This window comes from Macrosteles quadrilineatus, unplaced genomic scaffold (assembly GCF_028750875.1).
Source record: "Macrosteles quadrilineatus isolate MER2022 unplaced genomic scaffold, UCM_ALF_1.0 Scaffold_28__1_contigs__length_1566739, whole genome shotgun sequence".
In the NCBI taxonomy this organism is placed as follows: Eukaryota; Metazoa; Arthropoda; class Insecta; order Hemiptera; family Cicadellidae; genus Macrosteles; species Macrosteles quadrilineatus.
The window spans coordinates 425,869-570,047 of NW_026542621.1; the positions used below are offsets into that span (position 1 = coordinate 425,869).

The 144,179-nt window shown below is 34.3% G+C and overlaps 2 protein-coding genes and 1 non-coding gene across 3 annotated transcripts; 1 reads left to right on the plus strand and 2 right to left on the minus strand.

Annotated features, from left to right (window-relative positions):
* Positions 1-1,827: 1,827 nt before the first annotated feature.
* On the minus strand, positions 1,828-64,759 carry LOC129005626 (leucine-rich repeats and immunoglobulin-like domains protein 3). Its single transcript, XM_054434583.1, has 16 exons — positions 64,199-64,759; positions 60,858-60,938; positions 52,950-53,021; positions 52,312-52,449; positions 48,003-48,146; positions 45,541-45,684; positions 41,994-42,134; positions 30,425-30,568; positions 27,202-27,587; positions 25,619-25,930; positions 19,760-19,872; positions 14,250-14,418; positions 8,421-8,696; positions 5,779-6,024; positions 5,059-5,186; positions 1,828-3,184 (listed from the first exon to the last, which is right to left on the minus strand). The coding sequence occupies exons 1-16, from the start codon at positions 64,378-64,380 to the stop codon at positions 3,068-3,070; spliced, it is 2,793 nt and encodes a 930-aa protein (XP_054290558.1). The 5' UTR covers positions 64,381-64,759; the 3' UTR covers positions 1,828-3,067.
* A 59,959-nt stretch (positions 64,760-124,718) lies between these two features.
* Trnai-uau (transfer RNA isoleucine (anticodon UAU)) lies at positions 124,719-124,809 on the plus strand. Its single transcript is given in 2 exon segments — positions 124,719-124,756; positions 124,774-124,809. It is a non-coding gene; the product is annotated as a tRNA-Ile (tRNA).
* Positions 124,810-132,803: 7,994 nt separating this feature from the next.
* LOC129005650 (proteoglycan 4-like) lies at positions 132,804-137,665 on the minus strand. The gene is made up of 2 exons (XM_054434609.1): positions 137,522-137,665; positions 132,804-133,643 (listed from the first exon to the last, which is right to left on the minus strand). Exons 1-2 carry the CDS (start codon positions 137,663-137,665, stop codon positions 132,804-132,806), a joined length of 984 nt encoding a protein of 327 aa, XP_054290584.1.
* Positions 137,666-144,179: the final 6,514 nt, after the last annotated feature.

Below are 144,179 nucleotides of genomic sequence, written 5' to 3' on the forward strand. Positions count from 1 at the left end.
GGTACAAAATCGGTACGATCATGGCTATCAATATTTTTGCCGCTTTCTTCTCAGAATTGTATTTAAAACCATAATTTTAAATTGTACCGGTAATAATTTTTTTTTCCTAGGACGCTAGGAACAAGCCTGGGATTGTTTTTCACATTACTTCAGGCTAGACCTAGGGGTTGCATGCCGATGCCGCAACCCCTAGGTCTAGCCTGAAGTAATTATCACTTAGCATTACCACTTAGATAAAATCCATTGATGATTTGGCGGGATTTGAACCCGGGGCCTCTTGGACCAAAGTCCCACGCTCTAACCACTAGACCAGCTCGCTCCCCAGATGACCATAAAAATGGATAGTGTCCTATATTCATGGTTTTCTAACAACAATAACAGTACAGTAGCACACATTATTACCCCTAACAGGATTGTGTCAAGAAAGAAACACAGTTAAGATAAAGGCTTTACTTATTTTATTACAAAGATAAGGCATAGCCATGATAAAGTGGTTTTAGAATAAGGATAAGAAGATTTAGGAATAAAAATGTTTGAAGCAATTTGGAACAATTTCACACAACTAGTAAATTATATATAAAAGTCTTAGAAAAGAAGCCTACTACAAGCTACAATGAAAAAAAATATTGTAATTGAGGCACGAATGTTCTTTGGGAATATTTCAATAAAGATTTGGCTATAGTTAATTAGTACAAACACCGGTTTAGAGGAGCCAGTCCATTACTGAAACACATTTGTAGAAATAAGAAAACTAAAATAGTAAAAAATTGGCTTGTTTAATTTATTGTTAAATATAAATATGTTAAATGGCTTGTATTCATTCAGTTTAATCAGTTATTGTTTATGTGATGACATTTTTACATTTTTCAGATATTTGTGATATTGCGACACTTTGGATACATTTTATAAAATTATACCTAAAACAAATCCACAGAGTAAAATTAGTCAATTTCTTTGAGATCAATACCAAGATATTCGCAGGCCTACTCACAGGTAAAGTAAACTTTGTACAACGATAATCATTGTTATACAAACCATAATCACAGACAATTATTATTCTTACAACCTATAAATAACATTAAACAATACATCAGATTGAGTAATGAATCCAAATGCATAAGATACGAGGGTTGTTTTTTTTTCAACCTCCGATAGGCTATGAACAAAAGACAAGTTCATATAAAACATTAAATTTATTACCAAAAGTTTGGTCCATTTATGGTTACTTTTTGACATAATCACCAAAGAGATTGAGACATTTGCTATATCTGTGCACCAGCTTTTTAATAACCTCTTCAAGAAAAGTGGCCGCCAGTACATTCAAAAAACAAAAAAATTCAAAAAAACAAAAAATGTAAAAAAAATAAAAAAATCAAGAAAAAATAAAAAAAGGACTTTAAAATTTCTAGAAATTCAGTAAAAAAAGCAATAATTGTGAATCTGTGGTTTATTTAACCATCCTGTCAAACTGTTGAACCAAGTCATCTGAAACGACAGTAATGAGCTGGTTCAACAAGTTGGCAGAATGGTTAAATAAACCACAGATTCACCATTATTGATTTGTTAACTGGATTTCTAGACATTTTAAAGTCCTTTTTTTATTTTTTATAGATTTTTTTATTTTTTGACATTTTTTTGTTTTTTGAATTTTTTTTGTTTTTTGGAATGTACTGGCGGCCACTTTTCTTGAAGAGGTTATTAAAAAGCTGGTGCACAGATATAGCAAATGTCTCAACCTCTTTGGTGATTATGTCAAAAAGTAACCATAAATGGACCAAACTTTTGGTAATAAATTTAATGTTTTATATGAACTTGTCTTTTGTTCATAGCCTATCGGAGGTTGAAAAAAAAACAACCCTCGTACAAATTTTAATTTGTAATGGGCTACCGAAATAATTTGGTACTATGTATGTACAGTTATTTACATATATTTACCGTGGTAGATTAACATTGCAGCTTCAATGTTGTAATGACTTTTTACATGTAATACTATAAGTATTCAAAACCAACAAATGGTAAAAATAAGTTTATAAATTATAAAGTCCAAGTAATAGGCCTACTTTAATGTAGGGGTGGGTGATTATTCCAATATTGATCAGTATTTTCAGTGATTTATTTTGATATACGTACCAAGGTAACGGACATCCAAAGCCAAAATGGGTGATCTTTAAATTGTATATTCAAAAAGACTGTATGCAAATAGTGAATAGTAGTTATTTATCACACTCCTCATAAATATTATTTAAATTAGGCTTTAACATGCCTAATCAAGGGGTAATTTATTAAACATTTTGTGAACACGTTTGGACAAAACTTATTTAAACAATAATTCTCACACACTCTTACTTAAAACATAAACTAGTATTACTGAAACAGTCTTGTGAAAACGAGGAAGTGCAAAAAAATACCTTTTAAATATTGATGTGTTGATTCTCAATACAGATTCTCGATACCAAATTGGCCGTTGGTATCGGTAACGAGAATCGATCGTAAAAATTCTATTCCAATTTCTGTCACGCCTGTGTGAGTGGAAAATTACCGACAACGACGTTTCCGTGATCACAGGAGATGTTCATGATTCTGCCGCGATCACGGAAGTTGACGATGGTGTCTTAACTGCCACGGAAGATGTTCATGATTTTGCCACTATAGCGGACTTTGTCATTTCCGACAACGGTAGATGATAATTATGTCTACACGGTCGCGGGAAGTGTTCATGAGATCCATTCAGAAAATTTGATAAAACAATTAAAAAAAATTGGCGTCGGTATCGAGAATTAAGAATCAATTTTTCAGGTATCAGTATCGAGAATCAATAAATTTTGGTATCGACACATCACTACTTATAAATATTACCTACCACTCAACATTCTGTAGTACAAATTTTAATGAAATACCGCTGCATGGTTTTTTTCATAAAGAATAAGTTAAACTTAAAAAATGTATGCAGATTTTAGTACATGGTTTTTTTACTGTAACTCCTTAAATTTGTTATCAACAATGCTGTCTAGCAAATTCTGATTTGAGCTTGTTTGGGACAATTAAATCCTGTAGGGTAGACTCAGGGCTATGATGAGGAGGGTGAGTGTGGGGGAAGGTAGACTGGAACACACAAGTAGCCTGGCTGTCGGTCGTGGTCTGTCCTGGGATGTGGAGAACTACCTCCGTCACAGCAACATGGCACCTGCACAAAAATCATTTTGTCCAACATCTCTCAACAAAAACATTTAGACGATTTAATTAGATTAACCAACAAAAAGCCTTAAGAATAAGACTTTGTAACTCATAGCTTGACTATGAATGAGCACAGGATTTGAAATAAGGCCGTTGTTGACATGGTTTTGCGAAGTAAACAAGTAAAAACGAATCAGGCAATGAGACAACAGATAAATTATAAAGCCAAAATCTCCAAAGCCTCAGAGACTGGCCTGTTCTGAAGCTATTAGTTTTGGTCCCCGATTAATTTGATTACTGTGTATATTGTACCATTAGGCTAGCTTGCTCCACACGACTATTATTTTATTTCAATATGATACGAGGGTAGTTCGGAAAATAACCTCCGTTAGCTTCTTGCGTGGGAAGTGTAGGGGTTCGCGCCACCATTCTTGTGCCAGCCGTGGTAGTGTAAAGGTCGTCTGAGTGCTAGTTTTTTTGCCGTTGCTAGTCAAAATGAGTACTGCAATCGAACATCTCGGTTTTAATAGCTAAACAGTATTCAGCAGCAACTACTCATAGAGAAATTTGTGCTGTGTATGGACCTAAAATAATGAGTATGGAGTTGTACGGGAATGGGTTTGCTCGATTAAAAATGGACGAACGAACGTGCATGATGAAGAAAGAAGTGGCAGGCAATCTGTGGTCAGTGATAAAATGGTTGAGAAAATCAACCACGTTGAATTTATGGAACGTGGTGCAACAATCAATGCGGATTTGTATGTTGAAACTCTGATGAACCTAAGACGGGCGATCCAAAACAAACGCTGCGATCTACTGCCATTTGGCGTCGTCCCTCTGCATGACAACGCATGTCCTCCTACTTTCCAAAAAACCAAGGACATTATGGTCTGAAGGCAGGTCCAACTCGTTGCTATGTACCACCTGAACAATTTATGAGTGCCCTTTGTTGTCCCCTTTGGTTTTCCATAATTTTTCACATCTAAGGTGTAGTACTGTTTTTCTTGCTACCACCTTAATAAAGATGATGATGACGATGGGTAGTAATATCAAGCCGACAATCAATGGCTGCTCCAGGACAGCTGCTTACTGCCTCAGTTATTATAAGACCAGCAAGTCTCTGAGCTCCTGCTAAAGCTTTAACTGCTGCAGTAGATTCCATCTTGGGCCACCACACAAGCGAATCATATGTCAAGGCAAGTGGGAAACAGATACGTATACAACCAGTGCAGGAGTCTAGGCTGTAACCCCTATGTTCCGCCAACCAGTCGCCTGCATGCTATTAGGGACCACTTACCACAGTCAATGACTCTTTGAAGATGTGGTCCCCACTCCCCAGTGAAGTGATCTGTCCAAAATTACACCTAGATACTTTACCTGATTTTGCAGCTCGATTTCGGTACCCTGCAGTATTAGCGGGCCGATCCCTTCCAGTTTTCTCCTTCTTGTGAAGGGTACCATTACAACTTTACCAAGGACTGTTTGGATCAGTTTAAATGGGATGTTTTTCACATCCTCCATATGGCCCAGATTTTGCTCCAAGCGACAACCACCTATTCAATCACATGAAAAAATGGCTTGGCTCACAGCGATTTGACAATGATGAAGAGCTGAAAAATGCAGTTCCAGGATGGCTCGAGGCACTGGCAGGTGATTTTTTAAAGAGGTAATTTCAAAGTTTGTCTATAGATATGATAAGTGTTTAAATGTCCAAGGGAAACTATATTGAAAAGTAGAGGAAATACATAGTTTTAAGATGTATATAATAAACATGTTGTTTTTACTTCTATGTATTATTTATTGAAGAACAGAGGTTACTTTCCGAACAGCCCTCGTATATTTCAATTCCATCACCTATTGTTACGTAAGATATTGATATAATACCTTATAAACAGCTGTTGCAGTGGGGGGAGGTGTGGTGTCTGTGTAGGGATGAGGGTGGAAGCTTGTTAACAGAGGCAGTGTAACCTCGGGAGCAGTCGGTTGTTCTCCCTCTTGGTGCACACAGCTCACTGTAACAAACACAAACTTCTAAATACAGTAGATACTATAAAATTTTACTTTGTTGATATTTGACTTAAAAATTTTGAAACTAAAATAAAGCTTGGAGGAAGAAGCCGATGGCTGCCAAGCTGATACTCAGACAAAGTTGGCTAGTGGTTAAGGCCACATGAGTGGGGACAGCTGATGTTTAAAGGATTCCACACTACTGAGGTCAACAACATGGCCAGGGAGCATGAGTGCAGAGGGTTAACTACAAGCTTCTTGTACACATTAATACAAATCGACAAGATCTAAAAGTGTTTTATCTTTTTAAAAAATTTTAAAAAAATTACTGACATTGTCAGGAATTAAAGGAAATGGACAGGAAAGCAGGCTTACCTTTAAATAAGTCCATAGAGACACATATATAAACCTCTTGTGTAAACGTGATGTATATATATACATATGTGTCTCTATGGACTTCAAAAGGTCATCATTGGGTTGATACAACTACTATGAGGAGGCACATTTAAAATACATTTTTCAAAATGTCAAATTTCTTCTGAATTGTGTTGATCTGCTGGTAAATTTGCAAACACCGTTTACATTGTATGTTTATACCTGACTCCAAGAGAAGGTCTTCATGACTCCGCTTGGTGGAGTCTCCAGTACCACTGTCCTTGCTGCTACTGGAATGTTCAGACTTGTTGTCCAGATGGACTGGAGGTAGAGGAGGGGGGGAGTTGAGCCTCTTACGGGTCTGGTAGATGATGATGACCCACACTATGGAAGTTCCCACAGCACAGCACACCACTGTGATGATGATCACTCCTGTCATATCTTCCTCACTTGCACTGCTGTCGTACACTGCAACAGATAGACAGAGCAATTGTAATCTTTGAACATTTACAGTTTTACTTCAAACTATTATTAGACAGTTCATTTATAAAGAATGTTACTATAGCGATCAATTTTTTCCAGGCAATTCGGTCATCATCATGACCAATCGGGGACATAGAGAAACAAAATGGTGTCCTCCACTTGCTTGGACACAATTACAGAGGGTCTACGAAATCTTGCTTAAAATTGTAAGGAGTTTTCCAGTAGAATTGAAGAAAAATTCCTGATTATTAAGTACTACTAACAGAGCTCAGGGCTATTACTACCAACCTTTGGGCTTCATAACACTCCTTATATAGTAGTAAATACATTTAAAAGAATTTTTTTTTAATTACATAAAGCTTTTTTAACCACTAAATGCAAGATATCAGGCATATCTTGTGGTCTCGGTGACAGCAGTAATCTTCTCTCGCGATAGTGGCAATACCGCCTTCAAGGCAATCAGCCTTTCGGTTAACCAACATTTCACTTCAAATTCAAAATTCAAATTATATATTAACTAATAACATCTTTACAACATCATAACACTTGACAAGGCTTTGGATAATTGCTCTACTATATTAAATATAGTAGTGTGTTAATTATCCAAAGCCCAGTTTAATGTCCTAAGTTTTTTTCCTGAAGGGTTGATTTGGTTCTTAGAGTTTCCAGCATATTCCATAGTAAAGGCTGTCTCAAAATTTGAGGCAGACTACCTGACCAGAGGGTAGACCAGGACACTGGCTAGGTTGACCCTCCTGACCCTTGGAGTAAATCCTATTAACCATGGCCTCACTGAATACTCCACTGAAAAGTTTAAATATACTCGATTCGTTATATCTGAAAATAATGTATTCTAGGTTATCACAAAACAAAATGTTTCAAGTTCGTACCATGAACATCGGCCAACTTTAAGTATTAAAACAAACTGCTTTTTTTTCTCTTGAGACCTAGTAGAAACTTAATTTAGTATTAATATTGCATTATATAATAATAAAAAATGGCATGAGATAAGCAATTTAATGTGTTACAGTCAAACTTTCTTTTATATACTGAATATAATAATTACGTAAATATAATTAATTTGTTTCAGATTATTTTAAACATAATTTTATTTTTTCTAACACAGTGAAAGTTCAACTGCAACACATTAAATTGAACATCTCATCTCATACCTTTTTATGATATCTACACAATTTACTACTAATATCAATTAGTAATTAAAAATTAAGTATTTTACTTAGCTACGAGAGGAAAAGATTGTTTTAATACTTAAAGTCGGCCGATTTGCATGGGACAGACATGGAAATACTAAGGCTATTCAGAAAGTAAAGAACGTTTTGTTATGACGCAGCTACCTGTGCGCCGATCGCACACATTTTGCTGCGTACGCACTCGGCAATTCAGTCGGCGTTCAGCCGTGACAACGGGAGCATTCTCGTGCTGCCAGTTTTTTCACAATTTCAACTTAAGCTGAGCACTGCGATTAAAAATCCCGCCAGTTAAGAAGTGCGGTCAATGATACGATTTTTGTTGGAAAAAAACTTAAAACAGAAACTTCTCCTCAAGTTTCACGGACTTTGTTGTTTGAAATTGCCACACAACTAGAAGCAAATGCTCTGTTATCAGGAATCAGCGCTTTTCGTGAACCTTATCATCAATTTTAGTGACCAATTCCATCAGTCACAATGATCGGGTGTCCGCCCTTCGCTTCGTCATGACTCATGAGTGTCAGCTCGGCCATTTTTAAACTGAATGCACTATTTTCTCACAACTTTCATTCATTACGTTGTTTCCTTAAACTTCACACACTTGGCGAAAAATGTCTATTGGTTTTAAGTTTTTTTCCAACAAAAACCAAATCACTGACCGCACTTCTTAACTGGCGGGATTTCTAATCGCAGCGCTCATCTTAAGTTGAAATTGTGAAAAAACAGGCAGCGCGAGAATGCTCCCGCTGACACGGCTAGACGCCGACCGAGTTGCCGAGTGCGCACGCACCAAAATGTACGCGATCGGCACGCACCTAGTGGCATTAGAACAAAACGTTCTTTACTTTCTGGATGACCCTCGTATTTGTTTTTATGGAAACTTTAAATATATTATAGGATATAAAAAAATTATTATATTTTCAATTATTAGTTACATTTTTACTTTTATGTGGAGAATACAGTGATGCGTGGTTAATGGGATCTAAGCATAAGGATGGGAGGGTCGGCCTAGCCATTGTTCTGTTCCACCCTCTCTTGGTCAGGTGATCTGCCTCAACTTAAGCTGAGACACCTATTGAATACGGTACCTACTAAATTGTAGATCTTTCCGTGAGAGCCGCGTCAAATTGGTATTTCCACTATTTACATGGTCTACTATTGTTTGATAGTTACCTGGCAGCACAGTGAGCGTGACCTGACCCCGCTCTGAGCCCAGAGTGTTGGTCAACTCACAGGAGTAGACACCCTCGTCTGTCAGTTGAGTGTCCATGATGATCAACAGCTGGTCCTCTGCAGTGAAGAAGTGTCTGTCTGTGAGATGTAAAGGTCGTCCGTCCTTGGTCCAGCGTAAACACGGCTTGGGAGATCCTCCGGCCATACACTCCAGCACCACAGCCTCCCCGGCCCTCACCTCCTTGTCTTCCATCTTCTTCACAAACCAAGGTGGTTCTGCAACCATACCAATGGTTAGTTATCCATAGCGTAAATATGAAAGCATAATATTAGAATACAGTGGGACCTTATGCATTAGGTGTGGGAACACACTGTAAAACAAAAAAAAAAAAAAAAAAAAAAAAAAACAACACAAAAGCGCTGTAGAGAACATCAAGTAATGGCTAGACCAATAAATTCATGTAAAATTAGAGAAACAGACAATTTGTCAAAAAATAAGTCAGGAAATCGAGCTCTGCAGAGCTTTTAGGATTGTGACCAAAGAACTTGGTAACAAATATTGATTGGTTGAGAAATTTACACTTTTTTCATGATCACGACTGACGAAACATTTTTTTTTAAATGCATTAAATGCATAGGCCTTAATATATTTTTTATAAGAGACTGCAAAAATGAAAGAGAGATTATTATTTTTAGGCAAACTGAAAACACCAGAGGCTAATGTTCAGTTGAAAATTTTGAAAGCACAATATAAAGATGCTATTCATGAGGCTAAGCTTAACTTTAACGTAAATAAAATTGAAAGGAGTAAAAACAAGTGTAAGGCTGCGTGGCAAATAATTAACATTAATAGGCCTAATAGTAATTTGTTAAGTAAGAATCAGGAAGTCAATATACATCCCCATGTATTTAATGAATATTTTATTAATTCAGTTAAAGATATTAAGAAACAAATAGATAACCCCTGTATTAGTGTAAGAGACTTAGTGCATAAGGTAAATATTAATCATAAGGTTTTTGAATGGAAGTTAATCTCACCCAGTGATGTTATTGATGCTGCAAAGAGGATGAAAAACACAAAAAGTAAAGATATTTATAATTTATCTAATGATCTGGTTAAAAATATAATTCACAGTATTGCTCAACCGTTATCTTTTAGCTTTAACCAATGTCTGCAGGAAGGTATTTTTCCTAGTAAATTAAAAATCTCAAAAATATGTCCAATTTATAAGAAAGGCGCAAAAGACAAACCTGAAAGCTATCGACCTGTGTCGCTGATTCCAATTGTTGGTAAACTCTTTGAAATGTTGGTTTATGATCAAGTTAGTTATTTTTTAGAAGACAATAACTTTCTCAATTTTTCTCAATTTGGTTTTCGGAAAGGAAAATCTACTATCGATGCTGTGGATCGGCTCGTAAGAGAAGTGCTCATGACTTTTGAGAACAAAGCCTATGCTCAGGTCACTATGTGTGATCTGAGCAAGGCTTTTGATTGTGTTGACCATGATGATCTTTTATTAAAACTTAACTACTACGGGTTTTCTGGTAATTCATTAACTTTTTTTGAATCTTATCTTAAAAATAGACTTCAAACAGTCTCAGTTAATGGTGAACATTCCAAGGAAATCTTGGTTCAATATGGAGTCCCACAGGGATCTGTTTTAGGACCCCTGCTGTTCTTAATTAGTATTAATGATCTTCCTAGCTCTGTTCGTACAAAGTCTTTGTTATATGCTGATGATACCACTTTTGTAGACATTTCTGATGACTTTGTTCATCTCAATTTACTTGCCCAGACAACTTTGAAAGACGCTGCAACTTGGTTTAAAGCAAATGGATTTTTACTTAACAATCAAAAAACTCAAAAAATGTCATTTACATTAAGAACTGTAGATGGTGTAATTACTGATGATTTGGCCTCAAATGCAAAGTTTTTAGGAATTTATATTGATGACAAGTTAAACTGGCAACCACATATTGAGCACATATCTTGTAGACTTTCACGAGTTATCTATCTTTTAAAACGATTGACAATGTGCGTTCCAAGTCATTATCTAAAAACAGCTTACTTTGCCTATTTTCAATCTATTCTTAGATATGGTCTGATTTTGTTTGGTAACTGTGCTAAAATTGATGACATTCTTATCCTTCAGAAGAAGGCAATTAGAGTTATGACCAAGTCAGATGTAAGTGCTCATTGCAGGCCTTTATTTATTCAGTTGGAAATACAAACCATTATCAACCTTTACATTTTTGAACTTGTATCTTATATACTAAAAAAATCAGGATCTTGTTACACTCACTGGGGATATGCACAGTTACAACACTCGTAATAGGGATAAAGCAGTAATTGAGTACAATAGGCTCAGCAAATCACTGTCTAGTCATGTAGTACTATCCCTTAAGGTATATAATAAAGTAATTAATCTTAGTAAGAAATATGCTGTTAAAGTTTTTAAGAACAAATTTTATGAGTGGTTATCTAAAAATCCTTTCTATTCACTTAGTGAATTTTTCTTATTAAAACAGATAGAATTTTAATGTTTGAAATCTGTTATGTATAATTTTTGATTCTTGTATAGTTCCTATGAATTGTATATTTCTATGATATGTGATATTACCCTTAGGCCTAATTATTAGTATAGAGACTTGGCATTTCTGCTGTAAACTTGACTTTGTTAATGCTTATGTAGCCTGAAAGACAATAAACATATTCTTATTCTTATTCTTATGATATATCCGGGACCATGGGAGATGTTCAATTTTTACCGCAATCGTGGTGATGACCACCATAAAACAACCGTACAAAATGTATAATCACAGGAAATGATCCAATATTATTGCTATAACAGTGTGTTGGATGCATATTACACCAAATTTTTGATTGCTAAATGTATCACTGCTTGTCTAAATACATCATAACATTAAATTCATTAAATAAAAAAGCTCAGGCTAGCACACCTCTTAAAAATTACGCTGTGTTTACATTACAACTACGATATCAAATTTGATGACGCTCATGTCACATTAAAGTATAACATAATGAAACATTTATATATTAGGATAAGACATACTGTCAGCTATAGACAGTGGTTCAAATGACTCTACCGTGGTCAATAAAAAAAGGAAGCACAAAACCACGTTTATGTTTTGTATACCTTTAAAATTTTGTTACATAACCTCGTTGTCCAAGAAAAATAACAAGGAAATTTTATAAATTGTGTTTTCTTAGTCTAATTTGTTGGCTAAATATAACCATTTCTGCCCATTATTTATATGCAGTAGACTCCCACGTTATTGTTTTTGGAACATGAATGAGAGAAACCCATGAAAGAATAGAAGAACAAAGAGAACGAATAAGCTGTATTTTTGTGTCATTGCAATCTTCATCTAATTTTGACTGTTGTTAATATATTTAATTACTGTAATTTTATCCTTTTTACGATTTATTTAATGTTTTTACCGACATTCTTTTGTCCTGAAACAGCATGTAGCAGTTAGCAGTAGCCTATGACTAGCAGTAGGTACTGGAATTTCTATTAATCTGTTATTTACAAGATTTATTGCTGTACAGTGTTTGGAATTTGTTTGAAGCTGTGATTTAAAGTTACAGTTTTTAATACTGAACCAAGGCTAATGAGTTAACACATGAGGTTGAGTTCATAGAATCTGTAATAAATTCAATTGATGAGGGAGAAAAGGTTGTAGGAGTTTTCTTGGATGTAACTAAGGCTTTTGACAGTGTCTCACATTCTTTACTTATTAATAAATTGGCAAAACTAAAAATTAAAGAACCTATGTTATCCTGGCTAAAAAGCTATTTAACAAACAGAAAACAATATGTTGAGCTAGTTTACAATAATCAAAATAATTTAGTTATACAAAAATCAGAGATGAAACTAATTCACCATGGGGTGCCCCAAGGCTCAATTTTGGGACCACTTTTATTTTTAATATATATAAATGGATTACCTCAAGTCATTTCTGGTAATAAGGGAAACAAAATTTGCATCTATGCAGATGAGGCCAATTTGAAAATAAGTGGCAAATCTGCCATAGAAATAGAACAATCTATTAGCAATAATCTAAGTGATATAAATAACTTCTTTAGTGATCATCAACTATTGCTCAATATTTCAAAAACAAATTTAATGCCAATCAGCGCCACCAACAACAAAAATAATAAATTAAATCCCATCTCAATTACTATAAATAAAAATAAAATATCTCCAATAACTAACACAACATTTTTAGGTTTGATAATGAGTAACAATTTAAGTTGGGATTTACATATTGAACAGATAGCTAAACAAGTCACATCTGGTTTGTATGCTTTGTATAAATTATCTAATCTTTGTGATCTTAAAACACTAAAAATGATATATTTTGCTTATATTCATTCAAATATAAATTTTGGTATCTGCATCTACGGAGCTACAAGTAAAAGAAATTTGGATAGGCTTTTAATTTTACAAAAACGAGCATTGAGAATCATATTGGATATTAAATGGAGAGAGACCGTCAAAGAGGAATTAAAAAAAATTGGAATTATGACTGTATATGAAGTAATTTTATATTGTAGACAAAATTTTGCAGACTTACCTCTATTAGGTGAATGCCAAACCTACAATACAAGAAATAGGGGTACTATTGCAGCACCTGCCCATAGACTAAGTCTATATGAAAAGAAAACTACCTATGCTGGAGGTAAATTCTATAATAAACTTCCTGATCACATTAAGAAAGAAAATAATTTTTTCAAATTTAAACAACATTTGAAGTACCACTTGTTGTCACTACCTCTATACTCTTTAGAATTATACATGTTAAATTAGTGTTTTGTTTCTATTAGACTTGATTTCTTTATGTTAAGTTTTAGATTTAGTATTTGACGCCATTCCATGTACTGATTTATGTACAATATGAAATAAAGACGATTTGATTTGATTTGACATCATGAAGTTTGTAACAAATATTTATGTCATGTTGGATTAACATGGTATTTAATTATCCGTGGTCCCCCCATTACCCTAGATAATCGAGGTCTTGCTGTAAAATTAAATTAGTATACAGCAAGTTCCAGCTACCTCCAATTTCACTATCAAACTCTCAACATGAAAACTTTACATAGGCCTAGATCAGAGTAAAGATTTCTTGTGGTTCAGAAAATAAATTACCTCTTTGGTGGAAATTAAAACATAAACAATACGTTATACAAATGATAAAAATTACAAATAATAAGGAAACACACTATAAAACTTTGTGGATTTTGAAGGACATCTAGGACCCTGTTGAAATATCGTGACTTTTCTTGGAGATTGGGGATATCGGGGAACTTCCTAAACACAACTCATCTAAATAAACAAATTAAATAATAATTTAAAAAATAAAAACATAAAATCCCAAGTGACAGGCTAATTTGTATGGGTTAAATGTGAGGGGTAATGCAAAAAAGTTAACTGTTGTTGGAAGGAATAAATACTTCTTTCAACATTTAGAAAAATTGAAATATACAAATATTTACATCTATGTCACTTATTTTTTTTTATTCTATTATTAGAGTAATACACCTAAATAAGGTAGCTTGAATTTATCAGCAGAACAAGGTAAAAACCATTTTGGAAGCCGATTTATAAAGGTTAACAATAACAAAATCTTAGTTTTTGGAGTTGATTAGATTGAAGAATGGTGGAGTGTGGCAAAAAATATATTTTCATCTCATATTATAACCTCTTAGTGCATAACCGTTGTTTTTGCCTGAATTTCATTAATTCCCCCCTTGGTCGTCTCCTGATCACGGGTTTCTTTAAGTCCTGGTGATCCACTTACCAACAACAGTGAGGGTAGCATTTGCCACCACAGTGCCAGCAATGTTCTGTGCTGTACAACTGTACACCCCTGAATCTACTGGCTTTACATTTACTATGAAGAATACATCATCTGTTGGCATGACGTGAACTCTTCGTTCCTGAGCAGCAGGAAAATCTGTACCTCCGTCCTGAAACATTAAAAATATAATAAATGCTAAACAACAATAGAGTTGTTGAAATTACGATCTTAATTGATTATGTTTAATATTAATTATTATCATTAAATAAATGGTAACCCATAAGTAATAAAGTAGGAGTAGTTTAAATAGGTAAAAATAATACAAAAATCAAGAATATTTTTTTTTAAAGCCTTGATAGCAAGATATACCTCTTAAACTATCACAGATATCTTTATGAAATGTTGAATACTACTTTAAGTAACAATAAACTATTTGCAAAAAAATTATCATAGGTCATAGGTTGTCATTTATGTTTAATAACTTAAATGACTAAAAATGGCTAGGATCTTACGTAAAAAGAGGCAAAGACAACTTTTATTAAGATTTTAGGCATATCTGACAGTTTGGCATTATTTTCCTGGCCAGTAGAACTAAAAATTGTGATTTTTTAGCTATTCAATATTCAATCTCTGAACTTGATGTTGTTTGTCAGGAAATTCCAAATGCTACACATGTGTACTTGACATTTTATCATAAAATCGGTCAATATTTAGTAATACAGGTTATAAAACTTAAAATTACCGCCTTTTTTATAAAACAAATATTTTGTATATTTTTTTGCAAACAGTTTGTTGCTACTGAGATCATATACAAAATTTCTTTGATTTTTTATAGTTTTAACCCTTTTGAGGTCAACGGTCGTAATAGGAACCCGCGGCAAAATTCACATCCGCGGCCAGCGGCAGTAATAGGCACCTGTCTATATTTATCTAATATTTTTCTTTACAGGCCACCAAAACGTCCAAAACATGTAATTTGTCATGGAGTCTTTATATAGTATTGAATTTAGAGGAAACATACTCAATGGTCTTTTTTTTATGTTTCATTAAGTATCTTTAAAATGTCAATATGAGTAAAAGAGTAATAAAAGAAAAAAAAGAGTGAACAGTCCCCTAAAAGTGAAAATACTTTGGTGAACAACATATTAGGTAGTGGTGTTCAGTTTGTTGATGATGATGGGGGGATTACGTGATAGTGATTGATTTAGATGCTATGTATGACAATGATTCTGAAGATGAATTAGAAAATGAATGTAATAGGCCTAGTGATGATGAAAGTGAACCTGTAGATGATACTGACGAAGACCCAGACTTTAAACCAACAGTGTCCACCAGAGAGTAGTTCTTCAGAGGAGGATGTTCCATCAACTTCAACTGGTAGGCCTAGGGGTAGACCTCCTAAAAGTTCAAATTCTTCCCAAAACAGTGGAGACTTAGATGATATAGGCCTAGGCCTGTCTGATCATAATGTTTACAATGTACAAACCCCTATTGGAAGGCTGATACAAATGAGGGTTGGGAATTGTATACAGAAGACGATGACCCAGTTCATGAATTTTTTCAAATTCCAGGTCCCAAACATTGTCCCCCAAATGATGCCAAACCATTATCATACTTTTCCTTGTTTTTTACACAAGCCCTGTTTGAATTATTTGTCACTCAGACAAATTTGTACGCCTAACAATATTTTGAGAAGTTTGCCAATCTTGAGAAGTTCTTTTGCCAAACTTCTCAAAATATTGTGAGACGTACAAATTTGTCTGGCAAACGTATAAAACCCATGTATAATAAATAAAATTGTACATGAAATCTTATTTTATATATTAAAAAAATATATAGCAAACAAAATTACCCTCACCACAGCAAACCTGCAGACTAAGAGAATTTCCATTTACCTGACTGGATTTGAACTAAAATATTCCCTGAAAATTGTCAGATTTTTTTCCTATTTAAATAAAATTAATTGTACATGGTGTCTACTAAACCTGGTTTGAAAAATTCAAGGAGTTTTCCAGGAGAATTCAAGACAAATTCCTGAATTTTAAGAGCTACTATCGGAACCCGTTCAACTAATTGCAATCCGCTAATAATAATTTATTATTACTATTAATGATTATTTTAATTTAAAACAAAACTTTTGCAAAGAAAAATATTTTATACAACATAATAAAACAGTATAACTAATAAGGTAAGGCGACACCAGCTATCATCTCCTGCGATCGTGGGAATACCGGTGAGCATATCTTGCAGTCTCGTCAACACAGGCAACCGATCGCGGCAAAACAGGTTCGCATATTTTATTATTTCAGCGACACCGATAATCGTCTCCCACGATCGCAGGAATACCCGTGAGCATATCCTGCGGTTTCGGCAACACCGATAATCGTCTCCCGCGATCACGGCAATACCCGTGAGCATATCCTGCGGTTTCGGCAACACCAATAATCGTCTTCCGCGATCGCGGCAATACCCGGGAGCATATCCTGCGGTTTTGGCGACACCGATAATCGTCTCCCGCGATCGCGGCAAAACCCGTGAACATATCCTGCGGTTTCGGCAACACCGACAATCGTCTCCCGCGATCGCGGCAATACCCGTGAGTATATCCTGCGGTTTCGGCAACACCGATAATCGTCTCCCGCGATCGTGGCAAAACCCGTGAACATATCCTGCGGTTTCGGCAACACCGATAATCGTCTCCCGCGATCGCGGGAATACCCGTGAGCATACAGAATTCTTTAGTATTAGTAAAAAACAGTTAGGCCTAACTTAATTTGAATTCCAAATACTGTTATCCTTAAAGTCATGGTTTTGTTAAAAGTTCAAGTAAAGTAATTTTAGTACTCTTTTTATGTATTTAATTAGCAGTAAGCAATTTTGAATTTAGCTTATGACTCTATTCAAGTTCATGTAATGTGAAACTATAATGAATAAAGAATGTTTTGACTTTGACTTTGACATATCCTGCGGTTTCGGCAACACCGATAATCGTCTCCCGCAATCGCGGCAAAACCCGTGATCATATCCTGCGGTTTCGGCAACACCGACAATCGTCTCCCGCGATCGCGGCAAAACCCGTGAACATATCCTGCGGTTTCGGCAACACCGACAATCGTCTCCCGCAAGCGCGGCAATACCAGTGAGCATATCCTGCGGTTTCGGCAACACCGATAATCGTCTCCCGCGATCGCGGCAATACCCGTGAACATATCCTGCAGTTTCGGCAACACCGATAATCGTCTCCCGCGAGCGCGGCAATACCCGTTAGGATATCTTGCCGTTTCGGCAACACCGTTTGTGGATTCCCGGAGGTTCCGGTGGATTCCTGGAGTTTTCCAGGACATTTCAAGGTAAGATAAAATTCCCGGAGTTTTCCCGGTTTTCCCGAATTTCCCGGAGAGTAGACACCATGTTGTAATGATTATCTAGGTTTGCTGCTATAGGGAAGGCATTGAAGTGTTTTTTGTTGAAATGTTGATAGCTTAGTAAGAAATAATAAAAATTGCCAAATTTGATCAAAATATTCAAAATATATCCATAAACAAGCAAACTACAACAGTTTATTTATTCTCTATAAGAATAACATGTGAATTTTTTTTTTAGTTTCTTTAATCATCTCCCTAACCTTTAGGCATACAACAACGCTTCAATATACAAAATTATTTATTTTTTTAATCCCTACAAAATGGTCTGAAAAGAAATTGTGAAATTTTATGTTTTTAGAGTAAAAAATGGGAAAACTAATTTTTACCCCATAAAACCCCCCATAAACCCCCGTTCCAATAGTTCAATCATGCTGGTTCGCGAACTCATTTGAATAAACGTAGGTTTAAACGTTTGTACCGAATTTCATCAAAATCGGATCATTTTTGTTTGAGTTATCGCACAAACGGACAGATATATATATATATGAATGTGAATGGAGGGTGTTTTTGGCCTCTGGGGACCTCAAAACAAAAAAGTAAATCGGTTCCAGGTCTAGGTCTTAATGAGACCTACGATAATAGCTTATTCCCTATATGGGAAATTCGCTAACACCATCGGTGATGGGAAATTCGCTAACAACACCATCGGTGACTTACGGAGCCGGTCTCCGAGCTACGCGACTGTTAGGGCTTCAACTGATTAATAGGGGTTTTGCGGGGGAGGTGTGAGATCAAAATAATGTTCAATCCGTTCCTAGAAAGATGCACGCAAGGTACTGTTACTCCTAAAGTTACTGGCTGGCGATAATACACATTTCTCTATAAAAACAAATGCGCCTGGAGGAAAACTCCTTGGTGTCACCGACGAAGGGTTAATAGCTACTTGCTTTATAAAGCAAACAATGAAGGTAAGTTTTTGACCAGGTTTGATTATACTGCTCAGTTTGCAGTATATTAAGTACTGCTAATGGGGGTCCTAGAAAGAGATCACGATACTGTTGTAAAAAATGTAAGCAAGGTATTGATTATGTTTTGGCGACCAGAAGTGCTAACCTACCGTGTGTTACAGTATCGAATTGATGTAAATAACCTATTGTAAATAATTTTAAGTGTTTTACTACATTAGTGTATGGATATTCTCAAGTATTTTGTAGATTCTGTTAGGTGTGAGAAAGAACAAAATATTCTACAAGATAGGCCTAGTAAAGATAGACTTGCTTTTCTCTCATTAAAAAAAAACCACAGTTGGAAATTTCAAATAATTTACTATAACTGGACTTCAACTAAAGGTAATTACTTGAAAATTGGCATGTTAGCTATAAACAATATTTACTAAAAGAAAATGCATGTCTTTTGTGTTGAAAACCAACTTCTATATTTTTTATTTGTTGTCAAAAATAAAAAAAACAAAAGGTTTTTGTATATTACATACGTGAATATATACATTTTTTAAAGTTAAAAATTACTAACACCATTAGTGTTTTTAAAAGACTCTACTACTACAAAAAATTATGGGTTTCTGATAATAAATATGGTAGTTATGGCTTATTTACCAAAACGATGTGACGCAGAACAAAAATAGCCTGGCCTTTTAGGTGCATAACTCAATAATAGGGCTGGCCTTAGTGACCGGTACCACAAAAGTTGATGGCCTTAAAAGGGTTATCTGCAGAAATTTTAAATACACAAAAACAAGATGGTGGATATCTCGCTAACAATGTGTTTGTGAAAAATATTTTGAGCCTATTCTGGATTTTTTTTATTTTGACTAATTAAACCTATTTCTAAATTGTTTGTACTTACTTCAGGGACACCCTATATATCAGAATCAGAAAACAATAAATTGTGAGTGTTTTGATGGTTATTTGTCATTGTCAACAAAACCATCATCAAAGGAAAGGGGTTTACTACATTAAGATTGTTTAGCATTAAGCTTGTTTATACATAAATATAACCTAAATATTTATTTATAAAATTAGATTATTACAATTTCATTTGAATTCAAAGAAAGATACGATAATGTAAGATAAGATAAGAGGTAAGATAATGAATATATAAAGAATTATAAGATATCAAGAGACCAACCTTTTGCCAGCCAATTTGTGGAGAAGGGTGGCCACTGGCTGAACACTCAAGCCGAGCCATGCTTCCTGACTTGGTAGTCACATTGCTGGGGGTTTTTAATAACTGCGGGAAGGCTGTTAATTAAAAAAAGATTAGATTAGAAAAATTCACGTCTTTTTACCTAATCTAATATTAAATAACTAAGAAATAACAATACCTACTAGTCTAATGGTATCCCAGAAATATAATTTCTCCTGGCGCGATAAGGTTAAATTTAAAACTAAAACTTTAAACCTGCTGGCAAAACCATTTGAATAAGTATGAATCACTTCACTAAGACAGTGTTGCACTTTGGCAGCATATTTGAAGCTGAATATGAAATGAATGGAGAACAAGTGGTATACAGATTTGTTAATGCCTAAGATCAGCTGTTTATTTAGTCCAGGTCATTTATTAAAATATTTATAGTCAAAGAAAGCTGGGTTGTTTTGATCCATCAAAAAGCTACTGACTTATCTTAGAGTTGAACCATTGATCTTCTAAATGTTAGGCGACCGTGAGCAATCGGCTATACCTTGAGATCACTTGTCGAAACAATTTTGTGTCGTTAGTCATATTAATAGTAGGGGTCTGTGGGTACCCGACTCGGACTCGAAAATCGGGTAATTTCGCACAACCCGAAGGGTCGGGCGGGTAGAAGAAATACCTGATTTTATTTCAAGCGGGTAATTCGGTAACCTATTATTAAAAACTTTAATGTTTTTAATGTTTAATTATACAATTTTCAGCTTTATAGGAAGATATTTTATTAATAAATTAAACGAAACTTAAATTGTGTGCTCAAAATTTTCCTAACCCCATATTTCAACTCCAATGACTGTCAACTAGTGACTAAATCAGTCAAATAAATGTTCTTCTGATCCTTATTTTTGGCTAAATCAATATTGTCGTCGTCTGCTTGCTGGCAGAACATCTGCATTACACGTACTAGGCCTATAGCATAATTAATTATTATGGCATATAAAACTCAACTGGACAGTCACTGCCAAGAATGTTGGTATGGGACAAGAATATCTTTTTATATTAGGCCTATTCCTGGTGTTGGAAAGTTATGTTTACACATTTTATATTCTATATTTATTGATTTTTTATGAGTCAGAATAAATTGTCAAATATGTTATAAAATGAATAAATACATTATAAAACGTTTATGATTTAGGCTACAGTATTAAGTCACTATTTTAACTTAGCAAGAAATGCATGACCTGTGTGTGAATAATTATGAAAATTAATAATACCTCTCTTGTCAGAGCAGACACTACAATAAGTATTATCACAACTGTGAGGCTGCATGGTTGACAAGCAAGACTAACTTTTGAAAGACTTATACTTCAGCTGAGCTGAGCGTTGGCGTTCGGATTCAGGGTCGAGCCCTGTCAGATTTGGGAGTTACAGTTTACAGTGTAGTTTTATCTGTTTGTGACAAATTAATTATGGGTTGGAGCTATAAAGTGTTATTAAAGAGATTTAAGTAAATGTGTCTGTTATTGATTAAAGAATATTTATTTCCTTCAAAACTAATGTAAATAAAAAGGTAAAGATGATTCCTCAATCATTTCACCGGTGTTTTCGTTTTTAACTAAGCCGGTACTTAGGCCTAGAAAGACACCACAATCAACATATTGTCCTTCATATTTTGTTGTGGTGTTTCCGGACCAATTGATTGACAAATAAATAAAAGGTTAAAATACAATTTTAACCAACTACCGTCTTCTCTCGAGTCTCGACACACGTCTGGCGCGCCTCCATATCCTGCCCGTGCACGCGTAGCAAAAGTTAAAAACTATGTTAATTAACGGTCGACCGGTTTTTATGTGTGTTTTGTGTTGTGAACATTTTACGCACCTCTTCAGGGAAGTTTAGTGTCAACAGTTCTTATACGGATCCGACGATGGCGCTCGCGCCGAAATGTACATAATCCACTAGGACAATACTTTGGACCACAAGGCGACAAGCAGGTATTTTAACCTTTTATTTATTTGTCAACATATTGTTCCCGAAAACAGTTTCACTAATTTAGGCCCAAAGGATCCTAGTTTTTCTATACCTAAACCCAAACCTGTAAGGGAATAACTACACTATTTGCGAAAAGTCTCTTATGTGCTTAGCCTATAATGCGGATAAATATAATAGAGGGTGGTTGACAGTCTTAAGATGCAACAATATCAAATTTAAGTAGGCCTAGGCCTAACCACAGAAAACATACTACAGTATGTTTTCTGATGTTTTCTGTGGCCTAACTTAACTAAAGACACTGAGGTTTTATTTTGCCATTAAGTAAACTAGGGTCTACTAATTTGCAGTAGGCTATGTCAAAATATTAAGTTGGTGTTTTATCTTGTATTGAAATGTCTTTATATTATTGATACTGGTAAATAAAATATCTCTAAGAGTAGGCATGAAACATTTGTTTAGTAAAATATAAATAAAAACCAGAAAAATACTTGAAAATTGAATTTTGGTCATTTTGAGCCCGAACCGAAAATTACCCGGACTCGAAGTGATCATTACAGTACCCGACCCGAACCCGCCCGAACCTAATATTTCACTACCCGCAGACCCCTAATTAATAGGAATGTTTTGGGCCATTAAGAATATGGACTGAAATGTCATACATTTTAAAATCATTCCAATAACCTTGAAAATTTAAAATTAATCGTTATAATAAATTATAAATACAGGAAAACCCTCAGCAAGTGTCAGTCTTTAAATTCCCAACTTTTTTATTTGTTACCAAGTATATCTTCCCCAAGTGTATATGAGTGAAAATTTAAAAACGTACGTTTTCATGTCCCTGGCCTTTTACTTCGTAGATACTGGATTTGTAGTTTATTATTATGTGTTTTAATATTTTTTGGGACGGGGGCAACATGTTACACACATTTATTTGGTTTTAAATAGGTTCTAGGTATTTTTTTCGTATTTTTAAAGTCTCAAAATTCACGACCATGACGTGTCCCTAGGGTACATTTTACAACTTTCAAGCTGTTTTTAGACTAATTATTCATGCCGAAATCGGCAGAAATATCTGACGGTTTTCAAGCTAGTACAGTCTGGCAGCCGAGTGGAGGAGGGTGGTGGGGAGCGGCTCATTCTCAAGGCCAAGTGATGCCATTTCAGTCGCCATGGAGCAGTGGACCAGTATACATCGCGTGTTTGCCGTTGAGGCGTTTTTTTTAAATGGCGATTCTGTTGTTGGTACGCAACATAAGTTTAGGAGGCATTTTAATGTGGCTCGTGGGGAACCTATCCCATCCCGAAACACCATCAAATTGTTAGTGGATACCTTTAGATCACAGGATCAACTGCAAAACGTAGGCCGTCCAAGGCCAGTGAGGACGCCTGAGAACGTGGAGCGAGTGCGACAAGCTGTGCTAACGTCGCTAATGAGCCCACATCGCCCGGCGCGTAGACAAGCTGCTGCTCTTGGCATGTCTGATCGCTATATTCGACGAATTTTGCACTCAGGCCTTCACTTTCACCCGACGATTGCTATTTTATATGGGTGAAAGTGAAGGTCTGAGTGCAAAATTCGTCGAATATAGCGATCAGACATGCCAAGAGCAGCATGTCTACGCGCCGGGCGATGCGGGCTCGTTAGCACAGCTTGTCGCACTCGCTCCACGTTCTCAGGCGTCCTCACTGGCCTTGGACGGCCTGTAGGCCTACGTTTTGCAGTTGATCCTGTGATCTAAAGGTATCCACCCACAATTTGATGGTGTTTCGGGATGGGATATGTTCCCCACGAGCCACATTAAAATGCCTCCGAAACTTATGTTGCGTACCAACAACAGAATCGCCAATTAAATAAAACGCCTCAACGGCTAACACGCGATGTATACTGGTCCACTGCTCAATGGCGACTGAAATGGCATCACTTGGCCTTGAGAATGAGCCGCTCCCCACCACCCCCCTCCACTCGGCTGCCGGACTGTACTCGCTTGAAAACCGTCAGATATTTCTGCCGCTCCCTGTATATAAAGCCATATTTTTATGTCATCAATGGTTATTAAACTTACATAAAAGGAGCATATTATAATTTTATTGTCATTGCAAACTGACTACCATGACAAAATAAGTCTGTCCCTCGATTTGGCGTCACGACCATTTGGGAAAAATTTTCAACCTTGGAGCACGACAGTGGCAAGCCTGGCGTCGATGGAGTCAGTTGATTTTAGAGACTAGTTCGGGGTGTACGTCAGGATTGTAGTGCCGGTCGTTTCGAGTTGAAAGGAGGAATTACAAGATTAATAAACGAAAGATTGTGTTTTTTGTAATTTTGGTGTGTCCATGACCGTACGTAGTCATTCGATGAAGTAGACATGGTGTTAATTTTTGTTTATAAGATATTTCAATTGCTAGATTAACCTAGAAGTCCACTTTGTAACCTCGAACATGAGGTGCAGGGCTACCACCAGAACAGAGCCAAATAACACGTAATTTCACGACCAAAGTTTCACAACCATCGCAGGTTTTTTCACGACCAATCCAGCCTTATGGATTATAGTGTGTTTGGTCGTGACAATAACTTTAATATAATTGTAAATTGAACAGTTTAGTTCAATTGAAACACATAGTTTTATTATAACTAACAGTATAATTGAAGGATTGTTTAGAAAGATTTAGATTATTCCAGACAATTCACGACCGTACCGCTTGTCCCTGACCATCACGTTTATGATTTCTATCATAAAAATTTCAAAAATTAAAATATCGTCATACTTCAATGTTTTATACACAAAAGAAGCACACCTCTATACAAATATAACGATTTTTTGGGTCTCAGGTAAGTTTTTTCGGAGTTATACAAACTTAAAAAGATTTTATTGGCTTTTTTTCTATTTTTTGAGTTTTTTTATTTTTTTCTAGAAAGACCAAATATACCAAAAGCTCAGTGACCTTTTTATTGTATAATGGTCATAAAAGTAAATTAGTTTATAGCAAAACATAGTTATAAAAATAATATTAACTATTTTTAATATTCATTTAAACGTCCGTTATGGTCGTGACAGGATTTTGTGTTTTCCACTATAGATGCTCTTAAAAAAAAAAAACTACCAAAGATATTGCGTTACCATGGACATTTTATGAAACTTCAAATGTTAATGAAATAAAAAAAATAATAAAAGTTTTGAATAAAGGGGGAAAAAATTTTAAGCACACTTCTGACCGTATACATTACTATGAGATGCAAGTAATTTTTCCAAAAAAGAACAGTGGGAGGCATAATGATCTTGATTTTGCACAGTAACATGGCCTCCTCTAATACAAGGCTGCGACGACACAAAAGTGGCAACACAGCTGTCACTTCAAATTGAAACAGCTGTTGCACTAATTTACAATGTAGCCTATAGGCAATGGTTATGTTTACACTTTTGTTACCACGGCAATAGGCATGCTGTTGCGATGTTGCCACACACCAATGCTGCTGCCTTGTATAGAGTTTTTCTACTTCTAGTACTTCTAGTGTTTTGTTTGTGAATTATTAAAATTAGTACTGTACTACATTATTATTGTTTGTGAATTATTAAAATTAGTACTGTACTACATTATTATTGTTTGTGAATTATTAAAATTAGTACTGTACTACATTATTATTTTTTGTGAATTATTAAAATTAGTACTGTACTAGGGCCTACATTATTATTGTTTCCATGACATAATTTATGTTTGTCATTTTTCATCAAAATTGTTTAAACCATTGAGTCTTTTCGGTTCCAAAGGGGATTCCCAAAAAGGCTCCACTATGTAAGAGATATGCTATTATAAGATTTCATTCAAAAATATTGTTCAACAACTTTGAACTGTATCAGTACGTACTGTAAACAGACAGGTTAGCCTTGCGGGAGTACACAGTGCCGAAGTCGTTGGATACAATACACTGGTAGAGAGCACTAGCGTCCAATGACAGGTTGGTGAGCAGTAACTGACTGATGTGTGTATGAGAGTCAGAGTCACTGACAGAGCGTAGGACAGGTTCGGCCATGTCTCGATTGTTGCGACGCCACTTGAACACCATCACTGAGTCTGAGGAAGACACAGCCTTGCAGCCGAGCTTCACTGAGCTTCCAGACAGAGCCACTTGAGACCTGGGCTCCTCCAGTATCACAGGTTTTGGGAAATCATCTGGTGCTACAACAACCATCACAAGGTGTTAAGAGTTGTAGTAATGGTGACATTTTAGGCCTTAACAATTCAATTGCATATAAATTGTCATCATTATTAGGTATAAATTGATTAAGGTAACAACCAAGTAACTACAACACAACCCAGTAAACCTCATAGCTTGATAATCTGATATGATTTCAAGTAAATAGTTGGCAGGGATTAAATTTTGAAAAATTAACTAAATACTTTAAAGCTCTTTAGATTTATATATACAATTTGAATGTCATTACATTACTGAGAGATGCGTTTTAGATTTAACTTTTGTTTTTTCTAGCAATAAAATTACGATGATTCACATTCACAATAGATGTGAAAAGTAGAGGTGAACGGATATAAAAAAAACAGGCCAAATTCCGTTTGGCTATCCAGACCCGACCCGAGCTCAAACTTGATATCCAACACTATCTGTTAAATACCAGACTTTTTGGGATAGACTATATATTTTGGCATTGAAGACTGGAGAACAATATCTTCATAATCATCATTAGTTTCACAGTATAAAATTCCAACATTACGTTTCCAACGATGTAACGACCACAAGTTATCATCCATGACAAATATTAAATTATTCATATGAGAGGCGCATCGTCGCTGTGAAAGATTAACCAAGCAATCAATTAAAATTAAATGTCCATAAATTAAATTTATCTCTCTCGAAATATCAACAAAATTAAACAACAAATAATATATGCTGTAATAACATTCTATATAAAGTACTTGTTGGTTGCTTAAATGCTTTTGTCCACCCGGTGGCTGGCTTTATCAGCAGAAGACAAATGTAAAACACTAAAAATTGAATAACTTGTGATTATTATATTGTTGGTTCGGTTCTCACACGAGAAAGTTTAAAGCTAAAAATGTGTGTTTTTATTGGCACACCACATTTCCTCAAATCTTTGAGACAGATTATTGGCCTAAAGTGGCGATCTACGTTTCACTAAGTGCAGAAAACTATCACTGATGCATTAAGTCGGGCTAGGCCCCAACATGCGATTGGATTTTACCAGCGAGTTATAGCCTATATAACTCTGTAAAAGGGTTATATCACAAATTTTCTGAATATATAACTCTTATTCTACACTTATTTACCACCAAACACAAAAGTGTAAAAAGCCTATCATCATAACCTGTTGTCAGGTTATTATTTATTAATCCTACAGCCATTAGAATGGTGAGAACGAAGATGGGATTAGGAAATCAAACAACTAAACTTGGATATTAAAGTGTATACTTACAACATTGGAACTGGTGAGGTTGTAGAGAAGTAAGAGAGTGGTTGGCTAGGTGGCTAGGGTAGGCGCACCGCATCTGTGTGGCATGTAGGTGGTGTTGGCGCAGGTAGGTGGTCAGCCAGGCTAGGTGGCAGTCACACACCAAGGCAGATGAGTCTAGACGCAACTCTTGTAGTAGAGGAGAGTAGTTCAGACTAGCTTCATGGAGTGTCTTGATATGGTTGTTAGACAGGTCAAGGTACTCGAGGTTGTCCAATCCTACCAATGCCTGCTCACTCACAGACGTAATAGCGTTGTCCGCAAGATTCAACTTTGTCAGCACTTTCAGACCAACAAACGGCCCTAGCATGTCTTCTATTGTCCAGGAAATTTTATTACTGCTCAAGTTTCTATAAAAAAATAAGAAAATGTATATATTTTGAGCTAGCAAATGTGATCTGAATGATTCCAGTACGCTCTAAAAAGATAAAATATACCATTGACTCCTTTATGAAAATTCTGAAAGGACAGTCATTAAAAAACTTTTTTTTTAGACTTTTTTCTCTGAAGCTTCTTGTTACAGAAGTAGAAGAACTCTTATTACAGCGTGTTACACCTAAGAAAAAAGGCTTGTTGTGTACATTCTGCTTCCTGTAGCTCCAAAATGAGTAAGTTTAGAGTGAAAATGCAAATAATATACAAGTCTTAAAAATTGCATCTACATTCTAAAATTTTTTATTCTGTTTAAAAAATTGCTACTGTACTACTTCAAAAAAATTTTACTTCAAAAATGGCATCTAAATTAAAAATTGGAAAACTCAGATGATTTTTGCTTGAGTTATCGTTCTAGCGGACACACACACACAGACATATATATACAGGGTGTCACAAAAAAGTGTGATGGGCTATACAGGACCTAATTCTACATGCAAAAATAAGTCAAAAATGAAGAATAAATTTTTTGGTTTTCGGCTTAGTTTAGCCGTAATCCGCCATTTTGTTTTTTGGGGAAAATATTTATTATTTCAAAATCCCTTTGAGATATTTTTACGAAACTTGGCAAAATTGTTTACACTATAGTAAGTAACATTTATAAAAAAAAATTATTATTTTAACTTTCCAAATTTAAAAATGGCGGCCGTTTGAATTTTTTAATGCCAAATTTCATGAAAACCGGTACCTAAATCAAAATTTTGTTAGACACAAAAGTTTTAGTATTTATTATGACAAATCCAACAAAACAAAAATGAATAAAATCGGTTCATAAATAAAGAAGCTGTGTTTATTTTAGTAATTTAGACTGAAATTATTAATACTAAAATGTATTAAATGTAATGTAATAATTTATATAACGTGTTAAGTAATTTCAGTCTAAATTACTAAAATAAACACAGCTTCTTTATTTATGAACCGATTTTATTCATTTTTGTTTTGTTGGATTTGTCATAATAAATACTAAAACTTTTGTGTCTTACAAAATTTTGAATTAGGTACCGGTTTTCATGAAATTTGGCATTAAAAAATTCAAACGGCCGCCATTTTGAAATTTGGGAAGTTAAAATAATAATTTTTTTTATAAATGTTACATACTATAGTGTAAACAATTTTGCCAAGTTTCGTAAAAATATCTCAAAGGGATTTTGAAATAATAAATATTTTCCCCAAAAAACAAAATGGCGGATTACGGCTAAACTAAGCCGAAATCCAAAAAATTTTATTCTTCATTTTTGACTTATTTTTGCATGTAGAATTAGGTCCTGTATAGCCCATCACACTTTTTTGTGACACCCTGTATATCAAATCAAATCAGATTTATTTCCACATTAAGTACACAAAATATAAATGTTTCTAAAATTAAAATAGGTACACAGATCTAGAGAAGCATTATATAAATTGTTTAAGAAAAATTAAGGTAAAGTTAAATTTAAAAAGTTATTAATTGTATAAACTTAAGTACTAATTTGAATATATATTTGCTTCGGCTAGAAATAATTAATTACTTGGAAATGAGTCTACATAGACCTCAGTGGTCTGTGCATAGACTCGAGTTGTTAGAAATTATGAGCTAAATTTTATTTGGAAAAAAAGAGTTTGCAAATAATAAAACAAACAAAAATATATATATATATATATATATATATATATATATATATATATATATATATATGAATATACATTAACGGATTGTGTTTTAGCCTCTGTGCAGCAAAGCGGAAAAAGAAATCAGTCTGGGGTCTAGGTCTTACCACGAGACCTTCGGTAATAGCTTATTCCCTATGTGGAAAATTCACTAAAAGCAACATGAAACAGAAATAAAATATAAAGCACAGATATATGAAGTCTTGCAACTCTTAGTACTCTGTTTTGTCTATGCTAGGAGTTGAGAATAAAATAACTATAAACAAAATTTTGTTAATATTCTATACAGTAGAACATCGATTATCCACGGTAATGGGAGGGGGGGAGGGGGGGCACGGATAACTGAAACCACGATTATTCCAACATGACATAAAAAACCATAAAAAATGCATAAAACTGTATAAATGGACGTTAATGTGATAATTTGCATATTACATTATCAATACAATTAGAAGGCTATTGGGCAAAGATTAATAGAAATTCTAGTACCTACAGGCTACTGATACATGCTGTTTCAGGACAGAATATTGTCGATAAAAACATTAGTAGGCCTAGATAGCTTGCAGGGCTACAGATATACAAGGGCTAGGCCACGCGAGCTCAGAAAGTGATGCCAGCTGGTCCCCACCACCCCGCCGCTGTGACGTCACAGCAATACCTCGGGCTCCCGGCACCGTATATAATAAATTTTAAATTTATTATTAAATTACATTCTTTCCCAAAAATTAAAGTCGTCCTAACATCACACTACTGCAAATAAATAATTGGCAAAATAGCTAAATATACAGTGCATTCCAACACATTTAGTCTAAAGAAACATATTTTATAGAATTTTCTCGGACAATGAGGTTATGTTAGGTACCTAATTTTAGAGGCATATATTGAGCACGGTTGATCCGCCCCCAGTTACTCGAAGTTCTACTGTAATTAAAAAATTACCCCTTATATCAATGGATTTTTTATGAAAGTAACTTACTTAGCTTGAAATGGGCACATGACGTAATTTTCCATTTGGGTAGTAATACAGACATATAAGACAAATAAGATATACATTTTTTTACTCAAAGCATACTTTATTTTCAACTATTTTGTTTGTTGAAATACTTACAGCTGGATGAGAGAAGGTGTATGGTTGAAAGCCCCTTCCGCGATATAAGATATTTGGTTATGGTTCAAATTGAGAGTTTGCAGTTTTGACAGGTACTGGAGAGTGTTATTTTCAATAGATCTCAGTAAATTGTTGGAGATGTCCCTGAAATGAAAAAGTTGGATAACATTTGCAAGCTGTTTTGATTATTTACAAGAAATGAAATATTTATTCATCAAAACAAGTTAACATAAATGTAGGGGTGTGCGAAGCAGCAAAAAATTTTCGATTCGAAGCAACGATTCGATTCAAAAGATTTTCGATTCGATTCGATGCAACTCGATTCGAAGCAATACGGTATTTTTCTATTCATAATTGTCAATTGAGTGGATTAACAATAATTAAAATGTATCACATTTGTGTAATACAAATTTTTGTTGATGTGGTATTAGGCCTATTTCATACTTAACATATGAATTTTAGGTGAAAAAATATTTATTTTCAATCATATGTATTAGAATAACTGCTGGAAATACCAGTGAGCTGCTTTACTTGCCTATTTCATAATTTTTACTTGAATTGGCTCAACTGCAAGAAAGAAGAAAATATTTTTTTTATCAAGACATTCATTCTCATTTTAATAACTGTTTAAATAACTAAATAGGTGCCGGTAGCTAAATTACAACAAATTTGAATGGAACTTAATATAAAAAGACCATTAAGAAATAAATTTACATATCACAAGTTTAGGGCCTGTGGACCGGCTTCAGGACTGCAAGCAAGAAGAAAATAAAAATAATATGTTTCCACCATGCAATATGTATCATTCATTCCCTGCCTCCTAACCTCCTTAGTATAATAACCTCACATTTACATTATTTGTTACATCATCATAAATAAAGAATTATTATTGGCATCAGTAGGCCTACAGCTTTACCTAGGCATTATTTTTATAGGGCCTAAAATAGTAATAGGCTAGAAGCAACATGTCAAGTGGAGAACTCATTGAAGAAAAGATATTGTGTAAACTAATTTCCTATAAAACTCAAAAACAGTAAATAACATACAAACATTGTTTATGGTATAATTAATAAGGACTAAAAAATGCATATCATGTCATACAGTAGTATAGACCTACTGCAAGAGATTAAAATCCTAAAACAACTGATTTTGATAGCTAATGAATGAAAAGAATTAAAAATCCATAAAATAAAGCCAAACAATATCACAACTAATTAGGTACCCGAAAAGTAACTCTTAAATAATATATAGAAGTTTAAAATAATATTAAATCAAGAGACAAGAAAGTTAAATGCTATCTTCTAGCCTAGTGCCCTTGGCAACACAGGTCAATGTTTTTAAACTACCCTCAATGTTTTTGGAACAGCAGGGCCTTTTTCTCTTAAGGAAGGGTAGTAGTATGTCAACAAAAACAATGAATCAGTCTCACCAGCCAGGCCCGGGCAACGATGTGTGAATTCAAGGTCATAGACCCTCCCCCTCCCCTCTTACACCACCCGGTTGCTACCCAGTTGCTTCAATTGCTGACAAAATGCAAGTGATGAAACAAGGGAGTAGAGACAAAGAAATATATTTCTTTATTCAAAAACACAAAACTGTTAGAGATTATTTTCAAAGAAATTAATTCAATGTAATTTGTGAGTTGTAAATATTGTATTGGATCTTAGAAATATATTTTTTTAACCCCATCTAACCAAGATACAGATCTGTTCACTATATCAGATATTTCTTTTGTTTATAATTTATTATGTAAAATAATAAAATATATTTTTAATTAGGTATTGAATAAACAATAAATGATTATACTAGTATGTCTGGATAAATAGTCTTTCTATTCTTTTGACTTTGTTTTCTTTGCACTGTTAGTGTTGCGTCACGGCTTTGTTACTCTTATCAGTAGACGACTAGACCTGGCTCTGGCTAGTGGCAGTGCGGCAATTGCTCTGTTGTGTCTTTATTCTTAAAGGTCGTGAGCCAACTTAATTTTTAATTCTCATTTGAACATTTTAATTCCTCTGTAATAATAGATATAATAATATAAGAGTGTTTCTTTGGAAATAAATTATTCTTTTTTTTTCTTTTGCCCCAACAAAAATTCGGGGACGGGGACCGGCAGACACCTAACAAAAATACCAAATGAATCAGTCTATAACATTAATCTTACTAGTTAAGTATTAAGTAACCATTTTTCAGACTTATTTTTAAAATGATTTTGGAGTAACCTACCTTGTTTTGGCTAGGTTCACAGTAGTAAAATATTTCACACACTGCTTTCATCAAGACAAAAAACAAACCTCTAATCATTTGCAATGTCAAAACAAAAAAATATAAAACAATTAAAGCTATATTTAATGCAAAGAATGTATTAAATAAGAACGCCTTCGTAAAGGAAACGCAACAGCAACGCACTCCTGTATTGCGGGTATTGCATTGACTTTCTGCAGGCGTTTTTCGTATATGGATACTGACTCCCTCGTGAATCGAATCGTTTTTTGACCACCACTGAATCGAATCGCGATTCGATGCATCGAATCGAATCGAATCGAAATTTCGATGCATTTTCGATGCATCGCACACCCCTACATAAATGAGATGTTATACACAGGCCCGTTTTTTACCCTGTCACCGCCCTAGGCACATCTAATAGTAGCGCCCCTTTGCAATATATATATATATATATAACAGGGTGTCCACCGACTGGGAAATCCGGGAATCATGCGGGGGATTTTTGAACCGTGAATTTTGTATTTATACCTGGAGTTTTCAATTTACCGTGATCGCGCATGACAAAAGTGGCGTTTCCGTGATCGCGGGAGACGATAATATGTCTACACACGGCCGCGAGGGATGATCAGAATTTTCCGCGATTGCAGAAGACGATGATGGTATCTACAGAGCCGCAACGGATAATTAGAGTATTGCCGTGATCACAGAAGACGATGATAATGTCCACACGACCGCGGGAAACAGCAAGAATTTTGCCGCGATCGTAGAAGACGATGATGATCTCCACACGACTGGAGGACATTATTAACATTTTCCCGCAATCGCGGGAGACGATTACGATGTCTTCATAACTGCGGGAAACGATTACGATGTCTACAGAACCGCGGAATACAATAATGATTTCTACGCGGCCACGAGGGATGATCACAATAATGCCGCGATCGCTCAAGACGATGATAATGTCCACATGACCGCGGGAAAAGATCAGAATTTTGCCTCATTAGCCGAAGACGATTATCTCCATATGTCCGTGGGAGATGATTACCATTCTGCCGAAATCGCGGGAGGCGATCACTATGTCCAAACGACCAACGGGGACGATATAATGATGTCTTCAGGGCCGCGAGGGGTGATCAGAATTTTATCGCAATCGCGCAAGACGATGATTATGGCCACACGATCGCGGGAAAAGGTCACAATGTTGCCTAATTTGCGTAAGAGGATGATGACCTCCACAAGACTGAGGGAGATGATTACCGTTTTTCTACAATCGCGGGAGGTGATAACTATGTCCACACGACCGTGGGGCACGATATGATGTCTTCACGACCGCGAGGGGTGGTCAGAATTAGACCGCGATCGCGCAAGACGAGGATAATGTCCTCACGACCGCGGGAAAATATCAGAATTTCGCCTCATTTACATACATTGTTAGACGATGATAATCTCCTCACGACCGCTGGATATGCTTATATTTTGCCTTGATTATGGAAGACGATAATTTTATGTCCAAACGACTTGACTGCAGAAAATAGTAAGAATCTTGCCGCAAACGCGGGAGACGATTACGATGCCTACACGGCCGCGAGGGGTTATCAGAAGTTTACCGCAATAGCATGCACATACTACCACGATTTTTTTTTTATTTCAAAATTTTTGGCGCCCCCAAAAAAAGCCAATTGCCTCGCGCCCTAGGCACGTGCCTACCGTGCCTATTCGGTAAATCGGCCCTGGTTATACATAAACATGTGGTATGTCAAGTCAATACATAATACCATTGAGTATACACGTATAAGAGGGGTCAGATAATGCTAATAGTTGTTACCGATTTTGGCAACTTAGTTTGAGCCGCTGACGCTTGGGTCGCGGTAGTCTTTTGGTAGTGGAGTGCGCCTCTGAGGACCTTTTAATCATTTAGTAATAAAAATGTATTATAAAACAACGAAGCTACGTGAACAAACAAACAAATTTCATCAACGAAAATGAAATTTTACAACATACAATGAAATAATAAAAAACAACCAAACTGTCTTACCGACAAGCCCGAGGTGGAGTAGTTTGGGCTGCTGACGCTACTCTGTAACAGTGCTTTTCAGGTAACGATAACCTCCATCGAGTGGCTACTCTAGTACGTGAATACTTAATGACAATACTAAATACTTACCTATGTAATGTAAGCTTTTCAAATTTGGATTTTCTTGGGACTGGTATATAATTTTATAATTGATGGGGAAATAAGAGTATAGCAAATAAGACAATAGGTAAGATTTCAGTTATTTACATAGATGTAAAAATCAAGTATTTAAGTTGCTAGAATGTTCATTCATTGTATTTATTCCTCAACAGCATGAATTAGATGCAATTTATCAAATCAAGTTCGTAGAAGAGTATGTTAGTTCTAGTGACATCTTCAGGGAAATATATTTCTTATCATCAAGGGATTTTCTCGGGATGTGATTTGTTCCAACCATCAGCAATTTTGTAGCGTCGCATGTGACAATATGTTATGCAGGTTTGTTTACTAAACATCTTTGTAAATGCATCCATAAGCAGCAAGAGAATTACATATACAATGCAATGGTAAAGAGGGAAGATAATATAAATGAAATTAAACGCACACTAAAAGATTTTTCGATTTCATTTCCTTTTTTTTGATAGAAGGCTGGTTAAGCAAAAAAATTAGCAAATCAATTAAATTTGAATTCCATAACGTCAGTAGGGGAATTTCTTTTATTACTTTTTTTCATCTTCACGGTATTTATAAATTAATTATTGTTTTTATTTTATGTCAGCCCGGTGACTAAATGTATATTTTCTAATGATATTGAATTGACTCTATTCAACACATGTACTCTGTGTTTTATTGAATAAAGAATTATTTGATTGATTAGCTATTAACACGTTCGCAGCGGCACGTCAAATGGCGGGCGTATCCCAGGTGCGGCGCAGCCCTCAGCATCGAACAAACCCGATTGCCGCGTGTTATTGGCTTTCCAATTTCGGTCTGACAAATAGCAAATAACGTGAGGGGATGTCCTGCTTTACAACGAGAGTCGACGTAGTTCGCTAAACACCAACAGATAGCAGCACTGCTTGTAACGTAGCCGGTCCCATTGGAATTGTATTGCCAAATGGAGGGAAAAAGACAGGACAAAAGTAGAATTTTGAGATTGCCAGACGGGAATTTTACGGGGAAATTTACTACCAACCTACACCACAACAAAATACAGTATACTATTGAGCAGTGCTGTGCGAGGTTTCAAGTTTCTAGCTCTAATCCTGGCTTAAAAATAAATCATTTCGTACTGCATTGCAGCTTGGGAGCGATCGCACCCACCAGGATGGCATTAGGGTTCCGTATGGGAGCGATCGCTCCCATGCCGCCGCGAACGTGTTAATTCCATCCATGAATAACATTGGCTTCTCTTGAGATTCCAAATAAGCGTTGAAATTATTTTCAGTTTTTTATTTAATTTAATTTATAAATGAAGCAATACAACATAAAAAAGCTGGTTGAAATACAATAGTTGGCACTAAATTAAGACCAAGATGGCGGACAACCAACACATTCTGTGAAAGTGCTCCACCAGTTTAGTGCAGTTTAAGTGGGTTAAACCAACAAAAGATCCATTAAATGTGCTACAAAACCTCTAAAACTTATGTAAGTTAAACTCACACATTTTTAACATATGAAACTCAATGAAACTAAGAAAAATCAATACTAAAGCAACTCACCTTGTGATGACCTACCAATTTCTAATGGAATTATAAAGGAATCATTTATAAGAATAAGAATACCAAGCATTTTCAAATCACTCTTTTAAAGGAAAAGAAATATTACAAATTTAATTTTTAGCACTAAAATTCAAGATAAACCATCTCATTTGTAAATTCAATAAACTGCCAGTCAGGGAATACTAGGCTTCAACATAATTCCAACTCATCACTATACGTCACAGCCAAACTAGGTGACACAGACTGAGGCAATAACACTGCTGACGACACAATCTGACGACATAGCTGGTAGACATCAACACTGCTGACTCTGTAACTAACGTCATAGCTAGCAGACAAACAGACATAGCACACTGCTGATCAACAACAGTTGTGTGTTCAGACAACTAGCCTCTCCAACTGAGGTAGAATTATGTATAAAGCAGGTGATTTAGTTTTTGCAAAGATAAAAGGCTACTGTTTCTGGCCTGCAGAAATAAAGGAGACTGTTCCAAAGAAAAATGATAGACAACCACAGTATACCGTTTCTTTTTTTGGAGATAATAAAACAGCTAAACTAAAGGAAAGTGATGTATGTCTTTACTCAGAAAACAAAGCAATATATGGTAAACCTAAACAAGACAATTTCAAAAATAAATATTTTAATGCAGCTTTAAAAGAAGCAGAAATCGCTTTTGCAAGGAAATCAAGCAAAACTGATGATAAGCATTGCTCTGAAAGTCAAACCTCAGACGACACCTTGCTTAGCTGCATCACTCAAAGTCATACCTCAATTAACAAGCCCGAACCTATGTTAAACAATTTAAATCTTACCATGGACGATTTTCAAAACATTGTACAGAATTTTGATACAGAAGAGAATGATTTGGAAAGTTCTCTTAACCTAGCAGCGGAGGTTGGAAATGCTCTCCTTGAAGAAAACAATAAACTTAGAGAGGATGTACACAAGCTGAGTCTCGAAAATGCCAAACTGTCTTTTCAAGTAACAAAAATAAAAAATGGAAATGAAGCAGCAGCTTGGGAAGAAAAAATAGACACACTATTAGACCAAAATGAAAGATTGTTAATGAAAAACAACTCGTTAGTGGAAACCATCAATAATCTTGAAAAACAGCTCGACAATGAGAAGATGCTTCGCAGAGACTTAGAACACACCTTTGAAGAATTGGACAAGGAAAAAGAAGACACATTAAAAAAATATGAACAAGAAACTCAACAACTTAAACAGAACATAAAAGATCTGACACAAAAACACAATGAAGTTAAGCTGGATGAAAAAGAGGAAAATCTGGTTAGTACAAAGCCTGCTGTAGCCCAGACCCATCAATGTATAGCTGCTGGTCACAGTCCTTTCCTCTTAGCTGAACTTGCTCAAATTAAAATGAAACAAAATCAAATGGAACACGTCATTAACACCCTGAAAATGCAGATGAACAAAGAGATTTCTAACACCATTTCTCCGACAACTCATACAAATCCTTCCATTCCAACACCAAGTTCATTAAAAAATAAAAGGGCTCAAAGAAATCATAACAGAACTAACATATTCAGCGTATCCCTGCAAAATGCTAAATACCTAGAACAAACAAATCACAAACTTGCTACTGACTGCCGAGAAATAACCAGCAAAACCTTCAAAAACACAACGTGGAGAGCCAGACAAACTCCAACGAAAAAACTGCAAACTGAAACAACAACCGGGAGAGTCAGACAAACTCCTACTAAAAAACTGCCAACCGAGACTACAACAGGGAGAGTCAGACAAACTCCTACTAAAAAACTGCCAACCGAGACTACAACAGGGAGAGTCAGACAAACTCCTACTAAAAAACTGCCAACCGAGACTACAACAGGGAGAGTCAGACAAACTCCTACTAAAAAACTGCCAACCGAGACTACAACAGGGAGAGTCAGACAAACTCCTACTAAAAAACTGCCAACCGAGACTACAACAGGGAGAGTCAGACAAACTCCTACTAAAAAACTGCCAACCGAGACTACAACAGGGAGAGTCAGACAAACTCCTACTAAAAAACTGCCAACCGAGACTACAACAGGGAGAGTCAGACAAACTCCTACTAAAAAACTGCCAACAGAAACTGCAACAGGGAGAGTCAGACAAACTCCTACGAAAAAACTGTCATCTGAGACCTCAACGGAACAAGTATCAACAGGGGGAACCAGCCAAACCCCGCCACAAAAACTGTCACAAGTGTCACAAACAGTAAAAGCTCAAGAAAGCCTGAAAGAGACTAAAAATAAAAATAAACTTCCACCCCTAAATGCTAAGCCAAAGAGCAAAGACGAGGATTACAATGATTTCTTTGTAAAAAATATAGGATTTTATTCAGAACATATGAAGAAGCATTATGGATATTTAGTAAAAAGGGAGGCTGCATCGCTACAGGATAATAACTTTGTTTTTTCCTCACCTTCTCAGATTATTCCAACGCAGCCTGATTTTACTTTAAGAAAACTGCAAAAATCAGCAGAGACAAGAGAAACGCAACCTGACTGTTTTTTAGACAATCGAGTCAGGATGTAAACTCCAAACTCATCCTGCTGCACCAAAATACACAGGAAGTCTCAAATAAAATAAATAGACTACAGCACCTTTTAGAAGAAACCAAACCTGACATAGTAATTCTGACAGAACATGGACTGAAACCTGAGACAATAAGTAGCACCGTCATAGCTACTGGATTCTGCCTCAAGGCTCACTATAGTAGAATAGAACACAGAAAAGGAGGTGTTTGCATTCTTGTAAAAGAAAGCCTTGATAGCAGCACAGTAGCCATAGATGTTTCCAAGTACTGTAAAGAACTGTTATTTGAAGCAGCTCTTATAAAAATAAAATTCAAGAACTCAAATCTGTTTGTACTGGGAACCTACAGACCCCCAAACGGAGACCTTGAGGAATCATTAAACACCTTTACAGAACTAATTGAGGAAACAAAAATTGAAAATTCCCCTCTTATCATCATGGGAGATATTAACGTTGATTTGTGTAACCCAAACAGGAAACACATTATCTTAAATGAAACTCTTGCTATGCACAACATCCAGAGACTACAGCTTCCACCTACGAGAATAACAAATCTAACACAAACCTCCATTGACTGGATATGTACAAATATGGACACAAACCAACTCACTCCAGAAATCATCAATGCAGGACTTTCGGATCATACTGCTCAACTCTGTACTGTAAACTTCAACTCACACATCAACTCAAGTTATCCTGCCCAAATTGGACGCTGTCTAAAAAATAAAAACCTGCAAGACCTCAAGTATCTTCTCAGTCAAGAAAACTGGCTTAGTGTTACCTCAATAAACAATGCCGAAGAAGCTTTTAAAACTTTTAGTAACATAGTGAGAGTAGCTATGGATGCAGCCTGCCCCCAAAAGAAGATAAAAATACAAAGAAAACATAAACTAAAATTCTCCATGGACCCAGAAGCAGTGAGACTTAAAGCCGAATTTCTTAAAGCTCTAAGAAAGTTTGAGGTGACGGGAAATCCAGATGACAGAAGGGTTTCTATTGAAAATAAAAAGAACTATGACCTGTACTTGAAAATGATGCGGAAAAAGGTTAACTCTGACCAGTTGATGAAAGCTGAAAATAAATCTAAAGCTATCTGGGAAACAATAAACACAGTGTGGTCCAAAAAGGAAACATCCCTAAATGAAATAACCCTTCAAGTAGATGGCCAACTCATAAGTAATGTGACCCATGTTGCAGAGCATTTGAATACATTTTTTACACAAGTAGGAGAAAAAACAGTAGAGAAACAAAAACACCTAAAGACCACAGCTCAAACTCCTGACGTAACTCAAACAGGTCCACTGTTTTCCTCCTTTCAAAGCACAGACGAGAAGGAAGTTAAAATGATTATAAACAAACTTAAAGCAAAAAACTCGTCTGGAATTGATGAAATCTCGTCAAAAATACTTAAGCATTGCTGCAATGAACTAGCACTACCATTGGCTGATTTGATAAATAAGTCCCTAAAACAAGGCATCTTTCCTTCACTACTTAAAATAACTAAAGTATACCCGAAATTTAAAAAAGGTAGCACATTAGAAGCAAGCAACTACAGACCAATTTCCCTCGTTTCCACCTTCTCCAAAATATACGAAAAAGTTGTTTTAAAAAGACTTTTAGACCACTGCACAAATCACAACCTACTAAACAACCTTCAACATGGATTTACAAAAGGGAAATCCACAACAACAGCAATAATTCAGATGGTTGAGTCCCTGATTGACAGCCTAGATGAAGGAAATCTAACAACAGGAATCTTTCTTGATTTCAGTAAGGCATTTGACTGCCTTGACCACCAGCTAATCATTAAAAAGCTGGATTCCCTGGTGGTATCAGGGATAGTAAGAGAATGGTTTCAAAGCTACCTTACAGACAGGAGTCAGTTTGTAGAACTAAGGCACAGAGATAACAGCCTAATAAGAAAAACAAGATCAAATTTTCAACCAATAAATTGAGGAGTTCCCCAAGGTTCAGTTATGGGTCCGGTACTGTTTATTCTTTTTACCAACGATTTGCCTTAGTGTTTAATGAACCACTAGCTGAAAATCTAGAAGTAAAATCCTATGTGTCACTCAGTATGGCCTACCAATACTGCTAAAACAATGATCTCGCAGTAAACACGTCTAAAACAACTCAAATAGCTTTTGGCCGTAAATCTCAAGAAGTGCCACGACTCCCAGATGTAGAAGTGGAAGATGAAGCTAAGTTTTTGGGCATCACACTCGACAAGAATTTAACCTGGACCCCTCATGTGGACAATATATGTAAAAAATTAAGTTCAACCATCTATGCTCTTAAACATATAAAAAATGCAACAGATGACATGACAACAAAAGTAGCATACTTTGCACTTTTCGAGTCGCATATGAGATATGGACTTGTAGCATGGGGTGGAACCTCTGCCACTAACATGCAAAGAGTTCTCAGAAAACAATAAAAGGCAGTCAGAATAACTGCAGGACTCCACAGCTGCAGGGAAGCATTCAGGTCACTCAAAGTACTTACCCTTGTAGCACTCTACATCCAGGAAGTTGTGTTATTTGCAGTAAGAAATAACCCTACAAGGCGTGGTGAAATGCACCAACACAACCTGAGAAACACCATGCAGTACAACCTTCCACAACATCGCACGGCACAGTTTGAAAAGAAACCTTCATACGCAGGAATGAAAATCTACAACAGGCTACCTCCAGATCTAAGAAGCAAGTCAGAAGATGACCTCAAACCAGCTTTGCATCAATGGCTCATTAATCGACCTTTCTATTCCTTAGAAGAATACCATCAACAGGTCTTTGACTAAACAACACCTCAACCAAACATTTAGAAAAAATTGTAAATTGACGCTACTACTATTTCTTAATGAATGTGTAAATAAAGATTATTTGTCTATTGTCTATTGTCTACCACTCTTTAGAAGTTTGTTTATAACTATTCAGTTGGTTTACAGTATTTGTAGGCAAAACTGTAAATGAGCACAAAACTAATACATTATAACAAACTTGGATTCCAAACATCAAAGATAATCAATAACATTTGGCGATTTTTAATGCCTTGTGGACTTACAGTTCTTGAAGTTGGGAACAAAACTCCCAAACAGAGTCAATGGACTGTATTTTGTTGGAACTGAGGGAAAGGAGTTGCAGTGAGTTGAGCCCGAACAACCATCCTTTAGTAACCTCACTTATGCTGTTGCTATCCAGGTACCTGAAAATGTCATTGATATTAGTGATCCTGCTCCTGCATGTAAAGAGGGGAAAGGTTTGATAAGGAGTGGTGGGAGATTTGTTTAAAACAAGTTTACAGCCAACTACCTCTTAATTGGAAGGCCCAATCCCTTTAACTCACTCACTTGTACTGTTACGACCATCTAACCACATAAACATGTCATAACCAGTTCATCTTGCGGTGTTTGAATATTTGCATATTTTTTGCTGTATTTTTGAAATATTTACTGTTAAGTTAAGTAACTTCTTAACACGTTGAGTGCGGCCTACGTTATTTAAAGTAGTGCAGTACTGGCGCACACGGCGGACTACGTTAAACTATGTAGCACACCTAACTCTAAAGTATTGATCTAGTGTGAGCTCAGCCTGGCAAGGAAAACGTTGTTTCACTTGCGGCTTGCTGCGCCAGTTTTATACTTCCGTTCCAAAAACAGATTTCCCACCATTTGTCTTCAGGTGTTTTCACGGTTATCACGGTCTGCTTTTATAAATTTCACGGTCTCCAAACAATGTTAGTTATAATGACTATGAAATGTTTTCTCTAACTAGGTTGTACACAAGTAAGGTTTTGTAGCCGATTAATACGACACCATTATTAAATTTAACATTGCTTGGAACTATACATGCAGGAAAGCACAATACCGTAAAATCCTCAAGGCCCATTCCATGAATAGAACGTAATAATCGGCCAGTCAGCGCAGAGCGAAGAAAGATACAAGAGATAGAGGTAGAGAAATAAAGACAGAGACGTGGTGTTGGGTAGGGGAGAATGAGAGGACAACAAATTTGGGGTTGAGGGGACAGAAAGGAAGGGGGGAGAGTGCGCAAGGGGGAGGAGAGAGAGAGAGAGAGAGAGAGAGAGATGGGGGGGGGGGGGAGAGAGAGTGAGAGAGACTCACTCACTGCTGGAAAACAACCATAAGGAAGAATATTTAGAACAACAAGTTAACAGAATCTTTTTCATCATGCCTACATTAATGAACGACTTTATATAAGTATTCGTTACAACAGATAGCTACACAATAAAACAAAATATACTTACAAAAAGTAAGTAAGTATTGTAAGTACAGCATTCTCGAATATTTGAGTCCCGAGTCCAAAAATAATTAAAAATGGGCTTTTTATAAGGTGATTAAATAAGCAAGAATGGAGTAGGAAGAATTTAAAAATAAATATTACACTAACCATAAATGACTACTCTTTGCAATGAAAAGTAACATAATTACTTTTGACGCACGGTAAAATGACGAGTGTAGGGGTCCCGGCCACTGGTCGTAAATTCAGGGGCCATATTTATATTATCTAACCTAACCCTAACCAAACTTTCTATATACGGATAAGGGCCAGAGGTGACCGGTTCTCCGTTTCCCAAAAATAACAGACGACCAATCGGTTTCATCTTTTAACCTAAATCGAACGGTCGGTCGGTATACTTTATTTGTACGGTAAATATTCACTATTGGAATTTTTATGTTTGCTCATAAATTAGTCACACTAGCTGTAGGCCTATATGGAATGGTCCAACTCATTATAGCTCAATGTTTAGGCCTACTTGTATATTTTGGTCCCTTTAGATTTAAATTGGACTGCAACCTTTATACCATCTAAGAAAATACCACCACCTGACCAAGCAAATTATAATAATAGTAATATCCACTCTTTCATGTAAAACTAAATGTTGTCCTCATGAAAAGACTGATTTATATAGATAATATAGATGATTAATATAGACTATGCTCAAGTATAGATCAGGCATCAATATTTAATTTTTTTAATAAATATTTTTTTAGTATAGGATAATACTTTATTCTGAAATGACGACCATATGTAGGCAAATAGCTAATAATATATAATAATAATATATATATATAATAATATATATGTAGGTTATAATATATAATAATATACGGTATATAAATTATATAAAAATAATTTTATTTTTTATTTTATTCAGTGATAAAGATTAATTTGGTCTATTAATGTATGCATAAAAATTAATAAAACATTGGGGTTAATTTTATTTTAACTCTATCATAACGTAGCTACAAAGAAACATATATTAAACATTAAACATATTTTATTACAGTGCTCAGAACTTCGAAGCATATATTATGGGCTACTTTTCTAAAGACCGTTGTATTTAACTCTTAAACAGCAGTTGATATGACGCTTTTTAGAATATTTATTGTACAAAAAATTATTTCTTTTATTAGCCTAAAAATATATCATATTGTTTTAAAGATCTTGATTTCCTCTTTAAAATTGTGTTTGGTTTGTGTGGTCTTCATTAAAACTAAAAAGTAAATTATTTTTTAATTAATAAGAAAATGCCAAATAGGCTATATATGTGCATATATGCACTTGTAGGCTTCAGTGTGATAATGAGCTATTGGCCTTTTGATAAAACTGTCAAAGGCCCATTTCCAATTAAGTGTTTGGAAACAAAATAAATAGTATATTTCATTACTAGGACCGAAAGCGGCATTTTCCGACGCGCGCTCAAGTTTCATGTGTGAGGCAAAGCCGAACACAGGAAAACCAAATTTCACGTGTGAGGCAAAGCCGAGCAGGTGAGAGTTATTTTCACGTACGAGGCGAAGCCGAGGACGGGAATAATGGAGCAAGTGTCGGAAAAAAGCTTTTGGTACGAGTTATGAACGATACTTTTCATCACGACGCAAAAATACATTCAGAATAACCTATCACAGTAGGATTAAAATAGTTTTAGACCACTTTTTATCATTGAAAATAACACTTCACAACTTACGTGGACATGGTTTCATAATTGTAGATTATTTAGATAAATAATGTATTAATAAATACTTCGTAACGTTAGTTAACTTAACATTTTGTGATTTGTACCAGTGTCTAAGCTTTCTGTATTCCTCTTCTTATCCTTCCTGTGATTTATAAGGTGAAATATGATAAGTTAAGCTGTTTTCATCAAATCTTCAGTAATGTTAGACATACTTTGAGCTATTCCAAACATGCATTATGTTAAAAACACAACAAAACAAGCCGTTTCTGTAGATTTAGATTGAGCAACAATAAAAACAGCTGTTTCAAATCATTAAATTAAACCGTAACAAAACACTAGCGCGCGTAGTGAATAAATGGAGAACTAATTGAGAGCGAGGGAAAGTAAATTTAGAGCGAGGGAAAATCAGCTGATCGATTTTCCCTCGCCCTAAATTAGAGCTTGGGAAACAGCTACTTTCATTGATGTAAACTGTTATCGAAAATAGTTACTTTCGTAACGGAGTGATGAAAACATTTTTCCATGCAGAATTTATATGCTTTTCTTATTATACTTGAGATTTAGTTATTATTTTAATTAAAACTTTGTCATGGTTAATCTTAGAATAAGTAATGTCTAATGTTCTTACAAGGTGGTGAGGGTATCTAATCCGAAAAATGCCCCGTCTTCAAGTGTCTGTATTGAGCTGAATTTCATTTTGAGAGTCGTGAGAGCCTTGAGTCCATTGAATGAAAGACCTTCAACTTTGAAAAAACGATTCCTGCTTAAGTCCCTGGAACAAAAGTAAAACTTAAACTAAATAGTTACACAATGTTGTTACCCTATGTGATCAAAGATATTCTGAGAATAACAATAAAATAACAATCCGGAATAATAATATAAAGAAGAAAGTTTAGAACAACATAACCAACATAATTATGTGATTCCAATTAATTTAGGTATACAAGTTTGATCCACTTTAAATAGTATTTAACTACAATTTGAATGTCAATACAATAGACAATAGACAAATAATCTTTATTTACACATTCATTAAGAATAGTAGTAGCGTCAAATGCGTACAATTTTAACATCAACTGAAAAGAAATAAAGTAGTTCTTAAGTTAATTCGTACCAATACATTTTCCAAAACTAATAGACCCTCGGAAAGCCTCGGTCATACTAGGCTGTTTAGCAGCCACTACTAACTAGCCGCTGGTAAATATCACCAGCAGGCAGCAGATCTGTAGGGTTCACATTGTGACCACTAGCCGCCGGTAAATAGCCGCTAGTTTGTAGACGTCACCTGTTCCAGCACCACTTTTCTTTGACTTCTTTACGTTGAAAACTTTTGAAGACTTTTTTTCTCTTTCATAAGACCAAAGCTGATTTTAGTCTTTGTTCTTTAAGTCTTTGACTTTGATATGACTGTTTGATATGATGAATAAGCTGTGTCTTTGGTATTCCTGTCAATGTAGTTGGCAGATGAAGCATCCCTCAGGCAAGGATAATTTTGAAATAAATTTAGACATGTTACAATGTCTTTTCTCGACAACTTGTTGGTGTCAAACATGGTCAATATTCACAAAAGGAAGTATAAAATACATTACAACTAAACTAACATTGCATAAACAAACAAAAATCTAGACTCATGTTACAGTAGACTCCCTATTATCCGGACACCTTTTAACGGACATTGTTTTAACCAGACTAGATTGGGTAGAAGTGACATCTCTTTATCCGGACAATCTTTATCAGCACATCGATTTAACCGGACTATATTGGAAGGAAGTGGGCGATACTGAAACGACTGTTCTCGTGGGAAAGATTTGAGATGTCTAAAATCACTGTTCTCCTAAATTTAAGTCAAATACTGTATACAGCATAGTATGCATTTAAACGGTCTGTTTTAAAGAAGTTTTGGGGACGTCGGTTTAACCGGAAAAACCATTATCCGGACTGGCCTCGGTCCCGAGGAGTCCGGATAAGATGGAATCTACTGTAATTCACTAGCCGCTTGTGAGCTACGAGGGGTTCACATTGGCTAGCTGCCATCAGCGAGGTCACGCGACTGCCAGCGGAGGATAGGCAGTGCTAAAAAGTTATGCCTCGGTCACACTAGGCTGTTTAGCAGTCGCTACTAACTAGCCGCTGGTAAATATCGCCAGCAGCCAGCAGATCTGTAGGGTTCACATTATAACCACTAGCCGCCAGTAAATAGCCGCTAATTTGTAGACGTCAACCTCTTTTGCACCACTGATCTCTGACTTATTTACGTTGCAAACTTCATTTCCATATGAATCACGGTCACTTAGACTTTTTTATCTTTCATAAGACCAGACCTGATTTTATTCTTCTTTCTTCGAGTCTTTGACTTTAATATGACTCATTATAAGCTACGTCTTTGGTATTCCTTTCAATATCGTTGGCAGACGAAGCATCCCTCAGGCAAGGATAATTTTGGAAAAAAGATCTAGAAACGTTACAATGTCTTTTCCCGACCACTTGTTGGAGTCAACCATGTTCAATATTCCCAAAAAGAAGTATAAAATACATTACAACTAAACTAACATTGTATAAAAAAACAACAATTATAGACTGATGCTAATTCACCAGCCGCATGTGAGCTACTCACATTAGCTATTCACATTAGCTGGCTGCCACCAGCAAAGAGGTAACGTGACTGCCAGCGGAGGGTAGGCAGCGCTAAAAAGTTAAACATGTTCGACTTTTGATTTTGGCTAGTAAACACCAGCTTACTGGCATTTACCAGCCACTAGTTCTGGATCAGACTAGGCTGCTTGCTGGCAATATTACCAGCGGCTGCTAAACAGCCTAGTGTGACCGAGGCTTAAGAAAAAAATGAAAAACTTGTAGATCAACAAAATCGTTGTGATGTTAAATAGTTGTTGACAAACATGTGTCTGGATAAATAAAAATGACAGCAAATACATGGTTATCATTTGTATTATCAAAATATCAAAAATAGACTTGACATAAAACTATTCAACAAATGCCATATGGTTGAGAATGAGTATCTGCAAACACTGTTATCGTTATGGAACATCTCGTCATTATATAGAATTTTTATTATTAAAAAAAGTAACTTACAATGCTTTTAAAGCTGTTAGGTTTTTGAAGACTTCTTTGTTCAGATTTCGGAGGTTATTACGAGCCAAATTCAAGTCTGTTAGTTTTGAAAGGGGATCCAAGCTCCCTTTCTCCATCAAGCTAATCTTATTGTTGTTTAAATTTCTGAAACAAAGATTAAATTATGACATCTACTCGTAAAATAATTCAGTTTTTAAAATCTCTGTTGTACAACTAAATCTACAGTTTTACTGGACCAATTTTATTAATTATTGGGTCGTTGGAAAGCTTATGTTTGTTAGGATCTATTGTGAAGAATAAAAAAAACATGTTTTCTATAAGAGATACATTGAAAACAGGTTTTTACACATTTTATATTTGTGGCCAAGTTTAGGCTGCATTTATTATTTTCAAGAAATGCATAGTAATAATTTGTAGGGAATTTTTATTCTCTTTCAGCATATAATCTCCCACTTCGGTTGATTTCCTCACCATTTAAAAGTTATTTGCAAAAAGCTATGGAACTTACAAATTTATCGTGATGAGAAAATACTGAATGAGAGATATTTTTGTTAAATTTGGTAAAACTAAATCTACAGTTCTACTGATCTGATTCTGTTATTTAATGTGTCAATGGAAAGCTTCATCCGTGGTATGCATTATCTGATCATATGGAACATAGATTTTACCTACGACCCTTTTTTGAACTAGCCGTTTCAGTTCAGTTCTTAGAATTGAAAAGATTCACTTGAAAGCATTGTTTACTTACTTAACACAACAGCAATGTTTTTTTTTTCTTACACACAACAGGGCAAGGAGTTTAAAGGATTGAGTGAAAAAATATTGTAATGCTTTAAACTCCAACTAAATAGCTGTTCAGACCAATTTAATTATTAATGAGTGTTGTCTTGAAATCCAAGGATAAGGTTAAATTGTTTGATTACTGCTTTAATTTAAGTTTAAGTTAATATAAGTTGAATAAATAAAAGCTCAAGTTTGTATCAACTTTCTTCCTTTCAGTATAAGTGTACAATCAAAATTATTTCCATGGTAACGAAAATAAAAAATATAAAACTCAGCTGTTTTAAAGATTGCTTAGCAGAAAGTGGTGCAAAATTAGTGTTTGGTTCAATGATTCGTTGTATCACTGTCAGGGTCAATAGAGGTTATAAACGAAAACTAGGGGTCTGCGGTGCACCGAAAAAGTCGGTACGGTACGGTACGGTACAAGCTTAATTACCGTCATCGGTTCGGTACAGCATTTTACACGGTACGAATTCAGTTCTGTACAGCCTATTATAATAATAAATTACTTTCAGTTTACTATGCAATTAAAAACCCATTAGCAGTCCCAAATCCATTAACACTTTATCACGATAATAATTGTTGTATTCAAGTACTTCCAAGAACTGTTGAGTTTTATCACTTTTATTTCTTTACGACTTTTTCCAGTTCTATGTTATCACTAAAATAATAGTTTTATGATGACTGTTAAATGTTATCTCTAACTCAGTCAGTATTTTCGTGAATTTGCCGCTGGCCATTGCCTACTGCCATAAAACTGTTTATGGCTACATATTAATCTTGTAACTAATCTACAATCTTATTTTATAAGTTTAAATATTTGTTATAGATATTTTTATCTTTCTATTGACGAAACCACAAGCATAGTTGTTGTTGTTTGCATATTTTTTTTTTCGTTATGCAAGCCTACTCGGTCTCAAATTATGTCATTGCATGTTCTATATCTTGTCTTATATTGTTAGATGTGGCTGTTTAAGGCTTAAATGTTTTTTTAGTTTCCTGTATTTTTTATTGTGTTGAAGGTACTTTATGCAATCTAAATCTTATGAACTAGATAGTGATTTTGCTACCCTCGTTGTAACCTAATCAATTTATATATAGGCCCTCTTAAATAATTAGGTCTAGGTCTGGGTCTTTTGATTCTTTGAAAGAGCTTTGAAATATACTAAGAAAATTGGATTGAGCCTGAGATAAACTAATGATTGATATGATTGATATTGTGAATGTTAACTTTGTAAGACACTTTGTAAATTAAATAAGACAATAATCTTACTCTGTGATAATCCAAATTTTAGTTTCAGAAAAAAACTTTGCAAGAGTTGTATCCATCTTATAACTAGTTTTGAAGCTGATAAAAAAAGATGCTCTTTCATTACTTCATCATAACCTCCAGTTTTTCATTGTCGTCTGCTGTGAACAGCTGGCAACTACACTGTCATCGTACTGAATGCTTTTATATGTTTTAAAAAATTAAAAAAAAACAACTAGACATTGTGTTGGTTGGAAATAATGTACCAGTTGTGTGAAATTATCTTGTCAATAAATGTTTCAAACATGTTTATTCCTAAAAACTCTCATCCTATTTTTAAAACCACTTTTATCATGGCTATTCAAAGTATCTCAGAGTAAAATAGGTAAAGCCTTTATCTAAACTGTGATTTTTCTTGACACAATCCTCGTAGTAGTAAAAGGTTTTGTTTTAATAATGTGTGGTAAGTAATTGTTGTTAGAAAACCATGAATGTAGGATACTATCCATTTTCATAGTAATGTCATGTATTAAAGTTTAAAATAATGGTTTAAATACAGTTCTTAGCAGAAAACCGCAAAAAATACGGGTAGCCGCGTACCGTACCGATTTTGTACCGAAAACCAAGGAACAAAATATTGTACCATACCGAACCGTACCGACCTTAAATTTTCTGTACCGCAGACCCCTAACAAAAACATAACCTGTCTTAGGCTGGGCGCACACTGATCCAGCATTTCACCTGAAGCAAAATGTTGCACATTGATTTGCTTGAAGCATTTTGTTTCTTTGCTTCTCCAGTGTGCGGGAGGTTCAAGCATCATTCAGCATTTGGTTTCAAGCAAAAATAAGAAAAAAATCATTATTATTTATATTTTTACTGGTCTTCTGCTACAATATTGTTTTAAAATGTGTGACGAGGAAGTCAACGTAGCTATTGCTGTATGTCAGTTGTTGAAAAATGCTGGACTAAATAGGAAAAAAAGAAAAAAACATTGGGTTCACCCAATGAACCTGTTGATAGACAGTAAGGCTTTCCTCTCAGAAATTAGATCAGATCCAGGGTAAGTTTACAATTATTTTAGAATAATTGCTATACTATTTTATTGGAAGGGTTTAAAATACCGTAAGTGATATCGTAAGAAATAATTATTAGATATTGTCGTGATGGTTAAATATAATGAACTAAGTAACCTTGGTAATTTCTTATTTATTTTACTACTTTAAAAGGGCTGTATGACTATCAAAGTGGTAGCAAGAAAAATTAAACAACAATATCGTTCAATGAAAATTCAAAATATAATTGTTAAGTTTAACGAAACTTCAAAACTCATTTTTCAAAGATTAGTTATTTTTCAAACCACAAAAGGTCAATTGAATCTTGAAAGCCACTAAGCTTTACCAGTTAGACGGGATTTGGCGCATGCACAGAACCTCCTTGAAACATCAAACATCATGCTGTATCGGAACCATTCGTCGAGCGGCTGCTCAAATGTTTCAAGGCGTTGCGAGGCGCCTCGCAACGTTTGCTTGATCAGTGTGCGGTCTCCCATTGAAATACATGGGGCGCTCATACCCAGCGAACGTTTTGCCTCGCAACACTTGCTTCAGGTGAAATTTTGCATAAGTGTGCGGCCTGCCTTAGAAGTTATGAGTAGTGATTGTTGGTAATTAAAACACTGTCATAGGTATGCAACTTGTCTAAATACTCTTCTAATGACACTCTTAGAAGTTTTTAAGGCACTCGCTAAGGTTCGTACCATAAATTTATACTTGTGTTGATGCGTAAACTACTATAACAGCTGATTGTTGTATTGTTATTCCCTTGATTTTTCTTTGTTTACATTTTGTAGTTTACAATTCACATTTTTTGAAGCAAATATTATGGGCTACTTTCCTAAAGACCGTTGTATTTGACCACAACGTGCTCTGTTGCTGGTTGATTTTTAAAATTGTTAAGAATCAGTGGCGTAGTTTTTTAAGTAACTCTTAAGTTAAATACAGTACTTGATTGAAAAACCAGTATAGGTTATTAAATTATTTCAACTTTTGGAATTCAATTATGGTCATGAATATGACAAAATGATCATTCATTTAAAGAAATTGATTGGATCTATTTAATATTTAATTAGTTTTCTGCATTTTTGACTTCAGAGCGAGACTAGTTGGCAGTAAATTGAGAAAATTTAATAGTTGCATACATGTGGATACACTTATATTCGTCTTATTTCTTACATTCGTTAAAGGTAAAATACCATAAATCAGCAATTATACTTACAACACACGAAGATGGGTGGAGTTCGGTGCTAAACCAACGTTAAGGTGAGACAATAAGTTAGACTTGAGGTCTAGTTCTTGCAGATTAGGCAGTTTTTCCAAAACTTTCAGGCTAGATTCCACTAGTCTATTGTGTGCACTGCAAATGTATGCACTTAATTAATTATAGCTTAAAACAAAAACCAATTATTCCAGTTTACTTCAATATCTAGATTTTGTAGGTTTTTATAAATCAAAAAAGCTAAGTGCATAATGTGAATTAGCTTAAGATATCAATTCATTCACTTCCTTCACTATTTATACAAACTGGCCGAGTTAAAAAAAATACAAAATCACACAATGTAATTATAAGCTATTAGGCTTATAATATTTTTTAATTCCTAAATTTAACACTTGGAAATGGCAGGGTACAAAATGTGATTCAAATGTAGGCCTAGAATGAGTTTTTTATTCAGATCGAGTGAGGCTTTTTTTTTAAATTAGTACTTGGAATTTAATAAAAACAATATTTGTATACAATTTTTGGATCAAAGGACATGAAATATAACATGTGCCTTACAATTCATATTTTAAAAGCTGAAAGACTGGTAGGCATTGCAAAATATGTAACACATACAGAAATGAGAATACTATACTTACACAACAAGTTTGGTTAAACTCCTCAATGTGTGATTTATAGGTATGATGGTGAGAGCATTTTTGTTCAATTTTCTGAAACAAAGCATTTAAGATAGATTATGATGGCGATAAAAGAAACATTCATTAATTCATTCATAGACGAGTCGATTTAGCCCAAAAAAGCCTATACGATAGAACAAATTCCAACAAATGGTTTTTCAACGGTTTTTGGTAGTAATAGGTGTAGAAAGTACCAGGAAAAAAGTCTACCAAAATCGGACAACCGGAAGTCGGGTTTTTCCAAGATGGCCGCCGTGAGGCCCTCAAATCGACAAGATGACTGCAAATTCGTCGATTCATAGTTCAGGATTGGCCAATTTCCACGAAAATTGGCAAACACATGAAGAACTATATTTCCAACCTTAAATATGAAAACTAGGCAGACAAAGTAACCCAAAGATGAATTTTCAGGGTATTATGTGCTAAAAAAATAAGATCTTTTACCTCAAATATATGTTTTTCTAATATTTTGTACAAAGTTTGTTATAATTTCAAATTTATTTTTTCACCATTAGATTCAACACAAAAAACCTAACAATTTAGTATATTGAATCTTTGTTCTGCTTCAATTTGTTACAGAGATATTGAACGTAATAACTTTAGTATGTTTTCTTGCCGATATAACTCAATGTTAATCTTATGGAGAATAAGCATAAATATTAATATTGTTTTTCATTAAACCTATATAGATAAGACTTTTTGTTCTGCTTCATATTATCTGTTTTAATATTTTTTTTACTAAAATTCCTTTTTTGGCAGTTACCATTGCAGCAAACCTACGTATTCGGTTCCTCAGTTTTAATCATAAAGAGAATAAGCAAAAACCACTTTCTTATTAGTCCGAGAAGTATATAATATAACCTTAAAAACAATACAAGAAAACTTTTTATGGTTTTATGTTGTAGTTTTGGGTGTGCAGAGTTGGATTTTACCAACATTGGACAAATTTTGAAAAAAAGATAGCATAATCATTTTCTATGCACAATTTTCTAAATATTGACTTGGGACCAACATCGATATTTATTGGGTGATCAGTACTTCATTTCGATGGGAAACGTATTTTGGCCGCCATTTTGGATCCACCTTATTGGATATAATTTTTTGTTGTTGTAACGACAGTGTTGTGACACATTATTACTATATAAACTAGATTTTCACGCATATTCCATTGCGAAATCCGTTTGTAAATACATTTTTTTGTTTTAAACGTTTTATACTTTGAAATATTTTACGATTATTTTCCTTATCTTCAGTTAGTAGTTCATTCTTAAATAATTAATGATGTAAGGGCTTTCATTTGAGCTATTGATCATTAAAATTGGACGAGTTAGAGACGAGCTACCAATCCCAAAAAAATATTAAATGTAAATTTTTATAAATCAGTTTTTATTAAATGATTTATATCTCGGGTTCATAATACGTCACAAAGTTCTTTCTGGTCTCAAATTACTTAGTAGAGAATTAGGTTTTTTATTTTATTAGTCACTAAATAATATCTGACTAATTAATAAAAAATGAGTCATGCACCTTAATTTAATATTAAATTATTTACATTTGAAATGTGTCTTTAGTTAAGTACAAATATCCCCAATTCTAATAACTCCCAATAAATAATCCATAACTACAGTAAAAGTCAATACTTTGATGAATCTTTTAAGATTATAAAGAGTATTGGGAGATATTTTTCGATTTGGGGGTATATGTCTTAAACTAAAGACAAATCTTGAAAAAAAATATTGTTAAATAAGACAGACCCATATTAAATGTGTCACATTTTATTTAGTGATTAAAAAAATTAGCCCTAACATTTACTGAGTAATATGAAACCAGAAAGAACTTGGTGGCGTATTAAGAACCCGAGATATAAATATTTTAATAAAAATGTATTTCTAAAAAGTGAAATTTAATATTTTGCTGGGGTTGGTAACTAGTCTCTAACTCGTCAGATTTTAATGATCAATAGTTCAAATGAAACCCCTTAAATCACTAAATGTTTAAGGCTAGAACGAACTGTAATCATTAATATGTACTGGAGATATAAGAAAAAATAATCTTAAACAATGTTCAAAATACGAAACGTCCTTAAGAATGTTTGCAGGATAATTTTCGTTTGAATATATCTTTAAAACGAAACAAAGGTATTTAAAAACTCATTTTGGCAATGGAATGGGCGTGAAAATCTAGTTTAAAATAATGTGTCACAACATTGCCATTACATAAAAAAAAATATTTATATCCAATATGGCCGATCCAAGATGACGGCCAAAAACACGTTTCCTATTGAAATGACACTGTCATTACATTTAAAAAAATATTTATATCCAATAGGGGGATCTAAAATGACGGCCGAAAACATGTTCCCTATCGAAATGAAGAAATGACCACCCAATAAATATCGGTGGTGGTCTGAAGTCAATATCAATGAAAATGCATGTCGATTTTTTTAAATTTTTCCAATGTTGAGAAAAATTGTCATATTAAATCTTGATTCTAGGAGTTTTCCAGTAGACCTATTTTTGGCAATTTTTACTATGTTACTCTGCATACCCAACACTACAACATAAAACCATAAAACGTTTTCTTGCAATTTTTTAAGGTAATATTCTATACTTCTCGGACTACGTTTCCGAAAATACGTTTCCCATCGAAATGAAGTACTGACCACCCAATAAATATCGATGTTGGTCCCAAGTCAATATTTAGAAAATTGTGCATAGAAAATGATTATGCTATCTTTTTTTCAAAATTTGTCCAATGTTGGTAAAATCCAACTCTGCACACCCAAAACTACAACATAAAACCATAAAAAGTTTTCTTGTATTGTTTTTAAGGTTATATTATATACTTCTCGGACTAATAAGAAAGTGGTTTTTGCTTATTCTCTTTATGATTAAAACTGAGGAACCGAATACGTAGGTTTGCTGCAATGGTAACTGCCAAAAAAGGAATTTTAGTAAAAAAAATATTAAAACAGATAATATGAAGCAGAACAAAAAGTCTTATCTATATAGGTTTAATGAAAAACAATATTAATATTTATGCTTATTCTCCATAAGATTAACATTGAGTTATATCGGCAAGAAAACATACTAAAGTTATTACGTTCAATATCTCTGTAACAAATTGAAGCAGAACAAAGATTCAATATACTAAATTGTTAGGTTTTTTGTGTTGAATCTAATGGTGAAAAAATAAATTTGAAATTATAACAAACTTTGTACAAAATATTAGAAAAACATATATTTGAGGTAAAAAATCTTATTTTTTAGCGCATAATACCCTGAAAATTCATCTTTGGGTTACTTTGTCTGCCTAGTTTTCATATTTAAGGTTGGAAATATAGTTCTACATGTGTTTGCCAATTTTTGTGGAAATCGGCCAATTCTGGAACTATGAATCGACGAATTTGCAGTCATCTTGTCGATTTGAGGGCCTCGCGGCGGCCATCTTGGAAAAACCCGACTTCCGGTTGTCCGATTTTGGTAGACTTTTTTCCTGGTACTTGCTTCACCTATTACTACCAAGAACCGTTGAAAAACCATTTGTTGGAATTTGTTCTATCTCAAGTGCCTATATTTACTCGACTATCAATACACAATTCAAATTTAGTCTAATCACAGAGAAGTAAGATGTAAGGAGGAAATATGCTTATGGAACAACCATGCGCTTTTAGCTCGGGAATGGTGGGGCAGAAATATACTAGTACCGAGCCAGGAAGAGCCCGAACAGCTATTGTTTACAACAGCAGTTGTAGCGCACAGGCTCTTCCTAAAGCATGAGCGCTATATTATGTGATGGTGAGGGGGGAGAGGAGAGCTGAAGGGGACGACCAATAGAGTTTGAACTAGACAGGAGCGACTGGTGCTAGACATGACTTCAGTGTACTATTGAATGTATCCTCTGTATCTTACTTCTCTGTGGTCTAATGTAAAAATCATATACTCTTGAGCAGTACTCGATTTGTAGAAAATGAGGTGCAGGAACTGTAACCTATTTAATGTAATTTGTACCTTTTTATGCCAATATTTTTATCTTTCTGAAAGAGAGGTACCACTGCTCTAAAGTCCAGCTAATCCAAACTGATTAAGACCGAACCCGAACGCTGTTCGCACTAGCTGATTCTTCAGGTTAGCAAAAAGAATTAAATTTGCCATGGGGGTGGGGGGCACGAATAATAAAAACAACAACAAAAACACAGTTAATCCAACATGGTATGAAATACATAACAAACCTATAAAAAATCGCAATAGTTTGTAAATTGGCCTTAATGTCATCATTTGCATGTTTCCATAAAACAATATCAACCTTGTTATTGAGAGCCTACTGTATATCAATATTGAATGATGCATTTTTACACACTAGGATTAAGAAATACAACTTGGAAAGTTTTATCTGAATTTAGTTTTGTAAGATATATTTTTGAATTAGTGCCAATCATTAAAAAAAAAATCTGGAACTTGTTCTGTTGTTGTTGGAATGTGGACATTCTGATTACACGAGTTTGGACTGTGGAACTCAAGTATACTAAAGAAATTTAATTGAACTATAGTATGACCGGATATCTGAAATCTGAAGGGGGTATAATACAAATTCATGCTATCGAGTTGTTTTAATAAGCGATGTTTGAGTTATGAAGGTGCTATACAAAACATTTTAAGATACCGAGCTGTTGAGTTCTGACAGTGATGTGATGTTACGACCTTTATTACTCAACTTTTACGTGCAAAACCTTTATAAATCGAGCTCAAGCTATTAAAATGTACTGAAGGGTGGCTGTGAAAGCAAAATTAATCAATTTATCGTGCATACGATGGCATAATTATTAGGATTTTCTTGCAAAATCGGTCCTGATATGGAAATGTTTGTCTTGACTGTTATAATAACGTAAAAAACATATTCATCCATGTCTTGTAACTTACACCTTTTCTTATTGATCAGCCTCATACTTTACCCAGCTTTTCATAATTGTTGATAAAGTGTTGTGCGGGATTACAAATTCCCTAGCAATTTCACCTTTTTTTCTTTCACCCGTCGTCAACTGTCCTAATCACTCATACACTTAAGTCAACATAACGCACAGGCATATTTTTGACTGCTACCTTCTGTAGTGTGTTCCAACTTAGGTTGGGCGTTTAGTTATTGTTAGTTGTAATGTGTTAGTTAAGTTTTTTCATCTGAGGACGGGATCAGATTCCAGATCCCAAAACGTTGTGTATTGTTTTTTATGATCGTGATGGAAAATGTCCGCAATAAACCTTTGAACAACATTAACTCACCATCACCAACAATGAACTTCAAACAAAGAATAACGCCTGAGGCGCACAAAACAATCTCAACAACTGGCAGACTAACTAGTTATTGCCAAATAAAAAAAGGACAGTGGCGTAACAGAAGTGCCCGGAGGGCCCGCAAAGCGGGGGGCCCAAGAGCTGAGGGGGCCCGGGAACCGGTGAGCGGAGAGGCCCGTGGGACGAGTGGGGCCATAAAATTGGAGTTCATTCTTATTTAAATGTAATTATCAATCATTCAATAATTGTATTGAATTGTATTAATTTTTAAGTTAATATTTTTATCATAATTTATTTACCACTCTTTTTATGATTAATCTGTTTGATCATTGTATCGGTGGTTCAAAAATAACTCTGGGGGGAGGGGGAGGGCGTTTGATTATGTTGTATCAGTGGTCTAAAAATAACTCATGAGAGGGGGGGGCCCAAAAAATAATTTGCAGGGGGCCCGTAAAAATTTGTTACGCCACTGAAAAAGGAAGTTGGATTTTCATATCTAGACAGAAATCAAAACACAACTAAATTACACTGTACAGCAAAACTTTTGAGTTATTGAGGCAAATTTTAAAAACTTTAACTTATAAGAGGTTCTTTTAACATTGTGATCCACTGGGATTTCCAAGGTTGATTAAAAAACATTTGAGATACCAAGAAAATCAAAATACAGAGATTTGAGTTACCGAGGTCCTACTGTAGGCTATGCCAAAACTATTTATATTGAGCTAGGCTGCTAGGCTATAGTTTTTTTATTTTATTTTTGTTGTTAAATAAAAAAAATTACATGTCTAATGTACATTAATAGGATGTTACTAAACATGTCAGTGTACTACAAAGAATAAACTATGTATATATTGTATGATAGGCCTATGTATTAAACAACTTGATATTCCCTGAGGAATTAGAAGTGGAGTTGTCTGCAGCAGAAACAAAAGTTTTTGTTTCGATATTTTCAGATTATTCAGTCTCTCTCAATTCACAAATTGTGTTTCCTATACTTTAGGTTAACTTGATGTTTCTTCAGTCCAAATATCTTTCTAGGAAGATGTACAGAAGGAGGTATGAAGGTTGCTATATAAAACCCTAGTTAATCCTAACAACCCTTTGACAGTAGTTAGTAAATTGTTCAAACAGCTTAGTCAGGAATTCTGATAGGAAACTCACTGATAGGCTACTGGTACAGATAATTCTCTTAACCGACCCTGGATCAGCCACCGATCGGATTACCCATCTCGGTCCAGAAAGAATACAATTGTGCCTGGGCACGTCTAGCTTTGTTTTGAAACTGACTTTTTCAAGCAAATTTTAGGGTGTGATTGTAGTTAAGAAACCGTGTAAATAATGTTATATTGCAATAATATGTGTGTATTAACAAGAATTAACAAGCAATTACTATCAGCGGAGTAAACATTCAACTTTGTGTTTTATATTTAATAGAATGAATAGAATAGAATAGAATGTTTGTTTATTTTATCTTTCAGATCGGATACATATAATACACAGGTGACAATTATTGCACAACAAATTCACATTAATAAAAAGATACAAAAACGAATGAAGTTGATTACGACTATAAAGAATAATTATGCTATTTTCAGTCCGTTGATCTCACCAGGCTGACATATGACAAATTCAGAAAACAAAAATAAATCATCTTAAACATGAAAAGAACATCTACTATGTACAATAAGCGTGACCTACAAATTTTAACGTAGAGAAAAAAAATAGGGCCTCTATAGGCAAAGCCTGTAGTTGAGGTTCCGTTAATTATAAATATTTTAAAACAAAGAGCGTTCAGAAAGAAATAAATAAGATTTGAAATTAAAAACACAATGGTCTTAAACAATTGAAAAGAAAATAAGTAAGAAGGAAAATTATAATTTGAAACACTTGCCAAATAGTCTAACTTTACAAATTAGCCTAGGCCTACTCTTATTTTCAAGAGTAAAATGTGCATCTCTATAGCATAGGAGAAAAAGATTGTTTTTTAATGGCAAGTTTTAAGGCCTATGTCATAAATTCAATTTCATTGCTAGGCTATCTGAGTAAGATATAGTTTCTAACATTGAGAAACAAACATAGACGTAGAAAGATTTTATATTTTAATAACATTCCAATAATACACTTTCCTTTTTAAATACAGTTTTACTAACAAATTTACATAGTTGCCCGGTAACGTTTAAAAAGAGTCGTTTAAGGCAGGTGTAGGCTACTTTATGCACTTCATTTAAAAGTGGTGTATATGATTGGCACTGAGCAAGTGAATGCAATGGTATGAACAAGAGGTGGTTAGGCGTAATGTACAGGTCGTTGTCTTGCCTACAGTCAGCCAAAAATAGCTATACAGTATTACGGTACATTTAATCAATTGTACTGTATATGTTTCAGCTCATAACAACTGTTTGTATTTTAAAGGGCAAGGCACATATACGTAGGCCTACACAACTATGAGCTCTTATATTAGACAGTGGATTGTGTGTTCCTGCATCTGCCTGCTAGACAAACTTTCTACATAGAGTACCAATATTTTCTATACAGAAAAATATGTTTTGTGAATGTTAAACTAAAATAGTATCCTACTTACAGTTCTATCAAGTTTGTTAGTTGTGACAACTGCTTGGAGAAGTCCAATGTTGCAGAATTCAATTGATTACTGGTCATATCCCTGAAAACAGTAAAACTTTATAAATAATAAGCATGATCAGAGTAGGCTTAGGCCTAAGTTAGGTTTTCAGATTTTTCCGAGAACGTCCTTATGACAGCCTATTATGTGGTCATTTTCCCTCATTTAGTATATACAGTGCCGGCATAGGGGAAGTGAGAATAGACGGACCAGATTTCTATTTCAACTTCAAAAGAGAGCAATTCAAACCATCTTTATAAAATCAGCTCACAAACTTCATGTAAAGATTTTTTCAGTCTTCAAATATTTTAATTTTTCCACGCATAAGTTACAGTGTGTTTCAGAAAAGCGTAGCTCCTATAAGTGGACTATAGGCCTACACTACTATAGGTAATTACACTACTAGGTAATTTATTCTACATGCAAAAATAAGTCAAAAATGTAAAATAACTTCTTTTTTTCGGCTTAGTTTAGCCGTAATCCGCCATTTTGTACTTTTTTTTTAAATAATTTATAACTCAAAAGCCCTTGGAGATATTTTTTATGAAACTTGGTATAAACTTTAAGTCTACAGCCATAAACATTCTCTGAAAATATCTTTGATCAGGCTCATCGAGTTTCAAATTGGTGACCATTTAAAATTGTTAAAGTCAAATTCCATGAAAACCAGCAATTAAAACAAATTGATTGATGTAACATCCCATTTGTTGAGCACCATTGATGAACACTCTCTAAAGCTACCTGTAGCCAGTAAACAGTCATGACGAGATTTCACCTCCTTGAACAACTTGATGTCGTCAGCGAAAAGGAGGAAAGGATGTTTGTTTCTGATAAGATAGTTTTATTTGGTTAAATGAGGTTTTAAATGACTGAAATAACAAGAAACGAATTGTTACGCTGGCTACACACTGGGCGGTTTCTGCCGTGGCGGCGAAACTGCCGTCGCCGCCTCGAAAAAAAGTCGAGCTTACACATTCAGCGGCAAAATTACCGCCACGAATGATCAGTAGCCAAAACAATGTTTGTAGTTCTTCATCGCTTAATGTGTTGTGACTTCTCTGTTTCATGAGTGTTCAGTTAATTGTATTTTGCACATTTTTTAAAAGTATATATTATTAAGTATTATTTGACGCTACTACTATTCTTAATGAATTTGTGAATAAAGATTATTTCCCTACAGTTACCTAACAATGTACATGTTCTCTCACTGTTTTGAGAAAGCAAAGTGGCCAATTCGCTCATCAGTGAGACAATGTTAACATTGTCTCACTCTAATTACTTTGTCTCACTCCAGATTTGCAACGTGAAGGCTCGAAATAGTGAGCGCGTAACATGCAGGCAACGTCGTATGCGCGCGAAATACGTTGGCAGCACTGGCTGTAAATCAGCTGGTCAGCTGTTGTACTGTTGTATTTGTCACTTCACGTAAAATGTTAAATTAAAAGTTCACTTCTGTGTAAAAATAGGTTATGTTTCTTCACCAATTTATTTGTTTTATGGTAACTGTAGGAAAAGTATAATGTGCAACTCGAGTTCAAAGTACAATTGCCTCACTCGAGAAACCATTCCTCACTCGCCTACGGCTCGTGAGTAAGGATTTCTCTCGAGTGAGTCAATTGCTCACTTTTCTCACTAGTTGCGCAAATAACTATTGTCTATTGTCTATTGTCTAAGTGTTTAATTCAAAATGGAAAGGCAACAACTTTTAGCACTTTTGTTGTACCGTCAAAGGAAAAGAAGACAGCAGAGAAATCGCTCGTCAACCACAAACACTAAAAACAATAAATAAATGTTATAAACAACTCACAAACTTAACAACAAGACACAAATTAAAAGGCTGATTTTCAAAGACCTCTGACTTGGAGCAACTGGGAAAGACGACTGATCAGCGGCGACGGTAGAAAACCGCCAAATGTGTAAACGCCCATTTGGTCACGTACGCCACTGCGTAGACAAGAGCGGCAAAAACACCGCCAGCCGCAGTGGCAGTGGACGGCTGCACAGCTGCCGCCAACGGCAATATGGCCGCGCGGCGTTCCTGCCGCCCAGTGTGTAAGCTTCCATTTAAGTCTATAGACTACTGCTCGAACGGCGGCGACGGCGAAATTACCGCTGCGGCAGAAACCGCCCAATGTGTAACCGGCGTAAACAAAACACGAAATCTACAGTACACCGGACAGAACTAACAATAAAATTGGCTTCAGCTCAGCTGTACCATAAGGATGGGAATTCTATTAAGGGAGTATGTTTTATTTATGGTATGATTAAAGTTATTTTATGAGTTCTGCAAGTGAGTTTTTTCTTTTCTTTGAATGGCGTGTTGCAGGAACAAACAAATTTAATTAACTAATATGTAATTGGTTGCAAGTTTAAGTAGGTAGCCTACTCTTTAAAAGTTACTTAAGTTCTTAAGTTAGTTTATTTGACATTTTACATAGGTACATGTGTCATAGTCACGGAAATAAAGCATTTAATTTCATTTGGCCCAGTCCATATTATTACCAAGCTCAACAAAGCCTCTTGCAATAGGCCTAGCCTCACAAAAATAAAGTAACTTAGGGCTAGTCTATAGGCTAAGTAGCCTTAGAATGAACTTTGAACTTCTCTGGCAAGGAGGTAGGTAAGTAGACTTAACAATCATTTTCCATCTTTCAGCATAACTTAATTTGTCTATAACTTATTAAGTTATAGCTAAATATAACTTATGATTAAGTTATAGGCTAAAATATATACTTAAAGCCGACCTAGGCTAGGCCTATATAAATAGTCTAGGCTACCTATATAAGTTAGCCTATAGGTCGGTCGCTTGGAAAGCAGCCTACATGCCAATGCTAGTGGAGGTCCGCTATCGGCTGCACTTTACTTTAGGTCCTACACTCATTCGAATAAAATATCGAATATTCGATTGTTTCATTCGATATATCGTTTGGTTAGTTAGGTTAGGTTAACCATACCTAACTAACCAAACGATATCAAATGAAACGATCGATTAATCGATATATCGATCGATATTTTAACTCGAATGAGTGTAGGACCTAAAGTAATGTGCAGCCCCGCTATCCAAGCGGCTGACTTATAGGCCTAAGTTGGGCATTTCAAACATCATACTGGAATTAATTTGGTTTTGATAGGCTAGAGTAAATTTAAAATCTACTAAATTTAAAAGCTGCCCAAAATATTCAATAGCCAAGGTAAAGAATACAGCTTAGTTACTGGTCTTGAGAAAACTTCAGTGGAGGCCTAGGCCTAGGCTTACAAAATTAACAAAAGGCTAGGACTTGGCCCTGGCTAGGAATACTTACAAACTGGTGACCCAGGATGGTAGATCATTTGGAAGTTTAAACAGTTCAAGGTTACTACAGTTAATTGACTGTCTAGCGCATTGGCAGTAAAATGGACATGAAGAAAATTCTTCACCAAACACACTATTGACACACAACCACAATACACCAAATCCCGAAACATAACAGAGTAGCGACAACATGATTTTCCAACTTTATTGGTTCATTGCGTGAAACGTTTTATGCACACAATCCTTAAATTTGAATTTGATTTTTGCTCTGTTGAAATATAGTTTTATTATCTGTTATTGTTCTTATCGCCATCGTCCTTTCCAGTTAAATCCTCCAAGTAATGTTCCAAGGATGAGCGGAGCGGCGACAGCTTCACTTCACAGTCACAGTAGTCTCTTGATGTTGATGCTCACTGCTCGACAGAAGCAGCTTTAAAATGTGTTTTGATTTCATGCTGTTCTAAACACTCATAACCACGAATCAGTAAATTTACCACCCGAACCCGAAAATACCTATAGATAATTTTCTCAAGATACAATACTATGTTAGGCTATTACAAAAATTTTAGTCACATCACAATCACATCATTCACATCACATCGGTTCGGAGAAGAGAAGAATGAAGTGAAGAGAAGTAGAAGAGAATTATGAGACGAGACGGATTGTTTTGCTGCTGACTACACGCACACATATACACAAGCCATACAATACAATAAAAAAATTCAATGCGTTGCGTTGTTTTTTTCACTTCGCTTTGCTTTATCTGGGACAGGATCCGAAACAAAGAGAAGAACTAAAAATCACCGTGCAGTGATATCATATTTTATACAATTATGAAATGGGAGACTTTTTGAATCTTATCTAAAGAATAAGAGACTAGTAGTTGTGTATTATTTTGATGATGTTCATTATTCAGTCTCACGAGGTTTCCAGGTTTACTTGGGATATGTTGCTCCCCAAAGGATTTCTCTTGGGCCCTTTGTTATTTTTAATTAGTTTTAATGATTTGCTTCATAATGTGCAATGTTTGAACCCTTTTTTATGCTGATAACAGAACATTTCTTAATAACGCTCCTAGTAACTTGCTGCTGAGTCGGTGGCTCAGTCGGTAGCGTCGCGGACTTCGGGCTCAAGGCAGCGATGTCGTGGGTTCGGATCCTGGTCACTGCCACTAAAATTTATCAGTACGGTCATAGATAAAAGGAGTAACAGTTCACCTTTGTACCTGTTGTTGTTATCTTTGCGCCATATTATTATGTCTTTTGCATCTTATGCCTGTTTCTCATTTTCATTCTTATTAATTGCACGTATTTTACAAGCCCGTACCAAATTTACTATGTCGTATGTCTTACAATTGAAATGTTTCAGCCTATGAATGTATTTTTGTTTTCTTTTATACTGGTTATGTCTTTTGCATGTCATGTCTGCTTTCTAATTTATTCTTATTATTGCTCATATTTATTACCTAATTATGCTATGTTTATAAAGTGATTTAATCCTATTTAATGTATATTCCAATGTAAAAATGGTGTTACCGTTGAAAGAATAAATAAATAAATAAATGTACCAGCTCACTCCTTGCTTTGCTGTAAACGTTCCACGCACGGGCGGTTAAGTCTATGTGGACGGGCAATTGCAAGGTTAAAAGAGGCCGCCAACCTCTTAAAAAAAAACATAACTACTATGGTACGAGACAAAAACAACGTACACGTCACCAAAGTAAATTCCAGCTTATGGCTCAGAGTGGACTAAGATTCCTTAGGAAATTTGTTTAACAATGTTCCTCTTGAAATCAGAAGAATTGATAACTCCCTCCAGCTTAAAGAACAAACTTTAAAGAACATTTACTGAAAAGGCTGGTATACTCTTTTGATGAGTATCTAAACCCATGAATATGGCCTATCACCATCGATGACCTAGTGTCGATCCATTGGAAACAGATGCTGATGATTCCAAGTGAAGCTCGCTGATAGGCGAAGACTGTTGGGTGTGATGGACATCAATAATTTGTTGTAGACGTTTAAGAAAGTAGTTATAGGGTACACTTTTGTATAAAAGCCTATTTGAGTTCTGGTTATAGCAGATAATATTTACAGTTGCTCCAGTGTTTTCATGAAATATTATTACATTCTGTACGAAGTGATCTGGTCATATTTGATCTCTAACACAACCCATTGCTGAACATATAAGTTGTCTTTTTTAAATTCATCTGTCAGTTGTTAAAAAATACAGTCAAGTTTAGTAAATTTTAAAATAATATTTATGTTTTGTAATGAGACTAAATACACTTGCTCCTTTTGTACCATATTTTGATATATATAGAAAATTATTTAAAAAAAAATTAAAATTATGTACTGGCTAATAGTCAGCCGGGGTCGCCGGGAATCCCGATTTCGGGTTTAAACAAACGCGGTGGCCGTCGAGGCTGCTCGATCGCTTTTGCTGGTAGACTTCCGACGAAGACGGACGTGCGACAAATGCAGCCCTCATTTGGAGGTAATACTTAGCATTAGTTATTTGTTTTAAACACTTTAAACAACTTCTCTACATTCTTGACAAAATCTTAAAGCTGATTTATTCTTTATTGTTGAATTAATTTATAAAAAAAAGTATACAAAATGGGTATTTCATTTCTAGGGTTCACGTTCTGGGCAAGTTTTCCCCTCTCCATAACAGATTTCTTTTGTCGTGATTCTTTTGTGCTCTATTAGGTTTAAGTGTTTTATTCAATAGTTTGTGTTAAAAATAAAGCAGTCTTAATAATGTGTATTAATAATTTTCCTGAACTAATCACAGTAGTTACAAAATTAAATAATGTATGTAATGATTTAAAGTAAAAGGTAAATGTAAAATTTGGTACATACATATTATGCGCAACTCTGCTTTATTTTTTGGCCGCCTTGCTCTTGGGATACTTGTATGGTCCAGGTCTGTAAGTCCAGGTGACACTTGCGGCTCTCGTTGCGGCTCCTGTTCAGGTTGGAGTTCCAGCTGACCAGGGACTGAGCAATTTGTGGAATGTAAATGAGTTATTAAATCCTAAGTTAACAGAGTTAGAAATTAAGTCGATGATGAACAGAGCTATTACAAATTGTAAATTATCTGCAAAGAGAAATAGGAAAAGGTTAAGGTTAGGAAAAGGTTATCTAAACCACCACAGAGAAGATATGAAGGGGAGCTTATCTCTGGAATTTCCAGTGCACCGATGGACAAGCTATACGTGGACTTTGTAGGGCCTCTTACCCGATCTAAATTGGGAAATAATCAGATTTTGGTTGTTGTTGATGATATGACAAAATATGTGTGGTTGTTACCATTAAAGGATGCTAAAACTAAGGGGATTGTAACTAACCTAGAGGAAGTTGTGTTCAAAAACTTTGGTAGCTATAAGCAATTAGTTACTGATAATGCTAAATATTTTGTAAGTGTAGAGTTTAAAAACTTTATGTTTAAACATTGTATAGAACATTATACCATAATACCGTATAGACCTAGTGCCAATAAGTGTGAAAGATACATTCGAAATGTAAAAAGTCAAATTAGGGCATTTTATCATAACTGTCAAAATATATGGGATCGAGATTTGTATTTTATGCAACAGAGTTTAAATACAGCTAGAAATGACAGTACAAAATTTTCTGCATTTGAACTGATGTTCAAAAGGAAATCTAACCATGGTTTGAGCAATTTGTGGAATGTAAATGAGTTATTAAATCCTAAGTTAACAGAGTTAGAAATTAAGTCTATGATGAACAGAGCTATTACAAATTGTAAATTATCTGCAAAGAGAAATAGGAAAAGGTTAAGATACAATGCTGATAAAAGTAAACACCCATTTCATCTAGGGGACATAGTATATTTAGAAACCCATCGCCTGAGCAAAAAAGCGGAAAAATACCAGGCTAAAATGGATTTAAAATATTCAGGTCCTTATAAGATTATTTACTTTCTAAGTCCAGTATCTGTAATAATACAGAGCACAAAAGATTCATGCGACATAAAAAGAGCCCATATAGTCAATTTGAAGAAACAATGATGAATAATTAATTTGTTTAGATTGCACAAGTTCATGATTTAGTTTGTATAATGTAATTTTGAGTAAAACCACGCAATGTGTATGATATTATGCTGCACATGTGGATAAGTTTTAAGAAGATTAAGTTTTAATAATTTTGGAGAGGAGAGATTGAATGTAATGTAAATATTTTATAATTTAAAATGATTTTTTTTTTAGTGCCAGGGTGATTCTGTTGGTTACCAAGTCCACGCGTGGCGACTACAAAGCTTGACATGAATGACTTTTTTGGGTATGTGTGAGTGCGTGAATGTGATACGAAAGGCAGCGTGAATGATGACTTTACTTTTGACTTACAGTAATACTTTACTACGACCGCACTACTGACTAAACCATATGGAGAATCCTGGTAACTCGAGAAAAATAAATAGTATCTCAATAATTGTTTACTGCCTTAACACACATATTGTGCAATTTCAACCGTAAGATTTCATAAAAAAAAGGGTTAGGATATTTTCCCAAGAAGAGCCCCAGTCCTCGGTTGAAGCTGATGCCTAGCGCCTGCAGTCGACAACGCGGCAACAAGGCGACATCAGGGCTGCGAGTCGTCGCTGCGCTGCGCTGCGGCTAAGAAGATAAGACTTCGGTGTGATTGGTTAATTTGTTGTTAATTGAACTAATTATTGTTATTTTAATTGTTAATCAAATTAATGTGGGTGTAAATTAAGTTTAATGTTAATAATTTTAAGTTTTAATAATTTTGGAGAGGAGAAAATGTACCATATTTTGATATATATAAAAAATTATTAAAAAAATTAAAATTATGTACTGGCTAATAGTCAGCCGGGGTCGCCGGGAATCCCGATTTCGGGTTTAAACAAACGCGGTGGCCGTCGAGGCTGCTCGATCGCTTTTGCTGGTAGACTCCCGACGAAGACGGACGTGCGACAAATGCAGCCCTCATTTGGAGGTAATACTTAGCATTAGTTATTTGTTTTAAACACTTTAAACAACTTCTCTACATTCTTGACAAAATCTTAAAGCTGATTTATTCTTTATTATTGAATTAATTTATAAAAAAAAGTATACAAAATGGGTATTTCATTTCTAGGGTTCACGTTCTGTGCAAGTTTTCCCCTCTCCATAACAGATTTCTTTTGTCGTGATTCTTTTGTGCTCTATTAGGTTTAAGTGTTTTATTCAATAGTTTGTGTTAAAAATAAAGCAGTCTTAATAATGTGTATTAATAATTTTCCTGAACTAATCACAGTAGTTACAAAATTAAATAATGTATGTAATGATTTAAAGTAAAAGGTAAATGTAAAATTTGGTACACTTTATTTACTTTTTGGTATGCTAAGTGACTGTTAAGGCTATCTAAAAGGAGGGGCTCGCCAAATTGATCCCGGAAGTTAACGTAACCCCAGCACTCAAATTCCTCTCACTATCCAGGTCAACTGATATTGTATGTGCAAACCCCACAGTCTCGTTGTTCCGAAATTTATCTATACTATCCTTCATTTTTACTTGGATGATATTTATACCAGATGAATTTCTTATTCGTATATGAGAATCGCTATTTACTGATGAAGGCACGTTGCCTTTTATCACATGTGCGAGGTTGTTTATCTTAAGTTTATTTACAAGTGATATTATCACGTAGGATACCTTTTACATCCCTCGATGATTCAGATGAAGTCCAGTCCATAGTTTGTAAAATGGAACCTTTTCAGCTCGTCAAGATCAAAACCCTTTACGCCAAAGTAGTATTACAATACAATACAATAAATCCTAGTGCCAACCAATAAATTCAAAGTACCATAAATCCTAGTGTTTCAGTGTTGCATCGATAAACCAGTACCTACCTATTGTGACAATGAGGTGCACTTTTCCCATCGTCGAGAATTGTCATGTAGCACTTATTCTCAGCCTGGGAAATTTCCAGACTCTTCTGATTTTCTGCGATAAAGGTATCAAATGCCAATGTTTCAGTGATGTAGCTGATAGGCCCCATGAATGTAGTAAATCTTAACGTTTCAGTATCACAGTGATGCGACGGGGGTATTATTTCCCAGTCTTTCAGTGGTGCAGTAATAAGATGAAGGTTTTAAATCTTAATATTTCAGTGGCACCATGATAAGATGAAGGTTTTAAATCCGGTGCTTTGGTATTATACTGACCACATAATGACAGCCAATACTTATAACCTAACCAAACAAGGCAAACCGTTCCCCTGCGGAGAGAAGAGAAGAGGGGCTATGAGCGATGAGAGGAGAGGTGACAGACAGTTGGGAGTAAGTTGCCATGAGGAGAGGTGACAGACAGTTGGGAGTAAGTTGCCATGAAGAGAGGTGACAGACAGTTGGGAGTAAGTTGCCGTGAGGAGAGGTGACAGACAGTTGGGAGTAAGTTGCCATGAAGAGAGGTGACAGACAGTTGGGAGTAAGTTGCCGTGAGGAGAGGTGACAGACAGTTGGGAGTAAGTTGCCATGAGGAGAGGTCACAGACAGTTGGGAGTAAGTTGCCGTGAGGAGAGGTGGTAGACAGTTGGGAGTAAGTTGCCGTGAGGAGAGGTGACAGACAGTTGGGAGTAAGATGCCATGAGGAGAGGTGACAGACAGTTGGGAGTAAGTTGCCATGAGGAGAGGTGACAGACAGTTGGGAGTATATGTTGTCATGAGGAGAGGTGACAGACAGTTGGGAGTAAGTTGCCGTGAGGAGAGGTGACAGACAGTTGGGAGTAAGTTGCCGTGAGGAGAGGTGACAGACAGTTGGGAGTAAGTTGCCGTGAGGAGAGGTGACAGACAGTTGGGAGTAAGTTGCCGTGAGGAGAGGTGACAGACAGTTGGGAGTAAGATGCCATGAGGAGAGGTGACAGACAGTTGGGAGTAAGTTGCCATGAGGAGAGGTGACAGACAGTTGGGAGTATATGTTGTCATGAGGAGAGGTGACAGACAGTTGGGAGTAAGTTGCCGTGAGGAGAGGTGACAGACAGTTGGGAGTAAGTTGCCGTGAGGAGAGGTGGCAGACAGTTGGGAGTAAGTTGCCGTGAGGGTTGGAAAAGGATGTTTTGGGAAAAGATGAGAAGAGTGAGAGGTCTTGTGGGCTAGACCAAATGTGTGGGCCGAAATCCAGAGACAGGTTAAGAGGAGAGGCATGTTTGGCCGAAGGCCAGCAGTCCCTCTGTACTGAGAGGGAGTTATAGGGTTTAGTAGGTGAGAGTCTACACACCAGGATAGAAAGAATACACCTTAGACCCTCAGGGCATAAAATATTTGCCCATTGCAAAAAAAAAAAGATTTACAGCTATGGTACATTCTTCCAAGGATGACAACAACTTACAAAAAAAATTAGTAGTCCTTCTACGAAGTGAATAGTCATTGAATGTGTGGCTAAGACTTTAGTCATGCCTAGCTATTTTACTATTTCCAAGTCATGATACAAAGTTATAGGTTCAATACATTATACCATTATCATGATGTATAATGCACTTAACATATGGGGCAGGGACACTATATACAGATTCTAAACTCATTATTATCAGGTTGTGGCATAGCTCAAACAGCTTCGTTCTTATTAAATATTTATGCACATTTAACAGGGCTGATGGATGGATTTCTAATCTATAATCAAATTAATTTATTTTACATTAAAACACTTATTAAATTTAATATCATAAAAGCACCATAATTGTGATAGTGAATTCCAAAAAATCACATGAAAAGGAATAATTGTGTTTTACCCATATATACAGAGTGATTTTAACCAATAATCTAATTTTGATAGCAAGTATTTTAATCAATACTTTTATCAGTACTTTCATTAAAAGTATAAGTTAATTTATGAAATACATAATCAGGATGTAATACAAGTATGGTTGAACAATGCTGTTACACTACAACATTCAGTAAAATTTTGTACATCAAATTTAAATGAGTTGTTGGTTAATGGACGAGTTAAGCTAAGGTAGCAGATAAAAATGACAAGACATTTATCTTTTCCTCCCAAGGCCCCTTTAGAAAGAAACCTTTTGAATCAGATGAATAACTAACGTCCCTCCCTTAGAATTTAAATCAGTTGTAGCCTATCATGGATTTCACCATTTGTAGTTATTTTGTCATAATGTATTTCTGATATTAATGATCTCTGATACGATCATTAGTTACTTTTTACTAACTAATAACAATAAACATTTGCATCTAATGTTGATTGCTGCTGGCAAACATTATTTATGGATTATTATATTGTGAAATTCATTCACCATTATGTATGAATTATCTAATAAAATATTCATTTTACACTTTTGCAATCGTATTCGCATCACAGCAGCAATAAGATAAGAAAAATATAAATTAAACAGGTTCCTATTATTTATGTATTAATAAATAGCGACAAATGATATTGGCAGATTAATGATTATCCAGCTTTCTATTCTTTTATCAAACCTTGCCCTGGTACAACTTTTGGATTGCGATTTGGAAAATGCAATTTGTATCTAAAATTCTTCTACTTCTATACATATTATATCAAATTTTTTCCATGAAATATTACATTCTTCTTATGATATAAATTTACTCAACAGTAGTTAATTCCAGTTGTCTTTGTGGAAAGTAATATTTCTTTAGATTTTATTTGTTAGTGTAATAATTAATTATTTATTAAAATTTAATTTTTTAAGCTCTCCCATTTTCAATAAAATGTCTGTGATTAGAGATTTGAAATGGGTTTTAGGGTATGTGTCACCAAACCTTTTTTTTACTTTCCTGTCAAAATGTAAAAAAATACGTATTGTTTATTCAAATAAAATAAAAATTACAATTAATTTAAAATACTAAACTTGTTTAGACCTATTAGCTACCAACATATTAACAGTTCTAAATTTATTATATTATATTCAAACTTATTGTGGATTGCTTGTTTGTATAACTTCATACAGTTTGACAAATTTCTTTATTTCACAAGGTTTAAAAAACGTAAAATAAATGTATAATAACATATACAGATATACAGATTGTATTTATAGTTTAATAAATATAACTATAAATGCTTCGGACAGCGCAAGCCAGCGTTTTTCAACTGGCTTAGGTTATAAGTATACATTTATTTTTTTTTATTTGAATAAAAACGTAGCAAAGCCATTAAGAATTTACCATTGCAATAGGTTTTTCTGTGTTGGTGGTAGTTATTTCATTATTATTTCAATGCCAAATCTCGAATAGTTTTTTTTTTTTTTTTACCAAAATGCACTGTTAAATAAATATAACATTGATACCCTCCTTAGGTTTTAAATCATTTTGATAAAATGTTTATGAGTGAATCGTTGTGTTTGGGAAAACAATTGGACTGTTTTTAACATCTGTAAATAGTTTACTAAGCAAGAAATGTTTTCAGCTTTCCTTCTAAGTAACTATGCAGTAAAATAATGTCAATATCAGTAATGAACCTTGTACAGTAATCAAGCCATAACATGCAGTTCAATAAACCCCATAATTTTAATTTAATACGACGTAAACAGTAAACTGTCTATTTAGGGAGAGCAAAGTACAATTTTGGAAATGAAATATTTCCTTTTGATATTGAATCGTCACTGTAAATGTTTGGCACCTTATACAAAGTGCAAAACATTTAAATGAACTTAAAACCGTTTGTATTCAAAAAGGTCTTTGAAACCGTTCGCTCCTTTCAATAGAAGCATTTGAATTCTTAAAGGTAATTAGTGTTTCATAAATGTTATTCAACTCACCGTTATTCATTCTACTAAAGCAAAGAAGTCACGAATTTGGAAACATTTGTAACTGTCAATGGTTTCATCAAATATTTAATGACATCGAAAAATAATTTGTTTGGTGAGTTATTAGCTAGTAACTATGTCGAAACATTGTTTTTGAAAATAAGACAAAACTAAAGTGAAATAAATATATGGTTCCAATTATTTTCATGATACAATCCTAAAAATAGTTTAATTAACTCATATAATTTTTTTTATATACATTAAAAACATTATTAAATAATTCAGCTATCTTTAAATTGAGCATATAATTAATTGATGTCCAAAAAAAGTATATGAAATTAAGTTTTGTTGAATTAATACTGCATTTCATGGACAATAAAACCAACAGATTGAATGATTATCTTGAATGTGCTAATAATTCTTAAAACAATAATTTTAAAAATACCCCTATAATAGCAAACATGTCGAATGAACAGATTTTTACAGTAAAATACATATTTTATTATATACATTACATTATTACATTCATTAACATACATTATTAAACATATTTTACAGTAAAACCTTGATAATCCGGCGTAATCGGGCTGCCGGAAGGCTGAGTTTAGGAAAAGGCTGTACATTCGAGTGACTATTTACATTACTGGATCAAAGTTAAAATTAGTAAACATCAGACGGTCAAAGCTGTTGTCGTCAAAAAGTTAACAGCGACAGCAACCAAAATAATAACTATAAATAATAGCAACCAAGGAATAATGACCTTTTTATGAGTACTGTAAGTGCATATCGTCACCCATCCCATCTTCCATACTATCGTATCTGCCAAAGTTCGGATTTTTGAGATATTTCACCCAGCTGTTCATTATGGTGTGACGCACAATCTGACAAAGTATCGTATCTGTATCTCCGACAGTTTTCAAGATATAACATGTTGAATTGTTATCGTATCTGCTATAAGTGGTCATTTAAATCTGTCCCACTAACGTAAGTGAAGATGCGATAGTATGCAAGATTTTGAAATCCTATTTTGAAGGTTGAATATAATGCATACTATCGGAAGTGGACGATAGTATGCAAGATTTTTACAAGAAAAAAACCCATATGAATGTTGGAAGCGTATCTTCTTCTTATTTTCTTCTTATTCCTTATGACGTGATAAAAACAAAGTTTAACAACACTCAATACTTAGGGGGCTTAAATGAAAAACGTATTTATAGTTTAAATTTTTGTTTCAGGTTTGAATTAATGTGGAAAGTATAATTCAAGATGATGACAACTGAAAGTAATGAAAATAATTATGTTCGTGATAGTGAATCATCTTCGGAAGATGAAAACCCCCTAAATACATTTAAAAAAGCATTGTGAAAAGTCTCAGAACATTTCACATACAAACAACGAGATTAGTTTTAGTGACGATATTGATGAAAACATACTAGTACAGACTGGAATTTGTCAAGTTAAATATTTCAAAGAAGATGTTTTTGCAGCATGTGCTCGCTGTAATATTTTGGTGTGTTTTCACCACTTTATGTATGAAGGCGATACTTGTGGGCATGACGATGAAGAAAGTTTTGTAGAAGAAGAAATCATACAAGAAGAAGTACGTATTAATACAGAGAAAGATAAAACCACTATTGAAAATACCTGTTGTGTAATAAAGTCTAAGAGGAAATATACCACCTCTTTACCAGAAAAATACAGGCCTACCACAGATTTTGACGATACCTCAGACCAAAGCAGCCTTTTTGAATATGATTCAGATGCCGATCCGTCATTTTATTTGGGCCAGTGTGAAGTTTTTACATGCGAAGAAAATGTTCACGGAGTTTGCGAGATGTGTGATATCCATGTCTGCAAAAGGCATTATAAGTGGGATAAAAATGACTGCAACCACAATATGAAGAAATTGAAAAAAGGTCAGGAAAACGTTAAAACGGTGGTTGGTAAAAACAATTGGGAAATTGTGACTGCTGACCAAGATAATGTTTAAATACTTAAGTTGTTAATATGTCCGTATGTGTTCGTGTTTGTGTTCATGTGATTTTGACGACGTCCAAGCGACCGACTGTGCAACAATGCTTTGATTCTCGACATGTCCTACTGACCATGACGCAATCGGCGTTGAAACCATGGTTGTAGCTTCTATGCAACATTTTTGAGCTGTGACGAAAATGCAAGGTAAATAAACCACTATTAATAAAAGGCCAAATGTTACCCAATCAATACAGATGACACAAGAATGCCTGAAGTTGATCGTGTTGATGGTGCAGAGAAAGAAGTAGGAAGAGTAAAAGTAAAGAGAATTAATAAAAAGGAAGGATGAAAAAAAATAAACAAAGGCTTAGAATACACATAAGTTAAAAGCAAATAGATCATACCAGAAAAGAAAATAGGAGAAAGATCCAATGAAGAAGCTTGTAAGAAAACTAATAAAGATTGCTTCTCAATAAATGACGAAAATCTTAAGTTATGATTGATAAATACGAGAGGAAGCGAAAACTTGCAGAAGACCATATTGACAGATTTGAGAGGGTTGGATCTCATTATTGCAGAGCAAGTTCTACTAAAGAGTACCTAAGTGAAGAATTGAATATTCAAAACATGTACAGAATGTTCTTGAATGACGTTCAATGTGACGAAAATAAAGTACCCGGCTTTGCCACTTACGCCAGAGTTTTTCATGCAAAAAATCTTGCGTTCCGTAGACCTAAAAGGATCAGCGTCATCCCTTACCTATAGACAAGGTAATGAAGAACAAAAAGGCAAGTTAAGTGAAAGATATAATAGATACATTGCAGAATAAGAAGAGGTAAGAAAAATTAAAGAAAAAAAATAATATTAATCTAAAACTGACAGTCGCATTCTTTGCAGAAATTTTGACCTGCAACAAGTTATCAGTCTTCCAATATCTAAGGAAAGTGTTCCTTTCCATAAAAGAAGACTATTTAATTACAATCTTACTTACTTACTTGTTACTTGTTGCGGATCTCTACAGCTTTATTAATTAATTACAATCTTACCTTCTATAATATCGGAAACAAAGAATGCCACTGTTTCGTGGCACAAGGGACAACGTAAGATACGGAGTTGTGAAATCAGTAGTGCCATACATAAAGTCTTAAAATACTACGATGAACAAGGTGTTACAGTAGTATATTTTCTGATGGCTGCATAGATCAAAACAAAAACTCTATTCTACCTAGGCCTACTATGTTGCTGTATACTATTAATAGGCCTAATGATTTGAACGAGATCTCCCTGAGGTATTTTGAACCTTACCACGGTCAGAGCGAGGGTGACTCTGCTCATAGCACTATCAGCACAGCATTGTCAAGAGCTGGTAATGTGTACGTTCCCTCCCAACGAATCCCAATCTGGACTTCAAAGGTCTGACACTCTTATGGACGGCACCGAAGACAGTCACGTTTCTTGGCTGGAAATAATGGAAGTCCGTGTAACAAGAAATGACCCAAACATGATTTTCTTTAAGACGAGTCATTTACAAAAGGAGTACAAATTGATTACTTTAAAAACAAAACGTAATCAAATGAAGCTAAAAGATGTTACTGTTCGTCAGCTCAATGAAACACCAGTGCCACTCCCAAAAGGAAAGTATGATGATTTAGTAACATTGTGTTCTGGAGGCACGCCTGTAATAAGAAATGAAGAACACAAGAAATTCTTTTTGTCCCTACCTCATCAATGAATGAGACACAACTTGCTATGCTAGTCCCTGACAATCAATGATATTATTGTGATAACTTTAGTGAATGTCATGTGAAATACTTCCTTGTTAAAATAAGTATTATTTTTCTAAAGGTTGTAATGACGTATTTTAATAATATGTAAACACACTTGCAATTCTACCATAATATAAACTATGAAGGCTTTTAAGTAAATCACGACCGGATTTTAACAACGGCCTGTAAAGGTATAAGATTGCTAGGTTATTCTGTATAAGTAAGCGGACAATAAATTCTCGCATGATATGATAGCATTAAACGGATAAAACGTCAACGGAGATTTGGCGTTACATCATTCATCATGTTATGAGGACGAATTTGGGGAGTGAAGAACAAAGGGGGGGGGGGCTTGGCACGCATTGTTCACAAACACATTCTGACCGAAGTATCAAGTTACATAAACCTACAAAGTATGACTTTTGCAAGGTATTTAATTTATATAAATCTTATATTTAAGTTTCTTTTATCCTGATGCTGAATTTTTCATTCCGAATGTCACATTCTTAAAACTAGTCTAGAAACAATCAGCCCCCTTTTCATTAGTTTTTGTCACGGATATTAGAACAGAAAACGGTATGTATTATACACATACATACAGGGTGGTTGTTTGACGTGTAACCCAAATTAAAAGTACTTCAAGACCTATTTTAATGACAAAACAACCATATAAAGCTTCTCAATCATTTTCGTTTTCCTTTTCTTTTCTTTGTTAAATTCATACATGGACAACTTTTCTTATGGTTCAATTCAACAAACGAGCAGGAAACAAGAAACAAACGATTCTAATTTTTTTCTCCAGTTAGACACTCTTCAATAATTAATTAGAAACTCCTGGTCTATGAACCAGGAAAACAAAGACATCGGAATATAATGCATAGATTATAAGTCAGATAGATGATCCAGCAATTTTCTAAACTACATTTAGAATTTTTATTTCTGCTGCCAATTATTCTGTATAGACAGGTGCCTACCACAAAACGCCATTGAATTGTAGTACTAGAAACGTTTTGTGTAAAAAAGAAAAAAAGGTAAATTTTGTTTGTTAAGTTTTGTGTGTTCAAAAGAACCATTTGTTAAAAAATAACAGTTGTTTAAAGATTTAAAATAGTGTTTTAATTTAAAGAAATTGGCTAATTTTGAAAATCTTTGAACATCTGCCAATTTGCTCAGGATCAACCTTTTGAAGTGTGGTTTGCGGCATTGTATTCTCTTTCATTTGATGTGCATATTGACCTATGCTTCTATTTCTGATTTTCTCCTGACTATTTGTGGGCCGTCCCCCTGATGAGTTATCGGATCACTGAATATGTGTTAAAATAGAGTGTTATGCCTTGTAACTTTGTACCAAGTACTGTAGCTCTATCTACATTATTTTTTTTATATTTAACTGTCTTCGGACTTTATTACCACCCTGTATAATATTTTATAGTAAAAAATCACAAAAGTTGCAATAACTTTTGAACTCTCCCTCCCTCTCTCTCTCTCTCTCTCTCTCTCCCTCTCTCTCTCCCCCTCTCTCTCTCTCTCTCTCTCTCTCTCTCTCTCTCTCTCTCCCCCTCTCTCACTCTCTCTCTCTCTCTCTCTCTCTCTCTCTCTCCCCCCCCCCCCTCTCTCTCTCTCTCTCCCTCTCTCTCTCTCTCTCTCCCTCTCTCTCTCTCTCTCTCTCTCTCTCTCTCTCTCTCTCTCTCTCTCCCTCCCTCTCTCTCTCTTGTGGGGTAAAGTTTAAAGTTTGTTACGGAATGAACAATACAACTGCATACAAGCTAATAAATCACCCTTCCACAAAGCAATGGAAACTTTCCATAGAGCAATCAGATTTGCTTGTACAGACAATGTTAGTAGTGTTTAGTACAACAATGACGCTGCTAACTGCTAACTTTCATACATAACTAATTCAAACTACAGGGTGTTTTTTTTTTAAACTTGCATCTTTATTTATGTAAAAACCGCAATAGATAGAAATATGCAGTTGGCGGGAATCATCTATTGACGTAGGGGGCACATTTTTTTTTAATTCAACGTTACATTTACATTCCCCCCCTTTCCCCCCTGACCCCAATTTATTTTTTTTTAAATAGCAAGGTACCCCTTGTGACATATCAAATAAAAGAGCATGAAAAAAGAAAATGTTTGATTAAAAAAAATAGAAAATCGGTTCATAAATTTGTGAGATATTCCCCCCCTACCCCCACGGAACTTAATGTTTTTTTAAAGAAAGGTACCCCTTGTGACATATCAAATAAAAGAGCATGAAAAAAGAAAATTTTTTGGTGAAAAAAATTTAAAATCGGCTTATGAATTTGTGAGATAATTCCCCCCCCCTTTTCCCCTACCCATAACTTGTTTTTTAATAGCAAGGTACCCGCCCTTGTGACATATCAAATGAAAAATAAATTTCACCAAACATTTTCTTTTTTCATGCTCTTTCATTTGATATGTCACAAGGGGTACTTTGCTATTAAAAAAAATTAAGTTCCGGGGAAGGGGGGGGGGAATATATCGCAAATTTATGAACCGATTTTCATTTTTTTTTCATCAAACATTTTCTTTTTTCATGCTCTTTCATTTGATATGTCACAAGGGGTACCTTGCTATTTAAAAAAAATAAGTTGGGGGCAGGGGGGGAAAGGGGGGGAATGTGAATGCAACTGTTGAATTCAAAACAATTGCGCCCCCTACGTCAATAGATGATTCCCGCAAACTGCATATTTCTATCTATTGCGGTTTTTATATAAATAAAGATGCAAGTTTTTTAAAAAACACCCTGTATACAGATGTTTAAATAAAAAGATTTTCAGGCAAAAACAAATTTTCAGTTTTTTTGGAAGACGTATTTGTAATTACTAAACAAATAGGTGTTAAGAAAGTAGTTAGCAAAGCGTCTATGTAAATAATTTGTTTTTACTGTAGATATAATTGTATATAATGGTTAGAAAATAGCATACCCTCTGATACTACATTAAAAAATACAGTACAGTGTTATGTATACTGTATACTGCCAGATTGCAGGTTTCCATGTTTAAAGTTGCATAAAGGACCTTCCAAAAAATTCTGTGTTGGCTCACAGCACAGACTTAGTTCAAAGCTTTAAGCTAAACATGAGCTCGAAGTTAAATCAAGCAACAATGGATAAAAATAGTTGTTCATACAAGTAGCTTGAGCCAAGACGCATCTACATTCATAGGTTCAGCTGGTTCACATAGAATACCAAGCATGTAATCTCCAATACATAATCAAAGCAAGGGTACAGTACACTGATTAATCAACAGGTACGCTTACACTATCTATTCATTATATATAATTGGTTTCTATCAAAATTATAATAGGCCTAAATTTCAACTGTATGGTGAAATGTATTTTTATAACACTACGTTTTCAAACTATTATTACTACTACTACTACTATTGTAAATTACGAATAAGATGATAATATTGAATTAGTTAAGGAACAGTACAATTTTTAAGCCTATATTATAAGAAAATCTACTTCTGCTCCAATACGGTTTTTGTGGTTAAAACACGTTTTTATGTTGCATGAATGAAACATTCGATTGATTGTTTTACTAATAACCAAGCTAGTGAAATCAGTGAATAAAACTGGCTACAGTTACCATAAATTGCCAAATGTATTCAATTAAGATATTTTAATTATTGACTCGACTTTTAAATTTATCTTCCCTATCCAGGAAATTTATTATTGGGAGATAAAAGTGTTTTTAATCGAATATCCACTTAAACCTATTTATTTTCACTTGTATCAACTTAGCATTTTGGGTCATAGATAAGAAGAAATGCATTTATAACTTTAGTTTCGACGGACCTTATAACTGACTAGTAATACAAGCTGAAGTTAAAAGTAAATACTTAGAAAAATGACATATTGCAATTACATAGAAATTCGTCCACTGAATAGGGGCAGACTAACTACAAATAATGCTTAATTTTCTTTACTTTCACTTCCAGTTCATTGTATGAGGACAAAATATTGTTTTCGTAAAATATCCAAGTTTGAGTTTTGGGTGGATATATCAGTTTGGGGCCCCCTGAACCCTGGTTTTCGAAATGATGCCTGTGTGTCTGTGTGTGGATGTGAACAGAAATATAGACCACGCCTGTGGCCTGATTTCAATGATATTTGTTGTGTAGGCACTAACTAAACTTTGCTATTTCCAGGGGAGTTTTTAAAGATGAATTTTTAATGGGATTTTCACATAAAAAGCCATATAATAACAAGAAAAATCAAATAAAAAAAACGGCCTTAACTAAGATTTAGTATTTTAGAGCCCTTTTAATTCTAAACAAAATAATACAACCCTAATTTCTGTAAATTTACGGTTCGAAAGTTATTGTTACTTTTGTTATTTTCCCCAAGGAAATATCATAGTTACTCCTACATATTTCCCATAATAAAGGTTGATGACAAGCTAATGGGAGAAAGTATGTGTCATATTGCTGATACAGTTTATTTAATTTACGTCTTTTTTGCTGATTTCATTTGAGAAGATAAAGTGTTTTTATTGATTTCTGCTCATTTTTTAGGATATTTTTATAAGACCTGTTCAAACTCTATAGCTTACCTAGCTAGGTACTGAGTTCAACATGGATTATACATTAAGATCAACAAGTATTTACACATTTATAGTGCGACCAGCAGTCCCAGTTGTCCTCACCCTCCAGCAAGGTATCGATTCAATCGACAGCACCCCAAGATGTTGAGTGGCCTCCTGGCGGAGCATATCCCATCGTCGTGAACAGCGGAAAAAGTGTATTCTGCGTCGTCGGGAATGCATGGGCAATAGATACAGTCAGGTGAATTCGTTTTGGCCATCAAGTGCAGGTACAACTGAAAATAGCCGTGACCTGACATGAACTGCGTGAGGTAATAGTCAACCTCACCGTTCCGCCGTTGCACCCACGGTTGGACCTGCCTGATGAGTCTGGCAGTCCAACGTCTTCGAGTCTCCCTTTCCCAGCTTTCTTGCCACATCTGAAAAGTGCTGGAGCGCTCTTCCGTTCTTGCAGAGTCCTTTCCGATGTAGCCTTGTCTCTGGTAGATTGCCTTCCTTTCAGCTGTCAAGAGTTTTACAGGGATAACTCCAGCAATCACCAAAAACGGCCGGTATTAGTAGTAGTAGTAGAAGTAGTAGTAGTAATAATAATACCTAAATAGTAGATAGTAAAGTAATTGTTGCAGTAGTCTTTGTTTTGAGTGAAAAAATAAAAATAATTATGTTTCAAACATTTTTATTGTTTTATACATAAATTTACTAAATGTAATGATATATTGTGATGATATAAAGTAGCCTACTTTTCAAAACGTTATATAGTTCTTAATATCTTGGGGCAATGCAGAACTATATGAACCACAAGATATACTTGAAAGTTATCAGTTTGAATTAACACTGAAAAATTCAAACTTACTTAATTAATTTGGCTATAACTACTTCCATATAATATTTTAGATAAGCCATGTTAATTTAGCTTTTGTCCCGGATGTTTTGAATACATAATTGGAAACCATAAAATGCAAGCAACCCACCTGGCTTTGAATAAAAATAATCACTTGTTTATTGTTTTAGACAGAAGGTTTTAATCAATTACAGAACCGTTTGTTAATTAAGGGAGATCTGTGTCAATACTTGATCACCGGATTTGACGGGCTTAGATAGATAATTGGCATTGAGCTTTATTGGGTTGGCATATACTGTGAATGTACATAGAGGTGACTGAATCCCAACAGTCTCAGCCTACGTTCACAAAACCCTCATTGTTTTGATTCAGGGTGATAAGGCAACCGGATAATTTCTTTTCAAAGGCTTCATCTACAAGAGGACCCACTTTATTTCGTAAAAATTAAGTTTTTCGTTTATCAATGATACATGTTTAAAAATTGTATCATCATTAATACATGATCATTCATTTTGAATCACCCTGTATTTAACATCTGTAATTCATGCCCTGATGAACGGACCTGGACCATGTGACGTCTGTCTTGGAGCCCTGCATCAAATCCTACCGAGCCCAACTAGATTTAATAACGTTCATTGAGCACGAGGTTTGTGCATCCAAATATTTTTTTCGTAATTTACTAAACTGTACATTACGTAACTCAAAAAATTCCTGATCCTTGCGGTCAAAACACACCCTCCCCTTTCCACCCGCTACCTCGATTGTCTAGGTATTGCTTTTAAATACGTTATTACAAATACAAATAAATCAGCAATGTGACACATACTTTCACCCATTAGCTTGTTAACAACCCTTATCATGGCATATGGGTAAGCAGCATGAGTGGATAACTTATTATATAGCTATAGCTTTTGGGACAATCACAAAAGCTATTAGCTTTTAACCCTAATCTTTACATAAATAGGTATTGTATCAACGAATTAGAGTTAAATGAATATCAAAGTACCAAATTCATATTTAACATACTCACAATTTGAATCAAAATTGGTCAACTATTTATTTTGAAGATCAGATTTTTTCAAAATCTTTGAATTACGGTAATAGATTTTTATGGGAAAAATCGCAAAAGTTGTGAAGAAATAACTTTTAAAACATTATTTTTACAGCAATGGGAGATATACCATCTTGTTCAAAGTCAAAAGGAGTACAATAACTCATACTCAATTCTCATACAAATAACTCGTAGACAAAAATCGTTTTGGGCCAATTTGGAGAAAAATTGATTTTCTTTCGTTTTTATATGGGTTTTATGGGAAAATCACCATTAAAAATAAAAAATTTCAAAAATGAAAAAAGCCCAAAGTGCCCACATAGGAGTTTTCGTTAAAATTGGACCATCGAAAACCAATCTTTTGTGGTTTAGGGGGCCCAAAACTGATTTTCCACCAAAAACTCAAACTAAAAATTTTTAACGAAAACAATATTTTGGTTTTGCAAAAAAATTCTAGTTCCTTTTTTATTTTATTTTATAACGTGAGAGCTACGGTCTTTTAAACTCGTATTTCAGTGTTTTTTTTTTGCAAGAATAAACAATACTTTGCAAACTTGCTGACTAAAAGGGACTTAACATGTTATTCGAGTTATGTAGTTTTGGTTATTGTGTAGGTTCGATTAATTTCGTGTAATAATGTACACTTGTTATAAATATGCTGATTTATAAAGCATACGGGTGAATAAATAGTCAAGAACCCCACATAAATAATTTTTCCAAGTAAATATACGATATACTTTTAATGGACACGCAATCTTAGCAGGAAGTTTCATTTAATGATTTTGAGAGTCCCTAATGATTTTGAAAAGTTTAAAATGTAAATCCCCTTCAAGTGACAGCTCATTTTGAGGTGTTTACAAAAACTTAAATTATGGTGAAAACCTGAGTTCGCTATCTCTTCTCAATCCTGAATGGTAGTTCTCAAAAAGATTTTCTTTCTTTTTTTAGAGGTTGGCGGCCTCTTTTAACCATTCATTTGCCCGTCCGCATAGACTAACTGACATTTTGTGAGCTCTTTTGTAGACATTTTGTGAGCGCTACCGAAACGAATCATAGACTAACACTATTTCCCGTGCGTGAAACGTATCCAGCAAAGCAAGGGGTGAGCCGGTACAGTACAAAGGTGAACTGTACTGATAAAATATTTTCGGTAGTGACCAGAATCTGAACCCACGACATCACTGCTTGGGCCCGAAGAAGGAGACGCGACCGAATGAGCCACCGACTCACCAAATGTACATAATGCAATAATGTAGTACGTCAACGAATACGTAAACGAATAATTTAAATGAAAGTAAAAAATGGACCAAAGGCCTTTTGGATTAGCAAATGTAAGTTAAAAGTTTACGCCAATCTCATAAAATAAAAATACTAATTAGTATTTTTCATATTGCAGTTGCGCATGAAAAAAAACTGATTTAATTTGATTTTTTATTCGTCGACGTTTTGCAAAAAAAAAACACTTTTATGTAGGCAACAATGGCACATGACTGAAGTTAAATAGTTTCCATTTACAAAATTTTCTAAATAACTTAAATATTTTACGCGTTTAAAGTGTTAGTTATAATTTAGATTGTCATACATAGTAAGGTACGCAGTTTGCATATGTTAGTGTTAAGAGAAATTTATAGGAGGCACGTGAAATGAAAACGTGACATCGGCAGATAAATTAACGACCTAACATAACCTTCTCCAGCTCATCTTCATACGTACATTTATAAATCTACAATCATTGTTTCTCATTATTTTAACTACATTATGAGCTGGATAAATTTAAAATAATGATAAACTTTGTTCCTTCCATCTATGTTTATTTTATTTACAGAGATTAGTGACGACTTATAAGTTAACATTTGCTAATCCTAAAAGGCCTCGGGCCTGTGCGTGGAATGAATCAATTAAAACAGAGGGTGAGACATTACAATATGAGAGTAAATAACCTTTTTTTGGGATGATGTTAAAATGCGTTTACGTGCACTGAGGTATACACAATGTCCTCCCAGGAGTGCAGGACTACCGTGGACTCAACCCCCTAATCTCCTAGGACACTAGACTGGAATCGTTTAGCACTTTACTTCGAACTAAGCCTTTGAACTATGCCACTAGCACTTTCCTTCTTATTTTCTTCCAAAGGCTAAGGCCGATTGAGATCTACATTCTTAGCCTGAAGTATGGCCTCAGTGAACTGCTTGACACAGTTCTAGGTGCCCTCTCCCTGGAGCATAGCTCCAGCGATGTTGTCAGGAATGATGTCGACGCCAAACTCAGAGATCAAAGAGGATCGGTGGACATGCCACTTTTGACAAAAGAAGAAGGTGTGACCGGTCATTTCTGCAAAGCCGGCAATCTTCCCCATTCTGTGCAAAAATGCATGTTCCAATGATCGGATCCTAGAACCATTACTTGTGCAGTTCTAGAAATGATAGGGATCTGAGGCTGACATTCGGTGGTTCCAAAAAGCAATACACGGTTCGAGAGGTAGGACTCAATCATTCACAGGATGTAGGGACGATCTCAGAACGTATGCTCGGAACCCTAACCGGCGCTCAAGCATACGTTCCGAGATCGTCCCTACATCCTGCGAATGATTGAGCCCTACCTTTCAAACCGATTAGGGTTCCCTTACACTACGAATCATAGACACTATAAGCCTCCAAATATGTATTTTGTTAAACACATGGCTCACTTACTCTACAGATCACAGCGTATACGAGCCTTTTAAATAATATTGAAGGTTTACTTGCACTACAGGCTCGTATACTATACGAGCCTATCAAAAATATAAAATAAATTAGGGGGGTTCATTTACTCTACAGATCATAGTGCCTATGAGCCAAACGATTGGATTACTTTTTATTTCAGGAATAAGCTCTTATAGTATACGAACCATAATACTGAAATTATATAAATTATAGGAATAGGCTCGTATATGTCGAGCCTATTTCATAATAAATATCACAAAAATAGTACTGTTGACGGCTCACTTACACTACGGCTCATTTAGTCACTCGTCGCGCGGCTTGCAGCGCATCGTTGAAGGCGTTGTACTAGACGTGCAGCGTGAAAGAGTGCAATAAGCTTATGTTAATCTATCGTTTTAATTTTTAACTAGTGTACTTGTTGCGCGAAATCAAGCAATTGTCAAGTACCGGCATTACAGGAGCTATTTGAAAACTTATAACAGTCATAATTGTCGATGAATTAAAAATACTCACCTAAAAGCTTATGTAGGCCTCAATCCCGATATGTTGTGCGTTGTCGGCTAGAAGAGTTTCATCCACGGGGTCGGCAACTTCATCTGCGGCCTGTCATCATGAGATCATTACCCTTCACCGTAGACTGGGTGCTCTGGGACTGCTCCCTTACTGACTGCCTGTACACCACCCACCGATGGCGATGCCAACACAACTACTACAGTACTAGTTGTGACCTACTAGGAACGGTAGTAGTAGGCCTACCGTCTACTCCGGCCTAACACCGAGCTGCGGTTTCTCGGCCCAACACCTACTTCCAGCTGGTGGACTTCAGCAAGGCTAAACGGTCAGGTCAGTCCAGTCTATTTGAAGTAAAACCATCCGACATCAATTATGAAGAAATTGTAGTTAACATCAACGCTTTAAAAAGAAACAAGACAAACTCTGTAATCTTTTTACCTGCAATTTAATTAATTAGGCTTTCATTTCAAAATTTCACTTCCAAATTTCATTCAAATAATGTTATATCTAGTTTTAGCCTAAATGTTTTATTTTTTCAATTTCATTCCATTTTAATTCTGGGTAACACCCCTTGAATGAGGGTAAGTGATCTATTTTTGGCCAGTTGTGATAAACCGCTTGGTGTAAATGTGAGGCGACCACATTTTTGTCTTATAAACTGTGATATTTGTAATTTCTGTATTTGTAACTGTCATTATTGATTTCAATGTAGGTATATCCTAACCGTATTATCCAAAGGGACTTTTTTTCAAGGTGGCCTCCTAACCTAACTTTGTTTTGAATTTGAATTTTGTCACTTAAACTTATTTTCTTAACTCAAAAGTAATTTAGGAGTTAAAATGAACACTTCATATTTTAAATTATATCCTTTATATATTAGTATACAATTTTATGACATTTTGATATCTTTTAAACTGAGTTGTTCTTTTGGCTAGGGCCTCGTGTTAAAGAGAGAATGACCTACTTGTTATATATTATATTGTTATTATTATCTTGGTTAAATAAATTTATATTTTTTTTGTGTCCAGCCAGCTCTTGTGTTGTTATTGTTTGGCCCTCCACCTCAGCAATATTGTCTCGGAATCCCGACATTGATTTTGCGCTTCCAAGGGCTTCTCCCTTTTGATCAATGGAGTAGGGACTCCGGTTACAGGACCAAGGACCAACATAGAATTGTAAATAGACAAACCTGTGTCATGATATATAGAACACTGAATAAATGCAAATGTTAGAAACTTCAGTCTTTCACTATTTACCCTTACCACCCTGTGTTTTGGAGAAAACTTCCTTACAACCAACATGATGAAGATGACATTAATACTCATGCTCTTGGTCATTATAAAATTGATCAAACATAAATCTGTATTTGCCGTTATTCTTTGACCTTTCCTTGTCTATTATGAAAAAGCCATATTTAATTGTATAATTATAATATTACTATATATCATATTATAATTCATACACATTACATTAGTAATAATTTATAGTGATATAATCTACACGTTAAAATGAATAAACTATAAATCGTTTCAACTCAATGATAGGCATAGTGCCAATAATATTTTGAAATATGGAGTAAAAATGTCAAATGTTAATTTTATTTGCCATGCTATTTGACTTCAATAAAATGGTATTTTTTTATGCAGTGCGCAGGACATATTAACTACTATACAAAATTAAAGGTAATACATGGCCCTTATAGGTAATTCAAACCTCAATTAATTTCATCAAGGCTTAAAATGTCTTTTTATTGCAATTTCACCACACAACAAGTATTATACCATGTGATAATAAGCTAATTAGCTTTGATCATTCATACAATTTATGTACGTCATTAATAAGTAAATGCTACAAATTAAACATTTGTCTAATTAAAAAAAAATCAGAAATTATCAAGGATTCATAATATGAATAGTTTTTAGGTATGTTAGTAGGCTATGCTGTTCAGCCATGTAACACCTTTTTAGCATTGGAAAAATTAAAAATGTTATTTTTAACCTGTTTTTTTCATCTCATGCATTTGGGACATGATGTAATCCGGTTATTTTTAAGCCCCGTTTCTATTCTAACGAACTCTACTCAAATCATTGAACCGTGTTCAGAGAAAACTTCGATGCGAATAAGAATTTGGAAGGTTTAAAAATCCATCATGACTTCTTGACACTTGAAGGTACTAACTATAGAAATAATCATGAACAATAATCCTTAGAAGTACCGGTAACGGTGATTTTTCTTTACTAATATTTACCCTAGTATCATCTGGAGCTGTACTCGTTGACTACCTATCGTTAATAGATACGAGTTCCATATCAACGTTTACACAATTCTACAATATTGAGCTGTAATAAAATTTCAGAGAAAAGGCTCCATATTTTGATTTCCCACTTACAGTACTAGAACTGTCATTATAGGAACCGCTCCACACATTACTTCAGGCTAGGCCTATATGACCACCTAATTACACAAAGTTAAAAGCCATTGCTATTTGGCGGGATTTAAACACAGAACATCGGGTACTGAGGCCCCGCTTTCTACCAATAATCACACTCGATCCCCATTAGATCCACAAATAGTCGTACGATGAATTCCGAAGACAATATGAAGGCGTTATTATATGACCTCAGATTCCCAGTGTTTACACTTCAACTGTTCCTACTCCCGCAGGTCTTTACTTGAATCCTTCCAAAGACTGTACTGTCCGGTTAGTCATGACAGCGATATTTTCGTTCGTTTTGAGTTTCTTACTTGTTTTGGGGTTCGAACGAAGTTATTAATTTTTGTATTTTGAAGTGTGGCAAGCTATATTGTTGTTATTGCAAAGACACTAGTCGGCAAAATGTTTGTTGATACAAATTACGGATGGAGGTAACATACCCTAACCTATTTTGAATGTGATGTGTTAACTGAATCAGATTATTCTGATAACAGATTTGGTATTAATAACTGAATCGAAGACCAAACCATATGCGTCGTGTATTTGTTAGTCCGTCGCCATATTATACAGATACAGTACTAAAATGTTAGTAAATTAGAATAGTATGTACAAAGTGTCTGCATCAGTTCAGTCATAGCTGTAACTAAAACGTGGGATACAATCAATGTAAAATCAAATCTCCATTCAAAACACCAAATTCGAGACGCTAACTTTTGAGCCCTACTCCACTTTAGTTATGGGACTGGCAAATATTCCTGGGAAAGCTGCAGGACAATCATCGACCACGCACTCTATAGTTTGGAACTGTAATCCACTCTTACAAAAGCAATACCTCATTTAAACCAAGTCCAATGTGGAAGCGGTTAAGTAAACCCCACCGCTTCTGAGGAATGTTTAGTCCTTCTACTGTAAGATCTGCAGTAGAAACAACGCTTTAATGTATCAGCCATGAGACTTGTTTTAATATGCAACAAATGAAAAAAAAAAAAACTATCAGATATGCATTTTACATCAACTATACCAAGTTAATGTATACTCTTAATGGTTTTATTAATTACCATGTGATCTTCATAATTTTATATCCAAAATGAATAAGTACATCAATGGCCTTCTTCAATTTTCTTTTAGTATACAAATTGGTATTCTTATTAAATCTAAGATTAGTATTTAAATTACCGAATTATTTTCATTGTTCATTGTTGATATTTGTTAAATTTATGTGAACACGCACTGCTAGACATTGACATTTCGTCTTTTATTATTATTTATAGTTTAGTGAGAAATTTCATGTAACGTTCTTATACGAATTTGCTTCATATCTTCCATTTTTTCCATTTTGACGATAAAGTGAGCTTGTTCACTTTTTCACTCTACCAATATCTATTACATAACATTGCTGAGCGAACTCAAGTTAAATGTAATATGTATAAACCATATGTTCATTAACGTACCTTAATAATGTAATAATAAATACCCCCACAGCAGCAAACCTGCAGACAATGCGAATTTCCATTTACCTAGCTGGATTTGTACAAAAATATTCCCTGACAATTTTCAGATTTATTTCCTATTTAAATAACATTAATTTAATGTGTACCTAGGTTTGCTGCTACATGGAAGGTATTGAGGTGTGTTTTTTTATTGACATATTGATAATTTAGTATGAAATAAACAAAACTGCCAAATTTGATTAAAATATACCCATAAACAAGCAAACTACAACAGTTTATTTATTCTCCATAAGAATAACAAGGGAATTTTTAATTTAAAGTTTTTTAATTATCTCCGTAACTGTTATACATACAACAACACTTCATTATACAAAATTATTTCTTTTATTAAGCTCTACAAAATGGTCTGGAAAGAAATTGTGAAATTTTAGGTTTTTAGAGTCAACAATGGGAAAAACCAATTTATACACCATAAAACCCCCCCTAAAACCCCCGTTCCCATATGAATTTGATCGGAGGGTGTTTTTGGCCTCTGGGGACCTCAAAACGAAAAAGTAAATCGGTCCCGGTTCCAGGTCTTACCAGTAGTACTACGGTAATAGCTCATTCCCTATATGGGGAATTCGCTAAAATGAGTGAGCATAGTATCTTAACAAAAACACTGGTAGTATTCATATCAATTCAACACTCATATAAATAGCCTACATATATGTAAAACTAAACAACTCTTTAATTTACATTTGCTAAACATAACTGAGAGTTTCTTTACTGATGATTTATTATCCTCAATCTTTATATTCTTAATCGGTCTTATTAGGCAAGCTTGTAGATAGATACTATAAAAATAAATATATTAAATATAACATTTTATTAGTATATAGAAAAATAATTATAATTTACCCACTAACTACTTAATTTGCCTTAACCACATTGCCTAAGCTAAGAGGGGATCCAAGCTTTCTAAAAACATCTCATAAACATCAGAAGAAGCCCATGTTTCAATAATGTTTGTATGTAGCTTTTGTTAACGTAGCACATTATACAGGGTGTCCCGGAACTCTCTACCAATATTTTAGGGCATTGTTCCTGGGTAAGAAACATATCTAAATATCATATTTAAATTGTCCGGAAGTCCTTACTTACTCAGATAGCCGCCATTTTTTTTTCACTTATTAATTTTTTTCTGAAAATTGGTTAAACATACGAAGTTGAAACTTTGCACAAACATTTATGACAACTAGACAAAGCTACAAAAAAATTATGACGATTTTTCAAATTCATAAAACAAAATGGCGGCTGTTTAAAATTTTGTTTCTTAAATTACTCGAAAATCGTTGATGTTACAACAATTTTACAAGAATAACTTTTTTAAGGCAATTTGTGATATAGGCAATTAGTGATACGTGACCGCCGGATTTTAGTTGCAGCGCATGCTGAAAGCGGTCACGTATCACTAAAACTGCCATATCTAAGTTAATACTCGTCCGATCTTAAAGATTAAGGTGTCGATCGATTTTTAATAAAATTGCCTTAAAAAAGTTATTCTTGTAAAATGTTTGTAACATCAACGGTTTTCGAGTAATTTAAGAAACAAAATTTTAAACAGCCGCCATTTTGTTTTATGAATTTGAAAAATCGTCATAATTTTTTTGTAGCTTTGTCTAGTTGTCATAAATGTTTGTGCAAAGTTTCAACTTCGTATGTTTAACCAATCTTCAGAAAAAAATTAATAAGTGAAAAAAACAAAATGGCGGCTATCTGAGTAAGTAAGGACTTCCTGACAATTTAAATATGATATTTAGATATGTTTCTTACCCAGGAACAATGCCCTAAAATATTGGTAGAGAGTTCCGGGACACCCTGTATATATAAAATTTGGGAAAGTCAAATGAAATCAAATCATTTCATTGGGCCAAAGTAACAATAGTACAGTTTGCATTAGCCAGTTCACAACAGTACAAAAATACTATACTGTACAGCAATTACTAATTATAATATTTACAATAATTACATATAAGTACTGGTGTTTAGAACAAGAATAAGAATACAAATACTTAGTTTCCTTTTGACAATAGTACATGAATTTGGAATCGTCAGTTAAGCAAAGCAGAATGATCTCAAAACTCTACAAATTCAAATTCAATGCTTCTACAAAAACTCTCAATAGTTCTATAATAAAAAAATAAGTACATATATTAATAATGATAAATAATAATTAACTACTGTATGTAACTAAAACTAAAAGATGCAAGGTCTAATTACACATGCAAGTAACATAAATATCACATATCAAGAGTCAAAACTTAAAAATAGGTACTTACGGATGTTGCTGGTATATTTCAAAAATCATTCCAGGAATACAGTGGTTTAGCATATAAAAAATTTCCGATGTTGGTTTTGAATTTGAAAAATTCTGGTTTCGGGCTTCACATGGGAGTCTGTTTAAAGATCTTAAACTTAATAAACTGTGTTGAACTTGACTTTTTCTTAATCTAACAAATGGCACACCAAAAAGAGTCATAGATCTAGTGTCATGCTCATGAAAATCCTCTCTGAAATTAACATTGTCCAGCTTGCTTTTTAAATTTAAAAGGCATACAATTACATACAATCTAAAACATATAATCAAGCCTTCAGGTACAAAAATCGGCTTACAATGATCTGTGGACGTTGCATCAGCCAGCAGATGTACTGCTTTCTTTTGCAGTATCAATACACATTTTACATCTAGTGCACTGTCCTATAGCCTCAAACCAATATAAAATTACACTTTTAAAAAGGGCTTTGTATGCAGTCTTGACATAATCTTTAGGCACACATAATCTTTAACGAGGAAATTTCTAAAAGAAAACAAAGACTTTTTACTTTGAATGAATTTCCCATTTTAAGGAATAATCTGTTGGCGTTCCGCTGGCCTCATGGTAAGTCCTGGACCGTGACCGACTTATTTTTCGTTTTGTGGCTCCCAGATACCAAGAATACAGTCCGTTAAAATACACACACACACACACACACACACACACACACATTGGATTTTAATTTCATTTACAGCATGTGGTGTGCGGGACAAAACCTAAAATAATAATAGCACACCTATAGTTGAGCTCTAGATTTGTGTACCCAAATATCTTTTCGTAAATATACAGTTTAGGTTTGGCTCGGTAGGATTTGATACAGGGGCTCCAAGACAGATGTCACATGGGCCAGTTTTGTTCATCAGGACATGAATTACAGAATTTTAATATTATTGATATAGTATTAAAACTTTCGAATGTGAATCTTAGCTAAACGATAAAACCTGCATAAAAAAAATAAACTGGATCCTCTTGTAGATGAAGCCTTTGAAAAGAAATTATCCGGTTGCCTTATCACCCTGAATCAAAACAATGAGGGTTTTGTGAACCTAGCCTGAGACTGTTGGGATTCACCCACCTCTATGTACATTCACAGTATATGCCAACCCAATAAAGCTCAATGCCAATTATCTATCTAAGCCCGTCAAATCCGGTGATCAAGTATTGACACAGATCTCCCTTAATTAACAAACGGTTCTGTAATTGATTAAAACCTTCTGTCTAAAACAATAAACAGGTTTTTCACTTTATCCAGAGCCAGGTGTGTCGCTACATGGTTTCCAATTATGTATTCAAACCTTGGTAATTTGTTTTTAAGGTGAGTCAACTGTCAGCCATTGATTAAAGTTAAACAAATGTTCTTCGTATGGTTTAGTACTTGGGATCATTTGGGGAGCAAATGTCGTCCAGCTTTTGACGAATCAATGGTGAGATCCTACATGAGAGCATGTAGGAATGTCAATGTTTTCTGATTTTGGTCCTTTATGCAATTTAGTTCCATAAAAGTATCTAAACGTTTTGTTTCGTACGGCACAAAGTTTAGATTGGATGTTGTTACAATGTTGTAGCAGCATGCTGAATCTGATATTTTGAAAAACAGTGCAATACCTGCTGTGCTAATTAGGTGTTGTAACATTACCTTTGTAGCAATTATGGTATTTTCAAATTCTTGTCTGTAAGCGAGTTCATCTTTAATATCATGTTAATCAATCAGTAATTCAATGTGGTCTTGTATTATCTCAAATTTTGTGTGCAGTTCATTCAAATTTTGTAGTCTAAGTAAATGCATCTGTTGATATTTCGTGTTCTTTCAATAGTTTTATCATATTTGTAAGCTGAGCTTTCATGGATCTTTTAAAATTTGTGTACGTGATTATCCTCTCATTCTCGTCTTCTATTTGTTCAACTGTTTCAATTATTCTCGTCGCCCTTGTTAAATATTAAGAAATAACTAAATTCTGAATCAAACACAATCATTAAAATTCATTTTAATACAAAATCTAAAAAAAAAACAATCAACTGCAAACAAAGTATCTTAAACATGTGATTTCATGATTAAGCAACATTAATTAAAACATATGGTTTTAGACAGTAATATCCATCACAGGCTATGTAATAATTTCCATAGTTCTTTTTTTATAATTGTATTTGCATTTAATACATACTTATAATAATAGAAAAGAGGATACTTTTGTCACATGTTTATGTTAATTTTAACTTCAGTATATCACTTTATGGAAAGCATTACTCAATAACATGTATGGCGAACCAACTACCTATAGTTTATCCATCGTTATTCATTTATTTACTATTCATATAATATCAACTTATTTCATTTACAGCTTGAAGTGTGCGGGACGAAAGCTAAAATAATACGACTTATCTAAAATATTATTTTACTGTTGTTAATTGGACTTTTTCGACGTGTCTTGTATATAAAACTACACAATGTTTCTGGAGGTGGATCTACTTTTCCCGTCATCAAGTGAAAATTACTAATTCTACATTAATCTTAATTTGCCCTCAAAAGGTGGGCAGGCAAAGAACTGCTTACTGAAAACACCTATTTACAACATTTAATACATTATATACAATAATAAAAAGATCAAGTATGTAATAAAACAAAAAGATACAAATAAATTGACAAGTTTGACAGAAAATAGGTTAGTACAGTATACTTACAACCCTACAACTAAACACAAAAAAAACAAAACGCTGAACCAACGCTACACTCCGCCACCAAGCTAGCAGGCGGGAACCTAAGTGCACCACCAGTTGTCGTCATAGAGGCAAGACCAGTACAGCACCACCAGTTGTCGTCATAGAGGCAAGACCAGTACAGCACCACCAGTTGTCGTCATAGAGGCAAGACCAGTACAGCACCACCAGTTGTCGTCATAGAGGCAAGACCAGTACAGCACCACCAGTTGTCGTCATAGAGGCAAGACCAGTACAGCACCACCAGTTGTCGTCATAGAGGCAAGACCAGTACAGCACCACCTGTTGTCGTCATAGAGGCAAGACCAGTACAGCACCACCAGTTGTCGTCATAGAGGCAAGACCAGTACAGCACCACCTGTTGTCGTCATAGAGGCAAGACCAGTACAGCACCACCTGTTGTCGTCATAGAGGCAAGACCAGTACAGCACCACCTGTTGTTTTTAAGAGAGTTGTTAATGAAACCCTCTATAATATTCAACATAATATTACATGGAAAGTAGTTGAGTCCAAACTAAAATAAGTTTGAATTTTACATTGTTAATATAAGCTGATAACTTTCAAGTATATTTGTGGTTCTTACAGCTCAGCATAGCTCCAAGATAAGAAGAGCTATAAAAATGACTCTAAAAATGACTCAAACAATGTAGCTAATCATTACATTCAGCGGATGTATGAATAGAACCATTATTAAAATGTTTGAGGAACCATTCTTACTTTTTTCATTTCAAACTAAGACTACTTCAACAATTACTTTATGTTGTTGAGGGTTCATAGTTACTACATATTTGCCCAAGAAGTGTTTGAAGATAACAAGAGAGATCTATCGCTTTAATTTATCTCTCCTTTGCTTCCGATAACGTCTAAAGGGCTACTGATGGGTTCTATAATCTTCCATCTGCTCTTTTATCATCACAATATATCAGGGCAACCATATATTTCTTGCGAACTTTGGTCTTATTTTACAACAACCATATCTCTATAAAGAAACTAGTTCGCTCAGGAATTCTCATATTAAAGAAACATATTTTCTGCTGTGGACAGTCATTGTCAGGTTAATTCGATACATTTATAAATTTATTGACTGAATATTTTTATTAGTTAATGATTGCAAAGATTGCTATGTCTGATTAGTTGGTTTTGACTGGCCAAATCGATATGGAAAACCTTCTAATTAGTAAATAAGCATGATAAGAATATTGATACTATTAAGCAAGAAATTCCAAACCTACTTTTATCCGAAAAATTTTAAATCTATTTTTCTTATATGGGCTATTAGACAACTGAAAGGAACGTTTTCGAAAAAAATGCAGTGTTACTGTCACTAGAATGGGTCACAAATATGTTTAAACAACTGACTATAATGTACGAATAACAAGAAAACTCTTACTGTTTCTTTATTTTTTACATATTTTAACAAGCATTTCCATGAATGTAGTATCATGTTTTTAATAATCCGTCGTATACTGTTCTGTTTTTTCCCTTTTTTTCTTACTGTGACTCCCTCCCTATTTATAAAAATGCCTAAGTGTACACAAAATGAAGGACAAATAGTTCATGGAAGTCAACAGAGGTTATCTTTAATTATATGGGAGCACAATAACTGTAAACAATAATTGTTAATAGGCATAGTCGTGTGTACATTAGAAACATTCATCACTTTAATCGCGGTGTGTTTGATTTGACGTTAACTTTATTTTCAAAACAGTTTAATTAAAATGTTGAAAAGTAAGTTGTTACACATACTGTAAATACAATAGAAAGATGTCGATAGTTTATAAACAATAACAATACAATTATGCATCGACGACAGCCGGAGCGACGAATTCTCGCTAACGTTAACACATTTATCTTTTGTTGTTAAATATTCATTCGCCAAAATGTTAGCGACATCCCGCAAGCTACTGTGGATTTTTATAACGTTTTAAAAGATTGCAAATGATAATCATTAAATAAAATAATATATTTCGTGACTAGGGCCGAAAATGAGGGTTTGCCGGCTCGAGATACTTTTTAAGTTCGAGACGAAGTCGATAACTCAAAACGATCGAGAGCAGCAAGCTGCAAAACCATTTCGGTCCGTGGTACGAACATGTGGATGTGTGCTTATATAGAAAAACTATCTGATTCGCCCTAAAGTGACCCTAAAGGAGGGCGAAAAGAAGTGGGCGTCTCTAAAATTCCTAAACATTTCGGTTCTCCGAATAGGGGTTTGACCCGATAGCACCGGGAGGGGTTGAATTATTGGAAAACCCATAATCTAAATATAGAAGTTACCAATTAATTTGAGTATTATTGATCAAAGATTGCAGAATAATATACTAATTTATATATACTATATTTATATTTGAGTAGTTTTGAGGTCATGCGGGGAATCATGAAAATATATCCCGTAATAGTAGTGGGGTTTTTAAAGCAGTTTTAAAGTTGAGGCTGAGATAATTAAAACCCCCAAAAATTCATCTAAAATTAGTTACGAAAAAAATTATAGTAACGAAACACAATGTAAACGGTGCAGCTTCTTCCCGTGAAACACTGCCATATACTATTGATTTTGCGTTGCTAAATACATACATAAAGACATTTCAGTGAAAAACCCTATTCAGCCAATTATTATTTGATATAAGACATGCGTTGTAATACTTTGCAGGAAAAGCCTCATGTCTTTTTCGGAGTTCTTTTTTTCCCACGGTAATGCAGCATGTATTGGCATATTGGCATCTCCGATAGGAAAAAACGACATAAATTAAGATAAGATTTGTTATTGATTTTTTAAAGATGCAAAACTAAGAATTAACAAAAAACATTACAATTTGTTTTCTATTTAGATAAGTATTAAACATTTCTCATGCCCAGGCTACCTAGTACCGTAAATCTTACCTTTTCATAGCAAAATGTTACTGTAATAATTTGTTGTACATAAATAATCTTGAATAATGCTACATTGAATCTTTTTTACCTACGATTATAGAATCCCCATGTGCTACCATAAATGACACAGTATTAGAAATAATAAACCCACTATATCTATTTTATTTTATTTAATTTACATGCTTCAATACAGTTTGAACACCATTTACATTGAAGCAGTTCATGCACTCATAATATTATTGCTTCAGTGGGTTTCTTCTTGTCTTTTCACTTCACTTTTACTTACGCTTTCACTTTCATGCCATGCATTAACATAAAAACTAACATAAATTTTTAACTAACATAAAAACAAAATTATCAATAACTATAACAACAATGTATAACTATTTAAAAAAGATTAACAATGATAAATTATATAAATATATAAATACTGAGTAGTAAAAATAAATACAACAACGAAAAAAGAAATAGATTAACATTTACTGATTGATTAATACTATTTTTTTTAATTTGAAATTGTTTATATTGTCAGAGAAAATATCAATACTATTGCACTTTTTATTACGAAATTGTTGTCTTTCATTAATCGATTGAGGGGGAGGAGGCATGGCCAGTGGTGCGGCTGTAGTGGCTATCCGCTCACCACAATGATAATGTTAAAATCACAAACTATTAACAAGTTTATAACATTACAATTTTAGTACAGGCAAAATAGATAAAAATTCACCAAAAAACAAAAAAATTAGTTCAGGGATGAATTTTTGGTTTTACCTTCTTTTTACCAATAGAAGTCAAGACCCGATGAGTCCCTAACAGTCCCGATGGGGGAACATAGTTTTTAGGGGGTGGGGAGGGGGAATTTTGATATAATTCATTATTCACGATATGTAGTCATTTAGGAAGTCGTTTTTAAGGTTTACGGTGAATCGATAGGAACCATATTTAGGTCGATAGAACCACCTCCATAAGAGATTTAGCATATTGGTACATGTTTAGTTGTTATTTTTCCTAGGAGGGGTAGGGGGAATTTTAAATATTTTATGATTTTCGACTTATGACTTGTTGGGTGACGTTTTCAATGGATTTCTACGTGCCAAATAGAATGGAACCACTATTTTGTCGATATAACTACATTATTAACAGATTTGGAGTGCTATCTGACTGAAATAAAATAAATGTTTGTGCACAAAATTAATTATTTAAAATTTAAACATAAAAATTAAAACTATTATCCAAACATCAAGTATTAATTGAATGAGTTTATTTTTACAATAAATTCTATTTTCCCTATTATAAGAAATACCCTCGCCGCAGCAAACCTGCAGACCAGGCGAATTTCCATTTATCTGGCAGGATTTCTACTAAAATTTGTCCTTAAAACTGTCAGATTTATTTCCTATTTTAATAACATTACTTTTAATTAATATTTAGGCTTGCTGCTACAGGGATGTAATGAGGGTTGTTTTTATTAAAATGTTGATAGCTTAGTATGCAATAAACAAAATTGCCAAGTTTGGTTTAAATATATCCACAAACAAGTTTATTTATCTACAACAGTTTATTTATTTTCCATTAGAATAACATGGGAATTTTAAATTTACATTTTTTTTAATTATCTCCTTAACCGTTAGGCGTACAACAAGGCATATACTAAATTATTAAATCTTTTAAGCTCTAGAAAGTGGTTTGGAAAGAAATTGTGAAATTCTTTGTTGGTGGGGTCAAAAATGGGAAAACCCAATTTCCTCCCCACAAAAGTCTCCATAAACCCATATAATATATATACATAATACATTAGAATACATTGACATTAAGTCAGGGTTTAAACCATGTTTTATGATTTAAAGTTCAAGTAAATATCTATTAACCTTTGCGTAGCCCCTACAAAGTTTGTATATATGTTTTATATGTTTTGTACATATGTATACTGTTTTTATATCCTTCAGCAAGTCAAAGGAATACATTCTAAGTTACAAGGTTTTTAGCGAATTTCCCATATAGGGAATAAGCTATTACCGTAGGTCTCATGGTAAGACTTAGACCCGGGACCAATTTACATTTTTGTTTTGAGGTCCCTAGAAGTCAAAACACCATCCTTTCAAATTCATATACATATGTGTCCGTTTAGCGTGATAACTCGAGCACAAATTATCCGATTTTGATGTAATTTGGTACAAACGTGTAAACCTAAATTTATTCAAACTAGTTTGCGAACCAGCATGATTGGACTATGGGAACAGGGGTATATGGGGATTTTTATGGGGAGAAAATTGGGTTTTCCCATTTTGACATCATCAACAAAGAATTTCACAATTTCTTTCCAAACCACTTTCTAGAGCTTAAAAGATTAAATAGTTTAGTATATGCCTGTTTGTACGCCTAACGGTTCAAATCTAATCAAATCAAATTATCTTTATTCACTTTATACATTTTAAATACATGAATAGTGTCAACGCATACAAAATTGGTTATACAACTCAATCTAAAAGACTTAACCATACAATTTTACAATTATTTTAAAATGTGTAGCTAATTCATTTTTGATTTAGAAACTCATCTATACTATAAGGAGCCAGATTAATTAAGAATGATTTCAATTTCTTAAAAAAATTGGGTTTGTTTTGATCTTTTTTTAGTAAGGCAGGCAAACTTCTTATGAATAAATTGTCGATATACGAAGGTTTCATTTTTGAAAGTTTCAGCCGATGATGACTTTTTACAGTAAGATTTTTTCACCTTGTGTTGTATTTATTGGATACTTCAGTGTTTTTATCTTTATAAACATGCTGAATAGTTTTAAAAATATACAAACCATACACTGTAAAAATTTTCATTCCATCATTACATTGTAAAAAAGTACTTTAATTTTTTTTATTAAATGCGTTTCTTTTTATTTACGTTTCTTTTATTTACTTTCCGTAAAAATTAAAGTAATTTTTCACCGACTTCTTATCCTTAAGGATTCTTATCCTTTAAGGTTAAGGAGATAATTAAAAAATTTAAATTTAAAATTCCCATGTTATTCTAATGGAAAATAAATAATCTGTTGTAGTTCGCTTGTTTGTGGATATATTTCAACCAAACTTGGCAATTTTGTTTATTTTTTACTAAGCTATCAACATTTCAATAAAAACAACCCCTATTACCTCCCCTGTAGCAGCAAACCTAATGACTCATTAAAATTAATGTTATTTAATAGAAAATAAATAGTAATCCTGTCAGGTAAATAAAAATTTGCTTGGTCTGCAGGTTTGCTGTGAGGGGGTATTTTATTATAATAGGAAAAATTAAATGTATTGTAAAAATAAACTCATTCAATTAATACTTGATGTTACAGTTTCAAGGACAAATTTTAGTAGAAATCCTGCCAGATAAATGGAAATTCGCCCGGTCTGCAGGTTTGCTGCGGCTAGGGTATTTCTTATAATAGGGAAAATATAATTTATTGTAAAAATAAACTCATTCAATTAATACTTGATGTTTGGATAATAGTTTTAATTTTTATGTTTAAATATTAAATAATTAATTTTGTGCACAAACACTTATTTTATTTCAGATAACACTCCAAATCTGTTAATAATGTAGTTATATCGACAAAATAGTGGTTCCATTCTATTTGGCACGTAGAAATCCATTGAAAACGTCACCCAACAAGTCATAAGTCGAAAATCATAAATTATTAAAAATTCCCCCTACCCCTCCTAGGAAAAATAACAACTAAACCTGTACCAATATGCTAAATATCTTATGGAGGTGGTTCTATCGACCTAAATATGGTTCCTATCGATTCACCGTGTATACAAACCTTAAAAACGACTTCCTAAATGACTTCAAATCGTGAATTATGAATTATATAAAAATTCCCCCTCCCCACCCCCTAAAAACTATGTTCCCCCATCGGGACTGTTAGGGACTCATCGGATCTTGACTTCTATTGGTAAAACGAAGTTAAAACCAAAGTTTTATCCCTGAACTAATTTTTTCATTTTTATTTACTATTTTTCCTGTACTATTTAATACCTGACACAGTTTATAATGAGTTTACAGTGGCAAGAACAGTTCATTAACGACAACACAGTTGTAATAGAAACGGAATCACATTATACAACAGTAGTTCATTACCACCACAGTTGTTTTAACAGCAGTAGTGTTTAATCACATGTTGTTGTATTAAAGCAGTTGAACGAAAACGAAATTAGTGTACTGCTATCACAGTTGCATAACGAACGACAAATTATTACCACCATTGTTGTAATAATAACAACTGTAGAATTGTATCACCACGGTCGAAGTATTGACATCAGTAGTTTATTATCAACACAGTTGTTGTATTAAGAACAGTGGTAATATACATATGATGAATGATACCACGATATAATGATAGTACGAATTGATACTAGACTATATAAATACCATTGAAATATTGACAACAGTAGTATATTATCGCCACAGTTTTAGTAACGAGGGACGAATATTACCACCAAGTTGTAGTAACATTCCAATAGTCCAACAAACACTCTACGACGCCTCCTTTAACTGGAGTAATAGACGACATTCCAGGAGGATAGTTTGGGAAATGTTTACAGCTCGCATCTCTGGTGTGGAAGGTAGTAATTCTCTCTAACAATTCACTCAAATACTCCACTTAAATCTCGATTTTGTATTTAAATCAGTTGCAAACAAAACTAAATAATTGTAAGGCAAGAATCCTATTAAAACCAAATACTTTTAGCTATTTTAGTTAATGTGATGATAAATAATATTGCAAGGTCACGATCTAATGATAATCCAACATTCCATTAAACTGGGAGCTGCAAGTTCTGTTATTTCTATGCACCAGTACAATATACTGTATTTTATAGTTAATATTGGTTATACATGTATTCGTTCGGTGTATAATTGCAATCGTGTATATCAATTCATTAATAAACTTTTAATTGGTTTTGACCAAATTGATTCATCTTTAAGGTATAAAATGGTTCTATTGATAAGCATTTAAAAACACTTGTCGTTAAATTCAATGAGACAGGATATTATATACGTACAGTATATTTTTAAATTTAATTAGGTCTCTATCATTGTGATTTTCAGGTTTTGTATTATGACAATAAAAAAAGTTTATAAGGAATTTGGTTAATTATTTATGTTTTATCTGCTTTGATTTACATTTGTAACTAAAACCTATAGCGAATAACATACATAATATTTTCTTGTGTAAGATTCAGTTACCACGCTATGTATTTTAAACTCATTGAATAAGTCCATTGTATAATTCTCAACTACCTGATTCCTGATTTTGTAAAACACAACTGTAAAATCACAGAGGGCCTACGTTCTAAACTTACGGTAAAAATAACGTTAACTGCTTACATATAGTGTTCAAACTATTTTAAGTTATAAATTACTAGACTATATTAATTTGGAATCGCAAGAGTCTTCCGAAATGTTTGAGTTAACAACACCGGAGGAGGGCTTCATAGACTCAAATATTGAGTATTTTATGTAGCAACGATAAGCCAGCGTTTGGTGACATAATGCATTAAATCCCAAAACTGTGCAACAAGCCTAATACAATGTTTAAAAAGGCAATTGTTTATTTTCAGCTCAACTCTTAGAGACCACCGGTATCAGTTACAAGTTCAATTTACTGTAGGCCATATCACATTTTTAGCCATAGAATAAAATAAATAAATTGGTATTTCATAAATGATGTTGTTATGGTAAAATACATTTATATAAGTTTATAAATATAGCTTATTAGAGTTGTTACAAAGAATGTCTGATTTCATTACTACAAGAAGCTCCCGGCAACTATTGGACTAGCCCCCACGCCAGAAACGTAGACTACATATATGAAACATTCTATGATATTGAGGGCGTTGCAGTCATCGCGGATGATATACTCATTTATGTTTGTAGTGACACTGAAGAAACGTCAAGAGATCATGATTGCAAATTGAGGAAGTTGCTTTTACAAGTAAGGGAGAGGAATCTGGAGTTAAATAGAAAGAAGATGAAGCTCCGACAGAAAGAAGTATCTTTTATGGGACATGTTTAGTCGAATACTGGCTTGCGTACATATTCATTGAAAGTAAAGGCCATCTCTAAAATGTAGAAACCAGAAAATGTGAAAGATGTTGTACGATTTTTAGGCTTTGTTAGTTATTTGGCCCGTTTAGTTCCCACACTTTCTGACTTCTGTGGATCACTCCGACGGTTGACAAAGAAAGAGTCAGATTGGATTTGGGATGAAACTCATGATCAATCCTTTAATGAAATCAAACAAAGCACAGCTAACGCATCAGTACTGAGATACTTCAATGTCCATGAACCACTGACTATACAGTGTGACTCAAGTAGTATAGGCCTAGGCACATCGCTTCTCCAATCCGGGCAACCTTTAGCATATGCTTAACGAACATTATCCCAGCAGAACGTATGCGCAGATAGAAAAAGAATGTTTAGCAATCTTGTTCGCTTGAGATAGGTTCCATTACTTAGTGAAACATCAGATGCAACCCTCCAGACAGATCAACCTCTGGTAACAATCTTAAAAAAAGGTTTGCTTAATGCACCTGAGCGTCTTCAATGTATGCTGTTAAGGTTGCAGAAATACAACTTCGATTTAGAATATAAAATACCCCCGCCGCAGCGAACCTGCAGACTAAGTGAATTTCCATTTGCCTGATTTGATTTTCAATTAAATCTATTAAAATAAAATTATGTTTAACGAAAACCTAGTTTTGCTGCCTACAGGGAGGGTAATTAAGTGTGTTTTTAGTAAAATATTAATACAGTAGCTTAGTATAAAATAAAAGGATTTGCCAAGTTTGATCCAAATATATCCATAAACAAACAAACTACAACAGTTTACTTATGCCCCATAAGAATAACATGGCAATTTTTAATTTCCAATTTTCTCCGTAACCAATAACCATACAAAACACTTAAAAATACTAAATTATTTGTTATTTTAAGCTCTTCAAAATGGTCTAGAGAAAATTTTAAAAACTTTATGTTTGGAGGGTCAAGTACGAGAAAAAACAATTTTCACCACAGAAATCCCCCCATAAAACCCCGTTCCTATGGTCCGACCATGCTGGTTCGCGAAATCGTTCGAATAAACGTAGGTTTACACGTTTTTACCAAATTGCATCGAAATTGGATCATTTTTGCTCAAGTATATATATGAATTATAACGGACGGTGTTTTTGGCTTCTAGAGACATCAAAATGAAAAAGTAAATCGGGCCCGGGTCCAAGTCTTACACTGTCCAGAACAGCCATTACCATTTACCTTACGATTATCGCAGTAGAAGTCAAGAAGACAAAGAAACCTCTCATGATTATAAGATGTTAGAAGAAGAGAACATGTTTAAAAATATTAAAAAGGTAGATGCCACCAAACCTCTAAATACCATAGGTGAACGACTGAACGAGATTAGAAAAATAACGATGCAGGATAAAGAGTGTTAATGAAATTAACATCAGTCGTAATCTCTGGTCCTCTGGATGGCCTAAACTGAAATGTGACCTAGATGTGTCATTAAGAGAATATTAAAACTTCAGAGACGAACTTGTGGTCTTCAATGGAATAGTGTTTCATGCGAAACATTTGGTTGTGCCTAAAGCTATGAGGCCGGAAATGTTACAGAGAATTTAGGAATGTCGCTATGGCGTCAAATCCAATCTTTTGCGATCATATTTCGGCAAAATCCTCTCTTAAAGGGGGGGAAGTTATGAACCCCAACCCCCCCTTGGCTACGTTACTATGTGTATCTGATGGGTTGATAGTAACTGTGTATCCGATATTAAAGGAATACGGTAGTACGTTACATTCATCTTCAAAGCAAATAATTTACACATGTTGGAAAATTAGCTGAAACGCAAAAACTGTCAAGACAAAAGAAAGATACTGAAAATTTATAAACAATGGAAAAACAATTATGCATCGACGACAGCCGAAGTGATAAATTCTCGCGAACGTTAACACGTTTATCTTTTGTTGTTGAATATTCATTCGCTAAAATGTTAGCGACATCCTGTAATTTATTGTGGACTTTGATTTTTATAACAACGTTGTTAAAGATTACAAATGAAATTCTATGTAAAAACCTCGTTTTTAAAAAAACATACATAGCTACACCCTAATATAAAAATATCATAAGAAAGATTTATGTTTTTTTTCAACCTTATGAGTCCTTTTATACACTAGAAGCTTAGTATGAGGGTTTGGAAACTGGTCCCTACGAAGGTGTGGTAACATAAGCAAATAATAATAATAATAATTATTATAATTATTATTATTATTAAATTGACATAAATTGGGGAAAATATAGGTACCTCTCTAGGTTGGCCCTGTATTAAGGTTACCTACTCTATGGCACAAAATTGAAATTAAAGTTCATCTCACCCAGTGCAAAGCTAAATTTTAAACACAAAGATACACATTGATAAAAACAACTAATAAGCATCCTATAACTATAAAGAAATGAATTTTATCTTGAAAATAAAAAGATGACATGTTGGTTTGAAACATAACTTAATCACTATGAATTTAAAAAAAATCCCCCCCCTGCAGCAAACCTGCAGAATAAGCGAATTTCCATTTATCTAGCTGGATTTCTACTAAAACATACCCCGGAAATTGTCAGATTTATTTCCTATTTAAATAACATGAATTTTAATGAGTACCTAGGTTTGCTGCTACAGGGAAGGTAACCTAAAACATCTTAATTGTTACTGTTAATTGTAACTCTTAATTGTTGTTAATTGTTTGAGGTGTGTTTTTATTGAAATGTTGATAGCTTAGTATGAAATAAAAAATGCCAAATTTGATTAAAATATAGCCATAAACAAGCAAACTACAACAGTTTATTTATTATCCATCAGGATAACATGGGAATTTTTAATTGTAAGTTTTTTAATGATCTCTGTAACCGTTAGTAACCGTTGTAACCGTTGTCTTGCAACGCTTCAATATACAAAAATTCTTTTTTTCATTTCTACAAAATGGTCTGGAAAGATATTGTGAAATTTCATTGTTTTTTAGTGTCGAAAATGGGAAAAACCAATTTTTACCCCATAAACCCCCCCCCCATAAACCCCCGTTCCGTTAGTGCGATCATGCTGGTTCGCGAAATCGTGCGAATAACCGTAGGTTTACACATTTCTACAAAATGTCATCAAAATCCGATCATTTTTGCTCAAGTTATCGCGCTAACGGACATATATATATGAATTTGAACGAAGGGTGTTTTTGGTCTCTGGGGACCTCAAAACGAAAATTAAATCGGTCCCGGGTCCAGGTCTTACCATGAGTACTACGGTAATAGCTTATTCCCTATACGGGGAAATTCGCTAATAACAAATGAGTATTTAGCACTATTATCCTACTATTATACTACCTTGTAACTATATTATAGTATGGACCAAAACTCTCTAAGAGTTAAATCTTAAAATACCCTTGGCATCATTTACGTGAATAACATACGTTTTACCCTTTTAGATTATATAGAAACATTTCTGGCTGTCTTGATATTCTCAGGCAAATTATTAAAAATCATTGGAGTGATATAATAAAAATAAAGAGTAAATCTAGTTCTCCTAGACCTTGGAAAATAAAAGATTAATCAATAACGTAAATCATCTCTATTGATTGTTACTGGCATGTTTCGACTTCTGCGGTAGAACATATTCAATACCTGTGTGATTCAAAAAAGTGGTTCAATAATCCGTTCCATGTAAACAGATCGTCAAAGTATAAACCATGATACTTTGTAGAGTGTATTATTACGGAAGAACAATTATGACAACTTGTTAGTTGATAAGTACAGTTAGTACACCTATATAATAATTGATCAAAAGTATCCTTATTCGACCTTACAGATAAATTAATGAGGTTATTTGTTTATATTTAAAACCAATTACTTTTTGTAAAACTACATATTCCATTTCATGAAACTGTGCCTATATACAGGGTGAGTTTCTACTAAGTGCGTTAATTTTTACCAGTTATTCTACTCACTAAAAGGAACAAAAAATTAAAAACTAAAATTTTCCATCCCCACCCGTTATGCTGTAATGGCCGATTATGTGAATTTTTAAAATTACCTGTAGTAGCTTCACTAAAACTAGCATAGAAATTAAGCCAATACACGTACAGCATAATAACTTGTACCAAAAAAAGGGTGTTAAATTTCCTACAAAATCATTGCAACACCTTTAACATACAACCATATTTTCACCGTTGTATGTCTCACATAACATAAAAAAAGAAGTTTCAAAATTAATTCTTTACAACTTCAAAGTGGTTTTACAACTATACATACTAATGTGATATTTTGTCAAATTACGTAAAAAACTTTCCCATTTCATGCTCTTTAAAATGATGTAACCCATAAGGTTATTGCTGTATTAAAAGGTAAAAAAATTAGGTCAAAACCGCGTCAAGGTCAGAGTTTTCGGAATCAAAACATTAAACCAAATGTAATACAGTATCTGTTAATTTCTTTGCTGTCTTGTAAGCAGCTGACATCTGATCAGCTGGGTGTTAAACATTGTTTACAAAACCAGCTGATTTCAATCGTTAGCTTGTAAACATTCAAATTATTAACTAAAATAATAATTAATTATCACAATAATTAATCATAATCATATTAATTGTAATCAGTATTAATTATTACATACATATTTAGTTATAGGAGTATTTCTGTTAACTTTAGGATTTAAATTTCTTTTTTTAGCTCTAATTTTATATTCCTATGCTTAAGACGCCACAGAGAGCGGCAACTTGTATTTTTCAAGTGAAGAGACTGGACTCAGTTGTAAATAAAATTGTTTCATTTTTTTTGTATTACGTTTGCCACGATTACTGGATAATGTGGCAACGTAGTTCCAAGTGATTGTATTATTTTGTATTTATTTGTTTTGAAGGAATAAACTCATTATTTCAATTTTAAAAATTCACATAATCGGCCATTACAGCATAACGGGAGGGGATGGAAAATTTTTGTTTGTCATTTTTTGTTCCTTTTAGTGAGTAGAATAACTGGTAAAAATTAACGCACTTAGTAGACACTCACCCTGTATGTACTGTTCATAACTAGTGTATTATACATTGGTAACATAATATATCACTGGCCCACCTTTGGACTTTCTAAATAGTACGTATTATTGTATCTCGTACCACCTCGTAACCATATGTATTTGTAGTGTTTGTCCCGTTTGATCTGTCGGTCCAGGGCGTAGAGTTTCCGACGTTTGTCCCGGAATAGGGAACAGGGACTCGTTTACATACACGGGACGATCGGTGACGAGGTCTATATCACAAGTTGATGAATCCTTTTCCATCGTTATTGGCAAAAAAAATCCACATTTAATGGATAAAATCATGTTGTCTCAACAGGATAGGCTATATAGTTACATCAAAGGTTTCTTAGGAAGGTAAACCAAACAGATTAAGAACTAAAACCAACCATTAGGATTGCATTAAAATTTACTTGCTTAATTGATTACAACCAACAACTTTTGGTCCCAAACGTCATTGGCTAAAACCGTGTCTTAGTAGCATATATTTCCTATAGTTGCCTAAGGATTTCCTTACCCACGTTTAAATTTACTGGAGGTTTACCTCTTAAAACCTCAACTAACGTTTATGATTTGTGGATACAGTATTAACTTTAAATTAACTACTCCATTAAACTCCAAATTGCATAAATTTAAGATAATATCATTCTATTATGTTCTTTGAGAAAGGAGTAAATGTAATAATACTCCAATTTAGCCTATTTTTTTTTTATAAAAACGTGGTAGTAAAACACCCACCACCTCTTTCATTACACAATGTCAACCTCTTTATTGACTTTACGCTGAGGTGAAAGGCTCTCTCTCTTTTACGAATTACAATCGCACAATTGTTACAATATATTTCATACAACTGGTTTCTAAACCTGCAAATGACATAATATTTAAGTTGGTGTTATTGTAAATCATATTTTTTTTAACTTCGCCCCACATTACCTAATGATATTGTCAACCTTATATTCAAGTTATTCATTGATTAAATTAATATTCTATAATATAAGAAGCAGAATCTATTTTAGTGATTTGGCTATGGTTATGTAGACTCGGGTTCAAATCCTGCCGATCGCAAAATGGTTATTGGACACAGGGTCCCATGCTCCATCAACCAAGGGTTGGTTGGTCTAGAGAAGATAGTTCCCAAGCTTGTTCTCGTGATCCCTGACACTCCTTGTTCAACGTATAAGGAGTAGGTAAATCAGTAAACAGCTAATAAACCGTAAATAGCTTACAATGGTTATTTTCCTACAGTTACCGAACAATGTACATGTTCTCTCACTGATTTGAGAAAGCAAAGTGGCCAATTCGCTCAACAGTGAGACAATGTTAACATTGTCTCACTCTAATTACTTTGTCTCACTCCAGATTTGCAACGTGAAGGCACGAAATAGTGAGCGCGTAACACGCAGCCAACGTCGTATGCGCGCGGAATACGTTGGCAGCACTGGCTATAAATCAGCTGGTCAGCTGTTGTACTGTTGTATTTGTCACTTCACGTTAAATGTTATATTAAAAGTTCACTTCTGTGTAAAAATAGGTTATGTTTCTTCACCAATTTATTTGTTTTATGGTAACTGTAGGAAAAGTATAATGTGCAACTCGAGTTCAAAGTGCAATTGCCTCACTCGAGAAACCATTCCTCACTCGCCTACGGCTCGTGAGTAAGGATTTCTCTCGAGTGAGTCAATTGCTCACTTTTCTCACTAGTTGCACAAATAACTATTGTTAACTAGTGCGCGAAGTGGCACTTTGCTACATATGTAGGAAGTGTTTACGCACAAGCCACATTTTCTCTAGTGCAGCAAATTCACTTTATAAAGCTTATAATTAAGCTATTAGTTATTATAAAGCATATAAATAATCAGTCTTTCAAACACTTAACAACACGTTTTAGGTTAGGTTAAATACAAGGGTTGAACGAAAATAGAATGTCAACACAAAACAACTGGTTAAGTCATAGTACCGAATCAATACTCATGGGAGCGTGCTGGTCTAGTGGTAGAACGTGGGGCTTCGATTCCTGAGGGCCGGGTTCAAATCCCTCCAATCATCAATGAATTTTATTTATGTGATAATGCCGCAACCCTCTAGGACTAGCTTGAAGTAATGTGTAAAACAGTTTTGTGCTAGATCTAACGTCCCAGGATGTCAAGGTGTGACATAAAATGTCTCAATACTCGAAGGCTGGGAAAAGCTGCGGCAGTTGATGGTAGTCGTATCTTTAAGTGTGGCCAGCTTGCTTTTCAAGCATACGCATTACATGTCTTATAAAAGCAAACGGTTTTTGTTGTTTGATTAAAATACTAGAGTGCGGCAAAGTAAAATGAGTGCACCAGAAGAAAGTAAATGCAGCAATTAGCTACTTTGCATGTCAAAGTAAGCCAGTCAACACTTCCATGCAGACAGTGCAAGGAAGCCTGCTTTGTCAGGTAACTGTAGAAAACATGTTTGTGTTGCTAGCCTATTGGTAAGCTTCTTGGACTTCTGTGCACACGGTGCGATCCCCGGCACATCAAAAAACATTTTAGGTGTTTGGACCTCTTTTACTCAAAAGGGTTTATGGCTATTTCACACAAAACGCCACTGGCGTGGACAATAACAAAGACACTGCACGTTTATATCAATCCAAAATCGTAAGGAAACCCCGTGGAGGAAGGTTCAAGAACAACGTGCCATTTGAGGCGAAACACATACTATATATATATATATATAAAAAACAACTCATGAGCATTGAATATGAGTCGTAACATTCGTTGGTGGAAAATAGTCACGGCTCATGGCTGAGCCAAAATATCACTAAACTCTACATTAAGACATAATATAAAATGATACCATTAACCAAAAAGTTAGCAAGACAAACGGTAGTGTGCAAGTAAAAGCTATATGAAGTACATAAACACAACAGATCGGTCTGTAATGTCCAACACACATTCCAAATTACTTAATTTCACCTTAGACAGTGTCGTCTCCCATGAGTTGTATTTTGGAACGAGAGATTAAATTGCTGGACCAATTACTCACATTATGTAATTAAAAACCTTTCCAACTTTACTCATGCAAAGGTTCAGACCAATCCATCAGCTAGATGGACATTGACTGTATATTATTCATTCTCCCATGCGATAATTCCAGTAATTAGCTAATAGACATTCCGAGCACCATTAACCTTAAATATTCTTTACACTCTTAAAATGTTTATTTATTCATCATGTGATGTCACAATTAAGAATGGGTAAGAGTTTTGACCTACCCATTTATTTAATCGAATATTACTCCAAATTTGAAATTTGTTACAGTAATAACACTGAACTTATTGTACTACATTTGTTAGTCATTTCTGAATAATTACTCATCTTGTAATAATTCAGGTGTTGTAACTACACGGAATTAGTAATTTACAATTTTGAAACAACTACCTTTTTAAAAATAATAATAAAAAAATACAACAAACTTGATTTTCCCAAAATGTTTGAATGTTTTTTAAATGTATACATTCATCAATGCTGGTCATTCGTTTATACCCATGGTTTCAATATGTGTCAGTGTTTTGAATGAACGCATGAACGTATGAATTTATAAACAATCTGTTGACACCACCTGGGACTCGGAGGTTCGCAGCCCACTCCTATATATCATCATGCTGTGTTTCTAATAGTTTTGTAAACCACGTTAATTTTTCTTGTTTATTTTTTGTCGCCTATTAAGCACTTCCTCGTCTTAGTAAATTATCTTATTACAAATCATTACTGTGTCCTTCCATATATGCAATAGAAAACGATACATTATTTTATAAACTAGTCTAATCAATTAATAAAGAAATATGTTATAATGGAAAAGTTTAAATTGTATGCATCATATCTTACGTAAACTGAAACTGTCCTTGGGATCGATATCCATACACTAAGAAAACATACACATTTACTTGGAGAGTCGGTATTAAGTTTGCTTTCATAGAAGAGTGGACACCAGGGTCTTTTCTGTCCGAGCTTTTAAAGAGTAACATCGACCGTACGTTTAGATTGACTGTCAAAAGCAGGAGTATTCTGTCATTAATAATCTTTGGAAGAGTTAAAATATCAAATAGCGTACTACTGTATCTACAGATTCTGAAACCAGGGCTTAAAACTTTGCCGAATCAGTTGACTTCGTGTTATATCTTATTTCAGAGAAGTTCAATAATCAATCGTTGGATAAATAAGTTTAGTACACGAATAAATCTATAATCACTCAACAAGTAAAAATAGATTTACTAAACATTGAATTCAAAGTTTCTTTTTTGTATGTTACAAATCAATTTATAGAATACTTAGTTTATTTTGCACACTATAGTTTGAAATCCAAGAACTTCTTACGATCACAAATCTTCGTAATTAACCTAAATACAACTGAAATTATACAAATTAATTATAGTTGTAACTATATAAATGCTTTTACGTAACAAGTGTAAAATACTGTAAATTAAGTAATGAAAAATTATTATTAATATCAATTCTTGTTAAGACTTACTTGGTTGTTAAGAGTTGAAGACAATTCTGGCTAAGACTTTCAAAAAGGTTTACATGGTTCTTTATATTATGAGTTTTTAAGTAATGATTTTATTTATTACAAAATATAGTCACCACGAAGTGATTCTATTGTATTCAAAAAGTAATTTCACCCATACCTATGACACATACTTTTACTCTTTGTAATGTTAATTTCAAGAAAATAAATGCATTCTAGTTATTTTAATTTTCATTGGAATTTAACTCTTAATGTTACACACTTGGAAGTTAATAATACCATTTAGAATTTTTTACCATTTAGAAATACCATTCGAATAAAATATAACATAATTCACTTTCAAGTAAATATATACACTTTAGTACACGTACATTATTTAAAGGAATACTTATATAAAGGGATTTCAATGATAACACTTAAATTTTTGATCAACATTTCATTCAGACTTTACCTCCCAACGAGGGAAGCAGTAAAATCTAATCAACATGACACACACATTTAAGTTCAAACCTAAACGCTTTCAGATTATATCTTTCTAAAGAATCTTGGCCAGATGTATTCAATTCAGACGATAAGAATCTTATATTCAAATTATTCTTCTAAAACTAAAATACTATTTTATCACACCTTCCCAGAATCAACAAAAAAGACCATAAAGAGAAATAAAAAAACTACCCTTAGCTCTCAAGCTTTGGAACATTAAGAATGAGCTGTACAATCTTTACCAAAGTACAAATAATCTACAATCAATTCATTTCATGCGTAAATATTAAATAAGGCTGAAATAGCGTTATCGTGCCGGTTTAAAGAAAATAAATCAAATAAGATGTTACAAAGAATCCAATCAGCTGATAATAAATCAAAAGTGATTTGGCAAATTATTGACAGCAGAAGGCCACTGAAGAATAATAAACTTTATGAGATGTGTAAATAAATACATGTAGAACAACCGTAGCTGAACGAGTCTTTTTTTCTATCCTACGTTAGAGAAAGAAATAATAGAAATCATAGCAACTCTTAAAACAAAAACTCAGCTGTAGTTGATTACATAATATCAGTTAGTGTATTAACTGATATTATAAAAACATAATAAACGCGACATAATAAAAGTCGCGATGTACGTAGCGGCCGGCTCGACGTAAGCGTGCACGCATCGCGATGGTTTCTGTTTGTAAACACTTTGTAATTATGTGTTTATGTTTTGTGTTCGGTAAAACTTTATGTATATATAACGAATCGTTCTACGATGATTGACCTGATGATGTGAATGTCGACACGAAACCGGTTGTCGCAATAAGAAAAAGGATATTGAACAAGGTAACAGATTATTTTATTAGCTTAGGAACATTTTCATCCGCTCCCTTGCAAATTTAACGAAATTTGATATCCTACTTTCCACGTATAACGGTCTTATTTTCTCACTTCTTACCTATGCATTGCCAATATGGGTGTAAGAGAATAAGTGTACCATATTTCTATTCCATTTGCAGAAGTTGGCAATTAGAGTTATATATTTTTTTTTATACAACAGACTGGCAAACCGGGTTTTCAAACTTTAAACATCTTTTCCATCCGTTTACATTTACAAAAACGCGACTTTCCTAAAACAAAACATTAACAAGTTCAATATTGGCCATAGCTATGATTACAGTTTAAGAACTTCTGGTAATATTCCTGACCCTGTCCATCATACAACCTTTTATAAAAACAATCTTTGTTAAAATAAAGTAAATACTTTCACCGATCTTCCAACGCGTCCTAAAGCAGAGTCAGACCACCTGAAATTCAAAATGTATTTAAAATTCTTTGTCTTTCTGAATGACGGCTAGAATTTTAATCATCCATTGAAATTAAATGAGTATGAGGTATGTAAACTTTATGGATTAATTTTATTTTATTATTATAAGCTTAGTGACATTATGTGTTATTTTGACATAACCAATCCATGTAAATGTGTCTCTTCTTGGTTACATAAATGACTTATTGAATTTAATATAATAACGCAAGGTAGGAACCCGTATGACAAAGGTTGACTTTGATCTGAATGAGTCTGTAATCAAGAAGGTGTGGTGTACGTGATAGTTACGGTGCAGCCGATGACACACATCGTCCTACCAATACCAACCAATCTACAAGACCAGCCAGGATTATTTTTTAATTCACTTATTTAAAAGGGATAAAAATCGTCTAAATCATCATCTAAATTATTATTGGTTAAAAAATACACTCTCTTAAACGACTCTGGATTAACTGAATCTGTCCGGAATAAAATAAAGTTTGGTTTATCGGTCCCAATAATTAATGGGTTGATTTCTTAACTGGATGTTATAACTGGATGGTTTCTTTAACCTTTTTTTGGGATCTAGAGATTTCCGTTCCCATCCTTATCGTGCCCATAAAGGTATAGTGTTTTATTAATGATTTTAGAAATTGTTTTTCGAGCGTTATTGAACAATTTACTCGAACGAAACTTAACTTTCTGTATGTTTTTACGACAAAAAATATTTGTTTTCAAGAGTAACATGGGTAGCGCTGTAGTATGGATGACACTGATCGTCCCTCTGTTGTACAACTGTTCGGTATCTATGGGTGTGTTACTGGACGATCACTATAGTACACAAGGTACTCGTACTATAACCGTTTATTGAGTACCATGTACATAATAAGATATGACAGAGTTAAGAAACACAACTTAAGACAATTTACAAAGCTATGCGTTGATAAATACATAACTAAGTTTTAAATCATGTAATGTCAATACGAGATTATTTCCTACAATATTTTGCACGTTTTCAAGTTACCCGATTTACTCAGGAAATCAGGTTATCCGACCTTGGTCACTCATATCGATTTCAGATATTGTTTTGCCCCTTGTGTACACATTGGTAGTAATCTTGCATAAGTTTCAGGGCTGTGGTCATGCATCCAAATGAGTCTTTATAAAATTGCATTTATGAAAACCGTTGCAGTATACTCCAGGGTCACCTGAGAAATGTGCAAGTAAATAAAACCCTTTTTATAAGCTCAGTTTAGTTAAGTGCTGAAGACGGCCTTAGTAACCCTGTTAGGCAGCACTTCCGCCCTTTGATAAGATTCACAACCTTCAGACCTCTTGCCTTTCACCTTTATCTTCTACTTGATGTTGAATCACACCTGACCAAATAATGAACAAACCCAGAAACATTTAAACTAAATAAAATTTAATTTAGAATTTTAATTTTGTAATAATATAACTGTGGTTTTGACACATACAAATTTGTGAATCCTAAATAAATCAAAACAGTCAAGGTGTTGGTTTGAGTCACATATGAAGATTTACAATAAAGTACCAAACATGAGTGACAGATTGCCTAAAAAAAGTATTTTCTTTTCAATTAGCTTCTTTATAATTATTGATTTTTTCACGGATGCAGAACTCATTCAACAGACAAGAACAACGTACTGTAATTAAGATCAATTAGTTTTATTCATAATAACCGAATTGGCATATTTTATAATAGTTTTGTGTTGTTTATTATGCTAGGGATATGAAATTCTAAACAGGACTAGGTAGGTTTTCATACTTTCTTAGTTATACTTTCATCCCGTATACTAAAAAATCTGTTCTTACAGCTCCATGTGACTGTTATTTCCCTTATCATTGAGTATTGTGATATTTTTTTGTTATAGTGTAACTCTATAGGTTTGATTTAAGGGAAACACGTATTGAAAAAGTACACTATAAGCAAGCTCGGTAAGAGGCATGCTGCAATACAACCTACAGAAAGGAAATAAAAAATACATCTAACAACACTTAAAATATAATTACACAAGACGGTAAATGTATATAAAAGATAGCAAATGTTGTTTGATTTGATTGGGCACTCCAATTATCATCAGACCCAATTGGCGAATGTAATTTTAATAACACGTACAAAGCTGATCAAGAAGTTATTTAATACAACCTAACTTTTTAGCCGAGAGACAAAAACATCTCCCAAATATTGTTTTAAGAGCAGAAATACCAACACACACCGACTTGTGTTAAGGGGATGCAATTTTTGATTAATAACGCCGACGATGATACAGAGTTATGCTGACATTAATTAATTACACCAGTTGACATTCAGACAGTAATAATTAGATTACATGTGAGCATGCATGAAACAGAAAGATAAGAACCTCCTTATGTCAAAGTGTGTGTTTCGCAGCTGTAATATGTTAATAATTGATTATCTTTATGTTTAATCCGTGTTAAACTCAGTAGCTAGATACACATTTAATTTGTAGTTATAGCGCCTTAGTAAATTTATAGATGTATTCTAAAAGTTCAGTAAGCTACAGCGTTGCGCGTGGGCAGGAAACTATAAAAACATTTTTCTGCTCAAATGCAATCAACGGAAATAGCGCAAATTAAATAAATGTGAATACCAATTTGACATACTTTCTTAGATTGTCAACAACCTTTTATAGTGCAAGTAGTGGGAGTAACTATGATATTTTATGGAGAAAAACATGATAATGCAATAACTTTTGAACCGTAAATATTACAGTAATAGAGGTCCTACCATTTTGTTTAATACCATAAGAACCATAGCTTAATACATTCAATCAGAATCGGTCAAGCCATTTTTAGAGTTTGATTTTTCCTTTATTTACGGGGTTTTGTGGGGAAATCGCATTAGTTACAATCATTTTTAAACCATAATCTTCACAGAAATAGGAGTTGTACAGTTTTGTTTAGAGATTTCTTTCATTTGAGACAGTTTATTACTCCTAAACCTCTTAGAACGCTATACTTATCCTGCTTTGAATCTACTCTTAAGTATGGCTTAATTCATTGGGGAGGAAAGTTTTCAACCATACTTAAACCCAGGGCCGGTTCTAGGAATTTTTCAGAGTTAAGCGAACACCCGAATCAGCGCCACTTAGAATACCCCCCCCCCCCCCCCAAACCCATGAACATAACTTAACCGTATTTGTGAATTTTTTCCCAATAATTTTGGGAAGAATTTTTTTTTTTTATAAGTTTAGGTAGAAGAGTACTAACTTGCAATAAAAGGCTGTTTATTTATTCGCAGAAATGTGTCATTTATACACTTTTACTCATCATATAAACTATAGCAAAACCAAGGACACACTAAAAAAACAGGCCGTAATGTAATGCTCGTCAAGCATGACGTCACGATAGAAGACGGCAATGACGGAATGTTTGCCGTTTGTGATCAGCTGCTTGTTCTAATCTTTCCTTGGAAAATAAATAAATAAATACCTACGTCATTGCCGTCTTCTATCGTGACTTCTTTGGGCTGACTGGACTCGCCACCAAATGATTTCTACAAAAGTCTACTCATTGATTTGGTTTTTTTTCTTCCTCTTCCAAATTCGCCTTATAAGTGCCAGACGGTTTCTTTTTGTCTGCCATTGTTTTCATAGTTTCGACTCGCAATAATATGTTTTACTCATTCATTCAGTATACTTTCTTTTTATTTAATGCGCTAATTATAAATTAAACTTAAAACACTCGTAATAATTCGCTTATCAACAATCATGAATCATCAAAACAATGCCAATACGATACCGATACGGTATAGGCCTACGTATACAACTAAAAGAGTGCAATACAACGTAGTGCTCTGCTCTAGGATCAGAGGCAGAAAGGAGTGAAAGAAAGGGGAAGTTTCTTGTTGTGACAAGTGGCGCTGCGCGCTTGCTTATCTCGAGCATGAGTCATGAAATGAAACCCATCATAGGTGCCGCGCTGGCGCTGACGCTGCCGACTGCCGAGCGTCAGCTGTCAGCTCAGTTCAAATCGAAACTGCAAATGGCATTGAGTCCTTGAGTTGTAGTGCTGTACAAATATACAAAATTTTCAAGTGCTGTTGGTACAAACAGAATAAATGCCTATATTGTGGTGCTATGAATACTTGAACTCTGAGCAAAAATAAACAAAATTACGTTGTTCACATAAAAAAAAATGTTCCGTTGGCGCCACGGCGCCACTTTTTCGTGGCGCCATATGCGGCCGCGTAGTTCGCGTATGGGTTAAACCGGCCCTGCTTAAACCAATTGAAGTTATGCAAAAACTTACTTTGAAATCTATTCGTGGTGTAAATAAATTTGACCCAGCTACTCCACTGGTCCAGTTGTTTGGGCTATCCTTAAAACATATCCTTCCTGAACTCTAGTGGAAAATTAGCAAACTATTTTGTGTGGTTCAGTGTGTTGATTAGTGCTGCCATCAAGTGGAAGACTTTTAAAACTGCCTTATCTGGGGAGGTATATCCACTTTCTCCTTCTCTTTTCCAACCATGACTTGAAGCAAGCAACATGTCCAGAGTTCTTTCCTATTGTATATAATTTAAATGTAAAGTAAATTCAAAGTAGTGTTTTCTTTTTTATTAATTAATTGTCCTTAAATTCAATGTGTGAAAGTGGGTAAGATCTCTCCAGTTTTTTCTCTTAAGTGAACAGTGAACAATAATTATTCTTTTTTTTTAAAGTCAGACAAATCTAAAGACTATGTGGCCACTTCCCATCTCTTTCCGTTCCCAAAGCCTCAAACATAAAATTAATTGGTAAAATTATTATACTAATCTGGCCAGATATTATGTACCATAATTAAAAATAGTTTATTAAAACAAGAATAATTATGTAAATGTACCAAAATGTTAAAATGTAGAGTAAAATAAATGTATTGACCACATATCGGTTTTTTATGTCAAACCCTCAAGTCACTGAATTCCCAATACAGTCCACTTATGTCATGTCAAGTTTATTTTTTGGGCATTGGTCCAAACACCAGTACTTATACGTAATGCAGCTAGAGAAGATATATTTGTATTCAATTTTATGTTACTATAAAACGTTTAGTGGTTAATTCAAAACAGTTGTAATTAATAGGAATACGAGAAATTATACAGAGGGTATGCTTGTGATAACACCTGTTATAAAGGAAACAATCAGGTTACAGTGTTATTATAAAGTAGTAAAATGTTTCATCTTAAATTTAGTACTACTTAAAAGTATGCAGATTTCAAATTGTACAAAAGTAAATTAAAGCGTAAGTAAGTTAATTGGCATTGAAAAAAAAGAAAAAAAGGAATTGATAAAAATTACACAATCAAATAAACAAAGTAAAACAATTATAAAAATGTTTCTAGACCTACGCTAAAAGACTGTTTTGTATATAAAATAGTATGTGAGAGTGGATAATAAGCCAGTGAAGTGATAAATCATTATATAAATACAAAAAAAATCTAAAATTATAATAACAGTGACAATGATTTATTAGCATAAAAGGCACCTACTCAAGCCAGTAATATTATGTGTCATATAAGATATAGTTTTAGAAACGCGCGTGTTTTAACATATGGTTGATCATGGAATTGTATATGATTAAGGCTGTTTTATCTGAATAAAGATTGTTGAACTGTACTGGACTCACGCTCACTCACTCACTTACTAATTTTGACTCAGCTATTCCGCTGTTTCAGTATTTAGACGTAATCTAATTGCATAATTTTGGTACTTAAAAACAAAGATCTAAACACAAAAGTTACTGATAATTTTATCCTACTAGATGGACTCAATTATTTTGCCCAGGGATAACAGTATTTTACTGTGAGTACCTAATTTAGTAAAAATGGACCAAAATAGTGAGTTTGGTCAATATTATAATGACATAGATAATAATCCCCAAGGGATGATCTGCTTGATACACGTGTAGTTGAGCCTGGTATAAAATAAAGACTCTTTAGCTTTTTCCAAACCATAAGAGTATCAAATTGAAATAGAATCCTTAGGGAAAATCCTTAAGGAAAAATAGAAGCCCAAACCACTAAACCACTTTTTATATATAAAGAAATTTACTGTGTAATATGTCGTGTTACTATGGAATTCTCAGAAGGTTAATATTTGACGTCAGACATTTTTACTGAGCGGAGCGAAGCGAAGCCCATATACTACACTCCTGCTTTTGTTTTACAAATACTCCTTCTGAACTGCTGAAGCGATCTGCACGAAATTTAGCACGGTCATAGTAACCAACCATGTGAAGGTATAAATCTGAAATGGTACAAATCGGACCACAGGGCTTTTTCCTACGTGAATTTAAACTTTTAGAAATTTAACCTGGGCCTTATGGGTTAATTGGTCGCCATGACATTATTTGCGAGATAACAAAAAAAGGTGAACAAATGAACCATTGACTTAGGATACTGCAAGTAGACAATTCATTTTCGTGAACCAAATGCACCATTGAGTTTGGATACTCAAGTAAAAATCCCTTTACGTTAACCAAACGTGCCATTGAGTTTGGATACTGCAAAAAGGCATTCTATTTATGTGAACCATTATATATTATTGACATTGTATACTGCAAGTAAACATCAAATCTATGAGAACCAGGTGAAACATAGACTTTTGTTCCTGCAAGTAGACAATTCATTTACGTGAACCAGACTTATAATTGATTTTGGATCCTGCAAATAGGCAATTTTCTTTATGTGAACCAAATATAACATTGACATTGGATACTGCAAGTAGATATCTCATTTACGAGAAACAGATGTAGCTTTGACTTTAGAAAAGTATTGGAGTAATATGCTAGCTCCGCTCAACATTGCAAGCAGACAACTGCATTGTACACCTAGTATAGCATCTGATACTGAACGGAATGCGTAATTCTGGTCACATCAAATCAGTTTTACTAGGAACCCGCTCAAAGTGTCTTCAACATCAAATGTATCTTTGACGACATGTTTGAATGCGAATACCTCAGCATGTGCTTTCAAATTACATCACCCAACATTGGTCTTTTGGGGACGAAAACGGAGCAAAAATGAAAAGGATTACTCAATTCGTATGAAGCTGAATAAAGTTAAAAGTATGTACTCTATTAGAATGTATTTATTTGGTAATATAGAAAAATATATTCAGTCACAATTTTGTAAACTTAAATGTGCATTTTGGTATTTTCAATTAATGTTTATGGTTAAGGCATATATACTGGGTTTATAACAGTGAATTATTACTTCGTGGTAGGAATACCCATTTCTCAACACTAATAATATATACTATATACAAGATTTCTGCAAACATTTAGACATTCATACGAATCGTATGCTAAAACACTGCAGACCACCATTCGTCGTATTATTGAAATATTTAAAATATATTAACATCTTGAGTAGACTGTAAACAATTTATTTAATTTATAATTGCTGTATGTGTGTCAGCATAAGGGTTTTATTTTCTATCATTTATGGTTCCAAAGAGAAATGATATCTTTCATTATGCTTTTCTCCAATATTTCTAACGACTTATTTATATTGCTTCTTTTATAAAAGCAAAAAATAAATTAATGATTGTGTGAACCTTCAATAAAACAGGAAATTTATGTTAATTAATTTCAACTCTATTTCATTTAAACAATGAAATAACACTTTGAACTTTTGAGTTTTTAAAAAGGAAACATAAACATTGGTAAAGAATAAATATATTCTCTAATTTGTTTAGTCCCCTATATGACTTACAACGTTTTGTTAAGAAAACAATACATAAATTAAAAAGAACACAGCAGTATTATGATAATTTATCTAAGGCATCGAAATTTAAATATATTACATGTTATCAATTTGAGACAGTACTGCATTAAAAGTAACGGATCACATTTGTAATAACGACGATTAAAATTTATTACATTCTCGAAGTACCTAATCCGATTTAAAAAAATTTTTCAGTCGAAACGATTTCTATTGGTGTTTTATGCAATTGTTCCAGACATAAAGGCAAATATATACCAAATTGCGAGTAAGTAATTACAGTGCTACAAATGAAGTATAGAATAATCTTATAATATCCAAAATATTCACTCTATTTAGTTTCATGCCAATCAATTCAACCAGACAGTAGGGTCCTCGAGCCGACAGGCAGGTGCCGCCCCTTGTTGGTTTTGGATCTTTGAGATAGCTAAGCCCCAGTGGCGCAATCGGTTAGCGCACGGTACTTATAGACAGTAGATGTGAGCTATGCCGGGGTTGTGAGTTCGAGCCTCACCTGGGGCATAACATTTTGAAGATTATTTTGCATCTGAATAGCCTCAAATTGACTTTTGGTTCATATTATAGGCGAATACATGCGCGTAGGGTGCCCTTAATAGTATTTAATGGCTGGATGCCAACAAGATATTTGAAATTTTGTAACATGGTACAATTTTTGTTTCCCTTTTTTGATTCCAGTACTGAATGAGTTCTTTATATTCTTATTCCAGGTTATAAGAAGAATTAACGTCTAATATGCAATCAATTTGAAACATGTTTAATACGTGCATTATTAAAGTGATTGACTTAATTACATGGGGTTATTTTATGAAAAACGTATTTAATTCACAATGTATATTCGCTTATAGATGCATTTTAGTATTGTATTAATCTCAGTAGGCATGAATCGTTAATTATGTCAAAGGAAGATACGAACGATAAATCAGCACAGGGAACAAAGCCTTAAGGAAATTGTTTTTAAGACTAATTGCCTAAAATGTTCTTTTTTGAATATTATAGTAAGTTAAGTAATTTAATTAAAGATTTCCTCAACAAAAAGAACAATTGAGGGCGAAATCCCTCACTTCAACTATAGTGAATTCTTTTTAAAATTTCTTATCCGTCTATTATGACGAATTCATAAGTTATAGATTTACTTGCGAAACAATCTTAAGAATTTATCGTTTGGTTTTTATACAAATTAGTTAAATGAATATAATTTACATTTACTTCATTATATTTTATTATTATAAAAGCTTTATTATATTTTTGCCCAAAAGTTTTTTATGGTTTCATTTAATTTCTACATTTTTAAATTTTCCTAAATGAAAAATAACTAAGGGTTTTTACAAAGTATCTTGAGGTGGAGATAACAACTTTGAGAAACTCATTGTTACGTTTAACAACTTGATTTCAAGGTAAAAATCTATCGGGGCTTATTTATTTGTTGGAGCAATAAAACGAACGTTTGTAGTGACTCTAAATAGTGTGTTTATCGAGCACAAAATTAGGAAATAAATGGAAATGTGTCCAAAACATGTTTTAAATCAGTTCTATAACATAATCAACTTGACGAGTTTTTTTACGAACAAATTACATACAAGTATTGTTATAAAAATAATAACAAAAAAACGTCATATGTATTAATACACAGAATTAAATAAAAGTATATTAATTTTATCAGAGATGGGATATGACATGAATGTATATGATATTTCATTTAATCTAAAGCAAATTGTATATTATATAATTTTTCGAAACCCCACAATTTTACGTGGTTTATTCATACTAAAATTAATTATTCGTGAAAAAGGATCTATAAAGATAGTTGAAGATCAATATCTGCCTTAATAGTCTGCTTTAATATACCAATAATCAAAAGTCTACTGTTTTTAGGTTCCTGTTATAATGTTTTTCAATTAAATACTTTTCTAAAAAATCCTTAAGTGGTTTTTGTTCTGTTTTACATTCGCGTCAGTCCCCGTTTTTTTCACAGGGCTGATAGGCTGTTTAACACGTATGCTACGGTATACATTAGCATTATACCCCCTAAAATGAAAAAAAAGTTTTTGAATATTTAATAGTAAATAATGTCGAGATGTCCAAAAGGTAGATTGGTAATTAATACGCATTAATAAAAATAAAAGAAGGATTTGATGACGTCACTTCCGGTACTACAATTAAAAGTATTCCTTCATCTGTTTATAATCACATGTCATTATTGTTATTGTTTTTTTTTTTAAGTGGTTGGTGGCCTCTTTTAACCTTGCATTTGCCCGTCCAGATAGACTACAGATCTGTGCGTGGAACGTTTTCAGCAAAGTAAGGGGTGAGCCGGTACAGTACAAAGGTGAACTGTACTGATAAAAGATAGTGGCAGTGACCAGGATCCGAACCCACGACACTGCTGCCTTGGGCCCGAAGTCCGCGACGCTACCAACTGAGCCACCGACTCACCTAAGATTTGAATTCATTACAAGTAGTACGCAGATGGTAACATTGTATTTATATTGTAGTTAATAAATTAACTTTTGTTAAATATGAAAATTAGTAAATTCTATTAAACATGTTGCAGGAAAGAACAATGGAGTAAGTAGTGAAATTCTAAAAGAAAAGAGATATATAAATATAGATTTTAATAAGCCTGAAGAATTTGACGTTATTAATGGTAATATTGACACAAATTATAAAATGTTGTAAAAGAAATATTACTTTGAAGCAACTGAAACGGACAAAAGTCAAACAAAGTACAAGCTCAAGTTGCAAGATGAGACAGAAGACTTTTGATTATTGGTATAACAATACATTTATGTAATTTGTTCGTGAAAACTCGTCAAGTTGATCATGTTATATAACTGATTTAAAACATGTTTTGGACACTTTTCCATTTATTTCCTAATTTTGTGCTCGATAAATACACTATTTAGAGTCACTACAGAAATTCGTTCTGTTGTTAGGTTTGTTGTAATAATAAAATATAATAAAGTAAATTGAAATGATATTCATTTAACTAATTTGTATGAAAACCAGTTTGGTGCATTCTTAAGTATGTTTCGTAAGTAAATCTATAACTTATGAATTCGTCATAATAGACGGATAAGAAATTTTAAAAATAATTTACTATAGTTGAAGTGAGGGGTTTCGCCCCCCAATTCTTCTTTTTGTTAAGGAACTCTTTAATTAAATTCCCGAACAAAAATTACTTATGTGAATAACTTACTATAATATTCAAAAAAGAACATTTTAGGAAATTAGTTTTAAAAACAATTTCCTTAAGGCTTTGTTCCTTGCGCTGATTTATAGTTCATATCTTCCTTTGATATAATCGACGATTCATGCCTACTGAGATTAATACAATACTAAAATGCATCTATAAGCGATTATACATTGTGAATTAAATACGTTTTTCATAAAATAACCCCATGTAATTGAGTCAATAACTTTAATAATGCACATATTAAACATGTTTAGAATTGATTACATATTAGACTTTAATTCTTCTTATAACCAGGAATAAGAATCTAAAGAACTCATTCAGTATTGGAATCAGAAAAAGGGAAACAAAAATTGTACCATGTTACAAAATTTAAAATATCTATTGTTGGCATCCAGCCAATAAATACTATTAAGGGCACCCTACGCGTATGCATTCGCCTATAACATGAACCAAAGTCAATTTGAGGCTATTCAGATGAAAATTGATTTTCAAAATTTTATGCCCCAGGTGAGGTTCGAACTCACAACCCCGTGAAGTTGTGTACAAAATACATACACACTGATAGGTGGAAAACGAAGCGAGATAGGGCATATGTTTATATGATATTTTTTGTTTGACCTAAGGAAAATGCTGAAGGAGTTTCGAAACACCCTGTATACTGTTTTAAGAAGCTTATCTATAAAAGCAATCACATTTTTTATAAGTATAATGAAGAAATTTTCAAGAGTAACTTGATATGGTTGGACTTGTTCTGTAAAACTACGAGTTTTATGCATCTAATAAATGACTTAAAGGTCACGTAGCAAACTCTAGGAAAGCGTTGTTTTGACAGTTAGCTGGTTGGTTCAAAACCACCGATTGAATAATTTAGTTTCGTTTAAACTCCAAAAATCTTATAAAGGGCTCACGTCATTCGAATAGTACAGTAGAGTAGTATTATACTATAGTATTCCTAATTGTGTGGCTGAATACGACTTTATTTACGATGTTATAATACAGAGCGGTCCACGGAAACAGACACTTCTGAATCGCGCGTTTCTCGGCGACTGTTGGAGTGAGAAACTCAGGTTTAAGGTCATTCAGCTCCCCATACAATGCCATTTAGTCACCATCATGCTGCAGTGGAAACTAAACGATATCTTAGACATTACTTTCGTATTGGTCGTTATGGTGAACTTCCGAGTCAGAATACAATTTTTTAAGGTGGGCTTCTTATTTAGAAATAAAGGGTCAGTTATGAAAAAAAACACCTGGAACACAGTTTAGTGTGCTGTAGGGAAATGAGGGATTTATGGGCCATCATCCTTTGAAGAAAAGGAACTCCTGTCACTGTTAATTATTCTGCAAGATACATGAACATGATAACGGACTTTTTCATTCCTTAACTTAAAGGGTAGAAAGTCTGCATCAAGAACATATAGTTTCAACAAGATGGGACAACTGCGTACACGGCCAATGCCTATGGCTGCATTTTGAATGTTATTTCCTGGGCGTGTGATCTCATGGTTTGGTGATGTTGGGAGGTCTTCACCGGACTTGTCAATGGATGGCTTATCCCTGTGGAGTCATATGAAGACAGGTGTTGAAAAACCACGTACTCTGGGAGAATTAAAGGCCGCAATTAGGAGCCAAATTTAACTAATCAATTAATAGTTACTGAACAAAGAGTAACGTTTTCGAGCAATGCTTGAAAATGTGTGTCCGTTTCAGTGGCCGCAATGGGAGTGAGGTAATTTTCAAACTTAACATAAGGTATTTTATTTTGGTAATGGCATAACTTTTCCTTTATTCCCATGTCAATAAAACTTTTCTATGTTTACAACTTTAAGAGCAATAGTTGATTTTTAATCCATCCGTTTCCCATGGACCACCCTTAGAAATAGTTAAACCTTAATGAATACTAGAAATTTTTCAATAACGCATCGTATAGAAACAATCACACCACCAGAACATCATTATTTCGATCTTTAATAAACAGAAACATCAATAAAATAGAAAACACACATACTCTCACTTACTTCCTTACTTACTTATTTTTACTTAGGTTTTAAATTACAACGTTAACTTAGGAAATACTGGGTGTCCATAAAATATACATCGGGTGTTAAAATACTGTATTGAACTTACAGATACATGAATGCTACTACAAATTGCATGGATTAAAAGAGAACGCTCTAAAGTTTTGTTTTATTTCACCAAAGTTGCTTATTGGGCTGCCCATTTTCAAGTCAAAAACATGCAAAACATGTTTCCAGTCTATGCAACTGTGCCCAGGCGTTGGGTATGCATACCCTGGCTTACCGTTGTCTCGAATCCTTTCTCGAAGCTCTGGTAGGGTTTGAGGTAATGGCAGGATGTCCCTGTCCTTCACATAGTCCCAGAGAACGTAATCACATACAGTAAGGTCCGGGGAATGGGGTGGCCACCTTAGGAGAGCCATCCTCAGCACAGCAGCCAATGTAACCATCAGGAAGTCTCTTGATTAAAAAACTTCGTAAATTTTAGTGCCAAAGTGGTGGAGCCCCGTCCTGCTGGTACACGAATGTCCTCTTCAATTTGGGGAAACCATCCTTGCCCCGTCCAGATATGCAACACCAGTAACAGTTAGTTAGAAACACTGTTATCATATCTTAACACACTGAAGGGGTTTTATTAAAATTAAAATTATTTAAAAAACCAATGAAAGTAAACAAAAAGGAAAGGTTAACAATGGACTTATGATTATACAACTTAGACATATTCTCTTTAACCACATATGAGTTATTGTGTCGTAGGACAAAAATTAAGTGATATATATGTAATTAAAACCTGATGATTATTTTATGGATACCCGTTACAACTTACAAACTATGAAATTTATAACGTTCCAAAAAGCTCTTAAAGTGGGCTACTGTTTAACAACATAAGAACAAAATAAGAGAAAACAATACCCCCGCCACAGCAAACCTGCAGACTAAGAAAATTTCCATTTGCCTAAATTGATTTTAAATTAAATATATTTTAAATGACATTAGGTTTAACGAGTACCTAGGTTTGCTGCTACAGGGAGGCTAATAAAGTGTGGGTTTTAGTAAAATATTAGTAGCTTACTATAAAATAAATAAATTTGCCAATTTTGATCAAAATATTTCCATAAACGAGCAAACTACAACAGTTTACAATATTCCAATAACCGTACAAAAACATTTTGGTATACTATTTTTTTTTTAAACTCTTTAAAAGGGTCTAGAGATAAATGGGAAATTTTGTGTTTTGAGGGTCAAAAATGAGAAAACCAATTTTTACCCTACAAAACCCCCCGTCAAACCCTGTTCCCATGGTCCGATCATGATGGTTTGCGAACTCATTCAAGTTTATCCTACCACACATTTTAAAATCAAATTTCATCAAAATTGGAGAAGAATTACTCAAGTTATCGCGTTCACGGTCGTATTTATATATATATAAACCTATATCGAATAGTGTTTTTGGCCTCTAGGGACATCAAAATGAAAAATCATATCGGTCCCGGCTCCAGGTCTTACCGTGCCACTACTTTAATAGCTACATCCCTATAGGGAAATTCGCTAAAAGTTAAAGGAACTTCAGTTACAAAATGGACCATCAGCACCCGTTCCTTGCACCATTTTCCCAGTCGTAGATACATGTCGGCGATGTTCAGATTGTAATATTTTAGAGACCTGTAAAGCATTGACAAGAGGCATTAATCCCGTGTCCGCAATTGCCCGCTTTAATTATATGTCCGCAATGTTCCATGTCTGCAGTTGGAATTGTGAATAAGATTCAACATGTTTTTGTGTAAAACGCAACCTAAGTTTAGGATTTATTATATGTAATGCTGATATATGGAAAAAAGTATTTCACTATCGATCGTTACAGTGTATACATCTTGCAGTTGGTTAAAAAAACATAAAAAAAGAAACTTATGCCTACTTGTACGGTATTTTTCTACAATACGTAGGCCTACTATTGGAAATTGTGAAAACACTATGTTGAGTCTTAATCACAGTAGCTTCTCAGTACATACTGAACCTTGTATAACAATACTAAAATGTACATAATCTGATCGGCAATAATTTATTAAGAAAGAAGGGCTTCCAACCTATGATCTTGTTTTGTCCCTAAACATTGAACCTCTGTAATTTTAATTTGGGTTACGTTAAAAAAACACCCTGTACCTGTACGTTTGCTATATAAATTGATTGCGGTAGAGAAGAATAAATTACTATTATACAGATAGTTGTTATATAATGTTTGAATGTCTGAGAAAAAAACTATATTGTAAGTGGGAAGAGCCCACTTCAGTTGTCTTTAGGAGACACATGATCCAAGTGTACTAAATTAGTACATTGGGCTTAGTAACGCGAGCATAATACCATGACACAGTATAGCAGATAATGATAATACCATCGTAATAGTATTATGCAATAGTGGTCATCGTATAATAATACACTTATGACAATAAAATTTTCCATTGTGTTGATGATTTATTGCAGATTCCATCTCAAATATTAACACTCGGTGAAGTAAATAAACTGTAGGATTTGGTGGTACGTACTTCTTTTAGAAGTATTTACTCGGTTTTCGGTGAATAAACATTCTAGTTGATACTAGCTCCAAGTACAAACTACGACTTGCAAGCGAGTAAAATGCTAGTTTATACTACCCCTAGTAGATCCTTCGCCAGTTAGGGAACGTAGTATCTACTTGGCTTTTTCGTTGAATAAAAACCGGCCCGCATAGTTGTTACTTAATTTTTATGTAGTACGCTCATGGACATGCTTCAGTTTGGGCGTTTGCGAAAATTACGATGTTTCAAGTAACCGGTATCCCTGGTTAGGATTGAGGGGCGACCCTCTTTCCGAAGGGTTGCTTCGGCAGCCGGTGAGCCTGATGACCTAAAGTCATCCGCCCATGGTGTGCCTAAGGTTGGTGCGTATGCTCCAGCCTACACCATTGGGCCCGGGTATGTTTAATTATAGGTACCGGGCTGAAGTCGAGGGGCTTTGGCTCTATCGGCACAAAAGAAACGAAACGAAGTCCATAACAGGAAAACATACCTTGAACGAAAAATATTAATATTGGTAACTGTAAGCAATTACTGAGATTTGAGAATGGTAGTATGGATTTTTTGACCAACAAGTTTTTTCTAGCAATTCCTTCTCAGTTCCTCCTATCAGATCTAAATTCCTTCTCTAAGCTTAGTCGGTTTATTTCCCGTAACATTCCTATTCGTTTTACATTTTTAATTTAACAAAATGGCGACGGTAGGTATAACTAGACCAGTGGCTGGGGCAGTCCCCTACGGTCGACGGTAGGTAGTAACTTGACCAGTCGCTGGGGCAGTCCCCTGCGGTTGACGGTAGGTAGTAACTTGACCAGTGGCTGGGGCAGTCCCCTGCGGTCGACGGTAGGTAGTAACTTGACCAGGGGCTGGGGCAGTCCCCTGCGGTCGACGGTAGGTAGTAACTAGACCAGTGGCTGGGGCAGTCCCCTGCGGTCGACGGTAGGTAGTAACTAGACCAGGGGCTGGGGCAGTCCCCTGCGGTCGACGGTAGGTAGTAACTAGACAAGTGGCTGGGGCAGTCCCCTGCGGTCGACGGTAGATAGTAACTTGACCAGGGGCTGGGGCAGTCCCCTGCGGTTGACGGTAGGTAGTAACATGACCAGTGGCTGGGGCAGTCCCCTGCGGTCGACGGTAGGTAGTAACTTGACCAGGGGCTGGGGCAGTCCCCTGCGGTCGACGGTAGGTAGTAACTAGACCAGTGGCTGGGGCAGTCCCCTGCGGTCGACGGTAGGTAGTAACTAGACCAGGGGCTGGGGCAGTCCCCTGCGGTCGACGGTAGGTAGTAACTAGACAAGTGGCTGGGGCAGTCCCCTGCGGTCGACGGTAGATAGTAACTTGACCAGGGGCTGGGGCAGTCCCCTGCGGTCGACGATAGGTAGTAACTTGACCAGTGGCTGGGGCAATCCCCTGCGGTCGATGGTAGGTAGTAACTTGACCAGGGGCTGGGGCAGTCCCCTGCGGTCGACGATAGGTAGTAACTTGACCAGTGGCTGGGGCAATCCCCTGCGGTCGACGATAGGTAGTAACTTGACCAGGGGCTGGTGCGGTCCCATGCGAAAACGTAATATAATGCCACTGGTGTAGACAAACACATAAATACAATTTGTTGGAACACCACACGTAGATTGAGGGTGTGAAACAAATCCAATCAAGATATATAAATTAATAAATCGTCAGGTTAACGTGTTGTGATGGCGTGTTGCGCATACAAACTGTACTGTGCAAACAAGATACGGCATGGGGCTATACTTGTCATCAGTTACCAAGCGAAATTCATGTTACTTCAGTTTACTCTTTTACCATAAAGTGTCTATTCTTTTTATAATATTTGGTTATTTTATAATATTTAAACTTGAAGTATATCTTAACGAAAAATCATAGTGAAAACTTTCCTACTTTTAGGCATACTTATAAACATAACTGCGATACTTTCTACTATAAAAACGAAAAGAAAGCAACGAAACTGTCGTCAAAACATTTTTTGTCCCTACCTCAACATTCTAAAACGCTAGACTCTAGCACGTTTAAACATTCATTCAGGCTAGGCCTAGCTAGAGGGTTGGGGCATTATCACATAGCTTAAAGCCGCTGGTGATTGACGGGATTTGAACCCGGGACCTGAATTGCCAAAACACCACGCTCAACCACTTGACCAGATCGTTTCCATAACATTATGTATACCAAACACCTATACTACCAATTAATCGATCTAATGGACATTTGTTTAAATAAATAGAATTACGATCATTCAATTTCGAACTACATGTCTAATCTGGTCTATTGGCGACGGTTACGATCGCATTGAAACTATCCAATATCTGCATCAGCTGAAACATTGTAATCTATCAACCAATTGAAATATCTCAAACTATTAGCGAATTTCCCTATAGGGAAGTAGCTATTACCGTAGGTGACACGGTAAGACCTAGACCCGGGACCGATTTACTTTTTCATTTTGATGTCCCCAGAGGCCAAAAACACCATTCGTTCAAATTTTTATATATGTATATATATACGTCCGTGAACGCGATAACTTGAGTAATTTTTGTCCGATTTTGATGAAATTTGGTTTAAAGGTGTAAAGCGGGATAAACTTGAATGAGTTCGCGAACCAGCATGATCGGACCGTGGGAACGGGGCTTTACGGGGGGTTTTATGGGGTAAAAATAGGTTTTTCTCACTTTTGACCCTCAAAACACAAAATTTCCCAATTTCTCTTTAGACCTTTTATAAAGAGCTTAAAAAAAACAATTAATTTAGTATATAAAAGTATTTTTTTCGGTTAATAGTAACGGAGAAAATTAAAAAAAATTGTAAATTTAAAATTCCCATGTTATTCTTATGGAGAATATTGTCAAATGTTGTAGTTTGCTTGTTTATGGATATATTTTGTATTTTGATCAAATTTATTTATTTTGTACTAAGGTATCAATATTTTACAAAAAAAAACACACTTTATTAGTTTCCTTGTAGCAGCAAACCTAGGTACTCGTTAAACCTAATGTTATTAAAATATATTTTATTGAAAATCAATTAAGACAAATGTAAATTCGCTTAGTCGGCAGGTTTGCTGCGGCGGGGGTATTTATAATATACCCCCGCCTCATCAAACGTGCAGGCTAGGCGGATTTTCATTCAACTGACTGAATTAATAAAATATTCCCTAAAAATGTTTAGATTTATTTTCTATTTAAACAACATCAGTTTTAATGAGCACTTAGGTTTGCTGATACAGGGAATGTAATAAGCAGAGTTTATTTTTTTTATGTTCAAAACTTAGTATGGAAGAAACTAATACGCCAAACTCGATCAAAATATATCCATAAACAAGCAAACTGCAATAGTTTAATTATTCTCCATAAGAATAACATGGGAATTTTACGTTTCGTGTTTTTTTTTTTATTTTATCCGTAATCGTTAGTCATACAACAACGCTTAAATATATGAAATTATAATTTTTTTAAGCTCAAAAAAATTATTTTGAAAGAAAATGCTAAATTTTATATTTTGATGAGGGTCAGAAATGGGAAATCAAAAATTTTTCCTTAAATCCCCTAAAAACTCCTGTTTCCATAGCCCGGTCATGCTGGTTCGTGAACTCGTTCGAATATACATAGGTTTACACGTTTGTACCAAATTGCATCAACATCGGATGATTTGTACTCGAGTTATCGAGTTACCGGACACAAGTTATACTGGGTTTTTCAAAAAGTCTGGCAACGCCTTAGTATTATTATTTTTTTTTTTTATTAATTCACGCGTTTTTCAACAGCTAAATTGACCATTAGAGACATTTTCCTCCCTATGCACTCCAGCTGTTAAAACACTATCATAACCATTGGTTGAGCGTTCAATTGTGTCTCTTGATCTCCGCTACGTAAAAGTTAACAAACTGTTAGAGGCTGATATTTCCAAACGAATCGTTCTTTATCAGTCGGTAAAATGAGGTATACTTCGACCTATGCTGTAAGCATAAATTATTTGAGACTTCCTCCACAGGATGTCACCCCAAAGTGAAAAAAATGTGGTATAAATTACTAAAACGTCAGAAACTATATTGAGGACGTAATTCTAGAGTTACATTGCTTTGCGTTAATAAATAAGAAAATATTAAGGCATTGTCAGACTTTTTCAACACCCGGAATATGAATTCGAACGGATTGTGTATTTTGGACTCTGGGGACGTCAAAACGAAAAAGTAAATCGCTCCTGGGTCTAGGTCCTGCCAGAGGACCTAGTATAGTTGTAGTATATAATGTAGTATAGCTTATTCCCTATAAGGAAAATTCACTAAATAAAAATAATCAATCAAAGAATATAAACAATTTGTGAATAGTGAAGCTCATGACCTTTTATAGGAATATTTACAAAACATCGATTCAAAATCTTTTTACGTTTTACAATGTTTATCATACATTTAAAATATTTTAGACAACTGTAAAGTTTGGTTTATCAGCAAGCAGTGCCATCATCTGTACAAGCAAATCTGATTGCTCCATGGAAAGTTTCCATTGCTTTGTTGAATGTTGATTTATTAGTTTGTATGCAGTTGTATTGTTCATTCCGTAACAAACTTTAAACTTTACCTCACAACACTATGATTAATTAAGTTATATTGTATGAATTTTAGTTGGACTCGGGTATTATTTATAATTTAAAACCACATCAATGACTAATAACGACTCATTTAACATAATTGTAGTCGACTTTAAATTATGTGTTTTGTAACTCCCTGCCAACCTTTGAATGTACTGTTTCTGGGTTCATAACAAATTGAAATATCACATTAAATGGTGTTGTCAGTCAATAATTACTCATGCAAAGTTTCAAAGTTCTCAGTATCATAATTATTGAGAAGAAAAGCAATTGTTGAAAATACCAAATGGCAGCCCAATGAATTGACTATTAGAAAATTTTCATGTGATGTTTAAATGTTTTATGAAGCCAGAAATAATTCCCTAAAAGGCTGGTAGGGAGTTACGAAATGCTGTATAATTCCAATTGTTAAACACGTAAAAATTATAGTTACTTTCTATGTCGTCCATCCAATTATAATGTTCTCTTATAGTTTATAAAACCATGTTTTGATTTCTTTAATATGGTTAAATGTCATTAAGTTTACGTTAAACTTTCAGAATTACCTACTTGATTTGAAGTCAAAGTAACTTCAAATTCTATGTGGTACAGGGTACAGTACTTGATTACTACTGTAGTAATAAACTGCTACTTTATTCCGACACAAGTGTCTGTACAACTGATTTATAGCCATGCATATTAAATTAAAATTTACTGGGTTTTGAAAACTCGCCATAAAACATTTGAATTTACGTCTTGAGACTGCTGTTTAATTGATTGATCTTGGTCATTCAAGTATTGAAAAAAGCGAGTCATTTTCATGAGATATGTACGGTTACTAAAAGGTGGACATAATATGTAAGTAAATGTAAGATTACGATTATGTACAGCATACCTTTTGCCACTGTGTGAGGTGGGAAATACTCAGAAGGAACACGAAACGGTTGTTGGCCCGGTTTCGCCGGACTCACTCGTCCAACTGATGTTGTCAAGCCCTGAATCGTGGAACCCTGTTTCTGCATTCTCCAGGGGAATGCTAAAAGTGAAGAGAACCGAACAGCTGTGATGCATCAGTGCATTTGAACCCGATGGAACATTGTGGCTTAAATGCCACCTCTGGCGTATGAAGGCCTCTTGAAGTATTGCAAATAGCGTTTCCGAGAGGGTTTCCATTGCCTGGACCGATAGGTTTTTAGTGGGCGAGAGTCCCACACACGAGGGTAAAAGTAACATCTTTAGACCCTGGGTGCATTAAGCATTTCCCTATCGTAAAAGAACACCCCTGCCTCAGCAAACCTGCAGTATAAGTGAATTTCCATTTGCCTGAATGGATTTACATTAAAATATCTCCTTAAAAATATCACATTTATTTCCTATTTATTAATTTCCTGTTAGCATTAGTTTTTACGAGTACTTAGGTTTGCTGCAACGGGGAGAGTAAAAAAGTGTTATTTTGTGATAATAGTTTAGTATAAACAGGCAAACTACATCAGTTTACTTATTATCCTTAAGAATAACATGGGAATTTTAAAATTACAATTTTTGCAATTTTCTATGTAGCCAGTAGGCGCATAGTAACAATTCAATATACTAATTTTTTTTTTAAGCTTTACAAAATGGTTTCAAACGTAATTGCAATTTTTTTTGTTTTTAGGGTCAACAATTGGAAAACCAAATTTTACCCCATAAAACCCCCCATTAGCCCCCGTTTCCATACTCCGATCATTCTGGTTCACGAACTCATCCGAATAAATGTAAGTTTACACGTTTATACCAAATTTCATCGAAATCGGATCATTAGTGCTCGATTTATCGTGCTAACGGACACATATATATCTATAGGGTGATTGACAAAAATGTTTTGGTGTAAGTACAAAGTAAATGCTGTGTGAGGATGCATATAGAAGGTTCCAAGTCTAAAAATTAGCTTCCCAAAGAATTATTTTATGTTTTTCAAATATAACTATGTTTTTTAAACTTACAGCTATTTCTCAATTACCTGTAAATGGATTTGAGTAGGTAATGCAATTTTCGTGTTCTACATTAAATTTTGAATAAGAAAATAGAAAATGACGGGGCATCAGTTTTAAAAACTCCATTGTGAATAGATTCAAAGATAAAAATTACGATGTTTGATAAAAATTTAAGAAAACATTGGTCTATTGCATTTGTTCACACCCTGTATACAAGAAAGAGTCCGAATATGGTAAAAACTGCACCATTTTAAAATATTTCCAACCATATGCTACACCATTGAGATTTATGTCTGCTTATGTACGCTTTAGTGGTTTGAAGACTACAAAACATGGTGTCTTTAACATTTAAAACATAGAAAGTCGGCATGTATTAAACAAAAGTTGTATTGTTGTTTCAGCTTGAACAGTAAAAACAGTAAAAAAGTTCCCTGTTTTCTGGCATTCAAACCACTAAAACAAACAAAAAATATCTAAACCTCAATAGTGTAGCATATGGTTGGAAAGATTATAACGTGGTGCAGTTTTTAACAAATTCCGACACTTTCTTGTAAACAAGGTGTAAACAAATCCAATGGACCAATGTCGAGTTTTCGACCACTGGACGACCTCTAGTATATATAAATAAATATGCATATGTATGTGTGTGTGAATTTGAACGGATGGTGTTTTTGGCAAAACCAAAAAGTAAATCGGTCCCGGGTCCAGGTCTTACCATGAGTACTACGGTAATATCTTATTCCCAATATGGGAAATTCGCTAAAATTACTTTTACAAACATAAACAATTTAAATAACTTAAAAAACTGATGCAAACATACACAGGAATGAGAGAAAACTGTCAGTGATACAGGAGTAAAATTGAAGTCGACATCTGATTTTCCAAGTAATACGAAGTAATGTGGCAACCAACGACGAGAACTGAAAATAATGGACGCGATCGGAAAAGTAAGATTGCCTATTATACCTACCATCACTCCGCAGTACAGCATCAATTATTATTTTAACTGTAGTAATATAAATAATAATCATTTGAATTATTGGAATTTTTATGTAATACATATCAACGTATTTGCTTGACCAGGGGTTTAATTATACTATTCATACGCTTGTTGTATTATTAACTTCTTAGTAAGAGGATTATTTCAAAACATTGCATTGTTACTATTAAAATCACTCGACATGTTTTTAGGAAAAAGTTCTGTTTATTATCTTGTGACGGGCGGGTAAATGGCAAACTTATGATTATTTATGTCTGGCTACTACAATCAAAAATGTTATTATAATGACAACACTGAATTGCATAATCTACCCTCATTTTGAGTGTTTAAAAGGCACAGATTATTCCTACATCATACGGAACTTACTGTAGATTGCTACTGATATCAAATGATGCTGTAATTGTATTTACAATAACTATAAATAATTAGCAAACATTCTGAAAACTAAAAAATATTAAATTTGCATGATAAACTCTTTTAAACTATTGTTGCTTTTCTAAAAAGCTAACTAATTAGACATTGGATACTACTAATTTGAAATGATTCACTAGATTACCAGCTACCGCCTACTTACAACCGGGCGATTGGCGATTCACTGCAAACTACTACAATCTCATCGACGATTTATGACTCATATCAATTGATTGTTCATTGGTTATCACCATTGATGTATGTAGTATAACTACATCGATGGTTATCTCTAGCTTTACAGGTTGCCATATCACTCTGTTGTTGATTTGTTACGTCTGTCTTTTGTTTGTTTCTGTTTAGTATCGTTTCTACAACTAGTAAGACCGGTTATTGACTATAAGGTGTCGGGTAAGATTATACATTTTAGTTATTTTTATTGAAGAATAATGAAATAAAACCTGTTTCAATTTCATTGTTTAAATATAGTTTGCAATTGTGCCGAGTACAGGTCACAATTTCCAGAAGAGAGTTACAACCTTACGAACATTTAATTCAGCGAAGAAGAGACCGAAATATTAAACTACGGAATGAAGCAAGTAAGCTCAGCAACATTCAATAATTAGAATATATATATATACAGGGTGGTAATAAAGTCCGAAGACAATTAATTATTTTGAAAAATAATGTAGATAGAGCTACAATACTTGGTACAAAGTTAGAGAGCATAAACTTTATTTTAACACATATTCAGTGATCTAATAACTCTTCAGGGGGACGGCCCACAAGGAGTCGGTCGAAAATCTTAAATGGAAGCATAGGTAAATATGCACATCAAATTAAAGGTATTTTTGTAGAATACAATGCCGCAAACCGCACTTCAAAAGGTTGATCCTGCGCAAAATGGCAGCCGTTAAATAATCTCTTGAATCTGCCATTTTGTAGCTTTTGAACGACTGCCATTTTTACTCATGCGTTCTTTTGAGCTTGAATTTACTGCATTGTAATTTACTAGTGAAGACCTTTATTTTGATGTGCATATCGACCTATGCTTACGTTAACAATTTTCTTCCGATTCCTAGGGGGTTGTGCCCCCTGAGAAGTAAGCGTATAATAGCAATACAAATTAAATGAATTTTTGAACAACTGTCATTCTTGGCTCGGTTGTCCGTTTGAGCTCAAATTTGCGGCAGTATATTCTGCTAGTTAAGACCTTTAATTTGATGTACGTGTCAACCTCTGCTTCTATTTAAGATTTCCTCCTGACGTCCCCATAGATAGATAAAAGTAGATTTTTAGGTGTTGTGTTGATGTACCAAATCTTATTGATTTATCTGTTGTCGTTTCGAAAATATTTAACTGTCTTCGGACTTTATTACCACCCTGTATAAAGTAAATAACAGTTACGAATTTGTTGAACGTGTTAAGAACGTAGATATAGAGTCAAACGGTAGGTTAGTATTTTATTTGATACTTCAAACCTGTATAACTGTTGGTTAAGAATAAATAATATTAAAATTGGTACACAATTCTACATGCAACTTAAACTGTAGATCTTATAAAATTTAGGCTTATACATAATGGATAAGAGATTGAATACGTAAATCAGATTGTAATACTGCTCACGCCTGTTTTGAAACAACGTGATTTTAGATTTAACAAGTTCTATGAACAAACAGGTAGTAGCGGCTCGCTCTAAGGAAGAGGGGCTCGCCCGTCTGGCGCAAGTGCTGCATCACCTTGATGAGTTTGGCGGTCGAGTAACCAACAAAAGTGTAAGATTTGCAATCTTCGATAAAGCATTCAGGACATGTGATTACCCGAGATGGTCTCCGCCCACAAGAAAGTTTGTAAACTACACTACGTAAAGCGCCTGAGCCTAGTACTAAGGAAGAGTTACGAGGAGTATTGGTCTGATAAATTATTATCATGCATTTATACCTAACTTGTCTGCTAGAATAAGCTGTTTATTTTTATGACTTATTACATAAGAACCATCCATGGGTGTGGTCGGAGGTGTGTTCTAAGACCTTTCAGGAGAGTAAATCATGGGTCTTGGACTCAAGTTTGTTAGTTCACTATGTGAAAAAGCCCATAGTTTATACGTGTGAGTCCCAGAGGGGTGGCTGCAGTTCTATCTCATCTCATCGATGGTCGGGAAAGGCCAATTGCCTTCGCATCGAAAACGCTGTCAAACAGATATATGTAGTATGGAAACATTTTACGGACTACCAACTCCTAAATTGGATAATTTAATTCCAACTGTTATCGATAACATACCTCAAACACTAATTGCACAGATCGAATTTTAAGGTCCTCAATAGAATCTGTGTTGGTAGCAATAAGTAGTGGCTTCTTTACATTTAAATTCGTAGAGGTCCTTTACGAGCTTTTTAAACTGAAGTGCAATTCAAATGAGAGCCTTGGAGCAACACTACCCCACTTTGGCTTACCTTTGATGCATTTAAACTACCACCAACCGTACAGAACCCGACCCTTTTAATCCGTACTAAATTAACTTTTCTGGATATTTCACATATAACGCAATCTATAATTGAATTACCATTTTGCTATATTAATTTTTGTGGATGGTTTCCACATGTTTAATCAGATTGTCAAATTTGTTGGCCTAAAATGGCGATAGGTAGTAATTATATAGTCTACAACAGATTTGCCATTTTCTACATTTCAGTAACCCTTCACAAGGCACACCTTACTTTAGGAAGCAGTTAACTAGTTAGTTCTAAACTTATTAACAGTTTTTCAAGCCTTTACTGCATACTGAGTAAATAGATGGGCACTTTTAATGCACGACCGGTGATTTAACAGACGCCTAACGCGTGGTCTTTCTACAATTAATTAATTCAGTGTTTGGGACGTTCAACGAACTTGTATTATATTTCTTTGCAAATGCTATATGAGTTCACTGCACAGCAAACTACTGTTTGTAACTTTTTGTGCGAATGTTTAATTGCTTTAATTAAAGCCAACACCTCTTTTGTGTACAACGTGAGTTGCGTAAATTATAAAGTGATTTCATCATTATTACTATTATGGTACTATTATGGTATCCAAACCATGCACGATACATTGACTGCTTGGTAAAAAAGTACAAGGCATTAAAATTATAGACATAAATCATCACATAATCATTGGTCATATATCTTTATTAACCATTAAATACAATAAGTACAATAGGCTCGTCATACGTAAAAACATGCAAAATCAAAACAAATGCAAAAAAGAACAAGCTCAAGGCAAAAATGAGAGAATACATGCACAAACCGAATATGTAACAGAATATGTCTACCTCACAAGTTTGCTTATATTGGCTAGTATTTTGGTTGTGATATGGTACTCACACATATCACTATGTTACATGTATTAGTTGGTAGATTTGTTTATACATATTGGATTTAAGTTTGTTTGTGTTTAAATTTGTTTTTAGTAGTGTATTTTACTTGTGTAGTTTATGGAAATATTGGGAAAAGAGCTTGAATTCTATGCAATGTGATGATTTTATACAATAAGGTAGGACATTGTGATTTGGGTGTGGTTAAAGAAATGTATAAACAGCTAACAATAATTGGAGTTAATTTTACCTCCAGACTAAATACTTCCAAATAATTGTGATAATATATGTATATCACAGAGGTCTAATATTAATGGCGAAAAGAGTTACGCCCTTCTCCTATAAGGTATTTTGTCCCAAATTATGAATTATATCATTTATCAAGGAATATAGATTGAATAGGATGCCTTATAGAGTATTAACCATACCATCAGTGAATTTGGATATTGAAGTAGATATAGACAACCCATTGATGTGGCCAGCTGCACCCAATTTTTAGTCAAATATAAAATAAAATACCCAAATAAAAGGGACTTAGTTGAATTAGTTTCTAATAGATTTAGTATTATTTAAGTTGCATTTTTCTCTTTCATTTTTTCATACCTTTACAGTTTGAGATAAAAAAGATGCGTTGGTGTAAAAAATGTAGTTTGGCTTGAATGAGAGGAGGAAAACAAATACTCCACAGCAGTTCATTTTGTCAGTGTGTCAAAAGAATTAAGCTATTTTTATTCTAAACCTGGCTGGATTGGAACGAATATTTCGTGATAGTGTACCGTTATAGTGTATATCTGTATATAGTA

Excerpts from the sequence above, each read along its gene's own strand:
- LOC129005650 (XM_054434609.1), bottom strand. The coding sequence starts at position 137,665 with ATGCAGAAACAGGGTTCCACGATTCAGGGCTTGACAACATCAGTTGGA. Across the intron at positions 133,644-137,521 it reads AAGGTATGCTGTACATAATC|TGGCATTATATTACGTTTTC; the intron begins GTAATCTTACAT and ends TGTCTACACCAG.
- LOC129005626 (XM_054434583.1), bottom strand. The coding sequence starts at position 64,380 with ATGTTGTCGCTACTCTGTTATGTTTCGGGATTTGGTGTATTGTGGTTG. Across the intron at positions 27,588-30,424 it reads ACACCTTCTCTCATCCAGCT|AAACTTGAGCAGTAATAAAA; the intron begins GTAAGTATTTCA and ends ATTTTTTTATAG. Across the intron at positions 6,025-8,420 it reads CACGCTCACTGTGCTGCCAG|TGTACGACAGCAGTGCAAGT; the intron begins GTAACTATCAAA and ends TATCTGTTGCAG.